At 38.8% G+C, this 144179-nt stretch overlaps 1 protein-coding gene and 1 pseudogene across 3 annotated transcripts; one reads left to right on the top strand and one right to left on the bottom strand.

Moving 5' to 3' along the window:
- Positions 1-6272: 6272 nt before the first annotated feature.
- Positions 6273-6829, top strand: LOC149749088 (ferritin light chain-like; annotated as a pseudogene).
- A 16063-nt stretch (positions 6830-22892) lies between these two features.
- SLC7A11 (solute carrier family 7 member 11) lies at positions 22893-121850 on the bottom strand. 3 transcript variants are annotated; one of them, XM_022554816.3, is made up of 12 exons: positions 115262-121847; positions 111543-111669; positions 107210-107325; positions 100087-100212; positions 95246-95345; positions 88381-88425; positions 48295-48418; positions 46306-46409; positions 45453-45549; positions 43734-43883; positions 42320-42497; positions 22893-30402 (listed from the first exon to the last, which is right to left on the bottom strand). In XM_022554816.3, exons 1-12 carry the CDS (start codon positions 115536-115538, stop codon positions 30335-30337), a joined length of 1512 nt encoding a protein of 503 aa, XP_022410524.2. In that variant the 5' UTR covers positions 115539-121847; the 3' UTR covers positions 22893-30334. The 3 variants fall into 3 exon arrangements, with proteins under 3 accessions (XP_022410524.2, XP_089767628.1, XP_089767627.1); XM_089911502.1 differs by lacking the exon at positions 22893-30402 and adding an exon at positions 30409-39374 and having other exon boundaries at positions 115262-121848; XM_089911501.1 differs by lacking the exon at positions 22893-30402 and having other exon boundaries at positions 30409-42497; positions 115262-121850.
- Between the last annotated feature and the right edge of the window lie 22329 nt (positions 121851-144179).

Genomic DNA, 144179 nt, shown 5'->3' with positions numbered 1-144179 from the left:
GTTTCCGGGCAGTTCTCTGTTTCAGCACCACTTCTAAAATTGATCCTGAAGGGAAGAAGGTGTCAGGAAAATGGTTATCAGGTGAAACTCTTGTCCGTGTCCCCAAGATCTTCACACACTTTAAAATCCATTCATTCCCTCCTCAGAAAACTTAGGGTAAAATGCAGAAAATAATGAGAAACTGAAAAATAGATATGAAGGAAGCATTGAGTTAATGAAAGTCAGTATCAATAGACGTAAAACGTACTAAAGAATAAAAGTAAAATCCTATTTTATTGACAAACATATTTCACATTGTTCAGTGACGCAGAAACCTAATCACTAGTGGAAGTGAGGGAAGGTATGACCTTCACTACTTTGAAAGGCACTCCGTCTTCTTTGTCCTATTGGTTTTCTAGTCCATTTCTAAGTGCCAATGCCCTATCAGATGCTCAAATGCGAAAACTTGAGTTCAAGTAATTGTCAACACTCACCTGGACTCTTTTTCATTCCATCTTCCATTTCTAAATCATGTTTATTTCGTAACTTTAAACTCAAGCCAGATGAAATCCCTTGACAAAAGAATTGAACAAGTCCAGATTGATCTCTTAAGTGGATCAACAGAAACTTAACTGAAATGGACTGGGGATTTTATCAAACTTGATATAGTAGAACACTAATGAGATCACTTCCAACTCACACATACAGAACTAAATTTTCAGCACAAATTGATCTGATTACTAAGGATGAATGGTCACCTTTAATAATGGATTAAGGTGGTAAAGAATTATCTTCTTATACAAAAATCCTTTTTTTTTCTTTTAAACTACTGGAGATTGCTTTAACTTTTCTTCTTATATTGAACTTTACTTGCTTCTTACATGGTCAGGTTTGAGTTTGGGATTGTTTTAATTTTCAGAATTTGACCTGAAGTTTTCAATTCAGAAATATCTTCTGAGGTATTCTCAAAAGGGAATTTTGTAACAGCCAGAAACGCCATGGTGATACAAATGTACTGCTCCAGTAAACCACAACATCCCTAAAAGCTGTTCATAAAATAATGCAAATAATAGTTAATAAAGCCGTCAGTATGACAGAGGATTGTACATTTGAAGTGTTAGCTTTGTCCATTTTGTGACTATTAATATGATAATCCGGATACACATTTCTTAGAAGATCTGTTACACATTAGAATATTTAAATATTATTCATAAAACAAATGCATGAAAATTTGATGATCAATCTTCCAGTTGGTTGGGGTAAAGACTTAATATAGTGGTGAACAGAGGCCAAAAATTGTGCCTCTCTCCAATCCATTTGAAACATTAGAAGATTCATCCATCCAACATCCATCTCTTCATTTCTACATTCAGTGACTAGCTTCTGCAATGGCGTCAAGTGTTGGCTCAGAACGCTCCCAGTAAGCTTCACTTTTCTTCAACGAAGACAAAGAGTGGTGCTATGAAATGGTCAGATCCTAGGAGACTTTATTGGACACTCTGTTAGTGAATGCATGTGAATGTACCTTTTCCAGATCTTTTCTTCCTGGGATCATAGAATAATGCTCCATGACCTAAATCCCTTGAGAAAATCAGTCAGTCAATCTCTGTCTCTCTCTGTCTCTCTCTACTTTTCCTCTATCCCTCCCTTTCTCTTTGGTCTCTCTTCAGGTCTTTAACTCTACTGACTCAAAAATCTCCCCATCTTACATTAGGTAAATAGATCCAAAAGCAGAAAGCTTCTCTATACCTAAGAAAATGTTCAAACACTCAACCAAGGCTTTGTATCTTGTTCCTGCATTCTCCTTTGCTTACTGGTGGGTGTGCTCTAAATTAGAAATTCTTAAACATATTTGTGCTTCAGCAAGGAAAGAACAAGACAGAACATGTGGTCTACTTTTTGCTTCTAGGTTCTTAGAACATAGATGGTTTAGATGGAGAAAATCCATCTAAAACGTTCTCTGTCTTTCTGGTTCAGGATAGCTCACAAGAGTTTTATATTGGAGTGGGGGTCTAAAGCCCTAGAACTTCTGCAGTATCCTTGTCCCTTGGGATGCCTTCTCTGTTTATCTTTGTGCCCAGAAGCACACACACACAAAGGTTGATTTGTCTAGCGTAGATCTGGATATAAATCTGTTCCTAAAACTAATACCACCATAAGGGCCACACACATCTTTCAACACTGGGAACTATAAGAAATATAAAAATGAACAAGATATTACAAATATTCTCAAGTGACATGGAATTCTCCCTGATTTCCCTGAAGTCACTCTCCTCACGCAGGACTCTTCATTTTTATGTTGTTTTTGAAAATAAGTTTATTGTATTTTTTTTCTAAATGTAAAAGTAATGATGTGCTTATTGTAAAGTAAATATTTGGAAAATACAGAAAACAAAAAACTAAAAGAAACAGAAACTCACATATAGTCCCACAACCCAGAGAAAATCATTAGGCTTTAGAGAGAAACTACTCTATGTTTAAGTGGAAAAGCTCTGGAGCTGAAGCGCTAAATTGAAAATTTCTTTCTGTTTCTAGACCAAAGCCCCAGTAATGGCCATATATTTTGGATATTCAATGCAAGTAAAGGTCACCATTTCAGAAAGAAGAATGGTCAAGATATCCAAGAGACATAGAATAGTTACCTCAATTTTTATTGAGTTATTAACTGATCCCATCCCCATTCCACTCACCCATCCTACCTGATTATGTTGGAAGGAATTCAAAAGAGAGAGACGGCAAATATAAATGGTCTAACCATCCATGAGAAAGAGGATGCTCCCAGCTACCGACAGTACCAGACCACTCCAGCCCTGCACAGAGAAGGCCCCTACCCATTTCCAAGTGGATGATAAGGCCTCTTTGGCTTTGAGCAACACATCTCCTAAAAGCACATTAAGTGGACTATTCCTACCTCTTCTGCAATAAGGAGTCAAGAGGTTCTGTGGGGAGATAGGGTTTGAGCTCCTTTGAGAGACCAAAACCATAGTCTAGGATGTGACATGAGTATGGGTAAGTGAAGTGGAGTAGCAGCAACAGTTAATTAATGTGAGATAGTGGACAAAATGAGAGCTGAGGGTCATTGCTTGCTGTTAGATCAAATGTTACTACTTCCCTTCTTTCAGTGACCCTCCTGGAGGGATGCTTCAACATCCCCACTCTGCTGAACCTAGACTTGCTTTGGCCAAATAAATGTGTGTGAAGTGGTGTGAGTTAAAGAGACGTAGAGGTTTTAAGAGCCTATCTGTGGTTTGCCATGCCTCTTTTCTCCTTCCAGCTAGAGATGGTTCCATTACCCTAAGTTCTAAAGGAAGTACAAGGAACAGAGTCAACGTGAACCAGTGAAGGATATTAACATGAGAAAAATAAACATTTGTGGTTATAAGTTAATAGGACTTGTGTGTTGTTTATTACTGTAGTGCACAATAGCCTACTCTGGTGAATACGTGCCACGCGCCAAAGATTTCACAAACTGATGAGAGGTAGATAATAACAGATGCTACCAACAAGAAGGGGTAGAGCAACCACAACTGTAAGAACTGAGCTGCAAAAGAGGTTTGTTTTTTTACGTAAGAGTGAAAGGTAAACTCTGGCAGCTGCATAGACTCAATTTTTTCACTGTGTATTTGAGTCATAGATTAATTTTACTCAACGTAATACTGTGAGCGTTTCTCATGTTTTAAACATTTTTGGAAAGCAACATTTTTAACGCTTATGTTCTATCCCATTTATTTACTTACTGTGCCATTGCCATTTGTCTCCTATTATATACCATTTCAATGATACTCTAAAAAATATCATTATCTTGATACTCAAGTTTTGAATATGTAATTTTATAACCTCAGTTGACTACGAATTTTACTTATTTAAAATCTCTTTTCGTACTGTCCCTTGCATTAGACTGTAGCTCCTTATATGCACATATTATGTGTATTATTTTCTCTTAATTTCCCTTGATATTTATTCCAGTAAATGACACAGAGCTAATACATATAGTAATTATAACTGGCCAACTAACCCAATAGTGCTACGAACATACTTTTCTCTGACTCTTATAGAGATAACTGACAAGATGGTGGAGTGTTTTCTTAACGATAGCTGCTGTATGGGTGATGTAATTGCATAAACATTTATATTTATTTATAGGAAGGCTAACTCTGAGTTTTATTCTACATTTGATACAGATAGCCAGGCTCTCATCAAAGTTCTTTAGAAGACAAATTAAGAAAACTGGCAAAAGCCAGTATTTTAATACATCCAAATCCCTATTTCCCTTCTTATTCAATAACTAAAAGCTACTAAACACAGTAAGATTTTACAAAGTCAAGATCATGACTGATTCAAGTGTGAAATAGAAAACTCTGTGACTGAAAGAACAACTAAAGTCTATACAATTAATCACCCGTAGATGACACGTATTCACGCAGAAAATCTAGATAATTCCAGCAGGGAGTGAAGGGAAAGAGCTAAGCTTCACCCCAATTATCATGTATGCTATACAATTAGATTCTAAATTCACCAAACGTAATGTGTGTAGATAAGATAGAGTGGGGTGATAGTTGAGAATGATAGCCAAACTTCTGACTTGAGCAATGAGGTAAATGGTGATACCATTCTCTAAGAGAGGGAAATCCAGGTTGAGGGGCTGGGTTGAAGGGGAAATGTCTCACATCGTCATGAACATGTGGAAAAAATGTGAGGCCAGGGTGTCTGACGTGTCTACGTGCATTTATCCATTTGTCAGTTTGGTGGTAATTTCCCATGTTTATCAACCTGGTTGGCTCAGGTTGATAAGTATCTACCTGGTATCTAATCCTATTCATTAGCTAGTTACATACTGTTATTTAAACTTACAAGAGAATAGAACAGCAGTGGAGAAACAGGACAACGTTTTACCAAGGCAGAAAAGTCGGGAAAATAAATGCTTACACAATAATATGCTTTAACTCATTTGGAGTAAGTGCTGGCCATTAAATATAGTCAAAACAGTTACCATGCTGAGAATTACAGGGTCTTAAACATGCCTTTAACTGATACTTGACCTGTTAGAGTGTAATGGTGGGTGGAGAGAGGAGTATCACAATAAATAATTGAAGATAAATTCTAGGCCTCTCAGCAATGGTTTCTCACGTGTTATTTTCACTTCAACACTGAAAGAAATGACAAAGGCATGAACAGAATGAAAGCCGACTTAATGAAGTCTTTTTTCATACAGTTCAGTAACGCTGAATCTCAACCAGTTTCCAGACAAGGCAATTTTGGTACTAGAGCCACATCTCAGGACCGGTTTGCTGGGATCGAAACCGAGATGCACTTCTAGAATTGTCTTTATTCGAATGAGTCAAAAAGGTTAATATCGTCGTATCATCTACTTTCTGTGTTTTTTCAACTTGACGGTGTCTGCAAAATCCTTTTCAATTTACAAGATTTATTCTCTAGGTAGAAATGTGCTTCAGATTGGTGTCTACTTAGTTACTTCAGAGATTTGAGTGTAGCAATAAATCTAAATAAAGAAACACTATAGACTTCCAAAAGTTAAGGGGCCTCCAGCCCAACCTAGTCTACTTTTAGCTTCTAAGAGTATACTTCTATCTGAACTGCCAGTGATCCAAATTCACATCGTCATTGCAAAATCAAAGCAAGTCAAAGATTATGCCGTATTGACCTTCCATACCCCAAGGGCTGTCTACGAACAAAAGTTGCTTCAAGAAAGGCAGTTGGCACTGGATATTAATTCATTCATTCAACCATTTTATTGAGGATCTATTTATTGTCAGACATCGTGTTGTACTGATACAATCAAAATACTAAGTGCATCTTCCCTATCTCTCTTTGGGACCTAGATATATGGCTTGAATTGCAAATTTTAAAATACTGGGAAAGTCAAAGCCTTTCTGACAATTGATATGATTCCAGAGCCCTACTTTATCTTGAAGTCATCTTTTTCCATACCCATCCATATCTGAAACTTAGCTCCTTTAACAGAAGATATACACACATACACACATCTGCCTATTCTCTAGTAATGCTATTAAAAATACTGTATACTCCCAAGTATAGAATTATACGGCAGAATGTACAGCCTTCTCCCGTCTCTCTAGCTCCCTGTCTCTCCCCATTAAAACTCTCTCCTCTTCTCCACTCTCCTTCAGCTCTCAAGACCTAAGCGGCAGTGCACTCGACGGTCCTACAGATCTGTCTCTTGCTTCAACAGTGTTTAGATGCACCAGACCCAGGGACGCCCCTTGCTTCAGACTCTGCCCACCCTCCAACCTTTTTTCCAGTCTCAACCTTTTGAATCAGCCACTCATCTACCCTCGGCCACCAGGACCTGCCAACACCATTTTTCGATCTTAACTCCTTATTAGCGATCAACCATGAGCTCCCAGATTCATCAGAATTATTCCACTGAGGTGGAGGCTGTCGTCAACCACCTGGTCAACAGGCATCTGCAAGCCCCCTACACCTACCTCTCTCTGGGCTTCTATTTCGACCACGACCATGTGGCTCTGGCCGGCGTGGACCACTTTTTTTTTTCCGCGAAATGGCCGAGGAGAAGCGAGAGGGCGTCCAGCGTCTCTTGAAATTGCAAAACCAGCGCGGCGGCTGCGCCCTCTTCCAGGATGTGCAGAAGCAGTCCCGAGATGAGTGGGGCGAAACACAGGGTGCTGCGGAAGTCACCGTGCTCATGGCGAAGAACCCGAGCTTGGCCCTTTTGGAGCGGCACGCCGTGGGTTCTGCCTGCAGACCCCGCCTGTGACTTCCGGGAGAGCCGCTTCCTGGAGGAGCAGGTGAAACTTATCAAGAAGATGGCAACCACCTGACCGACCTCCGCAGGCCGGCTGGTCCCTAGGCTGGGCTGGGCGAGCATCACTTGGAAAGACAGCCTCAAGGACAGCTAGGAGCCTCCAAAGCCCAGCAGCCTTTGAGGAGCCCCTCTGGTGTCAGGGTTTCTGCCCGAAGCCCCTCTCTGCAGCCACCAGGCAGCTTTTTAACTACCCTGGAGCCCTCTCCCAAGCCTTGGACCAAATGGAAACAATAAAGCTTTTAGCAGAAAAAAAAAAAAAAAAAAAAGACCTAAGCAAATTCTTTTCCTAGTTGCATGCCTGCATGCCTGACATTTCTGTCTTATTTTATTGAAATGTTCTGACTCAAACCCAAGTCTCTCTCTAGTCTGCGACGTTCTATTTCCCAATAAAATCTCTAATGTATAGAGCAAGGTTGTTCAGTAGAACTTTCTGCAATGAAGGAAATGTTCAATATTCATCTGGTCCATAGAATAGCTACTAGCCATATGTGACTACTGAACATTTTAAGTGTAGCTAATACAAGTAAGGACCTGAACTTTTAATTTTAATTAATTAAAGTTTAAATAGTCCCATATGGCTGGGGGCTACCATCTAGAACCACTCTAGATCAAGTAATCTTTGCTAAGCATTCGAGAACCTGCTTAATTATCAGGGCTATATTGGCCACCAAGTCATTAAGTGTATCTTTACAGACCTCATTTTCTTCACGTTAAATATTCTAATCTCTTAATGAAAAAATGCCAAGGACTGAATTATCAAACCAGACTCACTTGAACCAGAGTTTCAAACTTTAGTAATGATTTTGAGTTTAAAATTAATCCATGGGACAGGCAAAGCAAAGAGAAATCTAGAATCCCTAGTGCAGGTCCCCTGACGCTTTCTTGTCACATCAATACCTTCCAGCCCTGATGAATGTATGAGATCACTAATAATGTATGTGACTACAGTACCTACACAGAGGGGATCTATTTTAATCCTGAAATTCCTTCACTTTATACCAAATAGCTTTCACAACATTTCCTAGAAGGCCATGGCCACACATCCATAGGTTTCATTCCCCACCCCCACCCCCACCCCCCCCCCCCCACCCCCCCCACGCCCGCAATCCACAGACTATCACAGGCAATCATGGACAGACCAGGTGCATCAGCTCAAAGCATTCCATAGATAAAAGACTCTCCCACTACTGAATGCGTTAGCACTTTCCCCAGGAGTTCTGTAATTAGAATGTCTCTAAGAAGATTGACTGGGTCACCTTCGTTCTTTCTTGGAGGCATTTTCCAGGTAAAGGAAGAGAATGCATTGAAGACCTGACGCTTAACCATTTTCTTCCTACTCAAGAAACTGTGTTCACTGATACTCTGTTGAGTCCTAACTTATACGCATCCAACAGTTAGGTGGCTATGGTGAGCATGTATTACTGGTTAAGCATTATCCAAGGTGTAGTTCCATATTTGGTCCAAGTTCAACAATCCCAGGGGAGCACTGAGAAATGAAATCTTACTATATCAGCTGCAGGTTACCTGGACTATGGAAATCTACAGTTTTGATGTCCAGTATAGAAGCCACTAGCCACATATGGAGTCCTTGAATGTGGCTAGTTCAAATTCAAATGTAAATACAAAATGTGCACCAATTTTTGAAGACTTAGTATCAAAAAAGGAATGTGACACAATACATGAATAATTTTTATGTTAACTACATGCTTATATGAAAATATGTTGGATATATTTTGTCAAATAAAACATATTATTAAAATTAATTCTACTACTTATTTTTACTTTTTTAATGTGACTACAAGAACATTGAAAATTACCTGTGTGGCTTGTCTTTCGTGATTCACATTATGTTTCTATTGGGCAGCACTGTTCTAAAATATTCTATTTCAAAAACCCTTTGCTGGGCTTCCCTGGTGGCGCAGTGGTTGAGAGTCCGCCTGCCGATGCAGGGGACGCGGGATCGTGCCCCGGTCCGGGAAGATCCCACATGCCGCGGAGCAGCTGGGCCCGTGAGCCATGGCCGCTGGGCCTGCGCGTCCGGAGCCTGTGCTCCGCAACGGGAGAGGCCACAACAGTGCGAGGCCCATGTACTGCAAAAAAAAAAAAATATCCCTTTGCTAGTTAAAGCTCAAAGCCTCTTTGTGATCTCTTCAAACTCCCACATATTACATTTCCATGGCACTTTTGCCAAATACCTCCTCTATCCACACTGTCTCTGTTTTGCTCTATGTTAGCTCAGCCCCAAATTCATAACCTTTATCAGTTATTAATTTAAAGGATAGGATTTATAAGCGTAGAAACATGATTGACAATTAATGGACCGGAGTTGCATCTGAAGATCTCCCGCCTTCTCTTTGCTGCCTTTCTTTTTATTCTTCATTCATTCTTCCTTTTCCTCTCCTTTCTTCTCAGGAACAAAACAATCTCTCTCTCTTTCTCCCACAGAGCAGTTTGGTAAGCATCATATTTTATTTAAGCATGCTTTTGAGGTCTCTCTCTTTACCTAAATCCAGGCAAAATTTCTCCTTATGATGAAGTCTAGGGAATACATTTTTCTGCATTTTCTTACACTTGCAATACAAAGATGAAAGCCACTGGGGAGATCCTTAGTGTATTCATGATCTGGAGGGGGATACAGAGAAGTTAAAACAAAAATGAAAATGGAATATGGAAAGAGCCATGATCAAGCTATGTACAAGATGCCGTGAGAACATAGGGAACCGACAACACGAGTTGTTAGTTACACAGATGGATAAACGCAATCACAGCTGTATGGTTTTGGCTACATTCACCCTATGCTCTACCAAGCGACCATGTGACGTCCATCATTCACTCTACCCCAACTTCTCTACTCTAGAGATTTTCATATTTTAAATACAATTTTATTAAAAAGCTCCTTATTTAAATAAAACCCTATGGAAAAATGTGAACCTATGACTCAAATAAAAGCACAGTCACTCTGATTTTGGTGAGCAGTGCAGAGTCCTATTTATTCACTCCTCTCTGCTACTGTGAAATGCAGTAAGCCCTAGCGGGACTTTGAGGGGCACAGTCTGCTCTGTTGCCTTGGTTCTTGAAATATTCCCTTTACCAATTTTCTGACAAATCCTCCTTGGTCAACGTTGAGGGCTGCTGTTCCAAACACCTCTAATGGCGGCTCCCTGTGATTCTCCCCACTCTCAATTTCTCCCCATGTGTTTTCGTCCAACACGGCTTCAACTCTGCTCCCTAAAGGCTGGAAACATCCAAATCTAAACTTCCAACACAGTTTTCATCCAGGCTTCAGGTTCACATAGCAACATACCTGCTGGATAGCTAGACGTCTCCTGTGGGCTTGAAGATCCACAGGCACCCCCATCTCTATGTGCCCCTCACCTCACACCTGAATGATAACCCTCACACCTGAACGGTTTCTCCTCCAGCATACTTCATCATAGTTGATGACACCTCTTTTCTTAAAGTCAGCCCGGTAAACAGCCGGGCATATTTTACTTTCTCTTTCACTCATCCCACACCATCTTCCTGAACTACCGAGTCCTCCTAAATATTTTTTCAACATGTCCTGTGTGGTAGACAGAATAACGACCCATCAAAGATGCTTCCATCCTTATCCCTCAAACCGGTGGATATATTACCTTACATGGCAAAAGGAACTTTGTAGATGTGATTCAGTTAAGGGTTTGGGGATGAGGCTAATGACACAGGATAGTATTATCTTGGTGAGCCAACCCCAACGTGATCACAGTCATTATAAGAGGGAGACAGGAGAGTCACAGTCAGAGATGTGACGACAAAAACTAGGAAACCAATACATCCCTTATCTCAGTCTCTATGTCCATAGCCCTGGTTTGGTTCTTGTCACGTCTTGTCTAGAACACTGTCACCACCTTTTTATTATGACCCTTCTTATACACTGGTCCTCTAGAATCTAGTCTCTACTTACTATAGGGTTTTGTGAAAGCTGCCCCTTGCTTACCCCCCAAGGAATCATATAAAGATTGCTCACCAAGGCCTATGTGATCCCAAATGACCTGGCCTTTGCCTCCTTCTCTGGCTTTATGCCTTTATATCAGCCACAAACACCACCTGAGGTCCTGTAACAGAGAAGAACAAACCTGACTCCATATTGGATCTGTTCCTTTAGCCCTATCCCTTACACTTGTGCTCTGTAGCCTATGCTTAGTCACGCTGGCTCTGCACCTTTTGTAAAAGAATGTTGCCTAAAGCCTGAAATATACAGGATAGCCCATTCTCAAGGCTCTGATCTTTAAAGGAATAACACTTTTCCATTCAGATAGAGATACAAAGTTGCAGAACAGAGAAAAACATTTGTCTTGCTGGAGCTTTATAGGAACCTTGTGACAGGCCCCACATGGATGGCTGCAAGAACAAAGGATTCCTGCAGCAAGAGGTGTGCCACAACCTGCAACACTCCCTCCCCTTTTACTATAAAAGAAGCCTGCATGCTAACTCGGGTAAGATGATTCTTTGGGACACTAGTCCACCATCTTCTCGGTCTGCTGGCTTTCCAAATAAAAAGACGGAAAATCCATCTAAGATAGCAAATGTTGTATAGAACAGACCAGGGTCGCAATGGTATATTTCCAGTTTAAAAGTATAAATTACCTTTGCATTGGTATGTTGCAGATAAGACTCATACTTGGTCAATGAAGGAAAAAGATTTTATAGGATAAGCAGTAACTTAAAATCCATATTCATATTAGAACTCAAATGAAAGTCTCTGGAATGATCTCTCATTGCCATATTTATCTTATATAGCTGAAAGGTTAATAAGCCCATCTCAAGGCTTCTTTTCATGCTTCATTTACTATAGAGTTAAATGTAAATTGTGGAGAATATCTTATGATTCATGTGATATTGGTATTTGAAAATTATACTACCTGGAAACTTCAGATTATTAGGTCAAAAATTCTGCCAGGCAAGGTGAGAAGTGAGAAAGTTTGTTCTATGCTTCATTTTTCTCTGAAATCTAGAAAACAGGACTGAACTCCCTGGAATGAAGCAGGGGATTGCAGTAATCCATGGGTGAGATGGACTTCTCTTGCTAACATGGTAAACTAACCATCCTTATTCTTCTTTATTTTTTACTCTCTCTTTTACGGATCTCAGATGCATAAATAACTAAGAAATTTGTGGTAACTTACAACACGCATTGACAATTATTTCATTGGTACATGCATTTCTATCACAGTTCCTCAATATCAATTTAATTTCCTGTAAAATAACCCCCCTTCCATTCTAAAAACCGATTTGAATGGAACACATTCTTATTGCATTATTGCAGTTAATTTATTCAAAACTATTGTCTTTTAAAAATACTAGTAAGCAGTTTCTCAGTTCATGATCCTTCATCTTGATCAACCTGTGCAGTCTCTGTCCTGGTTTTGTTGCTGTTGTGCTGTTATTATTGTTATTATTTTCCCCCTACATCTGCATCTCCATTCTTCTTGCCTTCCAAATTTCCCTCTTAGAATGCTTTACCTGTCACCTAAAACTCCTGGCTTGTTTTTGCTCTTCATTACCATGTAGTTCAAAGTATTCTGTAAAATATTTTTACTTAAGAGTTTCTTACAGTCTCTTTTTAATATTACAGATATACAGACTTTTTAAAGCTATCTTTTTATTATTAGATAATAAAAAAATTATTAGATTTATTAAAATTTTCTAATTTTATTACATTATTATCATAATCTCCAAGATATTGATTCCTTGAGATTTGGTGGGTTTTCACTGAGTCCCAGTAGAAACTCAGTTTTGGTGGATGGTCCATGGATGCGCAAAAATAATATTTGCTTATTGGATATTAAATATATACATATGTAATTTTATATGTAAACATAATTTATATATAATTAAATATAATTATGATTTTCAAACATTCTAAACTTCATGTCTTGTGTCTGTTAAAATTTTCAATTAAAATTGGTAATCCATCCAAATTTCCCTGTCATTCTGTCCACTGCTCACCCCTTCACCCCTACTAAAAACAAGTCCTGAAAGCAAGAAACCAAAAGGAACGTAGAATTGTCAATTAGAAGTAAAATCGTTTTTTACTAGCTACGGCCTTAGGGCAGGATTGTGGAAGTGAGGCCTGTAATTTGAGGTGAATTGCCTTACTATTGGCAGGATGTTCCAGTGGTGAGAGAACCTGGTGAATTACACTTCCATTCTTAACATCTCCCCACAGCTGGATAAGCCATCGTCAAAGTGAACATCATTATCCCACGGGTATCCCAAAGAACCAGTAATACCCATCATCAGTCCTCCTACCAGTGGAGGTTTCTTCTGCTTTTGCCCAGTAAGCAAAGAAAATTCAATACTTAGGAACAAACTGAAAAGAAAACATTTAGTGGTTGGAGAATAGGAATAATTTTTAAATGCTTTTATGTAAAGATATCTGAAATGTTCCAGGCACTTACCATGTGACTTTTGAACTTTTGATGCTTTGGACTTAATTCCAACTTGCCTCTGTTTCTTCCTAATTGTGAGGACCTCCTAAAGTCGCCATGAGGATTAAATGAGTTAGTATGTAGTTAGCGCTTAGAACAGTGCTAAAGGCACATAATATGTATTTGTGAAACATTAGTTATTTTTATCTTATTCCTGCCTACATTTCACTCTTTCTATTCTTTCCAACTTCTTGAATGATTCATGCTTTATAGAATGTGTGTGTGTCTGTGCGCGCGTGTGTGTGTCTAGAAGCCTTTTATCGTTACTAAAATCTCCAGGAATTCCGCTTCCTCAAAACCATTCACCCATTCAGTTATGCAGGAACCTGAAAGCCATGACTGGATTCTGCTTGGGGTTAAAATTTGTTACCTGGAATTGTGACTAAAAGATTTGATTCTTCGTCTGAGTTTTTCTCTTGATTGGAAGAGATGTATAAACTCAGGCATTGTGTAACGAATGCCAGTACAGGGAAGAATAGAAGTATAATAGAGTCACACAGAGACAGAGATAAGAAATGGAGAGAATGTGGCCTAGCTTCCTGTAGCTCTCCAGTTCCAGACATGTGTTCCTTTCTAAGGCCAGATTGCATTCCTGACAAATGGTTCTTCAAGACATGGCTATATCCATATCCTATTCCCTCTTGTGCTTCAATTACTTGAACTGGTTTCTGTTACTTGCATCTAAAAGAGTCCTAAATAATATAATACAACACATCACAACCACCTTGTTAAGGCTGAAAATTGTCTTTGATGGCTTCTGGGATCAGAAGGTAAAACAGTAATCATTGTTCAACATCTTTTCATTTACCACATACCTGAAACCACAAATCCCAGAATGGCTGTCAACCTGACCAAAATATGAGAAATAGAGAATGTCATCATTGGGAGTGTTCTGAAACTACAATACATCATGCCGTCGTCCAAAACAGACATCCCCCTAGACCCAGAGTCTTAGTAGGTTTTCCTGTTTAGTTCCCCTGCCTTTTTCCATTTCCTACCTAGCTCATGCAAGCTTACTCCATGGGGTTACACGCTTCTCCTCTTACACTCTCTCCAGTGGAAATCCATCAGGTTACATCATCTTCAACTGCCAACTTTATATTTATCCATTTAATCAAAAACTATTTGTTGGGTAATAGACATTTTCCAAGTTCCATGCTTGAGTCAGATTGTGGATAAAAAATAGAAAAGACATGTTTTCTGAACCCATGAAGGTGCATTTCTATGCAGAGTACTCTCTTTTTTTTCCTTAATAAATTTGTTTATTTATTTATTTATCTATTTATTTATTTATTTTTGGGTCTTCGTTGCTGTGTGCAGGGTCTCTCTAGTTGCGGTGAGCAGGGGCTACTCTTTGTTGTGGTGTGCAGGCTTCTCATCGCTTCTTTTGTTGCAGAGCACAGGCTCTAGGTGCACGGGCTTCAGTAGTTGTGGCACGCGGGCTCGGTAGTTGTGGCTCGTTGGCTCTAGAGCGCAGGCTCAGTAGTTGTGACACAAGGGCTTAGTCGCTCCGCGGCATGTGGGGTCTTCCCGGACCAGGACTCGAACCTGTGTCCCCTGCATTGGCAGGTGGATTCTTAACCACTGTGTCACAAGGGAAGCCTCAGAGTTCTCTTAAATGTGATGGGGTGGGCAGAAGGAGCGACGGTTCTTTCCCATAGCTGATATTTACTTCCATGTAGAAGGCACCATGTTAGGGAAACACTCTTAAGCCTCATTCTAGAAGAGTAGTGTCTTAATCTTACTGGTGAGTTTGGAAAGAAAAAAAAAAACCAACTGTATGTCTTTTCTCTCTTGGGAGCCATCCTGACCTCAGAGGACATTAATTCTGCTGTGCTGCTCTTTGTGTAAAACGTCTTAAGCTTTACAGGGGCAGAGACCCATGCGAAGAGGCCTGAAATGGTACAAGACTGCCTGCGGTGGGGTGAGTAAATCTCTCTAACCCCAGAGTTCAATGTTAGAAAGCCTACTTGCCCATAGCTATGAATCACATTCTTCTATATGAGCTGTATCAGAAATAAAGGTGATATTTTGTTCTCCTATCTGCCTTACAGTTTCGACTTCTATCTTAATTGATTCATAACTCAAGTAGGGAAGAGAGGTGCTATTTATAAGCCTCCACAAGAACATTAACGATGTGTATCTAAATTCTCTCCTCTCACCTGAGCTCTTGACCTATAATCTGATGATCAGGGGATGTGTACAGATGGAATTTTCACGACCTCAACTTTAGCACTTCACAAATGAAAATGTGCTGTAATCGCCAATCACCTCATAAAAGGAAATCAGATGTTTACCACCAAAAACCTCTGGTCAGTCACATGCCCCTTTATTTATCAGCTCATTCAGGCCTGACACCACAGAGTCACCTATGACTTCTCTTCCTCTTAATCCTCCAGAGTGAGTCAGGCACGATGTCGTGCTGCTTTTTTTCTCCAGAATTTCTCATTCATCTGCCCTTTTATTTCCCGTCCCAATCTAGACTTCTTCACACCTGTCTACTGCACAAGCTTGTCAGCTAGATTTTGCTGAACCCAGATCTTTCCTCATCAACTCTAGCAGAATTGACAACCTTGCTCAGTTGCCACTTTGACCATACGATTCCCTTCAGAAATGTGTTCAGTGGCTTCTATCTTCAGGTCAAACTCATTTTCCTGATATAAAGGCACTGGCATAAGTGGACATGATACAATCAACTTCTCTGTATTTACTCTTCTCAACTCCACTCAGAATTAGCTCTGTTATGAACCAAAAGCATAGTATGCTTTTAATACATACCTTCCACCAAATTGCAAACCACACACACATCATCCAAAATCAACATCTACCCAGCCGACCCCCTCCTCCACATAGTTAAGAACTAATGCGAAGCCCAACACACATTGTCACGGTTAATCACACACTGTATTCAATGATGTGTTCCTGCGGTTTATTATTAGATTATAGATTCTTCTTTATCCAAGCTGAATTACTGTGAGTTCCCTGCGCTGAAGAATCAGGGTACATTTCCCATACCATAAAGTTCATTGTTAATCATATAGCAGATACAAAATAAATATGTAATGACTGATTGACATATAAATATAACAAAGTAATTGTCTTTACCTGAGAGATGGTTTGATCCAAGAGTCAGGAATTTAAGAAAGATTTGATAATCAGAATTTCTACTCTGACCTTTTTGACTTTCTCTGTTGCTTGAGGCAAGGCATTTTAGCTATTTTGAACTCATTTTCTTAATCCAAAAATGGAAGTAAGGCTTGTCATCTCTCTTATTCATAGAGAGTGGTGACGAGTATCCCAGGCAATGCAAAGCACGTGGCTGATACAAGGTTTAATAAAAATGATAAATAACATCTATTACAAAATTGAACCGTTGTTCAATTTCTTCTGCCCTTTCAGTCCTTTGATTCAATATTCTCTCACTGAAATCTGAGAGCTTTAATTTGAGAAGGCGTTTTACTAAGAATCATAGACTCTCAACATTAACCTTTTGTTATCATTAGGCACGCCTGGATGGTATCAAATTATTCTCTTAAGGAAATCAATATATCACTATAAGTGCATAGAGAAACACCTGGTAATGGAACTTCAGATTAGGGAGACCTGGGTATGAAAATCTGCTTCAGAGCAAAATGGCAAAATGGATGGTTCCTGATCTCATTCCCCCTCACAGAAAGAGCAAACAGCACTGCCCAAAGACAAGACGCCCTTGTGAAGATCCCAGGACATAGGGGTGAGGCTGAAGCACCCTCCTGGACCGCAGAAATCAAGAAAAGACGCATTAGAAGGGTGACCGAGTCTTCCCTCCCTCAGGTCAGTACGCCATCACACCTAGCAGTTCTCCCCTGGCCTACAGTTTCTCCAGGGGGAAAAGGAGAGCCCATGGCAGACACCCAGCTTCCCCAGCATCCAGGAAGCTTCCCAGGAAACCCACTTAGGTATCTCCTGATGGGAATAACTGGGGGAACAGCTAGAGCTGGAGGAGAGAAGCAGGCTCACAGAAACGAGCGTATAGATCTCAGCAGACAAATTTCTGCTGGCAGTGATTTTAGCCTGATCTTAGATCTCAGCCAGCAGCTCTGCCCATCTGCAGACCCAAGCCGGTGGCCTGTCTAGCCAGAGAGCTTAGTAGAAGTTCTGCCCAGTTTGGGTGCACAGCCAGCTGGCTGTCCCAGTGGCGGAGCCCCTCCTCTAAACCCACCAAGAGAGTGAAAGCTTGTGAGCAGCTCCGTTCAACTGCTAGACATAGCCTCCAGCCCTGCCTGACCAGCAAGCCCAGCCAGAGAGCTTGGGCAGCTGTGAAGTTCATCCTGGAGCCCCGCTGAGGCAGAGAACCAGGCTGGCAGCCCCAACTGCAGAGCATAGCTTCCAGCCCTGTCTGCAAGGGAGCCCAAACCAAGACCCCAAGCAGCTTCCAGCCGAGCCCGCAGTACTTGCTGGCTGAGCACGGCAAGCTTCCTCCTGCAGGCAGGGGGCCCAGCCAGCAACCCTGCCCAGTCATGGAACACAGTCTGTGGCCTCACCTGCCCAGAAGCCTTGGACTGCAGCCCCACCCACTGCCAGGTAAAGCTGGAGGCCCTGCTCCACCAGGGATCCCAGACAGAGACGTCGCCTAAGAATGGAGCTCAACCAGTGGACTGCCCGACCACAGGCGGCAGCCCAGCCTCGACAGAGTCCGGCCAGTGGCATCATCCAGCTGGGGAGCACAGCCTGACGAACACAGATTTGAAAATTCTCCACAAAATGCTAGCAAACCAAATTCAACGTTTAACGGATTTACACAATGACCAAGTGGGATTTATTTTGGGGATGTAAAGATGGCACAGTATCTGCAAATCAATAAGTGCGATTTATCATATTAATAGAATCAAAGATTAAGATCGTATGATCTTCTCAATAGACGCAGGAAAAGCATCTGACAAAACAGAATACCTTTTCATGATAAAAACTCTCAGCAGATTGGGTATAGAAGGAATATATCTCAACATAATAAAGGTCATACATAGCAAACCCACAGCTGACATCATACGGTGAAAGGTTGGACGCTCTTCCTTCAAGACGAGGAAAAAGACAAGGATGCCCACTCTTACCACTCCTATTCAACATAATACCGGAAGTCCTAGCCAGAGCAGTCAGGCAAGAAAGAGAAATAAAAGGAGTCCAAATCAGAAAGGAAGAAGCAAAATTGTCTTCGTTTACTGATGACATGATCACATATTTAGCAAACTCTAAATTTGCCACCAAAAAACTATTAGACAAATACTCTTTGATCTCACATAAGTATTATCTAAAAAGTTGAACTCATAGGAAGGAGATTGGTGGCTACCAGGGGCTAAAGGGTGGGGGCAATGGGGAGATGGTCAAAGGGTACACATTTTCTGTTAGAAAATGAATACATTCTGCACATGTAATGTACAAACACGGTGACTATAGTTAACAATACTGTACTGTATACTTGAAATTTGCTAAGAGAATAGATCCTAATGTTGTCACTACAGAAAAAAGTAGTCACTGTGTGAGGTGATGGATGTGTTAACTAACCTTAATGTGGTAATCAGTTCACAATACGTACATGTATCAAATCATCCCGTTGTACTAAACTTAAACAATATTACTTGTCAGTTACATCTTAATAAAGCTGGGGGGAAAACTGTATCAGAGAATTCCCCGTTTTCCATGGAAGTGTTCTTTAAATAATCTCAAATAATTTTTCTGACTTTATTTCCTTATTTCCTTAAATGAAATTCTTGTTCTCTTGCTAGAAAAGTCACTTTTCATCCATCGTGAATTATGAAGAGTGGAAAAAAAAAACACTAAAAGTTCTTCTCTGTGTTTCTACAGAACCAAAAAAATTTCAAATATTTATAGTATTGACATTTTTTCACATTGACCCACTAGAGTCAGATGAATGATACCTTTATTCATAAGACAATAACTCTGTTAACAATAGGTCATGCAAGGTAGATTTTTGTTTAATGTTTTCATTTGGGCAAAAAATAAATTTAGAAGTTAAGAATAGATTTAAAAATTATAGCACCAGAGGAATATCTCTCTCAAAAAAAAATTACAAACCATCCTAGAGATAGCTGATGAATGTTCAACACTGTAGATCAGATGTTAATCTAACTTGGAAGAGAGAGGGGAAAACATGCTAAGGAGAGACAACAATAAAATTCCCAGAAAAAAGATTTCCCTCGTACGTTGATTACATATTCCTGTAATTACTTCCTCTTTCAATATTAGACCGTGAGCCTATTGCAGTTTACAAATACCTTTGGCAGTGTGAACTAATTAGATAAAACATAGGAATAATACGAAAGTGGTAAAACAAATTATCTTCTACTACTGAAAAATTCTATTTCGAACTTTAGGAGAGGGTAAGATTTGAAATTTTGATAAAGTTCGATGTTCATGTTGTGTGTGAATTTCTTTTTGTCTGTGACATCTCCATTATACTGGGTAAAGACCAAAACTTTGAACATTGCCTAATAAGTCCTCTACAATTGCTCCTCTTTTAAAGTGCATTATAAACTTTGTCCTGTGCTCTAGTTGCACCGGTCTTGCATTTATTTCCTTTAACAAGCCTTGCTTTCTGTGGTTCAGGGTCTTTATCACACAGTCCGCTTTGCCTGTAACACTCCTCATCCCACCTTCCCTTTACCTGGTTAATGAGCACCCATCCTTCAATATCAGTTCATATCACATCCTTAGGAAAGCCTTCCCCAACCTCCTAGACCAGATCACATTGGGGTATACTGCCTTCTAGCACTTGAGATTTACCCTAATTCTTAACAATACAATTGAGTGATCAAGAAAAAGTATCTCTGTCTTCAACTTCGTGAAGCACAGGCAATACCAACTGTTCAGTATTGTATTTCTAGCACCCACCTCTTTGCTTGGCATGGGGAGGTTCTTGTGGAATTTTTCTTGAATCAATAAACAAATAAACTTTGACTTTAATGCCTTGAGTAACAAATTCTTAAAGGAACATGGCAATGTGGGAGTGAGAAGTAAACATAAAGTTTAAGGTGGAATTCAGAACATGAAAAAAATTTTATGGCATATTTAGATTTTAGGAGGTGGAAGACATAAAAATAATGACATATTGTTATATAATTACAATGTTAATTACCATGACAGAAGTAAGATTAGTTTCTCTTATTTTTAAAAGAAGTTAGAATAAGAGGAAAATAACTGGTTTGCTCATACCTTTCTTGGGGTTATACTCACTTATACTTATTTAGTTTATTACAGCTAGAGGGGATTTCAATTTTTATAGTAATTTAACCTGAATTAACACCTTTGAAATCCTGTTTCATATCTCTTTTCAGAGATTAATAAATCTTCAAAGCTAAAAACTTAAAGGGTATTGAATCCTAATTATATTTTTATTTCTAAATTCTTTCAAACATCAAACATTTTAAGATCATAGTTTTTAGTCAACGTCCGCTGGTGACCAGGTGTTCTTAGGCTTAATACTATAAAAACAATAAAATGGCTAGGAAGACCTGACCTTCTAAGTCAGATTCCTAGAAAGTCTGCACATATAATTTTTAGGGCATGTGGAGGCAAAAGCAACAGTACAGTTATCCATGACCTGCCCACCCATCCCAGGATACATCATCATCTCAAATTTTTATAAATTAGACACAGCCTAAAAATTCCAGTAGAAAATTATTAGATGTAGTTCAGCTGCAAAAGTCATTGTGAAGCTAAACCAGCATGTTTAAGAGCCTAATGAAAGTTTTAAAAAATTATTAGCCATTATGTATTATCTAATTTTTCCTACACATTTTCGCTACACTTCCAGTCATATTCATTAATTTTAAAATAAGTATATCTACATATCACATGGTTTGTATTTCTTTTCAAAAGTGTTTAAATTTAACAGGTGCAAAAGTTACGTTTCCCTTTTTATTGTTCTCCCAAAGTATGTCATCAGGAAAAAGTGCTACTTAATCTCCTGTGACTATTTCGAAGAGAAGTCTGTTCATCAGAAATATAGATTTTCTTCTGCTCTCCATTTCAGACCATTATTTGTTTTCAAGTTAGTATTATGAAAAAAGATACCTTATCAATAACATAGGAGCCCAAATGCATTTTCATGGGAAGAGATCATAGTAGGTCATTTGCTCATTGCCTCTATTGAAGACCCACCTACCAACATGAACTGGGGAGGTAGGAGTGGGGAGAAAGAGAGAACGAACAGGAGAGGAGAGAGTCTGAAACTCTCCAGTTTCCTTATATTCTGAAGGTAAGACATTTCACAGAATTTCACAGAAGCTAACAGATTGCTTAAATTTAAAGGTACTGTAAACTACTTCGGAAGAAAGTTTATCATGAAACCTAATGAATAAAAGTCATTTGTTCATTTATTGAATGTATGAATCTAAAGCACTGAGCACCTACTATGCTTTAGTCAGTAAAAGACAACTAAAAATTGGCAAATCCAGGCAGAGAAAGGAATCGAGCATATCGATTACAATGGTGTACAGTGAGTTCTACAAAAGAAGTGCACCCCAGAAGATGGAGATGGTCAGGGCTCAGGTCCTGAACCAGCTTGGGGAAAGTTTTTGGAAGAAGTGACTTTTGAATCTCAAACTTGAATGTTGGGTAGAAGTATGCTACGCTGGGTATAGGAGACAGGAATGGTAGAAGAAAATATAATTCCTGTAGGAATCTGCACTATGTCAAATGAAATGATGGCATATTTTCTTTGTTAGACTACTAAAAAGACATTTAATATTGTGGCAGAGAATATGGAAGTGGTCACTTGTACCTGGAGAAAGAAACATGGCAGATTATGGAAAGCCCAGTATGCTATACAGCAGTATGGATTTTACCCACCCAGAAAAAAAAATTAATAATTACTAGATGTGAAATCATAGAGGTTTTTTTTTAAACATGTACAAATCTCTTTTCTTAAAATAAATTTACTTTATTTATGTATTTTACTTACTTATTTTTGGCCGCATGGGGTCTTTGTTGCTGCGCGCGCTTTCTCTAGTTGCGGCGAGCAGGGGCTGCTCTTCATTGCAGTGCAGGGGCTTCTCATTGCGGTGGCTTCTCTTGTTGTGGCGCACGGGCTCTAGGCTGCGCGGGCTCAGTAGTTGTGGTGCACGGGCTTAGTTGCTCCACGGCATGTGGGATCTTCCCGGACCAGGGCTCGAACCCGTGTCCCCTGCATGGGCAGGCGGATTCTTAACCGCTGCGCCACCAGGGAAGTCCCCATAGAGGGTTTTTACCATATTTGTGCTTCAGAAAGAACATTCTGGGGAAACATGTGAAGGCTGAATTATAGAGAGACAAGAAACGAGACTTTTGTTAAGAGGTGGGAAATAAGAAGACCGAATTAGGACAGGTGAGAAAAGAAAAGAGAAGTTGCTAGATATTTCAGAGCAGAGGACAGATGGATGGAGGCCATGAGGAAGAAGAATGTCTACAGTGTTCGCTAAATCCACCACCACTTTCAGTTTTTAGGACAGGAAATCATTGTGAAGTGGGATACTCCAACAAATTCACATAATGAGTGACAGATAAATCCAATCATTAAAACCAAAGCCTTCAATTTAATGGAATGGACACTGCTAAAAAAAAAAACACGAAACAAACGAAAAACAACCAAAAACACAACATGGTTTTTATTAGGTAAACTATCAAATGTTTATTTAACTTCCATTTCAAATGTTTTCTACTAAAAATATGTACAAAAATATATATACAAAGGTTGAAGCAACTAGAAGCATGACAGGTATACATATACATAAATACAATTGAAATTAAATTCAGTGCAACATTGAGTGACATCATATTGCACCAAAATCTATTCCATACAAAAACACATGCATCAAGAGTCTCCATCAGATGAAATCACACTTATTTCATAGCATCTTACCACTTACACAAATAGCCCGTAAACACCATCTGGCAGTGTGATTGCTGTACCAGAACTCTCCCTGGAGGGAAGTCATTAAGCTGTAGAAAAATCCATTTTATGTCACATATCACATGCTGGTATAGGCATAAGTGCCACAGAACCCTAAGAAACAGCACAATCCACAGATGAAAGTCCCTTTGCACCATTTATATTTTCATAGCTAATTATCTTAGTACTTCTAATATGGTTGGAATGTAGATACAGAAATGTTGCTCTTTAAGAATTTATCGATAGAAGATATTGTGCAAAATTTGTATAAAATAGCACAATCCCATTTACTGAGCTTCATTATCATGATGCTAAGATGAAGAAACCCCACCACAGATGAGGACCATGTAGGATGTCAGGGCTCCCTCTCCCTCAGCTGAACTTCTTGTTCCTGTATTTTAGAGCACCCGCCCAAACGCACCCGCCCCTACTCACAATGAATGGTCCAAGGTCATGATGAACCCATTCCGGATCCAAGTTAATGGATATAGCTGGTCTATAAATGACAATCTAAGCACAGATCAAAGAGACAGCTACCAGCACAGCCCTTCAGGATAACCGGACTACTTCCCCACTGGACTAAATTGATTGCGTTGGCACATACTATTGAAGCTTACCATAGACTGTGAAAAGCACTGAAATACATTCATATATAGTACCTAGTAATATGTTAATGAACATTACAATACATATGGATTTTTCTGCCCCTTGATAGTTGAAAAAGAAATTATTGCTACCAGGTCAAATTTTAGCACAGAGCTCACTAAACCCATGTTAATAAAGTCAATACAGATATACAGACGATAAAACAACGTGAAAGAGTCATCCTGAGATGAATTCTGAGTCAATAACTGAAAACCATGTCTACCAGTACATCACTACCATCTAATCTGCTCTCTGATAAGTAAAAACCAACCTCTCTGAAACCCAGAGTCAAATCTTTGTCAGAAAATTAGGACAAACTAAGTTCTCGAAGCATTCAGTACAAGACGTCATTTGTCTTGCCTCTCTGTGACTTGCACTTATTATAAAACTGCAGGTAGTCAACATTTAGCATCAGTGAAACAATTCTATCAATACACGTTTGTTCACCAGTTTGGCGTAAAGAGAAGACACTGCATTACATGGTAATAAGCAATTTTTGTTTGTTTGTTTGTTTTTTTAAACACATCTGACGCTTATGTTCGCAAAGTTCCCCAAATGCTGAAAGGTACCACTGAAAATTCATTGCTATTGTGCTGCGATCCATCTACAAAAAGACAGAAATTTGGGGCAAGTGTCTGTGTCCACAGTAAGCAAGAGTAAGGTGATATGCCACTCTCTGAACAGATGGATACTGTCAAAAGATGAACCCTGTTTTCAAGATAGTAGGTATCAATAGTTAAGTTCTAGATTTAAAGCAGTAGTAACAACATTCACAAGGAAAAACCATAAAGTAAAAAATTTCTCCAAAAAGAGGATCAAAATAATCCCAGACTTAAAAAAAAAAAAGAATCCCAGACCACTTAAAATCTTTGCAGGGGTCTTGTGTGCTAACCATAGTTACATATACCGTTTTTGCTTCCAGAGCAATTTAAAAGTGCCCTGTGGTAGTGTCTGAAGTAATTAGCATACACAGTAGTTTAACGTAGATCATTTCTATTCTGTTATAAGCATACGCTCATTTGAAACAATCTGTGTTTTACTTCTCCAAAGTATTTCTACTTTATATTCCATTAGTCAGTAAGTGGAAGTTCGGAATGAAGGAGAAATGCTAGGGAAAAAAATAATGCAGACATGCTTTAAAATAAGACAGCTCAAACCTCAAACCAGGGAACCACACTGCATCGCCTCCTGGTGCGCTATGAATGTGCTTCAGAGCGCGCGCAGAAGAATATCCATCAGTAGGAATAAGTGGGCTCTAACTTCACAATCCTCGGTGCAGTCAGGCCAATCACACCCCAACCGGTTATACAGCTGTAACGTCCAAAGGCCTAATCTGTCTTCCCACAAGACGCTGTACAAAATACCCTGCTGCACAAAGGACCCAAAATACATGGCCTTTAGAGGCTTCAACAAGAGGTAATAAGGATTCGGGAGGCAAGTCTTCTAACCAAGAAAGTAATTCACTTGAAAGTCATACTTTTAAAAATAAAATCAGTAGTGTATATGTTGAAGGAAAAAAGTATGCTCACTTTCAAAACAGTGCATCCATCTGTATGGCTGCTAGACACCTAAATGCTCCACAGTTTCTTGAGAGGTTATCTATAAAACTGTTAAGGCACTTATTGATACTCTAAATGTACCCTTGATCCAAGTAGCCAAAATGCACACGTGTAACAGACAACTGTCTGGAGACTGTAACCATCCTCCACTGACATTTTAAAGCCAACGGTAAGAGAGAGAAGGGGGCAGGGACGCACACAAGGGCGTAACCGAAATGGTAGTTTCAGGCTAAGAATATCAAGTAATTGTATAAAATTAAGACTCACTCCTATCTTGAAAATATGTCAAGAAAATAAAACATACAGGGAACCATGTGATTAACTCAAAGGAAACAGAGAACCGGTTCAGAAAGATCAAGTTATTATCCTGACGAGATTGTAGGGAAGGGCAATTATCTCACAACATATGGAAAACTGGTGAACTTTCTGTGAGACCATGATGTATGCCTCCGCGAATTTGTTATCAGACCTAAAAATAGACCAAGCATTTATCTTTAGACTCCAACTAATTTGAAAAATGCGACAAAAAGAAGGATGAACTCCCAAAATTGGCTATTAAAATATCTTTTTAAGTACAGTACTAATAATACCTAGAGGTTACACTTTTAGGTATTATATATATTGAGATAAATTAAAAATACTGTTTATGGGAAAATTAACCTAAAATACATTTATAGGTAATAATTCTTTTACCTATATATATAAATAATGTAAACAGAAACTGCCAAGATGACTCTACTCTAATTTATATCCACCATGAGCTTCTTGTCAGTCACACAATGCCATGCTTTAATTCCTGACTTTGAATGGTTACGAAAGTAAATGTAGCTCTGTAAACATTATCAGCACCAACATACAGCATATCACGTAGGGTGAAATGAAACAAGGTTTTATTTAACTAAAATCAAATTTCTTGACTCCTCTGCATTCAAATTTCAAATCTCTCTCTATTTCTTTCCACACTAAGAAAAAGAGATACAATTAAAATCCCATTCATTGTTCTTCTATCATTCAGAATTGACACATAAAATATGTCCAGAGTGAAACTCTCTCCTTATATACCACATATAATATGTACTATGAGAAAGCCACTTAGTTATATAGAGATATTTCAATTAACTCACAACTTTATTACTTAAAAATATATCCTACAAATACCCCATGCTTATTTCTAATAGATAAAGTAATGGGAGTACTTTGACCTTTCTCACAGGGACAGATGCAGATTTTTTTAGGGTCAGAAGTATATCTAATTTTGCTAACCTTCAAGAAACGTAATACAAAATTCCTAATGCAAAATTAGGTACAGGACCTAGGAAAGGGCATGTCTAAGCAAGGGGCACTGAAGCTTACATTTCATTAGCTTTTAGGGGATTCACAAGGGCATAACCAAAGTCCCTGTGTACAGCAGACAGTTAATTTTTAATATTTCTCTGATTATGTGGCATAATAAGTTAGACCAAAATATCGTTCCCTCCAATCACATACTACCTTTCATTTCCTGCTACTCTGACCTTTAGTTTTCCATCTTTTCATAACCCATTCCTCAATTATAAGAAATCAGCTATAGGTCAAAGATGCTCCCTTTCTCAGTTAGCATTACATTCATCTCAAATAGAGATAATAAGTTTCCTGAAGACTGATTCAGTTCAACATAGAATTCTACTGAGTTATGTAATTATACTCACGTTAACCATCTGATGATATATCAAACAGCAACTGGGGAAACAACTGTACCAGACACATAAAACGATGCAGAAACTTGTTTCAACTTGCATATCTTAGTGTTAGAGAAACTGCCGTGAATTGGAAATGTAATTTAGTAATCTGTTCCTATTTTTGTGCCAGCAGAGGCAGGGGAGATACGGTATAAGCACGTATGCAAATGTGTGCATACACACATCTAACGTTTATGTGTGGCACTGGAGTCAGCCATCTTTTCTAGGGCAAATCTTTAATCTCCTAAAGAAAGATAAGAAGAGGGTCTCCTCCTAGCTGACCAAGACGCCAGTTATAATAGTCAGTTTTCTTCATTCAATCTTAGAAAAATCTCAGAAAACTAGTCTAATATTTTTTAAAAGGGGTCAAAAACGTTTACTGAAATACTCATAATTGTGTAAGGAGAATCATTCCGTTTCTCCTAGCAAATTGTTTTAGCTTTGGAGGTCTTTACTAGATCTACTAAATTCATATCTAAATACTTGAGAATCTATGTACCAAAAGAGCAGAACATTTGAAAACAGTATATTAGCCGTCGTAAACTATATTGGCTACTTTTACTTTTTTGTGTTACAATAAACTGATAAAATGTATTTAAACATTTGAATATGCACACTGATACAAATGTATCACATCTAACAGTTCGATATATGGAAAAATATATATGAGAAAAAATTTTCCTAAATATATGAGAAAAAATTACTTAGCATAAAAATATATATACATATAAAAGTGTGTAAGGGAGTTTTCAAACTAGAATCTGCTTGACATTAATACCATTCCAAATAAATGTTACGACTATTGAATGGATGATTACAGAAGCCCTGTATCTTGTCATGATGTATCCTAAGGATAAGTAGAAATACAACTTAATCCTCATCGCTTTAAAAAAAAATTACTGGGCTTCCCTGGTGGCGCAGTGGTTGAGAGTCCGCCTGCCGACGCAGGGGACACGGGTTCGCGCCCCGGTCCGGGAAGATCCCACATGCCGTGGAGCGGCTGGGCCCGTGAGCCATGGCCGCTGAGCCTGCGCGTCCGGAGCCTGTGCTCTGCAACGGGAGAGGCCACAACAGTGAGAGGCCCGCGTACCGCAAAAAAAAAAAAAAAAAATTACTGACTGACTTTCCATCTGGTTAAAATGATATTACAATGGCATTAGAAATTTAACAATGCAAAAATCATTTTTTAAAATGATGAAAATAATAATGAATATGTAATCTAGTTAGCTTGTATAATGACATATTTAAAGAGAAATTAGAACTAAAACTAAAATAACTAAAATGAGGAGACCTAGCTCCCACTTTTGATATAAGCACATTAACCTCAGGAATTAATCAGTAACTATACAAACTTCTCCATGAGACTTTACCATTTTTCTTTTTCATTAGGGGAAAACAACAATTCCAGGAGAGTTTGCTGGTTTAGATTACATGGGCCTAGACTATAAACAAGAATATGAAGGAAATCTGTTTTCACCTATAGCAACAATTTAGTGGGGACAGATGTAGACAAATGGATATAAGCTGTACAGACTACAGATCAAATTCTGAAAATCCATGGTAAGAGAAAAAGGAAGGAATTTTTATAAATTCACTTAAAGACCCAAACACTACGTTTGGCTGACAAAATTTCAATCTCAGATAGATATTAAATTGAAATTTGATTAAATGAAATTTAATTAACTGAATTAAATTTTGAAATTGAAATTAATGAACTGAAAATTAATTAATTGAAATTGCCTCAAATTATCATCATTTCTACTTTGATCAACTGTCTATGAACTCTATATATCTCTTCTTAATGATTTGAATCAGTGTAATTCTTCCAAAAATTCTTCTTTTCAAATGGACAAAAATTACAGAATGAAAAAATTCTGGCCATGACTATTTACTCTGAGACTTAAGTAAATAATGGTTAACAAATTTCATCATTATATTATTCTTATTTGAAAGTTCCACAGTATTTTCTAAACCCAGCATAGTAATACCTGTCTGAATATATACATTTCATGTACAGTTTCTTTCAGTGAATTTGTCAGTTATCTCTTTTACTTTGTCAGGAAATTACTGATAAAGCCTAGAGAGAGAAATGGGAACATTCTTAGAAACATCAGTTGTAAATCTTATTTAGCAGTGACATTTCTTCCTTAATTTTTATGTAAATATATGTCTTTTCCTAATTGATCTGGACAGTTTTGTCCAAAGAGATATTTTAACAATACAAAATGTATAAAGAAAACGTAAAACTGTCAAAATTCATCACCATGTAAAAACAGCTATGAGATTTTTTTTAAATGTTCAGAAACACTAACAATGTATGTAGAACTACAGAGTTGGGCATAATATTTTGGGCATTTTCTTTCTTGGTGATTTCCGTCTCCTGTTGATGTTGTAACTTGAAGATTTAAAAATGCACATATTTAGATGTATTTATCAAAGAGTAAATTATTAGTGAAACACATGATCATGCTTAAGAGGATTTAATACCAAACTGACTTTTGTTTTGCTCTAAGACAGGCGTTACATCCTTTCCTGATCAATTAGGCTGCCATGAAAACAAATGGCACGTAACTACGGAGCTTCCTGATAACGAGTGAAAAAAATCCTAACGTAATAAATTCTCAAGCATTTTTTTTACTTAAACATAATTCCTGGATTTGCCTCATAAACAATAGCCCCTAGAAACTCTTCTTTAATGTATTCATCACAATTAGGCATACCCCTAAGTTTTTTTTCTTTTTCAAAATGCTCTGGGTATAATCCATTAAAACATGTATGATATCTAAGTTGATATCTGTGGGAAGCAATGCAATGCCAATGTAAAATAAATTTCTTTCTTTCCTCTGTCCATAATGATGACATACACTTTTTTTTCCCCCAGAAGAGTAGAAAACAATTTTCACAGTACAGTTATCTATAGTATACAAAAATTGTTTTTACAAAACCCATATTAAAGAAAACATCTCAGTTTTCAGTCTGAAGGTTCTTAGCCATAAGATATGTTATAGAGAAAGACCACTAAAGTAATTTCCATTCTGTAGTCGTTTTTCCTAACCTCAACAGGTAGGTATCAGGGACTCAATGATCACGTGAACTTATGGTATAATTGCATATCAGCGTTCTATAACCACATGGAGTAATAACTAAATTTCTTAGAAGATCCATTTTTTGTTTCAGCCCTTTGGGCAGAAACAAAGCCAAGGATAGATTGCCAAGACTTCAAATGCATTAATTTATAATTTATGACAATCTTCTTCTGGTACAACTTCCAGTATTATTTGTAATGTTCTGGTTGTAATGTCTACAAAGAAATAAAGAAGAGAAATTTAAAATGCACAGAAATCAGAAATGCATAAAAACAGCAAAATGCAAATTATTTGGGATTGAAAACTCACAACCGCCTATCTCACAGAGCACTTTCAAGAATTACTTATTTCATTAGAATCCTATCATGCTCAATTAATTTGTTAGTCACCTCTGTAACCTCCCATGATGGCTTCTCAGCAAGAATACATTAATACTGGGGTTTCCCTGGTGGTGCAGTGGTTAAGAATCCACCTGCCAATGCAGGGGACACGGGTTCGAGCCCTGGTCCGGGAAGATCCCACATGCTGCGAAGCAACTAAGCCTGTGCGCCACAACTACTGAGCCTGCCCTCTAGAGCCCACGAGCCACAGCTACTGAGCCCACGTACTGCAAATACTAAAGCCTGCGTGCCTAGAGCCCACGCTCTGCAACAAGAGAAGCCACAGCAATGAGAAGCCCGCGCACTGCAACGAGGAGTAGCCCCCGCTCACCACAACTAGAGAAAGCCTGCGCGCAACAACGAAGACCCAACGCGGCCAAAAATAAAAATAAAAAAAAAAATTTATTTAAAAAAATACATTAATATTTTGCGTTCAAATAAGGACTTTTAATCCTGAACCAGGAGGCTGAAAATATTTTGAGACAATAGGACCAAGATATAAATAAATGTTCAAAAATATACTTCATATTGAGTCTAAAATTGGTTTGTTGTTTTTGCACCTATGAGAGTACATCCAACTCCAAAATCAGAAGAATCAGAAGATAATTTCCAGCCTCAAACTTGTAGTGTATTATTGAGTAAAACATTTTGTCTCCTAGGGCCTCATTTACCTCCTCTATAGAATGGAGGGGACTTGGAAGTGATGTCAGCAAGACGGAGGGCCGGGAGGTCCCCCACCCCCAAAAACAAACAAACAAAAAAGAAAACCAAGAGCAAGAAACAGTTACCAATGGAAGAAAACAGCTCAGGGAAAGCTCTAGACAACAAAGAAGCAGCAGCAAAAAACCTGGCAGAGCTCAGAAATCAAGGATGGCCACAGACAAAAGCAAAGGAAGCATTTTGTCCCCATCACCCCATCCCCCAGTCGGGAGCTGCTGGGCACCAGGAGGAGTCCTCTCAGGAAGGTCACCACATGGGGAGAAGGAGAGCAGAAGGACCACAGCAAGCCTCGCCATTGTGGATGTCTGCAGCTTTTGGTACAAGAGTCTCTCAGTCTTCAATGATGCTGACCCTACCTGACGGAGCAGCCTGTAGTACCCCCCTCTTCCGGATCTACTCCCAGAGGCTGGAGATGTTGCTGAGGTGAGACCTGCCCTCGGGGGTCCCAGTTGTTGCTGTGCCCCCCTCTCACACATTGGGTACCACAGCACATCTCCACATAGGACACCAGAGCTGCCATGGCTCTTTGCCCACCCCAGCCCCAGGTTGGGGCCTTGCTCCACCATTACCAAGGCAATCTCCCTGACCTGAGCCGTGCCTCCTGGGTCCCAAGTCATGCTTTGGCTGCCCGAATTGGCTGTTGCCCTGTGCCTCACCGCCCTGCCCCATCCCAGGTCAAGACTCTGAACTGTCATTGCTGAGATGAGTCCTTACTGCCTCCCAGGTCCCAGGTTCTGGCTCTGACTCATCACTGCTACGGGCAATGCCACTATCCTGACTCTCACCCCCATGGCAGGTCTGGTCAAGCCTGAGACCCTCCACTGCTGGGACTGGGCTGCCTCTACCCTGAGCTCCGCCTCCATCCCAGATTGAGGCTCTTGAGCCATCTTTGCCAGCGGTGCTACCACTGCCCTGAGCCCCGCCCCTCAGATTTCAGGTCAGGACTCTGACCCACGGAGGCTGGGACCAGGCTACCACGGCCCTGAACTTCACCCCCCATCCCAGGTTGCGGCTCTGAACTGTCATTGCCAGGGGCTTGCTGCCACTACCCTGTACCCAGTTCCCTGAGTCCCAACACACAGCTTTAACAAACAACTACCGGAGTTGTACTACTGCTATCCTGGGAGCGCTCCCAGTGGGCGGTGGGAGGGGTGGGGGCAGAGGTCAGACTTGGACCTGCCATTCCCAGGCTGTGCTACTATTTCTGCCCAAGCCACCACTGCACCTTGTCATCCCAGGGCCCTCGTCACTGCCACATTCCCTCTCACCAGCACAAGTCACAGCAGTGGGCCCTTGAGACCCAAGTACCAGCTCCGTAGGATATCTGCACATGTCCATGCCCGAGACACCTGTGTCACAGCCACAGCAAGTGTGCCTATGCTCCAGGACCCTGGCACTGTGGTAGTTCCATGTGTGCCTGATCCCCGGACCTCAGTTCCAATACTGCTCTGAGAACTCTGGGTGTCAGCACATCAGACCAGGCACCAGGAGGGGTGTCCTCAAACAGAGGCTCCTTCCAAGAGCAAAAAAGTAGAGGAGCGCAGGAAGATGTCAGCAGCCTTAGCCTCTGAAGATACCAACAGCCCTACCTGCCACCTATAGGTCCTCTGCAGCCTTAGCCATATAAGAACCCCACGATCTGGCCAATTTCAGCCTCAGCCAGTGGAGTGGCGTAGAGACTACATCGCTGTGCCTTCTCGGGAACCAAAGACACTACGTCCCAGTCAGCAGGTGCTCTGACAGCCACCTCCAGGTGAAAGTCTTTCCCTACTGAAGCCAGTCTGTAAAGACTGGAAGAGGTGACATCATTCTCAAATGCACAGATATCAACACAAACCCATCAGAAACATGAAAAAGCAAGGAAACATGACATCACCAAAGGAATGCAATACGACTCCATTAACTGCCCCTAAGGAAATAAAGATCTGTGACTGATCTGAGAAAGAACTCAAAATAATGATTTGAAGGAAGCTGAGTGATATGTGAGAGAACACGGACAGATCAATGAACTCTGGAATAGCATATGAACAAAATGAGAAATTCAACAAAGAAATAGGACCCATTTAAAAAAAAAAATCAGAAATTTTGGAGAAGAATACAATGAATGAAATGAAAAATGTAATAGCTTTGACGAGTAGGCTCAATCAGGCACAAGAAAGAATCTTGGAGCTTCAAGACAGACCTCTTGATATTTTCCACTCAGAGGAGAATGAAGAAATTAGAATAAAAAAGAAGAAAGCCTGCATGAACTGTGGAACATGATCAAAAGAAAAATTATCCATATTATGGGAGTCCCAGAAGGAGAAGAGAAGGAGAAAGATACATAAAACTTATTTAAAAATATAATGGCTGAAAATTTTCAAATCTGGGCAGAGATACAGCCATCAAGGCACAAGAAGCTCAAAGATCCCCAAACAGATTCAACCCAAAGAGGTCTTCACTGAGACCCATTATAGTCAAGCTCTCAAAAATCAAAGACAAAAAGGGAATCTTGAAAGCAGCAAGACATAAAAGAATCATCACATATGAGGGAATCTTGATAAGGCTATCAGCAAACGTCTCAGCAGAAATCTTACAGACCAGGAGAGAATGGGATGATATATTCAAAACGCTCAGAGGAAGAAAACTACCACCAAGAATACTTCACCCAGAAAAGCTGTCATATAGAAATGAAGGAGAGAGAAAGACTTTCCCAGGTCGACAATAGCTAAAGGAATTTGTAGTCATTAGACCTGCCCTGCAAGAAATGCTAAAAGGAGTTCTTTAAGCTGAAACAAAAATATGCTAATCAGTACCATGAAAATATATGAAAGTATCAAGAAGAGGGAACACTTCCAAACTCATTTTATGAGGCCAGCATTACCCTGATACTAAGTCCAGACAAAGACACTATAAGAAAAGAATATTACTGACCGATATCCCTGATGAATACAGATGCAAAAATTCTCAACAAAATTTTAGCCACCCAAATTCAACAACACATTAAACGGATCATTCACCATGATCAAGTGGGTTTTATCTCTGGCATGCAAGGATGCATTCAACATAGTACTAAGCCAGAGCAATTAGGCAGAAAAATAAATAAAATGTATCCGTATCAAAAAGGAAGGGCTTCCCTGGTGGCGCAGTGGTAGAGAGTCCGCCTGCCGATGCAGGGGACACGGGTTCGTGCCCGGGTCCGGGAGGATCCCACATGCCGCGGAGCAGCTGGGCCCATGAGCCATGGTCACTGAGCCTGCGCGTCCAGAGCCTGTGCTCCGCCAACAGGAGAGGCCACGACAGTGAAAGGCCCGCATACCGCAAAAAAAGAAAAAAAAAAGGAAGAAGTAAAATGATCTCTGTTCACAGATGACATGATCTTATATAGAAAATCCCGAAGACCCCTAAAAAACTGTTATAAATAATAAATAAATTCAGTAAAATTGCAGGATACAAAATTGACACACAGAAATCAGTTGTATTACTATACGTTAACACTGAATTATCTGAAAAAGAAATTAGAAAGCAATCTCATTGACAATAGCATCAAACAAATTAAAACACCTAGGAATAAATTTAACCAAGGAGGTGAAAGACCTGTATACTAAAAGCTATAAGGCTTTAAGGAAAGAAACTGAAGAAGACACAAACCAAAGGAAAGATACCCCATGTTCCTAGATTGAAAGAAGTAATATTGTGAAAATGTTCGTATGACCCAAAGTGGTCTACAGATTCAGTGCAATCCTGATCACAATTCCACTGACATTTTTCACAGAAATAGAAACAAACTATCCTAAAATTTATTTAGAGCCACAAAGTAATCCTAAGAGAGAAGGACAGAGCTGGAGGCACTGTAATACCTGATTTCAAGCTATATTATAAAGTTATAGCGATCAAAACATTATGGGGACTTCCCTGGTGGTCCAGTGGTAAAGAATCCACCTTACGATGCAGGGGACGTGGGTTCGAGCCCTGGTCAGGGAACTAAGATCCCACATGCAGTGGGGCAACTAAGCCCACACGCCCCCAACTACTGAGCTCGCGCGCCTCAAGGAGAGAGCCCGAGTGCTGCAAACTACAGAGCCCACGCGCTCTGGAGTCTGCCCGCCACAACTAGAGAAGAGAAAACCTGTACGCCACAACTAGAGAGAAGTCTATGCACAACAGTGAAGAGACTGTGTGCCGCAACTAAGACCCAATGCAGCCAAAAATAAATAAATAAATCTTAAAAAAAAAAAAAACACAGTATGGTATTATCATAAAAACAGGCATACAGATCAGTGGAACAGAATGGAGAGCACAGAGGTAAACTCCCACACATATGGTCAACTAATTTTTGACAAGGGTGCCAAGAACACACCATAGAGAAAGGACAGTTTCCTCCATAAATGGTATTTGGGACAACTAGATATCCATATGCAAAAGAATGAAACTGAACCCCCATCTCAGGCCAATCACAAAAATTAACTTGAAACGGATCAATGATTTAAATGCAAGATCTGAAACTATAAAACTCCTAGAAGAAAACATAGGGGAAAAGATCCTTGATATTGGTCTAGGCAATGATTTCTTGGATAAGCCACCAGAAGCACAGGCAACAGAAACTAAAATAAATAAGTGTAATTGCATTAAACTGAAGAGCTTCTGCATAGCAAAGGTAACAACCAATAAACTGAAAAGACAACCTACAGAATGGGAGAAAACATTTGCAAACTATACATCTGACAAGGGACTATTCTCCAAAATATAAAAAGAACTCACAACTCAATAGCAAAAAAGAAAATAATCCAATTTAAAAATTGGCAAAGGACCTGAATAGATATTTTTCCAAAGAAGGTATACAAATGGCCAAGAGGTATTATGCAAAGGTGTTCAACATCACTAATCATCATGGAAATGAAAATCAAAATCACGACATCACCTTCACCTTAGCAAAAGGATGGCTTTTATCAAAAAGACAAGAGATAACAAATGGTGAGGATGTAGAGGAAAGGGAACCCTTATACACTGTTAACGGGAATGTAAATCAGTACAGCCAGTGTGCAAAACAGTATGGCGGTTCCTCAAAAAATTGAAAATTGAACTACGGTATGATCCAGCAATTCCGCTCCTGGGTATGTACCCAAAGGAATTCAAATCAGTATCTCAAAGGGACGTCTGTACACCCATGTTCACTGCAGCATTATTCACAGTAGCCAAGGTAAGGAAATAACTTAAGTGTCCACAACATGGGTGGACTTGTAAGACATATGCTAAGTAACATAAGTTAGACAGATAAAGACAATACTGTATGATACCACTTATATGTGGAATCTCAAAAAACTGAACTTGTGAAAGTAGAGAGTGCTTACCATGGGCTGGAGGGTGGGGAAATTAAAGAGATGTTGTTTAAGGGTACAAACGTACAAGTAGTAAATATATAAGTCCCGGAGTTTATAGTCAACAATACTGTATTATAAAAGTTGCCAAGAGACTATATCTTAACTGCTCTCAGCAACAACAAATAATAAAAGATGTTTACCGTGATGAAGCCATCGCAAAGGCGCTAGCTAATGCTACTGCGCTTCAGCTAATGCAATACATAAATATGCCAAAATCAACACTTCCTACACTTAAGCTTACGCAATGTTATGGGTCCATTGCTTCTTAGTTGAAAAATTAATTAATAAATAAAGAAGAATGAGGGTCTTGGACTAGACCAGTGGTTCTCAAAGTATAATCCCCAGGCCAGCAACATTAGAATCACCTGAGATATTAGAAATACAACTTCTGAAGCCTCATCCTAGACCTACTGAATCAGAAACTGAAGGTAGGGCCCATAAATCTGTGATTCTGATAGACACGAAAGTGCAGAGGTCACTGGGCTAGGTGATTTCTACGGTCATTTTATCTCGACAGTCTTAGAACCCTGTGACTCCACTTTCCTGAGATATTAGCTCTTGTCCACCTCTTCTCTCTGTAATTGGTCTCCACAAAACCTCTTCAAACTGCTACTGGTCCTGAAGCCCCTGGTGCCTATTGTCTTGATGGTTTTCAGAGCCACATCATCTCTCATCCAGACAGGCCATCTTTCTCCTCTTTTATGACTTGTCACCTGTAAGAGTCCCTTCCCAGCAATATTTAATGCCACTAAAAAAGGTACGTTTTTCATCCTTTATTTTCTAACAGTGTTCCCAAGTTGTTTTCCTCAGCACACTGATTTTTATAATATACATTCATTACAAAGGGTCCAGCATCATTCTGGCAAAAGGTAAACTCTATGTAAATGTTTCTCGAATGAATTCTATTCTGTCACAGCCCACTCTTGACATTGAGATGTACATGGAGCACAAGGGAGTGCTCAAGAGCAACTGAAGTTCATGTTTACAGAAAAGGGAAATGATAGAATTATCCTAGAAAAATAGACTGTGGAAAAGTAGATAGCAGTCAATAGTAAGGGCGATGTGGCTTTTGCGGGCAGAGATGGAGCTAGGACTAACTGATAGCTTTAAATAACAAGAGTTCTGCCATGGTCAAATGCAAAGCGGTGGGGTTAAGGTGACGTGCTCTGCAGCCCTTCCTCTCTGGAGGAGTCCTGCAGTCGCTACTCGAACTAGTCTCCATAACGACGGCCGTTTTGAGTGTGTGTGCGCGTGCACGCACGTGTGTGACTATTTATGCAGTTGTCTACGGAGATTTTTTTTTTTTTTAATGCAGCATCTACTCCTCCATGCCCCAAATGAAAGCCTTTTCCAAAAGTGTGCCTCTGTATTCTGCAGCCCTCAGCCCTCGACTTTCTTAGACATCTTACTGACCCATGTCACCACACTGCATGGGTTCCAGACAAAGGGAGAACAACTTAAGAGATCCTGTTGCTTCGCTCGTGTGGCATTCTCCTTCCTGAAAGCTCCATTTGGATCTTCTACTCAGTAGCACTTTTGGGGCCAAAGAACCTCTCTCCTCGTTCTACACACCCAGTAGAACCTCCACGCTCAGTCAGCCCTGTTGACAGTCCCTCGTGTGCTTTTCTTATGCCCTCTCTTGGGATCTCGAGATTTAAATAATTTTCATCATGATGGAGGTTTGAGCAGAGTGACTGATTTGGGCTCTGAGTGGCTTTTGGAGTCCTACCAACTTTTCCCACCAGGTCATCTACAGCCATGGGGGTCACAGAGCAGTGCTCAGCGGACCCAAGTAAGCCTCTGAGGAAGCTTCCTGCATGCCCAAAAAAGTTGCAGAGCATGTGGTCTCCCACTACATCCCTACCCATATAGGGCCTTTGGCTTTGGGGATAATCAGCCCCCTGACAATATTTCTTTAAATAAAGTCGAGCCATTGAGTCCGCATTTGGTGTTTTTAGTTATGTAAGCTATAAGACCAAATAGCAATTGAAATATTTTTAGCTTTGTCTTCCATGTTCAGTAGTCGTTTTTGAAATCCGTTGAAACAACTACTGCCCTTGCAAAATCTGATTTACCCAATCATACCTGGTACAAGCGTGGGAACTACAGCCAAAACGGAATAAGCCTATGAAACATGAGCACAGAATCAAACTTCCCCAGAAATCATAACAACAGTGTCTACGTTTTTCTTTTTTTTTTTTTTTTTTGGAAAAGCCTTCAAAACCTTTTCACATGCATGGCCCCATTTGACCCTTACCGTGAAGATGGTTTGGTAAGAAATGCAGGCAAGCTTAACTCATGTAAAACATCGCACCTCAGTCTTCGTGAAGAGTCCGTCAAATGCATGCGGCAGCTTTCAGCGGAGCATCATAAACAAACTGATCACAACACACCGTATGCAGAACATGCTTTTAGAATTCTGGTTTTGCAAAATCTGTCCACGATGGACAACGGTCATTCTGTGGTGCTGCCCTGTACGATTCTTTATAACTAAAGATTTTGTTGAAATACAGCTGTCCTCCACAACTCGCCCGGAGCCAGAGGGACCAACTTCCAGTCACCCCACGCACTCCCAGCTGTGATGGGGTTGGACGGATAAACAGAGGCGGCCGAGGAAAACGGCTGTGGGGAGCCCTGGCTGGGGTTTGCCGGCTCCAGCATCCCCATGAATTTGAGTATGTCAGTGGGGTATCTGTCCCCTCTTCCTTGGGTGAGAAGCTTGTGTTTCTATAAAGAAATCGATCCAGATGAATTAAGCACTCCATCACGGATGGGGGAAAAAAAGCTCTCTGCACATCCGAGTATTCCCTTAAGAGCACGTTTTCTTTTCATCCCAGGAATGCTATCAAATGAAGCGTGGTTCAATACTGGCATCCTGTGGCCAGAGAAATTCATCAAGTCTCTGAAACTCTCAGCTTCTCGGGTTCTGAACGTTCTCTGGCTATCTAAACTCAGCAGCCTGTCTCTGTTTTCTGAACGCTGTTCGGTGACCCTGTGTTTTTTTAATGGATGCCCCCCTGGTAAGATGTATTTTGATAAACTATCATTTCACAGGGATGATCTGTTCAGGTATACTCGGGTGAAAATAAGTGATCAGACCAAGGCTAAAGAATGTTCCCCAGCAGAACAATTTGGTGTTAACTCTACACACTGCTCCAAGCAGAGGCTCTCTGGCTCCAAGTTTACACTGAGTTTCTCCCTAACAACAAGGAGGCAATTGGGAGAAGAGGCGAGGTGATGGCTCAGGACTCTGCTGTGTTGTGTGTCCGTGTGTGAGTGTTCTGTTTTGGCCAAAGGCTAGGAAAATACTTGCTACGGCCGCAATAAATATTATGAATTTTCTTTATTTTACTTTAAGAATGCTGCCTAAGTGGAAATCAAACAAAATTACAGAGGATTGTTGCTTTTCGCAAACTCACTCAAAAGGCAACTATAAAGATAAAGGGTTACAATGATCGCAGTTGCAAGGCAGAATTGCCACGCTCCCTGGTAAGACTCAATGGCGTTGTTGAGAACCAAATAACCATTATGGGACTGCTACTTGCTGCTACTTTCACGAATGGCTAACGCTACATTTAGAGTCCTTGGAGATGTTCAAAACGCCACTGGAGACAGAAAAATAACAGAAAACTTCACAACAACATGATCACGGAAAAACATCAAAGAAGGAGCAGGCATGAAAACCAGTAGTTGATACGTACCGGCAAAGAAATGGAAGAAAATATGCACATGTTAGCAGAAAGAAAGCATTTTTACAGTTGGCTGACTGCAAACAGGAAGGACAAAATGCCTACTAAGTGCGCAAGAAGAGGAATTTGTTCTTTCATCATGGTCTCTCACACTGTAGTCCAACTCTAGGGCTACCCACTCTTTCTTCCTAAATTCTCATAGTTTTCCGTGCATTCAGGGGTTTTAATTGTCTCTAGCCAGGATCTGAGATGGACACAGACCCCCACCCCCCCAGTGGTGAGTACTAATCTACCCTGAACATTGGTAACGAGCAATCCTAATGGTAAATACTGTTTAACAAGACTTGGATTTGTTTTTCAGCAAAGGCTCTCTATGTATTGCCTACAACAGATAAAACGTAACTAAAAATACTCTACCGAAAACCAGTGTGATCTAACAAGACACAGAGATTAAATACCCTGCTAGGCAATCTGTGTGCCTGTGTAAACCTTGAAGAACCTAACTTTTATAGTAACACTTCCTCTGGGAATAATGTTGCCAGCTAGGAAACAAAATGCAGGTATAAATAATAGTATAAGGTCTAAAGATATCAAACACCAATTAAAAGCTAATAGAGAGTAGTAGCAGAAGTCTATTTTACACTTGATCTTAGCCAAAAGGCCGAGAAGCGATGCAGAAGTCTATTTTAAATGACTAGCTTCTAAATGAGTTTGTGTAGCACACTAGAGATGCAATATGTACACACAGAGTTGTTTGTTTTTTATTTTTAGTAACACTGACATTATTTATTAATAATTTTACCAGAAATCTCCCTGAACTTTTTACTGGGCTTTAAAAAATTAATGATGGTAAAGTAAGTAAATTAAAATGAATGAAAAGAAAAAAAGTGGATTTTTAAACTCACCAACCTCACCAGCAAGAACCTATCTGCTCCTCTGGATACAGTTCTCCCTCTCCCTCTTCCCACAGGTACCCAATCTAAAAAGAGCATGAATTTGAAGTCCAGCATATGTGGGTTCAAATCCCAGCTCAATGGTTTAAAATCTATACACTTAAATTCTCCATCTCCCTGCACCCTGGTTTTCCCATCTGGGTATAGAAATCAGCCAGTTCACACGTGGATCTTGTGGAGGATTGAATGAGACGATGATGTGAGGAAAACAGCTTCACTGGCAGAGCCCCTGACAGAGGCTGTTCCTAAGCACCCTTCCTACCTACTGATTTTTTTTTTTTTTTTTTTTTTTTTGCGGTACGTGGGCCTCTCACCGTTGCGGCCTCTCCCGCTGCAGAGCACAGGCTCTGGACGCGCAGGCTCAGCGGCCATGGCTCACGGGCCCAGCCGCTCCGCGGCATGTGGGATCTTCCCAGACCGGGGCACGAACCCGTGTCCCCTGCATCGGCAGGCGGACTCTCAACCACTGCGCCACCAGGGAAGCCCGGAATGAGGAGTCTTAACCACTGGACCACCGGGGAAGGCCCCTCATGATCATTCTTGCTGTTCTTATGACCCTCCATGATTCACCAATAGGGTGGTGTTATAATAATGATATTTAAGCCCTTTGCAGGCTCTACCTAACTCCCCACCAAATCTCATATCACTCATTAAGTAGTATGTTATCATACAGAATCAATAAACTACGTTCAACCCAGGATAGAAACAATTAAGTTAGTAAGGGATTTGGAAGAACAATTAGGTCGTTTACAGAACTGCTGATAAAATTCTATCTAAAAATTTCTTCTCCTAAGAAGTGATTAAAGCAACTGGAACTCAATATCCTGAAAGGATTCAGTGGCTCTACCCTCAACATCCTTCCTGCCTTTTCTTCTACCAGTTCTCATTAGAATACGGTAATGTATTCAAACTAGCAATTTCCCCACTTATATTTTCACACTTTAATGCATGCATGTTATATAGGTACACATAGATGGGTTTTCTACAACATGGTCTCTCAAAAGGTCCCGAAACTGCTTAAAAGTCTTACCTGACATTCTTCTAAACCACCTGGGTTTCTTGTCCCATATAATAAAGAGATAGTAGGCAGGGACCCCGGTCAGAGTGATGATGAAGCCAATCCCTGTACTAAATGGGTCTGAATAAAGGGAAAGGGCGACCATGAAGAGACACGTGAAGGAAAACAAAGCCGGGATGAATAGCGGCACCTGGAACACAGCACAGAAGAAAATCACTTCAAGGGTGGTTCAAGAGACAGAAGGTGGATTCAAGATGAGCACATCAGTCATGTGATCGGGTGATACACCTTGATCATGTGACCAAGTGACAGGCACCAATCTACCATACCTTTATAGCAAAATCTCTTGCATAGGGCACAGAGACTATATTAAATACACTCCTTTAAATTTAAAAAAAAAAAAACAACTTTGGGTAGAACAAAATCTAAGGATAAATAAGTGTGTTTCATTAGAGATGTTTTGTTTGAACTATTTTACTAGTTAAGCACTATGTTTTACGAGTTATGTTTTTGATTGTAAAAGATTGGCTCTCTGATAATTATGATTAGAATCCACTTTAATGTAGAGCCAAGAGCACGGGCTGCTTGTTACATGTTAAAGCCTTTCAGTGCATATTGATTTTCTGTTGGAGATTCACAATAAGAACTGACAGGGATAAAACAGGCCAACTCCTATTCAACCACTAATAAAGATGTTGCCGGCATTAGGCAATGAATATAATTAGAAACAAATTCTGACAACATGACGGACAACATTATCGGTGTTATTTCTTAAAAGCAAATACATAGTAAAGACAAATCAGTCCATGAACTTTCAAGGCTAGAGGCATATGCGCCAGCCCTCCCAAAAGGAAACACTTAGCTATGGTAAATGGACATTCTATTAAGTGGTATATTCACACATCTTCACTTTCCCTATGTATTTCAGAGTTGTACTCCTTCTGGAGTGTACAATGCAGAAAAGGGGCAATATAACAAGTCATAACATTTAAGAACACTTAAAATGCCTTTTTGTAAAGCAGCATCCTTTTTAAAGTTTGAATTAGTGATGATTTCATACATATCGGCCTCACAGTATGGTTGTCCACAACTTATTCAGCATAAAAAAAAAGAAGCAGTCTATATTTTCAACATATCAGGTCATTAGACGCATTCATGAAAAATCAATATAACAAACATTGTATATTAATATCCCCACTTTTCAGCAATGTGACCTACAAAGTTCAGTACATCACAAACAAGCCGATGAACTATTTTTCCAAAGTAAAATAAATCCCATATGAAGGCATGACCTGCAAGGGTTAAACATTTTATTCCAGAGGATTCTGCCCCTCTGCCCAAGCTCTTCATCATCAACTTATGACAAAGGGAGGACCAGGCATTAGGAGGAAGATTTATGTAAACCCATCAAGATTGCTGAGGTTACCTTGAAAGGACGATGCATATCTGGGCATTTGTATCGAAGATAAATCAGCCCAGCAACCGCCAGCCCAATAAAAAGCCACCTGGCAAAACTGAGGAAATTCAAAAGACTGTAGAGGTCCCCAGAGAAGAGCATTATCATTGTCAAAGGGTGCTGGGGGGGGGGGGAGGGAGAGAAAAATCATGCACAGTGAGTTAAAAGAGAACACACGTGATAACAAGCAATACCATCACTGCACATTATTATTATCTTTTCCAAACGATTCTTTCTACTGATAAATGACCACTGCGCCTAACACCTATACTCAACTAACCTCCTAGCTACATATCCAGCTTTTCTACTCTCCCTTTACACACACACATGCATGCATTGCTTTTAGTTGTTTTTCATTTGAGTTAAGAGAACGTGCTTTCAAAGAGCAAAACACAGGACACTCAATGACTCAAAATTTAAAGACCCAGAGACTGAGATGGTCGGTAAATAACTAACAATAAAAGTCAAAAGCGCATCCAATACACACATTTGCAGAAAACTCTGCGAATGGTGTCTGATGAGACCCTGCCTATGCATACACAGGAACGACAGCCACCTCTAGAGACTGTGTCCTCTCCTGAGTGCAAAACGTTGACCTTTCCTTCCTCCACACTTCCTCTCCCTGGGTGCTTGCCACATGTGACCCTCAAGACCGCAGAAAAGAATGGAGCGCAGAGTTCAGCAGAGCAAGTCTCTACAGCTGCACAGACCAAGGACAGCATGACTGATAACGCAGGCTTAAAATGAAAGCCCTCTTCACCAATAATATATTCTGTTCCCACAAAATAATACATTCTGTTCCCACAAGTGAAGTAAATTTCCAGAATCCACACAGAGTACCCCACCCGCCCACTGGCCTTTACAAAGAAATTTCAAGGAAATATTTTGAAACAAATGAAACCCATGGGGGGTGGAGATGGGGGTAAAAAAGTGTTCAGTGCATTCTGTGGTGTGCCTGACAGCAGGAGATTGGGAAAAAATGTTACTGGGAAACATTTCTGGGAAATGTTTTTGGGTTTTGGAAACGTTATTGGGAAAAAATAGTAGGTAAAAAGAATATAACATTGCCAATGGGGATCTGAGGACTTCTACACCTTACACAGTCTTTCATATCCCGTGTTTCACAAATACTTTTCTCTGCATAAAGAATCGTACAGCTCAAATTTAAGTTTTGGTGCTTTTATTTCTCCCATTTAGGGTTGCTTTCAAAATTCTCACTTTCAAGCACAGAATCCCTGCACTGTCTAGGATCCTGTCAACTGTTTCTATAATTTTGTATGCATTTCATGATAAGGGGCCTCTGATGAGACATCTGGGCGTTTTGGGACTGTAGCTTTTAGCTCCACTTTCAATAAGTAGAATTGGGACTTATTACTTGACCTCCTTTTCTGCGAGGCTCTCTGTCGGTGACAGGAGCCCAGGCAATCATTTCCCTTTGATCTCACAGATTTCTACACAGATGAAAAAGAAGTGACGTGTTATTGCTCCAAAGCATCAAATATGCATCAGATATACTGGATGAAGGGAAGCGATGGAAAATATCCTGCCTGTGCAAATCCACCAGGATACACAGAGAGCCACTTTAGCAATGAAAGAGAACAGAAAGCACGAGCTGAAGTCAAGTTTGAAATCCTCTTTGCTAAGCTGTTCTTTGAGGGTACATCTAGATACACGTTACTATGCATTTACCAAAACAATAACAGCTGGTAGAGGAGTGTGCTTGCGGATGTGAATCATGGAGAGGATTTCCGGAAGGTGACCCTCCCGAGATGCAACATAGAATAACCTGACAGGAGAAAAATGTATAATTAATCATTTCCAAGGGAAAAAATCCAGAAATCGAAGAGAAAACTTGCATCTTCTTCGTACCGAATGGTTTGACATTTCTTAGGTGATTACTTCGAATTTTATAAAGTCTGCCAAAATGTTACGTTCCTTTGAGGAGAAACGGTAGCAACATCTGACTCAGCATAATTCACCCCACATATAAATAGCTGGTGGTGAATTTAGTTCTAGATTTCTAATACTGCTCGAGTGTTATCAGTCCAGTCCAACTCAACACACACACACACACACACACACACACACACACACACACACACACCATTCACATTTATCTGATTGGGTTTGCATCAAATTAAAACAAAAGGGACTTCTGCATCAAACAAAAGGGATACAGATGGTGGTATGGCGATGTCTGGTGTCTCTTACTTTACTTTTTTGCTTGTCACCTTTAGAGAAACAAAAGATTTTATTGCCAGAAATAAAATGTTCTTGCTAAACTCTGTAGACGTAACGTTAAAACAACAACAAAAAAACCCCTTCATCCCTGGCTTCAGAGTAGGCTATGAGTAGACAAGCAGTGCCCTCTAATGGACAGAATAGAACATGCTGTTGATACTTGGAGAAAGATTTCAATCTTGCGTTTCCCTTTAAAAACAGCAGGTTTAGAGGCACTCTTTCTTTTCTTTTTAAACTTATCCTTATCACATCCCATCTCAGACACAGAAATGCGTTTCTAGAAATGCTTGAACTCACTCACCTGGAGACAGCAAACACACCACCATTCATGGAACCAAAGCAGGAGAGGGCAACAAAGATTGGAACTGCTACTGAGAAATTTCCCAGGAGCCGCTCAGAAAAAGTCTAGTGAAAGACAGAAGGAAGCAAGTAAATGCTCTGCCAAAAAGTGGAATAAAATGAAACACTTTAGGCCAAACTCGCTCTATGACTTTCTGTTCACCTGGTGATATGTGTGTGTTTTATAATCCTTTTTTTGGGTTAGGGTCAGACTAACCTCTTAGAATAATAATCAAAGGCAGGTACCATGTCCTTGCTTGTTGCAGAATTATGGGCAATAGTCTAAACAAGCACCTTCCCTCTACTTCCAAAGAGCAATGATCCATTGATCAAATCTTTATCAACTATGATATCTATTGTCTCTGACTCCGGTAAATAAAAAAAACTCAGTACAGAAGTTCTCCTTTTAGAGACAGAAATCCTTCTGTATAATACCTTCTCTTTCGTCTGGAAAGCCACATTTTTATAGCAAAGTACAAAGGTACACTGAGAAGTGTTGCAGATACCTGTTTCATATACCAATCCCACTGTTATGACTTAAAAGCGTGGCAAAAAATAATTGAGGACTTAATCATGTATATTAGGGATATGAACAGTTCTGAAAATCTTTTGCCCAGAATAATCACATCAGCTGAATCTCTGTTTATGAAGTCCATCCCGCCCTCTCAGTTATCTGCCAATTCCTTCTGTAGTTTCCTATTAAAGGGCTAGAACACCAACACAAGTCCAAGGAAATCAAGCTACAGAAAATATAAAAGTTAAACAAAACTTCTGACATTTCCTTTTGTTGCATGGCATGTGCAACACTGCAAATTTTCATGAAGGATGTATTTTCCAAAAAAAAAAAAAAAAAATGTGGGATTCTTTACTTGTCCTTGATGCAGCCGGTGCTATGTAATTAATGGACCACATTACGCTCAAAGACTTAAGTGCTGCCCTTTGTCTAGTAAGATGAGATGACGACCTGACATCAGGAAGCTCTGTGCATTTGGTTGTCTGGTAGAAGCTACAGCAGTGGACAGAGTCTTTTTTAATACAGTGAACTCGTACATAGGTTCACATGAAATGAGATAATTTGTTCCCTGTGGATGTTTCTGATATGAAGTAATAGTGACTATTTTAAAAGGAACTGACATCTAGTGATGGGAAGTTCTTTTTTTTTTTTCACCCTTCATTGTTATAAGGTCATGAATGAGTGCCCTCTTACTAGCTAAGTTTTTATACCAAAAAGTCTGTGTCACAGAATAGCAGTCCCATAACATGACCTTTGAAAGCAAAAGATGCTCCTGAAGTCAAATAAATTTTGGAAAATGCTGTAAAATTATGAGTATCCGCATCTCAGGGAGTTAAAATGCACATTAGCTTCTCTAATATTCTGAGAAGTACTATAGCAATGACATCTGCTTAACTTTGAATAACTCAGTATTTCCTTAAATTAATAATATCCTAGAACTTGTATTCAAAATGATATATATACTAGAAAAAAATGTTATGTGGTCCATTTGGAAATTCTAAAGTGGTACTTTGGGAAAAAGATTTTAAGTTAGCATTTGAAAAGCGTCTAAACAGGGAGGAGTACAGAATCAATTGCAATTTGCATACCTCAAAATGCATTCATTTAAACTCAGTAACTGCCCACCTGTCTTTAAAGACATGTTGTAAGAATAATGACTTCTATTCAACATGTATGTGTGGAAATATGTTTTCAAGCAGGCATATGTGGAAATGTTTTACATGAAATTAACAGTACAGAGAAATCATTTAGGAGTGTAGCTGTATCAGTTAAATGGAATATGCTAAGGTATGTTCTAAATTTTTTAAATTTTCATTATCATTCAGTTAAAAAAGAATTACTGGATTTCAAAACACTTTCTGCTGGAGGGAACTACTATAAAATTGCATCATTTCATGAACCTAAATTCAAACTGGCATTTTCCCAACTTAGACTTACCACCGCCACTGCCTCTGAAAGCAACAGCTCCTCGGCACTAATGGTCGTAAAGTAGGCCACATTTGTTAGCACATAGCCAATGGTGACGACGGCCATGGATATACATATCGCAAGGGGGATGGTTCTGAAATGCACAAAGGAATCACTTATCAGTCATCTTTTGTTAGTCATTTCTCTGCAAGCAAAGAAGATAACAGGCTCATTCAAACAAAGAACAAAATGGTATATGGCTAACTACAGGCTCTGTTGGGTACGTATAAACATTTCATCAGGGTGAAGTACCACATATTCCTTTGTAATTTAATAAAGTCCATAAGGGGAGGTACTACATTTGTCTTGTCTACTGCTCTACCCCAGAACATGTGGGTCTGTCCGATTCTTGTGCTCCATAAATCCTACGGCAGGGGTTCACACACTTGAGCACACATCACCCGGAAGGCTTGTTGAAACAGAGATTGCTGATCCCACCTCAGGAGTTTCTGATTCAGGAGGATTTGCATCTTTCACAAGTTCCTGGGTAATTCTGATGCTGCTGGCCAGGGGACCACGCTTTGAGATCCACTGTCCCATATATATGCCTTTCAAATCCTGATTCACTTGCCTTGACACCTTTCTAATACTAGTTTCCCAAAAGATCTTTCTCATTCAGTGTTTTCCCCTTCAGTAATTCCCCTTGCCATCAAATACGTGTACACTTTCGGAAGCATGCCCCAGCAACATATATCTACCTTTCTAAATGACAGTAATAATAATTTTGTACATAACACAAAAAGCCCAGAAGTGTTCCCAGTAATGCCTTTGCACTGCCCTGCTGTGAGTTCAAAGGGAGCTCAAGATCATGAGTATCTATTAAAGCAACAGCACAGATAATCCCATGAAGTTAGAGGTGACATGCTGTGAAGTACATATGACCGGACGGTGCTGACACTACGTGGCATCAAGAAGTAGCCGGCGCAAACACAACGTTATGTCTTCATTTAATGCACTGGGAAAGCCAGGAAGTTACTGACCCTCATAATTTGACTCCATGTTACCGATACACATTACTCGCTTAACATAATCACCTCTTCAGACTGTTTCCAGTTCAAGCAACTTAAACCTTCGGCTCCCTACACAAAGGCTGATGGGTTTTGTGGGTTTTTTTTTTTTTTTTTTTTAGCCATAGAGCTTATCAGCCTTCATGGAGCCTTAACCCTGCTGGGTGCCACTAATGAAGACCTCCATATAATTTCTCCCAAGATGAAAATACAGGTCCGAACCAGGAAAAAAAAAAAAGGCACAGCCTGCCTCACTCCCCAAGCTGGGTGTAAGAACACCAAGTCCCAGCTCATTACGCTGAATTCTCTATCCCCTGTTGAGAACAGGCAAACCCAGCCAGCCAGCAACTGTCATTCATTATGCTGCTTGGAGCCCGACACTTCCCCTGGTCCCCAAAGCCTTAAGCCTTGATGGGGAAACACACTGACCTCTAAAATCCTGGCATCCTGCTAGAAAAGGAGCAGATGTTCCCCTTCCCCAGTGTGAAGAGGGTCCTGTGGAATTTTCTGTTCATGCCGTACCACGCATTGCTGCTTGTGACTGATAAATGCTAAATGTAAGCAAAGGAGATCACTGGGCCAATTAAATACGTAAGTGGCCTAAGGCATATTAAAGATAAAGGCAGCTTTTCAACCACTCACTGTGTTATCAATATTTTAAACTCGAATCCTTCAGCTCTTATAACACGCCAAATGGGGTTTTGAGTTCTTTCTATGGAGGAGAGAAGCAGAGAGAAAGAGAGGGAGAAAGACACTCTCTAGAGATCTCCTTGCAAGAGTAGGATTAAGAAATGCAAAGGCTCCGCTAATAAAAAGTGAGGTGACTTACTGTTCAGTGCGGTGAAGTCACCTAACCTGTCCAGGACGGGTAGTACTGTCACGTCACATGATGCGGTCATAGAGCACAGAGGAGTCACTCTGAAATTCTGACTGTGGCCCTGCCGGTATAGAATCTAGCCTCCCAGCCCAGCTCTTTCAAGGCAGCCTGTGTTTCCTGCCCGGAGAGTATGGTCTTTCTGAGGGAGGATTTCTAAACTGACTTTAGCAGAAGGGACCTTTAAAACATTTGAAACTTCCAGGCTAGTTTTCCTTTTGTTCTTCCTCAGCTCGTCAATAACAAAAAACGGCAGATGCGGCTACGGCTACGTACCCACCCTTTTATTAGCTACTTTACATATTTGCCTCATTTTGTCCTTGGAAAATCCTGTGAGTTAGGAGCACAATTACCATTTTATATATGAGGAAATGAAGTCTTAGAGAGTTTAAAGAACTGTTCAAGGATACACAGCTGGTAAGTGGAAACCCAGAATTCAGCTGCAGATCCAGCTACCCTGAAGTCAAAGCATTTAAACCACTGAAGTGTATTCTCTCTCGTGCATGTGGGTCCTCAAACTCTTAACTATTACTTTCCAGAGAAATTATAATTATTGAATATAATGTTTATTGGAAAGCTCTTATCAAGGCTGTATTCCTCATGTATTCACTGAAAATAGAGTTTTGTGTAGTATGAAGGAGGGGGAAAGACTTATTCCATGATTTTCATAATTTTTCTGTGTGATACGAACTATAATGTCAAGTGAATGTTTTCAAAAGTTTCAATATTTTGGAAATACTAGTTTATTTTGAATTTAAAAAACCACAGAGGCACACTGAATAAACTTCCCTAGACAACTGTTATAGAAAAGGAGGAAAAGGAAGCATACTTATCAGACAAAATGAAACAGATTAACAGTTTTACTATCAGCCAAGTATAGAGAGCCTATAGATATAGCCTATAGATAGCCTATAGATAGATCAGCCTAGTATATAGATACTAGAGGAAAAAAAAATCAAAGGAGCTTAAAATATAGGATAAAAGAGAAAAGGGGTCTAACCTTGCAGCGATTCCCAGCAAACCCAGTAATTCCTCCCTAGGTAAAATTAAGCCATGGGAACTGAAGAGGATGTGGCCAGATAGCCAGTAGCTTCTGTCCTTAAGGTTCCATTTCACTTTAACAAAGGAATAAATAAAAGGAATCACAGGAACTGGTAGGCCACTGACATTTCAAAGCCCCTGTGTAATTGCGAGGTATCCACCAATTCTAAGTGCAACAAAGGCATCGTCTTTAAGCTGAATAAAAATGACTCACACCTATGAGTTGTAATCTTTCTCAAATGTTGTGTATATATATTTTTATGATGAACAAGATACGAATGTATTGGGAAAAGTTACTTAATCCTTAAGAGCTTTTTGTCATTATAGTCTTTTCAATTATGTATTCATGAGAAATAAGCACTAAGTAAGTGAGAATCTGATATTTTTATTAATTGCAAATGGTCTTCAATCAAAAGGTCTTGGACGGTCTTCTTTCCTTGTAGGTTTATTTTAAATTGGCATCTGTAACCAGTCTATGTAACACATAGATAAATACTTGTTTTATTGGCAATTATTAAATGGAAGTCTCTGGAACATCTGCTTAGAAGCACTCTCATTCTAAGGATAGAGCTCCCCAGGAATTTAAATGGCCCCAATAGTTATGGCAGGTAGCTTATATTTGTATAATCTACAAAGCACCGGCAAACGCATTTTATCTCCAAATATACACATTTCATTTCAAATCCTTTGTGGAATAACACAGAATATGAACAAATGACAAAATCCACAACAACCCACTGAAATAGGAGGTAATACCACCATCTTCAAACAATGGAAACAAGGCTCAGAGAGGTTAAGTGACTGGCCAAGGTCACAAAAGTAGTAAGGGAGAAAGCTGGGTCTTGAATTCAGATCTTCCATCGCTAAGTCCCACATTCCTGAAATATCTTGTCCGTGATATCATGGCCGTTTTGTGCCTACTTTAACTCTAGGTACAAAGTTCCCAGGATCCTCACATGCTGACAAACATGTCCTCTATTTTATATACATGATACAAATATCAGAAGGCTGATTGTTACAATGTGACACATTTTAAGCCACGTACATTTTACTATGCACTTAATAGTCATCACAAATAATCTTGCAAATGATGGAGCGCGGGATGCATTTTTAATATACTTTGCAACTATACGGTAGAGCATCAGCAATGATCATTGTTTCCAGTGCTTTATGTTGGCTAAAAAGACTCCTGCCATGAAAACAGAATGAGTAAACCTAGCTTCAGAGAGTTGAGGACACATGAAGGTCACAAGGATTTCTGATATTCAGGCCATCCGAGTAATTCTGTAGTCACTTGTATTTAGGACATTCCTAAAATTGTTTTATAACTGGCGCAAAATCTTCTGAGGTTTATGTGAATCAAAATAAGTTTCATACATTCCCCAGTGTGGATACATCCACTGGAGCCCACAGAAACCATTGATCCTGGGGCATCTAAAATTGTCTTTGAGCCATGGGACTGGGCATGATGCCAGTTCTGCTAAAACCTTCTCTTGTGTGTTCTGGAATCTTCTAAGAGAAGTGCCTGATACTTCACATTTTCTATTTAAAAATCAATAATGTTTTAACACATGTATTTTGCATTCAGGAAAAAAGAGGGAGGGGAGAAAAGAGGAATTAAGAAGGGCAAGAAAATGACGAACTTCTTAATATGTGAGATGCAAATAAAAAAGAAAACAGGGTTTTTCAAAGAACTTTAAAATTTTTTAGTAAACTGTTTATATATAATTGAAACAAAGCCATGATTCATCTCAATATAAAGTATTTAAAATTATAAATGAGTATTTCTTGATTCTGAGTATTTATTTTAGGATCATACCTATTTCACATTGGCTTTTTTTTTTTTTTTTTTGTGCTTTGTGACCGCCTGGAGGGGTGGGATAGGGAGGGTGGGAGGGAGGGAGACGCAAGAGGGAAGAGATATGGGAACATATGTATATGTATAACTGATTCACTTTGTTATAAAGCAGAAACTAACACACCATTGTAAAGCAATTATACTCCAATAAAGATGTTAAAAAAAAACACAACATTTTCTTTATAATGACCCTGTAGAGACCTTGAAAGCTTTTCTCTAGATCTGACCCAGAAGTGACTCAAGTATCTCCTACTTCTCTCTTTTTGATCTACCAATTTATTTTTGCAGGATTATTCAGTTTACTTTATTACCACTACTGTTAATCTTATTGTACTCCTCAAACTTCAGTCATGTGTTACAATCCAAAAGATAAATACTAGTATATCTCAAAGAAAATCTATCTATATTTTTCACTCACGTGATTTTTTTCTTCCATACATTTTTACATAATTTCCCTGATTCTTGCTCATCTCAAACTTTCCAGAGACACCCCCCTGCCCCCCGGCAAGCATGAAACTGTACTATCTGGCTATGTGATTTCTGATATTTCTAGCAGGGACTGAATTACAAATAAGGGTTCTTGATTGTTTTCCAGACTTGGAACAATTAGATTACAGATGACTGGAACCCTATGAACTGCCTTGTATGTTATCGGTGATTTTGCCCCCTTGTCATTTAGTGCTATCACTGTATCTCTAGTTGTACATTGTGAGTGGGAACTGGACTGTGAATAACAGTATAAGAGAAACGCACTTGAGGAGACACCGCAAGTTGGGGGGGGGGAAGGTGTGGGTTGTCACTGAAAGAAGAAAATGTAGCAAGAGGAAGAGTACACTCAATAAACCTATTTAGAAACATTCTTAAAGGTCCATGGTTCATGTTCTAACTTAATGACAATTTCTGGGCCAAGGCTGAACACAGTGATGTGACGAGCAGATTGTCACATAAAGGTACACAGTGATCCCACTGATTTCAAGCACTAAACACCTGCCCTCGGCTTCTTATTGTACCACGGCAAGACTACAGGTGTTTTCACTGAGACGCTTTAAATTTCAATACCACTGATGTCTGATCTAAATCTCACCATTCTCCATTGTCCACAGATGAAGAACTCCATAAACAAAAAGAGAAGACAGAGGGACCTGTAGGGAGATGTAAGAAATGAACAGACACAGATTAAAAGACTGCAGCCTGAAGGAGGCTCATGGAAAAAACATACACAGGTGCATGAGGGAGACAGAAAAGTGCAGCAAAACCACGCAGAAAAACGAACTGAAATGGAAACTTATAATTCAGAAACATAGGGTCATAAGCAATCAGAAGCATGAGTCTAAGCGTTTTTAGCCCTAATAATACTTTATGTTTTTATCCAACTAGCAGAATAAATTCCTGCCTAAATAAAATTATTCAGCAAAATGTAGCTTGGGGGTAAATTTTCATTTGCTTGAATTTCATACCAATAAAAAAATCTGCATTGTCTGCATCTCATTTGTTCTCATTTTCTCAAGATTTAGAGTGTGGCGTCCAGATATATTACAGTTATCCATATTTATCATGCATGAACGTCAAGAAATTAGTAGGCAAGTTTGAGTGCACAAACATAGAAACAAAATTGGTTTTTGATAAAATGTTAGCAAGTAAATAACTAAGAAAACAAAATATTTTAATAACAATAAATTATATTTCATACTAATGTTCAGCTCTTATTTTTTTTTATTTTATTGTTTTAGTACGCGGGCCTCTCACTGTTGTGGCCTCTCCCGTTGCGGAGCACAGGCTCTGGACGCGCAGGCTCAGCGGCCATGGCTCACGGGCCCAGCCGCTCCGCGGCATGTGGGATCTTCCCGGACCGGGACACGAACCCGTGTCCCCCTGCATTGGCAGGCAGACTCTGAACCACTGCACCATCAGGGAAACCCCAGCTCTTATTTTTGTTATATTGTTTTTATTATACTTTCTAAAATGTTATTTCCCTCAGGACTTTGTCTAAAGTACTCTAAGGTGATGCAACATCTCAGTGAACCTTTTATTTTTATTTTTTATAACTGAGTTCCTGAGATTCAGATATGCATGGCTGAGAGAATGAAGTACTCACCACAGTTTTGTGCTCCTCTTTCCAAAGTATCAGTCATTCCTGAGAAGAAGCTACCCAGATAGACCACATTTTCCAGACTCTCTGGTATCTAGGTGGGAGTGTGACTCATCCTTATGTGTCAACCGATGTGGCAGTTTTAGGCCAAGGTGGTTAAGAAGTGGGTCTGCCCCCAACCCTTTCTCTAGTTGTATAGAGGATCTATAGAGAGGCAAAGCCACAATGTGGAAGGAATCTGGGCCACAGAATCAACATGAGGAAGAAAGTCTACCGCTCAGCCAGGGACACCAACAGTGGACTGTAATATGATCTAAAAACTAAACTTTCGATTGTTTAAAGCCATTGAAAATTTGTGGTTTGCTTGTTGGAGCAGCTGGCACTACCCTAGCTAATAAAAGAATGAAGGGCCTCATTATATCAAGACTTTTTGTAGATTTCAGTGAATTAGTTTTTATGAGACAAAATGGGTCCTCATTAATTTTTATCTCATATTTTTTTGTTTCGTAAGAGACCAGTATATGATATAAAGTCTTTAAAATAATGTCCCAAATGAGATCAAATTGAAACACTTACATTTGCTCAAGTTAGAACAGTGAAAATTCTATTATTCAAACTTCCCAGAAACAGAGCAAACATAGGCCCCATTGTTCACTCTTTTGAAATATAAAATCTCCTGCACATTTGACAACTGCCTCCGATCCAACAAAGATCAAAGTATAATCGCCTCTTGTTTTGGCCAAAGATACATAATAAAACAATGCAATGTTAAATAAATATACTCTTATGCTAAGTACAAGGCAAGGTAAAATAAACATACCCACTTTGGTATAATAAGTGGGAATTAGAGTCAAAATTCCCTCTGGTCATAAACACGTGTCTTAGAAGGAACTGATAACACTTCTCCTACTATAAACCCATAAATCAAATCCAGTCACATTTCTGACCAGCTGCACGATAAGAAAGGGAACAGGTACATATGGAGACATTCAACCCTGACAAATGAACTACTGCTCTACCACCGAAAACTGCCTTCAATATTTGTGACCAACAATGACAAGTCTAATTATTAGAAATCATTTTACTTTGACATCTGGTAGTCAAGGAGACACCAGGGTAATATGGGAATCAGAATAGAAGATGGACAATTGATAAGATTAGAGGCTAACCTGTCCTCACTCACTTCAACCACATCAGTCCTCTCTTCCTTGTTTTATGTATTGATATACAACTGAAGGGATCCAGTGCTTTCAAACAGTTTTAACGTCACTCCACTAGAGGCTACAAGTCAAATTATGTCTTTAAATACTTTTTTGGGACTCAAGGCTGGCTTCCTAAAGTACGGTTTTCAAACTCTATGAATTGGTTTCATAAAATGCCTATCTATGAATGATTATACAGGTATGTATGTATGTATATATATATTTGATCCTACAAAGTTGGAAATAATCTTTCACTGCAACAAATCCTATTTATAGGTAATTGAGGGAAACATTTCTAGTAGGAAAGGTATAAGGTTGATAGGGGAGCCGCTCAACAGCTATGGCCCGGCTTTAATCAAAGTGGTAAATCCACATGGCCGGGCCCCAGAGAACATGACACAGCAGCTTAATGGAGCTGCAGAGAAAGGTGAAGATGAGAAGAAATTGAATTGATGGGTTAAATACCTTTCCAGTTAAGAGAGATGATATGTCATTGTCAAGAAAGTGATGATGCTGACTCCTGCTTGGAACAGTTGACAGCTCCCTGCAAAGGTCACAGAGGCCCCCAGAATGGCAGAACCTCCTGTAAGTTCCCCTCTCCTCTCCTTGGGCTGTCCATTTACAAAGATTCATATTCCCAGCAGAAACGGAAATTTCATTATCTTTTATCTTTCAGCTCAAAAGTTAAACTTTTCAAAAAATAAGCTTTGTGCTTTATTTTATATTTGCTAATGCCTTTTCTTAGACTACAAGGATTCGTAGGCAAATTTCTCCCCAAGGATACTTTTGCAAAGTCAAACACAACATGCAATGGTTGAGGGACTACCTGCCCCAGAAAGGGAAGTGGCCCCCGCATTCACCCACCCTGTAATTTCCCTTCTCTTTCATATTTTCCCTCAGCCCCATCCCCAAATTCCTATAACCAAGAAAAAAATGTATATGTACCATCCCAAGTGTAAGTCTTCTTTATGCAACATCTTGTCTCCGATGTTTGCCTTCAGTGTTTGTTTTGATTTCATAGAATTATGAACATTCTCTGGACTCCAATCTGAAAGCTGGGTCCAGTCATCTTCCAGTCACTGGCAGGAACCCAGGAGATCACTGGACCTCACTAGGCATAAACTTCCTCCTTAGTTAAAGGGGGTGCTGAATTAATGAAATCTAACGTCCATTTCTCTTGGAAGTTCATTATTCAATCACTTTAACAAATAAAGCTGATCTTTAAAGACTGTTGAACAGAATACTTTGAAAACTTAGTTCAGTCCTTGCTCATGTAACAGAGCATCCTAAGGAAGTTCCTGCGTCTGTCCTGTTCTGTCGCTCAGAGGAAAAAAACAGGACACAGATTTTACCAACTCTTCTCCTGGGTCTTGAGGTTATGATCCTATCCTCAATCAGGAATACCAGTACATCACAGTACCTTCATAGTATCAGCCTGGCTGATAACAGTGATCATTACAGAAGAGCATATAAAGGAAAAGTGGTGAGGGACCTTCAAAATGGCAGAGGAGTAAGACATGCAGATCAGCTTCCTCCCCACAAACACATCGGAAATACATCTACGTGCGGAACAACTCCTGCAGAACACCTACTGAACGCCGGCAGAAGACTACAGACTTCCCGAAAGCTTCCCAAGAAACTCCCCATGTGCCTGGCTGTGTGGCTGACAGGGTCTTGGTGCTCCGGCCAGGTGTCAGGCCTGTGCCTCGGAGGTGGGAGAGCCGAGTTGAGGACATTGGTCCACCAGAGAACTCCTGGCTCCACATAATATCGAACGGTGAAAGCTCTCCCAGAGATCTCCATCTCAACACTAAGACCCAGCTCCACTCAACGACCAGCAAGCTACAGTGCTGGACACCCTATGCCAAACAACTACCAAGACAGGAACATAGCCCCAACCATTAGCAGAGAGGCTGCCTAAAATCATAATAAGGTCACAGGCACCCAAAAACACACCACGGGACGCAGTCCTGCCCACCAGAAAGATGAGGTCCAGCCTCACCCACCAGAACACAGGCACTATTCCCCTCCACCAGGAAGCCTACACAACCCACTGAACCAACCTTAGCCACTGGGGGCAGATATCAAAAACAACAGGAACTACGAACCTCCAGCCTGTGAAAAGGAGACCCCAAACACAGTAAGTTAAGCAAAAGGAGAAGACAGAAAAACATACAGCAGATGAAAGAGCAAGGTAAAAACTCACCAGACCAAACAAATGAAGAGGAAATAGGCAGTATACCTGAGAAAGAATTCAGAATAATCATAGTAAAGATGATCCAAAATCTTGGAAATAGAATGGAGAGAATACAAGAAACATTTAACAAGGACCTAGAAGAATTAAAGAGCAAACAAACAATGATGAACAACACAATAAATGAAATAAAAAATTCTCTAGAAAGAATCAATAGCAGAATAACTGAGATAGAAGAATGGATAAGTGACCTGGAAGATAAAATGGTGGAAATAACTGTCGGGGACCAGAATAAAGAATGAAAAGAATTGAGGACAGTCTCAGAGACCTCTGGGACAACATCAAATGCACCAACATCCGAATTATAGGGGTTCCAGAAGAAGAAGAGAAAAAGAAAGAGACTGAGAAAATATTTGAAGAGATTATAGTTGAAAACTTCCCTAATATGGGAAAGGAAACAGTCAAACAAGTCCAGGAAGAGCAGAGAGTCCCATACAGGATACATCCAAGGAGAAACATGCCAAGATGCATATTAATCAAACTATCAAAAATTAAACACAAAGAAAACATATTAAAAGCAGCAAGGGAAAAACAACACATAAGGGAATCCCCATAAGGTTAACAGCTGTTCTTTTAGCAGAAACTCTACAAGTCAGAAGGGAGTGGCAGGACATATTTAAAGTAATGAAAGGGACAAACCTACAACAAAGATTACTCTACCCAGAAAGGATCTCATTCATATTCGATGGAGAAATTAAAACCTTTACAGATAAGCAAAAGCTAAGAGAATTCAACACCACCAAACCAGCTTTACAACAAACGCTAAAGGAACTTCTCTAGGCAGGAAACACAAGAGAAGGAAAAGACTTACAATAACAAAACCCGAACAATTATGAAAATGGTAATAGGAACATACATATTGATAACTACCTTAAATGTAAATGGATTAAATGTTCCAACCAAAAGACACAGACTGGCTGAATGGATACAAAAACAAGACCTGTATATATGCTGTCTACAAGAGACCCACTTCAGACCTAGGGACACATACAGACTGAAAAGGAGGGGACGGAAAAAGATATTCCATGCAAATGGAAATCAAAAGAAAGCTGAAGGAGCAATTCTCATATCAGACAAAATAGACTTTAAAATAAAGACTATTACAAGAGACAAAGAAGGACACTACATAATGATCAAGGGATCCATCCAAGAAGATATAATAATTGCAACTATTTATGCACCCAACATAGGAGCACCTCAATACATAAGACAAATGCTAACAGCCATAAAAGGGGAAATCGACAGTAACACAATCATAGTAGGAGACATTAACACCCCACTTTCACCAATGGACAGATCACCCGAAACGAAAAGTAAATAAGGAAAGACAAGCTTTAAATGATACATTAAACAAGATGGACTTAATTGATATTTATAGGACATTCCATCCAAACACAACAGAATACATTTCTTCTCAAGCACTCATGGAACATTCTCCAGGATAGATCATATCTTGGGTCACATTTCAAGCCTTGCTAAATTTAAGAAAAAATTGACATCATATAAAGTATCTTTTCTGAACACAATGCTATGAGACTAGATATCAATTACAGGAAAAAATCTGTAAAAAATAGAAACACACGGAGGCTAAACAATACACTACTTAATAACCAAGAGATCACTGAAGAAATCAAAGAGGAAATCAAAAAATACCTAGAAACAAATGACAAGGAAAACACAGCGACCCAAAACCTATGGGATGTAGCAAAAGCAGTTCTAAGAGGGAAGTTTATAGCAATACAATCCTACCTCAAGAAACAAGAAACATCTCAAATAAACAACCTAACCTTACACCTAAAGCAATGAGAGAAAGAAGAACAAAAGAATCCCAAAGTTAGGAGAAGGAAAGAAATCATAAAGATCAGATCAGAAATCAATGAAAAAGAAATGAAGGAAACAATAACAAAGATCAATAAAACTAAAAGGTGGTTCTCTGAGAAGACAAACTAAATTGATAAACCATTAGCCAGACTCATCAAGAAAGAACGGGAGAGGACTCAAATCAATAGAATTAGAAATGAAAAAGGAGAAGTAACAACTGACACTGCAGAAATAAAAAGGATCCTGAGAGATTACTACAAGCAACTATATGCCCAAAAAATGGACAAACTGGAAGAAATGGAAAAGTTCTTAAAAAGCATAACCTTCCAAGATTGAACCAGGAAGAAATAGAAAATATAAACAGACCAATCACAAGCACTGAAATTGAGACTGTGATTAAAAATCTTCCAACAAACAAAAAGCCCAGGACCAGATGGCTTCACAGGCAAATTCTGTCAAACATTTAGAGAACAGCTAACACCTATCCTTCTCAAACTCTTCCAAAATATAGCAGAGGGAGGAACACTCCCAAACTCATTCTACGAGGCCACCATCACACTGATACCAAAACCAGACAAGGATGTCACGAAGAAAGACAACTACAGGCCAATATCACTGATGAACATAAATGCAAATATCCCCAGCAAAATACTAGCAAACAGAATCCAACAGCACATTAAAAGGATCATATACCATGACCAAGTGGGATTTATCCAGGGATGCAAGCATTCTTCAATATACTCAAATCAATCAGTGTGATAAACCATATTAACAAATTGAAGGAGAAAAACCGTATGATCATCTCAATATATGCAGAGAAAGCTTTTGACAAAATTCAACACCATTTACTATAAAAACCCTCCAGAAAGTAGGCACAGAGGGAACTTACCTCAACATAATAAAGGCCATATATGACAAACCCACAGCCAACATCACTCTCAATGGTGAAAAACTGAAACCATTTCCTCTAGGATCAGGAACAAGACAAGGTTGTCTACGCTCACCACTATTATTCAACATAGTTTTGGAAGTTTTAGCCACAGCAATCAGAGAAGAAAAAGAAATAAAAGGAATCCAAACTAAAAAAGAAGAAGTAAAACTGTCACTGTTTGCAGATGACATGATACTATACATAGAGAATCCTAAAGATGCCACCAGAAAACTACTAGAGCTAATCAATGAATTTAGTAAAGTAGCAGGATACAAAATTAATACACAGAAATCTCTTGCATTCCTATACACTAACGATGAAAAATATGAAAGAGTAATTAAGGAAATACCCCCATTTACCATTGCAACAAGAAGAATAAAATACCTAGGAATAAACCTACCTAAGGAGACAAAATACCTGTATGCAGAAAATTATAAGACAGTGATGAAAGAAATTAAACATGATACTAACAGATGGAGAGATATACCATATTCTTGGATTGGAAGAATCAACACTGTGAAAATGACTCTACTACCCAAAGCAGTCTACAGATTCAATGCCACCCTTATCAAACTACCAATGGCATTTTTCCCAGAACTAGAACAAAAAATTTCACAATTCGTATGGAAACACAAAAGACCCCAAATAGCCAGTTTTGAGAAAGAAAAACGGAGCTGGAGGAATCAGGCTCCTGGACTTCAGACTATACTACAGTAGTTAAGACAGTATGGTACTGGCACAAGAACAGAAATATAGATCAATGGAACAGGATAAAAAGCCCAGAAATAAACCCATGCACATATGGTCACCTTATTTTTGATAAAGGAGACAAGGATATACAATGGAGAAAAGGCAGCCTCTTCAATAAGTGGTGCTGGGAAAACTGGACAGCTACATGTAAAAGAATGGAATTAGAACACTCCCTAACAGCATACACAAAAATAAACTCAAAATGGATTAAAGACCTAAATGTAAGGCCGGACACTATAAAACTCTTAGAGGAAAACATAGGCAGAACACCCTATGACATAAATCACAGCAAGATCCTTTTTGACCCACCTCCTAGAGTAATGGAAATAAAAACAAAAATAAACAAATGGGACCTAATGAAACTTAAATGCTTTTGCACAGCAAAGGAAACCATAAACAAGATGAAAAGACACCCCTCAGGACGGGAGAAAATATTTGCAAATGGAGTAACTGACAAAGGATTAATCTCCAAAATTTACAAGCAGCTCATGCATCTCAATATCACAAAAACAAACAACCCAATCCAAAAATGGGCAGAAGACCTAAATAGATATTTCTCCAAAGAAGACATACAGATGGTCAACAAACACATGAAAAGATGCTCAACATCACTAATCATTAGAGAAATGCAAATCAAAACCACAATGAGGTATCAGCTCACACTGGTCCAAATGGCCATCATCAAAAAATCTAGAAACAATAAATGCTGGAGAGGGTGTGGAGAAAAGGGAACCCTCCTGCCCTGTTGGTGGGAATGTAAATTGATACAGCCACTATGGAGAACAGCATGGAGGTTCCTTAAAAAACTAAAAACAGAACTACCATACAACCCTGCAATCCCACTACTGGGCATATACCCTGAGAAAACCATAATTCAAAAAGAGTCATGTACCAAAATGTTCACTGCAGCTCTATTTACAATAGCCAGGACATGGAAGCAAGCTAACTCTCCATCGACAGATGAATGGATAAAGATGTGGCACATATATATACAATGGAATATTACTCAGCCATAAAAAGAAACGAAATTGAGTTATTTGTAGTGAGGTGGATGGACCTAGAGTCTGTCATACAGAGTGAAGTAAGTCAGAAAGAGAAAAACAAATACCGTATGTTAACACATATATATGAAATCTAAGGAAAAATATGGTTATGAAGAACCTAGGGGCAGGACAGGAATGAAGATGCAGACATAGAGAATGGACCTGAGAACACGGGGAGGGGGAAGGGTAAGCTGGGACGAAGTGAGTGGCATGGACATATATACATTACCAAATGTAAAATAGATAGATAGTGGGAAAGAGCCGCATAGCACAGGGAGATCAGCTCCGTGCTCTGTGACCACCTAGAGGGGTGAGATAGGGACGGTGGGAGGGAGACGCAATGGGAGGAGACATGGGGATATATGTATACATAAAGCTGATTCACTTTGTTATAAAGCAGAAACTAACACACCATTGCAAAGCAATTACACTCCAATAAAGATGTTTAAAAAAAAATTAAAATATAAAGGACAGTGGTCTGTCCATCCTTCCAGATTCTAAAACAGTGTCTGTAGATCAGGTCAGACCTCTGGGTGCCACATTATATGGACCATATTATCACAGAAACTCATATTTTCTGCCTTTAGTTTTTATCAAAACTGTATTGCAAATATATTTTTAAAAATCATATGAACTTTAGGAGGACATCTGTAGTAATATTATTAAGGATATTGTCCTTTATCAGAGTCCTTCATAAAAATTTCATTTCACCTCCGTTTATCAAATATCTTCTTTATGCTAGACATTATTGTAAGTAAAGTGATAAAGACATCAACTACAAACGAAAACTCACTTGCTTGTGGAATCTAAAATTCAAACAGGATAAGACATGGGCTCCCTGCTCTGGTTCTTCACGTGATCAACTCATTCCTTTCACTTAGGCTTAAATCAGAAGTCTCCTCCTCAGAGAAATCTCCCCTCCTTTGCTAAGTATGCCCCGCGACCCCTGTGCTCCTCATTCTCTACTATTTTTAATGTGAGGAAAACAAAACCAAACATTTTCTAACTTCAACAGCCTTCTCAAATATCTTTACATATTCATACTCACCAAATTCTATGGAGAAATTAAGGATATTCAACTGAGCACGTAATGTGGCCTGAAAATATATCCTCTAAACCTCTAGGGCAATTTTTTTTTTTTTTTTTTTTTTTTGCGGTACGCGGTCCTCTCACTGTTGTGGCCTCTCCCGTTGCGGAGCACAGGCTCCGGACGCGCGGGCTCAGCGGCCAGGGCTCACGGGCCCAGCCGCTCCGCGGCATGTGGGATCTTCCCGGACCGGGGCACGAACCCGTGTCCCCTGCATCGGCAGGCGGACTCTCAACCACTGCGCCACCAGGGAAGCCCTAGGGCAAATATTTTTGAGAGGAGTTGTCAGAACTGTTTGCCACCCTTAAGGATAATTTCTGCTTTTTATTAGCTTGTAATCACACATGGAAAGAGCTCCTGACCTCTTGGCCTCTGTTATTTATTTATTTATTTTTTGCTTTTTTATCAACCTTTTATTTGTAAGACATGTTTTATTTTATTTGTAGGACATGTTCTAAAAGAAACAGTTCATTAAAACGGGGAGAGAAGGTAACTACTTTGGAAAATATAACTTGGGATTAAAATAATTAAAGCAGAAGTGTGTTTATAACAGTGGTGAAAAGACTCACAAAACTTACCAAATTTAAATCACTTCAACCAAACTAAGCTATCGTTTTGACTCTTCCTTTTACATTATCTTCATAGCTTTGAGATAAATCTGTACAAACCTCCCAAAAGAAGACTTTAAAAAAATAAATAAATGGAAGCAGCGAAGAGGAAAAAGGAAATAAAAGGTTAAGAGGCAGCTTTAACAGAGAAAAGGAATGTTTATTCCACCAAAACCTCATGTGAATTCTAAATTATTAAATCTCTGAGAACACCAGACTTATGAACAGGATAACATGGCCCCTAGCCAAAATCATTTTTAATAAAAATCAGGAAACCTCCTGAAGTTCATCTCAGATTTAATACCAAACGCAGCAGCCGCACATGAACATCTCCCCATAAAACACGAACAAACACAGCACGGCACAGTCAGCTGGCAGCCATCGGCAGGGAATCAACAGTACAAACAAACAGGGTGTCCGAACCATGGAAGGGATCAGGCCTCACAACCTGGGGGGAGAAGCCAATGGAAATGGAACACAGACTAAAATGACGTGATTGAGGAAGGAAAAGGGCACAAGGGAGACTCATTTCTAAATACACAATAGCAGCTGACTCACTCTTGGTCAAAGCACTGAGGTTCTTGATTGACTATTCGATCGAGAGAGCAACACAACTGTGTCTTGAGTTGATTTCTGTGCATACATTTGGAATATACCAGATGAATTGGAACCAGCATGAGAAAACAAATGCTAGAAATGACATAATCCAATATTGCCATTCTCATTTTGTAAGAAAAGTAGCAAATGTCTAAGAGACGCATAAAACATGATTCAAATATTTTCCAACAGATGTTTGGTTCAATCATAAGAAGGATATCAAGGAAAAAACTTATTCTGTCTAATGTATGTTGCTTAGGAATTGTGTTTATTACCATGTTAATAATCTATGTAGCAAAGGATTATTTCTCAGGAATATAAACTCAACTATTTGGATACATACATAATAATTAAATTCATTCATATTTAATCCCTTACAGGGCAGTTGCACCAATTACAAGGACCATAAAGAAATAATTTTTTGCATGTTTCCACTGATATTTCCACTAATATTTTGGCATTTGGTATTTTGTTTAAAAATATTCTGGAAAATAGAAAATCATTATAAAAGTGCTTCATTAGTAGAGCTCAGAGGTTAAAAAAGAGAGGCTGAAAGGGGAAAAAAGTAAGACTAATATTATCAGAAGATACCTTGTAGGTTACTTTAATTAGTTAGTATTTTTAAAATCTGATAGAAGTAAAAGAAGAAACCAATTAACCATGATATAACCAATATACAGGAGTCAACAATTAACCATAGTACACAGCAAAAGAAATTTCTGGAGTACAAAGGATTTAGTCATATATGAAGAATATATCTTTATACGATACAGATTATGAGATAATACTACCAAGATAATCTGAAAAACTATGAGCTTTAAATTTCAAAGCACTGTATAGATTCTCTTCCTATGCATGAAAAGCTGAGAGTAAAAACTGCCTTCATACAAATAAGTTATACTCAACGTTGATTTATTTAGAGAAAAAGAACAATACTTAAGGCTACCTTTCCCTCCAGATTAAAGAGTATTAAAACTTTTAATAATAAAAATTGTATAGTAATTGGCTGATATATCAATAGAAAGATAAGTGGAGCAGAATAGATTACCTTGAAATAAAATCTAGTATATGACATAAAAACTTAATACATAATATGATGTGTAGTAAGTATTATAAATTAAGTAAATACCATAAGCTAAGTGGTATTATGACTGTTCAATAAATGATGGGATATTGGGAAATTTGGGGGGAAATCAAGAGCTTACACTGGATGGATCACACTCAAAGAAATCCATTCCAGATAAGATTAAAAGTTTAATGGGAGGGCTTCCCTGGTGGCGCAGTGGTTGAGAGTCCACCTGCCGATGCAGGGGACACGGGTTTGTGCCCCAGTCCTGAAAGATCCCACATGCCGCGGAGCGGCTAGGCCCGTGAAGTTTAATGAGAAAAGAAATCAGGGAAAAACAAACAAATAAAATATGAGTGAGACTTAAATGATCTAGGGATGTAGAAAGATTTATGGTATAAAAGCAATATGTGGAAAATTTTTTAAATGGTTACATTTAAATGTAGTAGTTAAATTTAAATATCTAACTTATTAATTACTGTATTTAAATTTAAAGTTCTATAAGCTGAATCATAAAGATAAATTTAATTACATGAAAAACTGATGAAATGTTTACAAAAAATATAGGATATAAAGAATAAGGGCTTCCCTGGTGGCGCAGTGGTTGAGAGTCCGCCTGCCGATGCAGGGGACGCGGGTTCGTGCCCCGGGTCCAGGAGGATCCCACATGCCACGGAGTGGCTGGGCCCGTGAGCCATGGCCGCGCGTCCGGAGCCTGTGCTCCGCAATGGGAGAGGCCACAACAGTGAGAGGCCCGCGTACCACAAAAGAAAAAGAAAAAGAAAAGAATAAGTGCCCATGATATACAAAGAATTCTGCTGAACTGTGAATATTCATGCCCCCAAATGGCATCCACACACAGCTACTAGACATGGGAGAAGTATTAAGCCTCATGCGTGATCAAAAACTGCAAATGAGGTATAATTTTTGCTTTCAGTTAACAAAGATTTTTGTTAATAATGACACACACTGATTAAATATTCTTTTTTTTTTTTTTCTTTTTGCGGTACGCGGGCCTCTCACTGTTGTGGCCTCTCCCGTTGCGGAGCACAGGCTCCGGACGCGCAGGCTCAGCGGCCATGGCTCACGGGCCCAGCCGCTCCTCGGCATGTGGGATCTTCCCGGACCGGGGCACGAACCCGTGTCCCCTGCATCGGCAGGCGGACTCTCAACCACTGCGCCACCAGGGGAGCCCTCTTCTACATATTTTTGAATATTCTAAATTTTGATCATCTAGTATTATTAAGAGAAAGGGGGAAAGGCTACATATTGATATTGAAAATACTGAAAATCATAAAGTTTTACTTTGACTTTTCCTGGTAGGGTACAGAAGCCATAGAAAGTAATTTTCCTTTCTATCTCTCGACTAAATCATTTGACTACAACTAGAGATGGAGAATTGTGTCCTAGCCATTTAAAAAATGGAATAAGCAATGTGTGTCTGCTAGGAGAAATATGAGAATGAAATAACCAGGATATCTTGTGCTCCTAGGTGCCCCTGGATCAGCCATGTGGAGTTGTGAGGCCAGGCTGAGAGGTGAGGGACTTTTGGGAGGAGTTGCTATAGAAATGGCAACAGCAGGAACAGGATTAACACTATCTTTTAGAGAACAGGAAATTGCCGCACCGTTTAGTTACTGACGTGCATCATAAACTTGACGGTTTGAAAACACCTACATATCCAAGCAGAAGCTCTCTCGTTCGCTGCCGTTCAGAGTTCAGGCTGTGGCTTGGCAGCAAGACAAATAGCTTCGTGGCCCAGACAGAGACATCACTGAGTTCAATTTGCAGCTGCTTTCCCCCCACCTTTGCTACTTGCTCCACCCCTCCATCCTCGGCAAGAGTACACGGCACTATGAGGATCAAATAGCTAAACACTTACATACATTTAAAACACATTTAACCTTTCCTCCATCAGACCCTGAGCAGCTACAAAACAGTCTTTTAGAATCATGACCTCCTCTTGCTATCTATCTCATTCATTTCCTTTGTCATTTTCTGGCTAAAAAAAAAAAAAATTAATTGCATCTTCTGTCTCAATTTCTCTTTTGCCTGCCTCAGGCCAGAATACAGGAAGGGAGATTTTGATTGTTTGACAATATCAAGACAGGGAAATTAAATATTGTCCCCTCCCCCAGAGACAGCAGAACCATTTTAAGAAGCAGTCTCTCTGTAAAGATGTTAGAGAAAATAAAAAGCAACTATTTCCTGAGAAGAGCCTAACATTTTAGCATTTCCTAATCATCAAATTTCTGTTTTAATCTTGTAACTAAAAGACCTTCAATAAACGACCTGGAATAGAATACTTAATTCAAGTTAGCCTGGGACCTCTTTCATTATGTGTGTGAACAACAGTTGTAGAAAGTCGAATGCAGGCAAATGTCAATGCTTTTACACATTTTTAAAAGCAGTTTTGTGGTCTTCTCAAATGACGTACAGGTCACTCCTAATGATTACATTCTCCTCCCAGCTAATTTCAAGGCTACGAGCTCGCCCTAGCCATCTGTCTTAGATGTGTGTTCAAACGACATTAAGCATTTATTAGAAAGAGGACTGGAAAGGGTTCAGGATTTTAACTCGTGAATATAGACAAATTAATCTATCTCTATGACTTTGATTCTTTTATCTTTACAAAGAAAGGGTTGTAAAATTTGATGGCCACTTCCCTTCCAATTCTAACACCCCAGGCCTTTGTGATTTCTTTTCCCAAGGTCAAGTTCGTTGTGTTGTTAACTGTGACAGCGAGCTAGTCTAATAAACTAGGCCACCCCAATGCCAATGCGTGAATGGAAGAAGGTAAATGGGCGGAGAAGTATTTGTACACAGAGGTAACATGAAAATTGAAACAATTTAGACCTTTAGAGACATTATTACATCCTTTGCGATCTATCCGTGAGAGAATGACCATGATGGTAGAATGTTGGGGAGGAAGAAAAAATGGCATCATGAAAGGCCAACAGGTGAGACACTTTGGATGAGGTGGGACATGAGAGGCCTATAAAAAGCACTGTGTGATGGGTAACCTACCAGGTTCTAGAAATGACTGTTTATAAAGCCATGAATTATAATCTTTAGTCTCTTTCTCATTTTATGATATATGACTATATATTATAAGCCTTACTTTTTCACATATTATGAAATATTTGAGTGCTATGCTATAGATTTGATTTCATAAACTATCTTCCATATAATATTGTATATCTCACCATGTAAAACAGTGGCCTTTGTATTTCATCACTGCATTCTCAACTAATTTGCATTGGTATTGATTACTGTTAAGCTTTGGGCAGTTCCATTTGCTCCATATCTAAAATTTTAAGAAAGAGAGAGAATACAAGAAAAGAGGAAGCTTAGAATATGGCACACTAGTGAACAGTCAGTTGGGAAAATCATTTGATTTTTAAAAGCTATGAGCTGGTCTCCTTAGAAAATGAATGAAATACTCTATGTTTTTGGAAAACAACCTCCAAATTCAAAGATTAGAAATGCCTAACTCTGAGACTGAGATAATTTCTGCCTCCCATGGCAAAGTGTTTCAGAAAGTGTGTCTTTTACCTTGTCATAATGGATCGCAAACCCAACACTTAAGCAGGACAGAAGAGAAATACTTTGCCCAAGTTTACAAATCCTGATCTGATAATCCCTATTGGATTACAAATGAGCTAATGACATGATGTTTGATGACAACAATAAAAAGTTGACTACCATTAAATAAGCATCTATTATGAGCAAAATAATGTCAGACACGTCAGTATATTATTTCTAATTCTCACCAAAACTCTGCAAGATAAGCATTAGAATACCCACTTAACAGTTGGGCAAAGGAATGCACATACACTCTTGAAAGTTATTACCAAAATCTCTCTCTCTTTCTAACTCTCTCTCTCCCTCTCCTTCTCTCTCTCTCTCTCTCTCTCTCTCATTCTTTAGGTAGGCGGTATAAAATTATAAATAAATCAATAATTCTAATTGGATTATTGGAAATGTCTTATGCTTAAAGTAATAGACCTAACAGAGAAGATACCTCCCTGCATAAGTAATTCCCTCATAATATATGCTTAGACTCTTGAGAAAAATAAACACAGTAAAAGGTTACTAGGAACATCCTGTACCACTTTATAGACCATTTTATACCTTCTGTAGGCATATATGATAAAAACAGTAAACAGGATCTAGGATTCATCATCAGAGATTACCGACCACCCTAACAAGTGCATTAGCATCTATATTCCTCCTGGAACACGCCACATATCATAAGATCCTGTACTTAGGGTCACCCCACTGCATCAGATTCCACAACTTGGACTAACCCTAGATCTTCAGATCTAATCATTAAGTTTCCACATAGAGAGGTGCCAATCTGGCTTTATCCCCACCCCCTCGTTTGTCCATCCAAATTTCTTACCATTTTCCGAAATAACTCGAAAAACTTTAGTCCTGTCTGATCTCCAAATCATCATGAAATCTAGAAACTGGTCACAGAATCCCTTTCTCTGTGTCTGTGTACTTGACACTTTTTCTTCCTGAGATAGATCTTATAAGTTTCATCCCTTCGCCATGCTCCCAAGATATCTTCTACTTGTCAAACCAGGTACTTGGTGTGTCATCTACAAGAATGACAGAACATACTAGAGTTGACAGAAAACTCAGAATTTGCTACTCTGCCGTTCCTTTTCTGCAGATGAAAAATCAGCAGCTCAGAGGGGATAAAGGATGTAGCTAACGTCACAAAATTAAATATTTTCAGAAGCGGAACTAGAACCTTACTCACTTACTCCAAGTTCAGAGCTCTTTCTACAACACCAGTGTGAATCTCACTGTGGCTGGCAGTGCCAATTACCTCCCAGCACAACTCTTGTCCTGTACTGGCATAGCTATTTTCCTCACCTCCTTATGCCCCCTTCCCCTGGAATATCAAATGTTTGAATGTCAGCTTTTATAACACATCTTATTTAAAATATTTCAAAACTCTTTGACCTTAAAACTCTAACTAAGGATTTTTGGATTTCCTTTATCTTCCTAGTATGTGACACCCTCCCCAATAATATAGACCTGTGATGTAGTATATGCTTCCCCACATTGATTCCTATATATTTACTAACCTAAAAAGGGAAACTTTATATTACAGAACTAGAAGCAAACTTAGGCAATGGTCTCTCCCTTTTCAACCTGAATATCTAAAGAACTGTGGCTAAATTATAACCCCTTCTATCTCTATTTTGAGAATTCCAATGCTTAACCAAATTCTCTTATGTCAACACATTTGCATATAAATTTTATTCTAAAATGAGCTCTCTTCTCATTTAATCTCACTTGCTCTTCTACTGGCATGGAGAATAAATGATACCACCTTCTTCATTCATTCATTCAAAAGAAGACAACTCCGTATATTTTCGGAGAGTTATGTGAAGGCTATGTTGACTTACTCCTTTTCTCTGAGCAGTTTGTTTAGTCCATATCTTTAAGCTAGGACAGTGTAGAGATTATGGTGCTATTTCCTAGAATTTTCTGCCACGTAATTTGTCACCGTGTCTGACTCCAGCAATGGTTCAAGTACAGGAAACAATTACGTTTTCTGAGATACTTGCTTTAATTAAAAATAAACTTATAAAAGACTGAAATGTGACTTCTTGGACGGTAACTCTCTTTAAACTGCATATATGTCACAAAAAGAAAATCCACTGATTGTGCCATTGGGGTCATCTTCCCCAAGCACTGCTTCACATACACCAAAAACATACAACATACCTGTACCCGTCCCATCCCACGGGCTCCTGGATCAGTTCCTAAACTCCTGTAATGGAAGCTAAGGCTCACCCCATGCCAGCACCCACATCTTAATTATCCCCTTGTCTTCTATTCCTCTTCATAATCTTTTGCTTTAGCTACAGCAGTCTACAGTTTTCCCTGAAACCACTGAACAGCTCCACGGCTTTGTGCATGCCCATCCCCTATCTGAGATGCCTTTACTTCTCTAGTCTACCTTTCTAGGTTCTGCCCTTCTCCCAACTTCCTCTTCCACAGCCAAGTTACTTCCTTAGTCAGCCATTACACCACCTTGCATACCCATGGATCATTTCTGCTCTGCCTCCCAAAGAGAACAACTGGCATTTGGAAAGAGCTCTGATGGATGGATCTAGAGGTGATCGCATCAAGCAAAGTAAGTCTGAAAGAGAAAAGTACCATATGATATCACTTATACTTGGAATCTAAAATATGACACAAACGAACTTCTCTACGAAACGGAAACAGATTCACAGATTTAGAGAACAGACGTTTGGTTGCCAGGGTGGTGCGGGTGGGTGGCGATTGGAGGGATGGAGTGGGAGTTTGGGATTAGCAGATGCAGACTGTGATATACAGAATGGATAAACATCAGGGTCCTACTATAGAGCACAGGGAACTACATTCAATATCCTATAATAAACCATAATGGGAAAGAATATGAAAAAGAATATATATATACACACACACATACATATATACATATACATACGTATAAGTGAATCACTTTGCTGTATACCAGAAACTAACACAACATTGTAAATTGATTATACTTTAATAAAAAAAAGAAAAAGGAAAGAAAATCTCTGGAGCCAGACAAATAGTCCATGCGTTATGTCTAACATGGATTATAATCCTAATTTCCTCACGTACTAATTACATGGCCGTGAGGAGTGAATTCACTTCTATGCACTTTCTCAACTGAAGAATGCAAATAACACACATCATATTTTCAAAAATAATGAAGCGCTACCCTGTCATCCATCTCTTACTCAGATAACAAGTATCATTTATATTTTTAATGATGCATTTTTAAATTAGACAGAAATTCATTAAAAAAATCATTGGGGCCTACACTAACACTTGTATTCTCCTGCTGTGTACCAATTCTATAGCTTCTTTCCTGGAAATAAAAATAACAATTTCAATACATGATACCAGCCACTCAGATCAAGACCTTGTTCGTCAGTCTTCATAAAGGAGTTTCTTGGTAAGACAGCGAGCCTAAAAATAGGTGACTGAAGCGGAAGTACAAATGGTCCATCCATTATAGCAGCACCACTGGCCAACAGTGTGACGTGGGCAGTGTGGGTGTGGCTATGCAAATACTGGTTCAGAAGGAAAAAAAAAACCTGCCAAGAAATTCATTCTGATTATGCTGCGTGAGCATATTACCACCTGAGGGAGGTTAGAGACTATTAAATAAAAAGCAGTTCTCATCATGTTCTAAACCTTTTAACTACCGATAATCGGGTACTTTGCTGACAGTGCAGAACAACTTTTCAAACTGATTAATAAGCCATGTGTGTTGAAAAGGCAGGCCCGTTCATAAAACAATTATGCTAATCCTCTCATTTTTTCCAAAGATTATGAAATATTCTAATCTTTGAAGAACATAGGTTTGGGTTGCAGATGGGTTTGTATATTACTTGTCAGGCTCATTAACATTTTTGATTTTCACATATTTTATCCTCACAACCCCATGAGAACTGCAATATAGGGATTATTACCCTCTATTTAAAAGGGGTAAACAAAGATTCAGAAGCAATTTAGAGGTCTGCCCAAGGTCAAACATCTAGTTAAGAGGAGACAGCATTAGAATGTTTATTTTCTGAACAAGTGCTATTTTCAAAGACTCAGTAAGTATTTTTATAGTTCACAAAAGTGAAGGAAAATGTTGCTTTACTGGAAAGTCTCAACTTCACTGCGTTCATTTTAGATGTTCACATTATTGGTGATACAGCTTTAGCTTGCACCTATACGAATTCCAAAGTGGCTCATTTTCCTGAGTTGGTCGGTAAGCTGAGTCAGTGTTTGAATATGACTAGAACTAAATTATCAAAATTACTTCAGTGCATGGCGAGCACACAGATAACGGCCTAGACGCATCTTGTCTCTGCCCATAAGGAGCAATGTGGGATATTATTCTATTTTTGTGAGAATCTTAAACAACACTGTTTCATGAATGAATGAATACCACGCAGCAGTCCACGAGCTAGATATTAGGGGGTCTAAGAAGTTTTTCACCAATTATAACCCAGAATGTAAAATTTAGTTATGAGCTGCCTGTTGGGTACAATCATTAACTTTCCAATTCAGGAATAGAGAAGGGTAGCTTATTTGCATAAAGCAGAATATGGATGAGGGGACCTACTAAAGTGTGAACTCAAAAGCGGGAGACAATCTCATGACTGACTTTTTACTTCTAATTGCAGGAGGTACTTCCTTTCAGATAAGAGGATTCTAACTCTGCAACCTCTGGTGTATGAGAAATTAAATGACATTTGGGTTGTACCTATTTAGTCAAGACATTTGGCTCACCCTATGTATGCCAGCCAGCCAACAATTTATCAAAGTTTGAAATGGTTACAGAAATTAGCAGGTTGGGGGGGCGGAGTCAAGATGGTGTGCTAGGAGGACACGGAATTCGCATCTCTGCGAATCACCTCGCAGCACAACTAGGGCACCCACCAGGCACCGGTGGAGAACCACAGACACCTAAGGGGACGGGAGGAACCCCCAGCGACTGGGTAGGACGTGGGGCGTAGGGGGAGTGAAGGGGGAGGAGAAGTGGAGGTGGGACGGGACTGGCGCCCCTGAGGGGTGGCTGGGAGGGGTAGGGATCCCACGCCTGAAGGGGTAAATTGGGGAACCACTGGGAGGTCAGAGGGTCCAAAGGCAGTGTGGCCAGGTTTCCCCTGCCCACTTGGGCCCCCAGGAATCTGCTGAGGTCCCAGGCCTGATCCTCTGCCCACCAAGGCCCCTCCAGCCGTGCAGGTCCTGAGGGAGTGGGAGGGAGGGAAGGGGGAGCAAAAGTAAAGGCCGGACCTCTGGGACCGGCACCCCTGAGGGGCGGCTGGGGGAGGGGAGGAGTTCCTACACTCAGCGGGACCCACCCACGATTAGGGTTCCAGCAGGGACCGGGGAGACCCTGGGGGAGAACTGGGGGTGAGGGGGCATGGAGGAACGTAGGGGAACACAGCCGGCGCTTTCCTGTCCACTTAGGCACGGGGGAGACTGTTGGGGTCCACGGCATAATCCTCTGCCCTCGGAGCCTCCCTCCTGCCGAGAGCCCAAGCCCCGCCCCTACACCCCCACCCAGGGCCCTCTACACTCGGAGACACGCCCCCCCACCCAGAACCCCTCCAACGCACTGGGCCTAAACCCCACCCACAGAGCCTCACCCAGGGCCTTACCTCCAAACTCTGCAACTCCACACTCGAGGCCCCCCTTTGGACGTGCTGCCTCTCCGCTTCCGGGCAGGTCTTAAGCAGGGGGCCCTGCCCCACGCTTGAACATCGCCCTTCCTAGGCCCCACCCCCCAGGGCCTTTTCCGGCTATGTGGGTCCTGGGACTACAACCCCACCCCCACCCCCCCACCCCCCCACCCCCGCCTAGATCCTGTCCCACCCGAAACCCCACCCCTGCTTAACTTCCACCCCTGCCTAAACTCCACCCCCCACAGCCAAAGATTTTTTTTTTTCTTTTTTCCTCTTTTAGATTGGGATTCTGTTTTACCTTGCTATTGATTCATTGTTGTTGATTCATTTATATTTTTATTTTTTCTAATAAATCTTTTATTTTTCTAATTTTATTTCATGCTTTATACTTTGTTATTGTTCTGCTCCTTTTGGCTTGTTCCCCTTTTTCTTTTTTTCTTTTTTCTGTGTGGTTTTGTTTTACCTTGTTGCAGTTGTTTCAATTATATTTTTATTTTTCCTAATATATTTTTTATCTTTCTAATTTTATTTTCTTTTTTATTCTTTGTTATTGTACTGCTCTTTTTTTTCTTTTCCTTTTTTCCATGTCATTTGGCTTGCGGGATCTTGGTTCCCGGGCTGGAGGTCAGGCCCAAGCTCCTGTGGTAGAAGCTCCGAGTCCAAACCACTGGACTAACAGAGAACCTCAGGTCCCTGGGAATATTAATCAGACTGAGGCCTCCCGGAGGTCCTCATCTTGGCACCAAGAACTGGCTCTATCCAACTACCTGTAAACTCCAGTGCTGGACACCTCAGGCCAAACAACCAGTAACACAGGAATACAACCCTAACCATCAAAAAAAAAAAAAAAAAAAAGAAACGACAAAAAAAATATGTTACAGACTAAAGATCAAGGTAAAAACCTACGAGACCAGATAAACGAAGACGAAATAGGCAACCTACCTGAAAAAGAATTCAGAGTAATGATAGGAAAGATGATCCAAAATCTTGGAAACGGAATGGAGAAAATATAAGAAACATTTAACAAGAATCTAGAAGAACTAAAGAGCAAACAAACAATGATGAACAACACAGTAACTGAAATTAAAAATACTCTAGAAGGAATCAGTAGCAGAATAACTGAGGCAGAAGAACGGATAAGTGACCTGGAAGATAAAATGGTGGAAATAACTGCTGGGGAGCAGAATAAAGAAAAAAGAATGAAAAGAATTGAGGACAGTCTCAGAGACCTCTGGGACAACAGTAAACACACCAACATTCGAATTACAGGGGTCCCAGAAGAAGAGAAAAAGAAAGCGTCTGAGAAAATATTTGAAGAGATTATAGTGGAAAACTTCCCTAACATGGGAAAGGAACTAGTCAATCAAGTCCAGGAAGCACAGAGAGTCCCATACATGATAAACCCAAAGAGGAACATGCTGAGACACATATTAATCAAACTATCAAAAATTAAATACAAAGAAAAAATATTAAAAGCAGCAAGGGAAAAGCAATAAGTAACATACAAGGGAATCCCCATAAGGTTAACAGCTGATCTTTCAGGAGAAACTCTACAAGTCAGAAGGGAGGGGCAGGACGTATTTAAAGTGATGAAAGGGAAAAACCTACAACCAAGATTACTCTACTCGACAAGGATCTCATTCAGATTCAATGGAGAAATCAAAAGCTTTACAGACAAGCAGAAGCTATGAGAATTCAGCACCACCAAACCAGCTTTACAACAAATGCTAAAGGAACTTCTCTAAGCCGGAAACACAAGGGAAGAAAAAGACTCACAAAAACAAACCCAAATCAATGAAGAAAATGGTAACAGAAACATACATATCAATACTCACCTTGAATGTAAATGTATTAAATGCTCCAACCAAAAGACACAGACTGGCTGAATGGATAAAAAACAAGACCCTTATATACGCTGTCTATAAGAGACCCACTTCAGACCTAGGGACACCTACAGACTGAAAGTGAGGTGATGGAAAAAGATATTCCATGCAAATGGAAGTCACAAGAAAGTTGGAGTGCAATACTCATATCAGATAAAATAGACTTTAAAATAAAGAGATAAGGAAGGACATTACATAATGATCAAGGAACAAATACAAGAAGAAACCATAACAATTATATATATTTATGCACCCAACAGTAGGAGCAACCTCAATACATAAGGCAAATGCTAACAGCCAGAAAAGGAGAAAGTGACTGTAACATGATAATAGTGGGGGATTTTAATACCCCACTAACACCAAGAAACAGATCATCCAGACAGAAAATAAATAAAGAAACACAAGATTTAAATGACACAATAGACCGGATAGACTTAATTGGTATTTTCAGGACATTTCACACTAAAGTGAAGAATACACTTTCTTCTCAAGTGCACACAGAACGTTCTCCAGGATAGATCACATCTGGATCACAAATCAAGCCTTGGAAAAGTTAAGAAAACTGAAATCTTATCAAGCATCTTTTCCAACCTCAACACTATGAGATTAGAAATCAACTACAGGAAGAAAAAGAGTAAAAAACACAAATACATGGAGGCTAAACAGTGCACTGCTAAATAACCAAGAGATCACTGAGGAAATCAAAAAATACCTAAAAACAAATGACAACGAAAACACAATGATCCAAAACGTATGGGATGCAGCAAAAGCAGTTTCAAGAGGGAAGTTCATAGCAATTCAAGCTCACCTCAAGAAACAAGAAACATCTCAAATAAACAACCTAACCTTACACCTAAAGCAACTAAAAAAAAAAGAACAAAAAAAAAAGAACAAAAAAAAAAAAAAGAACAAAGAAAACCCTAAGTTAGTAGATGGAAAGAAATCATAAAGATCAGAGCAGAAATAAAAACAAAGAAGACAATAGCAAAGATCAATAAAACTAAAAGCTGATTCTTTGAGAAGATAAACAAAATTGATAAACCATTAGCCACACTCATCAAGAAAAAAAGGGACAGGACTCAAATCAATAAAATTAGAAATGAAAAAGGAGAGATTACAACTGACACTGCAGAAATACAAAAGATGATAAGAGACTACTTCAAGCAACTATATGCCAATAAAATGTACAACCTGGAAGAAAAGGACAAATTCTTGGAAAAGTACAAGCTTCCAAGATCGAACCAGGAGGAATTAGAAAATATAAACAGACCAATCACAGGTAATGAAATTGAAACTGTAATTAAAAATCTTCCAACAAACAGAAGTCTAGGACCACATGACTTCACAGGAGAATTCTATCAAACATTCAGAGAAGAGCTAACACCTATCCTTCTCAAACACTTCCAAAAAACTGCGGAGGGAGGAACACTACCAAACTCATTCTATGAGACCACCATCACCCTGATACCAAAACCAGACAAAGATAACACAAAAAAACGAAAATTACAGACTAATATCACTGAGGAACATAGATGCAAAAGTCCTCAACAAAATACTAGCAAACAGAATCCAACAACACATTAAAAGGATCATACACCATGATCAAGTGGGATTTATCCCAGGAATGCAAGGATTCTTCAATATACGCAAAACAATCAATGTGATACACCATATTAACAAATTAAAGAATAAAAACCATATGATCATCTCAATAGGTGCAGAAAAAGCTTTTGATGAAATTCAATACCCATTTATGATAAAAACTCTCCAGAAAGTGGGCACAGAGGGAATCTACCTCAACATAATAAAAGCCATATATGACAAACCCACAGCAAACATCATTCACAATGGTGAAAAACTGAAAGCACTTCCTCTAAGATCAGGAACAACACAAGGATGTCCACTCTCGCCATTCTTATTCAACATAGTTTTGGAAGCCCTAGCCACGGCAATCAAAGAAAGAGAAATTAAAGGAACACAAATTGGAAAAAAAGAAGTAAAACTGTCATGGTTTGCTGATGACATGATACTATACATAGAGAATCCTAAAGATGCCAGCAGAAAACTACCAGAACTAATTAATTTGGTAAGGTTGCAGTATACAAAATTAATGCACAGAAATCTCTTGCATTCCTATACACTAACAATGAAAGATCAGAAAGAAAAATTAAGGAAACAATCCCACTTACCATCACAACAAAAAGAATAAAATACCTAGGAATAAACCTACCTAAGGAGGCAAAAGACCGGTACTCAGAGAACTATAAAACACTGATGAAAGAAATCATAGATAACATAAACAGATGGAGAGATATACCATGCTCCTGGATTGGAAGAATCAATATTGTGAAAACGACTATACTAGCCAAAGCAATCTACAGGTTCAATGCAATCCCTATCAAATTACCAATGGCATTTTTCACAGAACTAGAACAAGAAATTTTACAATTTGTATGGAAACACAAAAGATACCGAATAGCCAAAACAACCTTGAGAAAGAGAAACGGAGCTGGAGGAATCAGGTTCCCGGACTTCGGACTATACTGCAAAGCTACAGTAATCAAAACACTATGATACTGGCACAAAAACAAAAATATAGATCAACAGAACAGGATAGAAAGCCCAGAGATAAACCCACACACGTATGGTCACCTTATCTTTGACAAAGGAGGCGAGAATATACAATGGAGAAAAGACAGCCTCTTCAATAAGTGGTGCTGGGAAAACTGGACACCTACATGTAAAAGAATGAAATTAGGACACTTCCTAACACCATACACAAAAATAAACTCAAAATGGATTAAAGACCTAAATGTAAGGCCGGACACTATAAAACTCTTAGAGGAAAACATAGGCAGAACACCCTATGACATAAATCACAGCAAGATCCTTTTTGACCCACCTCCTAGAGAAACGGAAATAAAAACAAAAATAAACAAATGGGACCTAATGAAACTTAAATGCTTTTGCACAGCAAAGGAAACCATAAACAAGATGAAAAGACACCCCTCAGGACGGGAGAAAATATTTGCAAATGGAGTAACTGACAAAGGATTAATCTCCAAAGTTTACAAGCAGCTCATGCATCTCAATATCACAAAAACAAACAACCCAATCCAAAAATGGGCAGAAGACCTAAATAGACATTTCTCCAAAGAAGATATACAGATTGCCCACACACACATGAAAGGATGTTCAACATCACTAATCATTAGAGAAACGCAAATCAAAACTACAATGAGGTTTCACCTCACCAGTCAGAATGGCCATCATCAAAAAATCTACAAACAATAAATGCTGGAGAGGGTGTGGAGAAAAGGGAACCCTCTTGCACTGTTGGTAGGAATGTAAATTGATACAGCCACTATGGAGAACAGTATGGAGGTTCCTTAAAAAACTAAAAATAGAATTATCATATGATCCAGCAATCCCACTACTGGGCATATACCCAGAGAAAACCATAATTCAAAAAGACACATGCACCCCAATGTTCACTGCAGCTCTATTTACAATAGCCAGGACATGGAAGAAACCTAAATGTCCATCGACAGATGAATGGATAAAGAAGATGTGGCACACGTATACAATGGAATATTACTCAGCCATAGAAAGGAATGAAATTGTGTTATTTGTAGTGAGGTGGATGGTCCTAGTATGTGCCATACAGAGTGAAGTACATTAGGAAGAGAAAAACAAACACTGTATGCTGATACATATATATGGAATTTTAAAAAGTGGCACTGATGAACCTAGTGGCAGGGTAGGAACAAAGATGTGGATGTAGAGAACGGACTTGAGAGCATGGAGGGGAAGGGGAAGCTGGGATGAAGTGAGAGCGTAGCATCGACATATATACACCGCCAAATATAAAATGGATGGCTAGTGGGAAGCAGCCACATAGCACAGGGAGATCAGCTCGAAGCTTTGCGATGACCTAGAGGGATGGAATAGGGAGGGTGGGAGGAAGGCTCAAGAGGGAGGGGATATGGGGATATATGCATACGTATAACTGATTCACTTTGTTATACAGCAGAAACTAACAGAACATTGTAAAGCATTTATACTCCAATAAAGATGTAGCAAAAAAAGAAATTAGCAGGTTGATAATCAACATATGCAGGTAAAAAATACTGGTAGCCCAGTCAAAGAGGTTTTAGTAAGTTTCTCATTGTACTTTACATGAATTACATCTGTTTAAAGATATTATGGAGGAGATTCGCGCATTTGGTGAAAAGCTAGATTATACAGCGTCCGAGGTCCTCCTCTGGTTCTGAAGTTCTTCGATTCTATTCACTTGTGGTCTCATATTTTATGGATAATTAATGAGATCAGAAACACAGGGTAGAATTAAATCAGCCACTATTATTGCTCCTAAAACACGAGTTTATGATTCTAGACTCAAAACATAAACTTCAATAAAGCTAAAATTCAAATTTAGAAACAACTAATGTGAAAGGACGTAAAGCAGTCAAAAGCACTGACCTTCAAATTTTTGCCTCATAATGGGGTTAGAATCCTTAAAATTTTTTTAAAAATATCTAAATGTCTTCCACAAAGCGCTTGAAGGATTAATATCTGTCTTCTTTGATTACTGCCTGATAAAATACTATAACATAATCCTGTAATTTCTGCACCACTTATTTGACATTTCAGCCTTACAGGAACAAACTGTGTTTGAGCCAGACGTATTTTTTATGCATATGTGAAGCTGAGAAATGCAAGAATTTTGATCCCAGGGTACATCAACCTCATGTTCCATCAGTGAGAAATTTTCAAACTGCACAAAGGCAGAGTAACTTGGTGACCTTGTCGTCTGAACATAGAATCATTTCTTCTCTGTGTCATCTGGACAAATTCTGATCTTTTGTCTGCCTCAGTGCCTCAACCACTATATTTAAAAATGGATTTACCAAATTTTTCGTATATATATATTTCCAGAAGAAATGCATAAAATAGAGTGATTTTAATTTAGGTTTCAATTATTTCAACAACTGAAGAGAAATACTGTCACATATTAAGATAATCCTAACAACGTCTTGTTGTCATTAATAAAGAGATGCCTCATTTTGCCAAAGAAATCTTTGTAAATTTTGGTATAAATTCAATTTTACAAATTAACCTGGTTAGGAGACGTCATTTCTAAGAAGTTCATTTGGCAAATTCTTTTTGCAAATTAATTCTGCTTAATAATCCCTATTTTTTTCTATCTACATTTATCTATAGTGAGGTAACTGTGAAAATGAGTTTGCATACCTTAAGAACACATATCCCTTGAGTATTTGTAAAAGACAGTTTGAAAATATTCTAAGAATGTAGTAGATAACATTACTTTTTAACAAAAAGATCACAAAACATAATATTACTGTAAGCTGCACGTGTATACATTATATGCTATTTTCTAGCAACTGTTGCATTAGGAAGCTAGAAAGCATAGAAAGCGGAAAATTTGCCTCTCATAGAAAACTGCATCCTTAAAATGCCAATATGCAAGATAAAAGACTTCAAGTCAACTTTTCATATTCTGTCATGCAACTGTGCTACGGCACATTTGGGCAAGATTTTTAAATTGCTTTGTTTTGCTGTGTTTTCAGTCATGTTAACAGTTGTATATGTCCTATAAGCAACAGGCCTTATAAAACAGTAAAATATTATTAATAAATGCCTTTACTCTGGCTTAATATAAGTCAGTGAGGATTAAAACATATATGCTATGAATTTAAGACTGCACCATCTGAACGGAATGCAAGTAATGTGATAGTGGACCGTTTATGAGCCCCTGTGGTCGATCACAGACCTTAAAGGTTTTGGGGCATTTTTCCCAAACCAGATTTCTCCTCTTCTAAGTTATCATTGGTGCAAGGTGTGATGACTTTCAGGCTTCAATTAATATAAATTGAAAGCAGGCAAAGTATTAATTAAACATGACACCCTGATTATTTAAACCTTCTATTAAAGTTGATTATTCACAGAGAGTTGATAGCCTGCTCTTCAGCAATGACGGATGATATCAAGGTTTACTGACTTCCTTCAAGTCTAGTGTTTCCAACGATTCAGAACAGAAGGAATAAATGAAGTGAGAAGAACGCTGGAACGAGTCTGATAGACAGACTGACTAATCTCAGACCCGCAAGGTCAAAGTAAAGCAATTCATTTCTTGGCTTTCATGAACATGAGACATGATCTATCCATCTGAGAGCAGAATTACAAACATTATACATCTCAGTGATAGGTTCTTCGCACCGTGTAACTTTTTGAACAGTGATCGATTGCACAGTTGCCACAAAATTAATGTCTTAAAGCAAAACTCATTATATTTGCAAATAAAAACCCTTTGGTTTTTAAGAACAAATGTACACATTAGCAATTATTAGCACTACATACTTCATTTGGGGGGAAAATAACATTTTAAAGTTCATATATTCCTTGGGATTCTATCACCTTCATGGTCCAAACTTTGGATATATGTGCTCCTCAAAATACTATTCTTACTCTAATATTTATTGTTTGTGGAGCCAGTTAGCATGCTATAAATAATTATTCAATGAAATACTTTTACATTTCTATAAAACTTCAATGATAATCACTGTGTTTTCAAATAAAAATGTTAAATACCTCGTAAAGGGTAACTACTCCCATAGATCCAAAGCTACTCTTAGAGAAGAAAACACAAATTAAAAGACAGACCATGGGAACATTTTTTAGCATTACAAATGTAATCACAGAACAGGAATTTTGCCCAAATTTTTAGGATTAGTGCTTTACAAGCTTTAAAGAATAGATGAAACTTAAGAATAGAAAAAGCCACGAGCTAGTTATTTGGATTGCATTAATCTCCCAGTTTATCTCCCACTTGTTACGATATTAAGGAACTGTTCTGTAAGTCATAATAGCAGTTCAGAAATTATTCCATAAAGTAATGTTAGCTAATTTGAAAGATTTCCACTGAAATTAAATTATATGTAAAGGGTAGCCAATTGTGATCATGAAACCTTATTCCACATCCTATATATTTTAACTCACATTGCTGTTTTCACTGATCTAAATTAATGATCCCTTTTTCTATCAGGTCACAATTTTAGGGAAATTTTATTGCCTAGGTGGAGGAGGACAGTAAAAAGGGTTGTATCTCCAGCTGATGACTCATTTCACCAGCTGCTGAATGCTGCCCATTACAAACACACCTGGACACATGCACCCGTGACTGATGGGCAAACACATTTATCTCGGCACGTCACAAAGGAGCTGGAATTATAATTAATCTCCCTTGTATCTAAAGGTATTTTGGAGCCGGTCTCCCTACAAAATAATACAAATTACACATCTGGACAAGGTCCACATAATTTTACCATCTATTCTCAATATTCGATCATCAATATTTCCCAAACCATTCTCTGTGTTTAAAAAATAAGATTTAGTTTTAAAAGACCTGGAAAAATTGTCAACATTTCAGGGAAATGCTATTTTTAAAATTAAGACGTTGAATAAATTGCTCAAAACCCTGGATTTCTTTGGTTGATAAATACATAGTACAAATTTTACCTTTCCTTTCCATTAAGGGGATTTTGGAGATTTCTCATATTCTGATTTTGAGAAAATAAATGTGTTGTCTGAGTTTTACACAGACTCCTCCATGCAAACATTGCATATCTGAGTACCTAGCGTAAAAGAACCAAAAGGTATCAGAGGTTTCTTTCTTCAAGTTGTCTTGGCGGTTACTCATTATCTTGACCTAAAAATCTAGAGATTTGTACTCTCTCCTGAAAAGTTCCTAAGTTTAAGAGCTTAAAATATAAGTTTAAAATTAAAAGTATTCTAGGACTATTTCATGAAATTTGCAGAATCATGATTTCCAGAAAATGACAATATTTCATCCAGTGTAACCAGTGATAACAATCTTAGTCTTATACAACAGGCTTCAATATGGTGTGAAAATTTTTTTGCCTTTCTTTCTAAAACACTGAAGAAAGAGAATTGCTTAGGATCCTGAAACCTAGGAAACACTCTGATGGGAGTAACATTTTACCTTGCTCCTAAAATAAGGATATGGTAATAGTAGCAACAACCAATTATGCAGAGATTAAAAAGTAACAGTCACTAATCTACGTACTCACTGCCACAGCCCAATGAAGTAGGTGCTATTGTTCTTCTCACTTTTTGAGATGAGGAAATTTCTTTGCAACAGCGGACAACAAACCCCGAATCAACACATCCCTGTTCTTTAGTATTTGTATATCTTGATCATGAACATTATCAATGTGTGAAACTAAGCCTCTTAAATTAAGAAGAAAGAGGGAGAGAGAGAATCCTAAACTGGCATACCTCTCTGGCAGAATGCATCAGAAATTCAGATCAAGCTAATAATGGCATAGTTTGAATATGCACAATAGTATAATTGTACATATTGAAAACAGAATCTATGCTTAAATTTTTTTTTTTTTTTTTTTTTTTTTGCGGTACGTGGGCCTCTCTCACTGTTGTGGCCTCTCCCATTGCGGAGCACAGGCTCCGGACGCGCAGGCTCAGCCGCCATGGCTCACGGGCCCAGCCGCTCCGAGGCACGTGGAATCTTCCCGGACCGGGGCACGAACCCGTGTCCCCTGCATCGGCAGGCGGACTCTCAACCACTGTGCCACCAGGGAAGCCCCGCTTAAATTATTAAATAACATTAAATGAGAATATGAACTATCTCCATGCCACTGATGTACCATGTTACTGTTCCGTTATAGGTCACATCCACAGACCTACTGTTTGCCACTCTTTTCATAAGAAATATTCTCTGATATTGGATTTTAGTAATTGGTCTCTTTAAAATGTTTGTAGACTTAAAAAAGACAGTCATAGGGCTTCCGTGTTGGCGCAGTGGCTGAGAGTCCGCCTGCCGATGCAGGGGACGCGGGTTCGTGCCCCGGTCCGGGAAGATCCCACGTGCCGCGGAGCGGCTGGGCCCGTGAGCCATGGCCGCTGGGCCTGCGCGTCCGGAGCCTGTGCTCCGCAACGGGAGAGGACACAACAGTGAGAGGCCCGAAGAAAACGATAGCCATAAACCATAGTAATCTCTTTCGCACAATGGAGACTCAATAAATACTTTACATAAAATCTAGTAAGAGGAGTCTTTCCTCCTCATTGCCACTTACACACTAATTATTTGCAAAAAATTAAAAGGCAGGGCAACCCATTTATCTCTGTGATCAGCGGATTTAGAGTCATAATGTAGTTTATCACTTCAGAGCAATGCTAGAAAGAACTAGTTCCCGGTAAATGTATGTTCTCTACCACAATTTCAGCTGTAAATATGAAAACATTGCTAGAAACTTATCATATTTCTCAATAAAATAACCATTTCACGTGTTTAAATTACATAGTGATTTGCATAATAGTTAAATCAGATAGTATGAAACACTATTTGAAGCTCAATTACTGGTTTGCGTATTCAAAATTCTGACAACTCTGGTACTTGGCCAGATCTAATCGGCTACCAATATACTTGCTGCCCGAATTTTAGTCTACCTTAATTTGAATTGTCAACCCTTAAGCATGTTCTCTGAAGTCCAGGCTACTTCATACTGACTCACCTTTGTACTTGTTTCCCTTTCTTGGAAGTTTGTCCCTTCCTCTCCCTTCTCTCCCTTCTCTCCCTTCTCTCCCTTCTCTCCCTTCTCTCCCTTCTCTCCCTTCTCTCCCTTCTCTCCCTTCTCTCCCTTCTCTCTCTCTCTCTCTCTCTCTCTCTCTCTCTCTCTCTCTCTCCTATAATTACCTAAGGAACACCTACTTATCATTTGAGTCTCTATATAAGCAACATCTCCCTAGATAAATATTTTCTCCTTTCGTCTCTGTCAAATGGGGAAAATAATCTACTATGGTACCAATCACGCCATGTTAGTTATTTGTTTACACATTTGACTCAATGACTAGACAATGGAATCTTGAATACGTCTTATTCATCATGTCAGATGGTGCACAATACTTGGAACATGGTATAGATATTTCATAAAAGTCAGATGAATTAAATAACTCTAAAATTCTGTCTTTATCTTACACTGTACTACTTAAAATTTCCCTTTTCTGGCTGTGGATTATGTGATTTTCCTGTAAAAAGTCAAGTTTTTAGACAAATCATCAAAATAATTCAGTTTCCAAAGTTCTAGGTTAAAAATAGTTCATTCTGAAACATTATATAAATCATCACCAAATCACCTAATCATCCAAAGGATGATTTTTCCCAATAACAAAAAGGAAAAGCAGTCATCCAGCTCCCGAAATTTACAAGTTCCTAGAATATTCTGCACTTATTTATAGGTTTTCATAACTACTTGTTCCTTAATTACATGATTCCCTTTAATTGGATAGCTCTGAAAAAAGCTCACGTGAATTACTAGAAATAATCAACTTTCGGAGCTCACATCTCATAGCACGTTTGTGAACATCCAAGAGTCCGTTTTAAGTTGTATGTATGTTTTTATGAAATGAGTTACCTAAAGTATAACTCTATTCTTTTATGCTTTCAGGTTACCAGACAATTTCATATTGGATGTAGAATATACAACAAAGTTATTTACATCTAATTTATGATAAAATCAAGTAAGTTTTACTGTCCAAGAGAATGATGATAGCGAGAAAGCTAATTAGCCCTCACTGAATTCCTTCTTTAGGTCCACTTTTTTAACCATACAACCTTACATTTCATTCCTTATAAATATTTCAGAGTAGTCATGGCTACTTACTTTTCAGGATTTTCCACTTCTTCAGTAACAAAGTTGAGATAAAACCTAAAAAGACATCCATGAATTATAAACCATTAATATATTTTATGATCATCACCCAAAGTTTGAAATTTTAAATATTTAAAATCAAACTCAGAATCATAAAAACTTTAGAAACAAACAACCTAAGATGAAAATCTCCAGCACCCAAAGCTCCCACAATTCATTTTTCTATTAAGCAGTATTTATGGAGCTCTTTTTTATTTCTTAACTTTTTCATAGAGGTATATAGAGCACGCAAACAGTAAAGTGAACAAATCTTAGTAGACAATGATAAATTTTTACATATGTATACACCTAGGTGACTGACAAAAGGATCGAAACATACAACATTTCTAGCACCCTGGAAGGTCCCCTCAAGGCCCTTTGCAATCATTATCATCTCCTCCGCCCTCCCGCAAAGGCAACCACTCTTCTGATTTCTACCACTCTAGATTAGCTTTGTTCGTTTCATTACAATAGACTAATAATATTTGCTTGTATAACTATTATACAATATTTATTCTACTGTGTCTGGCTTTTTTGCTGGACTTTGTGTCTGCGGGTCTCATCCATGTTGTCTGTAGTAATTCATCACGCTTTATTGTTGCTTTTCATTGTATGAATGTCACACTGTACACTCTACCGCTGATGGATATTTGAATCATTTCCAATTTACAGCTATTATGAACATAGATACCATAAATATGCTTGTATATGTTCTTTTGGGGACCACGCAATCATTTCTCTTGGGCATATACTCAGAATACGATCACTGGGTCACAGAGTAGATACATGTTTATAGTCAAACTATTTTCCTCCATTTTTGCATTCCTACCAGCAGTGTATGAGATTATCACATGTCAGTCACTGGGGAAATAAAAGTAGAAAATCTACAATCTTTCTTGTCAAGGAGCTCATAGTTCATAGAATGGTCCATAGAGTGGTGTTAGAGCATGCCCGGTTACCATGGAAGCCAGGGGTGAGGTCTAAACCAGACTGGCAGGTCTTGGAAGGTTTCTGAGAGAAGGCATCACTCAAGCTGAGTCTTCAAAAATGCTCGATGTTTAGCCCCAGTCAAGTGGCGTGAGGACATTCTAGACAGAGTACAGCGCATGAGCACGGGGGTGTGGGAGAGCGCTATGTGCACGGGGGTGTGAGCAACAGCGTAGTACTCTGAAGCACAAAGCGTGCCTTGGGAGTGAGAACAGGATGTAGGTACAAGATGGCCTTTGGCTTCTGGGAATCCAGCTTTTACTAGGCGTGATAAAAACTTGCAGGACAATAGAAGCATGATAATAGCATTTCTTAGTTTTAGGGGATTGGCTTCTGGATGTGAACACAGAAGGCACATAGGAAATAAAAATGGGATAAAGGATAATAAATTCTCAGTTTGCACTTTTTTTTTTTTTTTTTTTTTTGGCGGTACGCGGGCCTCTCACTGTTGTGGCCTCTCCCGCTGCGGACCACAGGCTCCGGACGCACAGGCCCAGCGGCCATGGCTCACGGGCCCAGCCGCTCCGCGGCATGTGGGATCTTCCCGGACCGGGGCACGAACCCGCGTCCCCTGCATCGGCAGGCGGACTCTCAACCACTGCGCCACCAGGGAAGCCCTCAATTTGCGCTTTTTCCTTTCGATGCACTGTTTTCCAATATGCATCCCACCCAAATAACCTCGTCATAAGGCAACTATGCCTTATGCATAATGGCAACGGTGAAGTTGCTTTGTGTGTGTGTGTATTTAGGCAGCTAATTTTAGGCCCACTGTTAGTCATCACACTGTAAGTTGATAAGTAAAGGGCAGAACACTTTGAATATTTCCCCCAGATCCTGGACACTTCTGTCATCTCTTACATGACAAGAAGCATTGGAGGCACACAATATTTCACTTTCCAGTCCCATAGGATTACACATATTACCGTAAATTTATGGCCCTAGAGAAATTCAGATTCCTTTCCCTCACTTTATGACATTACTTATCCCATCCAGGCATGTCAATTGCCTTGCATCCTTGACTTCTTTTTCTAATCTAAAGTGACTTCTCGAGACCATTTAAAGCCCTTAAAGTTCTCTTTCAAGGTTCCAAGATGTAAGATTGAGGCAGACTCCTCAAATAGAGATAACCGGATCATGAAGATGGGAGAACTAAGGGATCGTAACGAAGAGAACTAGACATACAAAGACCTTTCTACTTCTCCATTTCAGAGGCTTAGAAACTTTGCGCAAAGTAAAAAAGTCATATTTCCATTGTATTCCTCTATGCTCTAATTATTCCTTAGAATATAAAATAGCTATTATATAGGTCCACAGAAGCATGGTTCTACAGGGACAAATTCTCTATCATCTAAAACCAAGAGGCTGGAATATTAGCCCATCAGCCTTTAATATAATTAAGGTATCTCACACCTTAAAGCAAAGATGAGAAAACCTGTCTTATTCCACCTTTATTCACAAACAGGCAGTTGATGTTTATGGTTGTAAAACAAAACAAAACAAAACACAAGACAACAGGCCCAAAATGGAGTCGCTTATGCTAAGCCTCGTGTCACCAAACCGAACTGTAATTCACTTAAAGTTTCAGATCTCCCAGAAATGGAACCTGAAACCAGTCGATTAGGAATTGCATTGTCTAAGCATTCTGCCTGACAGACCCCTGCCATCCCCTAAATGAAAATAACTTTGTGATAGCTAAGCTGTTTTATGGCTTAGTATAACTTCCTTGTTCTCACCGCCTTCTGCCTATAAAAGCCTTCTCTTCTGTACAGCTCCCTGGAGCTCCTTTCTGTCTGCAAGACGGGATGCTGTCAATTCATATCGATTTTTTGCTCAAACTCTTAACATTTTAACATGCCTCAGTTTATCTTTTAATAAAGTTCAGGTGTCTAATACTGTAAGGACCATGTTCTAAGTAGAAATATTTGAATACCTGAGAGAAAACAGTAGCAGCAAAGGTGATCTAAAAAGTCAGCAGAGGAGCCAAGTATGTGTTTTAACGACTAGAAAGTAAGTTTCTAAAAATAGAGGTTGTAGTTACACCAGGAACGCAAGCAACAATCAATACTTATATCTGGAATATGCACTCTGAGGGATCTGATGTGTTTGCTATAAGCCCAAGGCAGTGGGAAGTACAGGAAGAAAATGAACAAAACAAAAAACCTAAAAAAAAAAAAAAAAACCCACGCAAAAACCACACACACACTTAGAAATATTTCCAGGCTTCTCACTTCAAAAATACCCAGTTCCTTCTAAACAGTTGTTTTAGAACTGGTCTTTTTCCAACAATGTTAAGGCGAGAAAGGAAATATGAAAAAAGAACGCAATTGCAAATATTTTGCCATAGAGAAAAGGAAAGGGCTTGGGACAGGGTGGGAGGTGGGAAGGAGAAAGCTTCTTATTTTGGTCCAAACATTCACTCCTGTGGGAAATACACCTTTATGCTCTCTAAGTCTCCAGCCATGCGTCCATAGCCCATCTCCTCAAGTTCTCTAGAGAATGTTCATAAGATCCATTGTTCCAGCTTTTCCGTGATTGTGTATAAAAGGCACTGCAAGGCTGGCAATGCATTCTGATACCCAACCATGTGAATTATTTTGAAACGAAGCTTATTCTTTAGATTCGATTTGACACAATGCTACAAAATAATCCCAGCAGGTGCTTTAGAAAGACTAAATCCACTGAGGATAGGATTTAAAAGGGAGAAAAAAGACAGACCAAAAAAACTATTTTCTATCACACAATTCAAAAAAAAAAAAAAATCCCACCAAGCAATATTTAGCTTGGGATCAGGATATGGGACTGAAATTGACTGAGTTCCCCTGGGCCACAAGGGAGACTGGCGGACATACTTCTCTGAATGCAGACGTTGGCAATAATACAAAAGTTGTTCTGACCCAACTCTGTGGCCTGGCTGGGTTAATGATTTCTTTCCCCCTAATCATGTTTCCGTGAAGGAGTTTTCATCATTCTAAAAAGGTCCAGCACTCCTCATAAACCAACAGCCTGCTCTATTCAGGTCCAAGGTTTGGCTGCGTCTTGTTCCTATTCAACGCATAGGGGGTGACTTACTAACGGAACAGGGCCTCCCAGACAACAGGGGTCTTGCTGCGTTTACTTACACCCTGGGTGGTTAACTTCTGAGGACGACAGCTGCTTCTGTCTCCTTGTTTGCAATGCGCCCTACACTCTTTTTTTTTTTTTCTTTCCTTTTTTTGCATCAAAGATTGTCAGGGCAGCAGCACAGGGAGCGGAGGCTCATTTCTGGCACCCAATGTATAATTCCACAACCCAGTCTTGTAATTCCATCACGAAAGACAAAAAAAAAAAAAAAGGTCAGAGAGGCAGGATCACATTTGGAAAGTGCCTAAACACCCCCTGCTTTGGGAACTCTTTTAGTCTCCATCTTGTTGCGTTTACATCCAGAGAGTAACTTTTTCCTCCGGCACTCCAAACCAACAGGCTAGTTCTTGTACCCACAGCTCCCTTTTTCTAAGACTGGTGGCCACGGAGTAACAAGTAGATGATTTCTACCTATCCACAAAGCAGCATGCAGGTGGCAGAACAGCCTGGTGGAGACATACAGTTACTTATCTGCTCCCCTACATTAACCATTGGTAACGCATAACAGTCCATTGAAAATCCCGGCCTTAATGTCCTACACTATGATTGAACCCTCTAGAATACAAGAAAACCAACAGTTTCCCGTTCTTTAACCTAGGATGCGGACATGAGGATTCGACGGGTAAAAGTATGACCAAAGGTTCACGTAAACCCCGTTTACACTGTAAACAGAGTATTGAAATATATTTCTAGGCCCAAGACGGAGCCACTCAACCTCCAAACGCCAAGCCGCCTCTGGGGTCTATAATTATTTCCTTGTTTCATACTCATTTTCTACTTTTCTTTGCTCCTTACTCTTCATCCTATAAAAGCTTCCTGTCCTCCACCCCATTTTGCAGTTCTTTGGACTCGTTTACTATCACCTAAATTGTCATTTCTAATCATTTTAACAAAAGTAACATTTGGGGTTCAGCATCAACAAAACTAAAGATTAAGATAATAAGATCATTCAAAATGAAAAGAGTCTTTATACTTGGAGAAATCTACCAGCCCTCAAAAACTTACAGAAGTGGAGAAGATTTGCTCTACATAAAGCAGGTTAACCTGAAGATTCAGCACTTACAGTAGGGGAGTGAGTTGGATAGAAGAATACTGTTAAGATTCCGTGGGAACAGACGCATGGTACTCACAGGCTAAAGAAACTTCATTCAATAGAATGAATCAAATCTCCCTCGTGATGATCTCCACATTCCGCATTCCTGATTGAATACCGCCAAGCCCCCAACACTTGGCTCTAGCTGAAAGCTTTTGTCACCTCCCCCACTTGCTCTGGTGTCTCTTGGTGACCCTCCCAGGGCTTGGCTGGTGCCCCAGGGTGCCAGAGCTGTGATCAGGCTGAATAGCCATAGAATAGATGATTCTGCTGCTAACCCTGGGAGCACAATTCCGTTCTATTTTTTGTTCAGCACCACGTTGTGCTTTGGACAAAAATAAAAAGACTTTAAAAATACTAAGAGTAATGCTTACACACAATGGCTATCAAAATATTTCGAGAATACACAAACATTTTACACTAGACATTTTAGAGCTACAGTCTTCTAAGAACTTCAAACATTTTGTTTCAAATACCATATTAAAACTTTTAGTTCCTGTACTCTCCTAATTCTCCTCTATAATTCAGTGAGATTAACAGGGTAAAACTATCTTTATATTCCATGCATTAGCTGGAAGGTAAGATCCTAAACACAAAAGAAACAAAAGGAAATTGTATTTGTATCTGAAATGAATTTACATAATTTTTGAGCTAGTTAGTTCATTATTTTTAGACTCATAGAACATTCTCACAACTGTACAACTATTAGCTCTATAAATAATAAAAAAGAAATAGTGCTAGTAATTATTCCAAAACAATGAAATTTAATGGCATTACAATTATTTTGATGTTTAAGTAGTATTTTTCTACCTAATGGGATTTCTTGCAGTAGTCGCTTCAACTAAATCTTATTAGATCAGTAAAATTTAATTAGGAAAAAAATCCCTCTCCTGGCCATGATTATTGTTATTCAAGTTCCTGAACAAAGCAAGACATAAATACAAAGCTTTAATGCTTCAACCAGAATGGCATCACAGTTGGACAGGGATTTAAGGAAATGCACTTGTGGCACAGTGATTTTATTCATCCTTCCTGCATTTTTTTTGTTTTCAAGTGTTGAGGAAGTTTTAAGGAATCTGTAAGGTCCTTTAAAATGTAACAGATTATCTAGTACACCTGATTTCACTATCCCGTTTTCTCCTCCCTGCCTTTAGAGTACCATTTTACCTCCTGGGAACATCTTACTCATTTCTGTAACTGAATTATTTCCTTCTCATGGGAAGGTGGAGTAAATCAATTAATCACTATTGGGTACACTTCTGTAGCTTCTGCTGGGAGGCTTTCTGACAAAGTATCAATACTAATCTTTAATTTCTTGTGGTGCTCTTATGCCCTTACTGATCCATACTTATAAGTGATTTGTACTGGTTCTCAAGACCCAGCGTTTGTTTCTTTTTTACATTATCAGGTTAAATCTGGTAGTTGCCTTGACTGGAAACCTCAGTGATGTTTGTGTTAAGTTGTGTGCACGGTAATTGGCCTGGTGAAGGGAGCCACATCATCTTTCTCACTTCAAGTAAAGCATGTCACACTGGATTATCCCTGTTCACATTTGCCTAGCGCCTTGCTTGGCACTTAAAGTACTTGAAGGAATTAATGAACCACCCAAATCACCTGTTGATAGCGATATCAACTTACCAGCCAGCGTATGCATACATTCCATAATAAAAAGCCAGTGGCAATCCCATAATACTTGCATCTCTTCCTGAAAAGGCATCTTTAAAGTGTTGTGTTTGCCCTACAATAAGAATAGAAAGATTTAGGACTTTTCAAAGAATTGGTTATTATTCATTCTTTAACCATAAACATGAATGCGGGGATGGGGAGGGGGATTGGGAATGAACTATACAGTTTCAGGCCTAGATTTCTTACTCTCTGCTCATTCCCAACTTTATTAATGCTGTATCCATTCTACAGAAGGAGTCCCAAAAGTATACTGATTGCCACTAACACTACCTCACATTTATTTTAATAAAATCATGGCAAAGAGGAAAATGACATTTCAAAAACAATCTGTTTTTTAAGCACGCCTCTACTCGTAACAGAGTTTGACCAGGAAAGGAGACTAAAGGATAGTCTGTAAACTATAGTTTTTAGGAGTGTGACATAATTCTTAAAAATGATGATAATATAATGTTTGGGAAGAAATATTCAAGGGTCTATCTTCAATGAGGAGGCATGAAACCCAAGAACCACCTTCTCAGATCATTTAACTTACTTTCTGCTTTCTCCCTATAGTTCATTAGATACCAACAGGGGTTGGAAAACCCCCGTGGAAGCAATCTGTTCCGCACCCCCAAGCTTCTTTTGTGAAGAAAGATTTATCAGAGCACAGTTAGGTCCACTTATTTACCTATGACTGATACCGTCAGTCTATGGCTAATTTCACTCTCCAGCAGAGCTGATAGTTCTGGCAGAGACCAACTGGTGCACAAAGTTGAAAACATTTACTATCCACCCATTTACAGAGAAAGTCTGCAGACCCTTTCCTAGAGAATGGCATGCTTTCCTTCTAGAAACAGAAAAGAAACTATACTGAACTCTAAAATAAACAGGTTTAAACAAATTTTTGCATCAACATGTGAACTGAGCACTTTTATTTTTTATAAATTTATTTATTTATTTTTGGCTGCGTTGGGTCTTCACTGCTGCGCGCGGGCCTTCTCTAGCCGTGGCCAGCGGGGGCTCATCTTCCTTGCGGTGCATGGGCTTCTCATTGTGGTGGCTTCTCTTGTTGCAGAGCATGGACTCTAGGTGCACGGTCTTCACTAGCTGTGGCACGCAGGCTCAGGAGTTGTGGCGCACGGGCTTAGGTGCTCCACAGCATATGGGATCTTCCCAGAGCAGGGCTCGAACCCATGTCCCCTGCACTGGCAGGTGGATTCTTAACCACTGCGCCACCAGGGAAGCCCTGGACTGAGCACTTTTATGCATAACAGTTTTCTCTACTTTATAAATCATAATGGGACTTTTCCGGTATATCTTTTGGATAATTAAAAAATAGAAATTCAGATTTACTTTAGTCAATCAGTATTCAAAGTTAGGCATGAAAAGTCTCTATTTCCCAAAGAAAACAGCAAACGAGATGATCTAAATGGGAAATGTGACTTGTTTCAAAACTGGCCTTCCCGTAAGAAAATAAAAGGTAGATGGGAGGTAGATGATATACATAAGACCCTTTTTCTCTTCACTCATATCTCAGTTTTTGCCTGCATTGTACAGACAACAACACATGTATCAATATAACGTGCAAGTTTTGAGACCCAAAATGGAGAATATTGAGTTATCCACTAAATGACTTTCCCCTCAAAGCATCCAATTCCTAAATATAGTTCATTCTTTAAAATGATACTGTCAATTCAGAAATACCTATTTTACAAAAACATCTCTTGTCCTCATAGAAGGAAAATACTGGAAACCCTGTAAAAACATCTGTTGCATATTGCTTTACCATGATCTGTAGTCTACTTGGCCTTAAGGGACAATATTCCTAAGAGTGCAGCACTGAATAATCAATAAAAGATATCAAATTTTTTTTTTTTTTTTTTGCCGTACGAGGGCCTCTCACTGTTGTGGCCTCTCCCGTTGTGGAGCACAGGCTCCAGATGCGCAGGCTCAGCGGCCATGGCTCACGGGCCCAGCCGCTCCGCGGCATGTGGGATCCCCCCGGACCGGGGCACAAACCCGTGTCCCCTGCATCGGCAGGCGGACTCTCAACCACTGCGCCACCAGGGAAACCCAAAAGATATCAAACTTTGCAAAGACTGAATCCCAAGCACAGATCCTGAAAAGGGCCATTTTGAGAGTATTACGAAAGAGAGGTGTTTCTAAGTTTCAGGAATATTTCGGCTGCATAACAGAGGTCTCACGAAGATGAAAGTTATTATATTCAAAGGAAAGTTAACAAACCCTCATAAGAGAATACAGAACATACAGCTAGTTTCTGGATCTCATTAGATTAGAATAAATGCACAATCTGTATAAGTAAAATTTCTCTCTTCTTGAAGTTTCATGTTAATGTGAGAAATATGTGATAAGTTAGAGACAACGAGAATCACTGTTTTATAGTAATAGAGTAAATAAACCTGCTAAGAATACTCTCCAAAATATTTCATTTACTTTAAATGTAGTAAAATTCTCAGGTCACTTCTCTGTTAAGTGAGATATAAGGAAACATGGTCACATTAAGCACTGATATTGAAACTGAGCAGGACCCTGTGGGGCCTTCCTGGGGACAGATCACTCCCCATGTCCCCTGCCTCTTGTTTGTAGAAAACCTTTAACCTTCTAGGCCTTCCCTGAGTTCCAAAGAGCAATTTTAATCAGAGAAGTGAGAAAATGCAGAAACAAAGGAAAGCAGTCAAACAAGACAAAACAAAATAGTAATAGTTTAGCTGTAAAACGAACTCAAGGTCTTTTAGTTACTCCTCAAGGGCTATAGATAACATCCTGAGTCATAGCCTTGAGTTGTTTTCCAGATACTAAAATCCCCACCAGGTGGAAGAAGCTAATTGCATGATCACCACAGTCTTGTGGCCCCCAAACTGGCTGCAACCTGAGGATCGATAATGCTGACCTCTGTGACCTTACCTGTTACCTCCTCATCAACCAATCAGAGAATGGTGCATGAGCTGATCGTGCACCCTGTGTGACCCTCTCCCCCACACTGTCTTTAAAAAGCCTTTCCTGAAAGCCATCCGGAGGTTCAGGTCTTTTGAGTATGAGCTGCCCATTCTCCTTGCTTGGCCCTGCAATAAACACTGTACTTTCCTTCACCACAACTTGGTGTCAGTAGATTGGCTTTGCTGTACATCGGGCAAGCAGACCTAAGTTTGGTTCAGTAACAATATCATAAATATTAAAGGATCATTCTATTGTAATGTCAAAAAACAAATCTAAACAATCTATCATAACTGTTGCTCTCAAGGAATTTGCAATACACTACCACTTGGGTAACCTCACCTCACCTCACACACATACATAAATAAGTGGTAAAAACTGACTACAGTCTTACATTACATCAAAAAGAAAAAAGAAAAGAAAAAAATCTTTGTTTTAAAGGATAGTATATCATCTTTTGGAACCTAAACTAGAACAAAAGAAGGGTCCGTGACCCAGAGTTTCTGCACTTTCCAAAAATGGAAGAAATTCCTTACAGAAGTCTAAAGAGTTAGCCCAGAAAAGGAAAGCAGCAGCAAAACAGATTATTTTCCCTATATTTCTGATGGGTCAGATAAAATACGGGCAGGCCAGCTCTGTGGAGGCCAAGGTGAATTAGAAGAGTGAGCCCACGTCTTCCCTTCAGTGTAAGCTATAGTGTTAAACATCTTCATTGTGTTTACGTTGGCTGAGGTTGCTGGATTTGATGCAAACATTTAGCCAGGAGAGCTCTAAGCTCTCCCACAAGGCTTATTAAATGGACAGCAGCAGCTCCCTTTCCCCAGCTACAGAATGACGAATGCGTTCCACTTTTATTACTGTTTAATGCCTCTACCATCAGCAATGATTTTTTTGCTTAATTTTGGCATTTCCTTTTGTCTTGTGTAATTCTTCTCTTGCCACTTCATTAAATTTCTCTATAAATTCCCTTTCTTGGAACAGGCAATATCAATGTAAACATTAAATACTTAACATGCCCAAGTTATATGTCAGTCCTTTACAATTTCATCTCACTTTCTTATTTCCTACCATTGTGCCCATTGTTAGTTAAATAACTCACCTGGACCTCCTTCTCATCCAACAACTTCCCCTGAATCCAAGCAATTGCCTGTGCCTTCTTACCTAGAACAACTGAAACTCTAAATGACATCACCCTCAACCATCTCATCTTTGCTTGTTTAATAGTCAAGTCTATAAGGCAAATACTCCCAGAAAATGGTGTTACATCTCCACAGAAATGCAGATTTTACATTAAAAATAATGTAACAATAAAACTTATATTTTTACAGCTATCTTTACTGTCAGATAATAGTTGTCTTTTTGCGAACGCTATTCCCATATCTGACTCTCCTTCTGTCAAGAATCTATTCTCAAGGCAAAAGGAATGATAACCGTAAAAGAATTATTCATCATTTTTCATTATTTTCCAGATATCTTTTTCTCTCTAATCTTTAATACTGTGGTTGAACTACTTTAAAGTAAAAATAAGAAGACATATTTATCTGTAGTTAAAACTAATGGCTTATTTTTCTTTCCCCCTTTGTGTTTTCGCTACGAATAGTTTAGACCAAGAGAAAATTCACTGATGCCTTATTTTGTTGCTTGGCCCAGTCTTAATCCTCTTGTTGCCATTCAGCTGTAAATACCAACTCAACCCCCAATGTTGCAGGCTTTCAAATCAATTAGGTGACAGTACAGAGTCTAAGTTCCATGAGCAGAGAGTCTAATTAAGGGATTCTGCTGGTACAAGCGAAAGTTAGTGTTAGAAGAGACCAAAAGGAGAAACGTATTTTAAAAAGCATTTACTTTTCAGTCCCTACCTTTAATTAGCTGCATCATTCCAGGGACTATAATTATCAGAATTGCTGTGAGCTTGCAAAAGGTTAGGAAAATCTGGATCCGGGCGCTCCAGCTGACACTCATGCCATTTAGGACCATCACCACAGCTGCAAACAAATAGATGAAGTTAGAAAAGGTGAATCATCATTGGTATGAAGGCGTCTTAGGTTGTGGCTCTTCAAAGTGCCATCCATGAACCAGCAGTGTTGCCATTACCTGGAAGCAGTTGAGAAATGCTTAATCTCAGGCACCACACCAGACCTAAGGACTACAAATCTGTATCTCAGCAAGATCTCTAGGTGATTTTTATGCACACTGAAGTTTCAGAGGCTTGGATGAAACCTGTGAACAGTAAGAAGTTCTCTCTTGTTCTTTGTATATGTCAATAAGAGTGGACAGATATTGTAGCGTCCTAATAATCATATAAAAATACCTTCTAAGCAAATCCCGAAGTCATCACATGCAATGAGATTGTTGAATGTGACTCTTGAGCTTGATACAGCTGGCAACTCTTTCCTCGTTCAATGATTGACCTTGTGCATAGTCACCTGCCAACTGGGCATCACACTCAAGAAGGGGCAATGTGTGAGTTGGGACGTGATTCTTCACCATCAGGACTAGCTGTAGACAGCACTTTTTGCATTTCCTTTCCACGTTCCAATCAGCACAGTCAGGAGTGACTTTCATCCTACCCTAAATGTATATAGGCTTCCCAGATACGTTTTGGAACTTGAAAAAATGTTACAAGGGATGAATCCAAAAGAGTTCCCAGATGCACAGTGGGTCTGAAGCCAGCAGAATTTCCCTTTCTTGGTGATACTGTCCACAGTGTCCCGAGTAGTATTCAACTATTCACTCTCCCCGCACTGTGGACCATGAGAACCTTGAGGGCAGAACAAGCATTATTCATCTCTGTCTTGCTAGTACCCAGCTTCATCCCTGGCCCAGGAAGATCGTCAACATGGTTTTGTTGAATCAATGAATGAGCTGGATCCTCAGTTTTAAAAAACCAACTTCAGCCAAAGAGGAATGAAACGAATGGCGATATTCTCAAACCGTGCCTCCTATACTCTGCTGGAGTGACTTATTCTAGACAGTGGATTTCAACTTTACGCTCTTTCTAAAACCTTATGCTTAGTGTTACTTGCTCCCTCCCCCACTGCCCAAAAAGCTACTTCATACCTGATATTTGTAGTTATTATCTATAAGCTTTATTTTTAAAAAGGTGTATTCTCCCTAAGCAAATAACAAAAATGTATGAAAATACTTTTTCATACATTGTATGAAATGTATGAAAATGTATGAAAATAACAAAAATGTATGAAAATCCAAACACAGAATTCTTACAGTTCAGGTTGCAATAGGAAGCTTTCCATATGTACAATAATGAGTCATCTTCATAGTTCCAATTGCCTGATACAATCATTAGCTCATTTCAGAATTTAAGAATTGGAGCAAATGTATCAACACAATGTATAATAGCAAAAATTTTAAAATAACCTAGCCCCCTAAAGGAAGGCTAATTAAGGTATGCCTTTTTAAGGGTTTACTATGCAGCCATGTAAAATCATGATGCAGTTAAATATTTATTCCACGAAAGACTGTTCATGACGTTTTACTGACCAATACAGCAAATTACAGAGAGATGGGTAGATGATAAATTGATAGGTAGATAGAAAGACAGATAAAGACACAGAGAGAAAGGAACGGAAAAATTCTGAATGAGTGTTTACTAAAACATTAACAGAAGGTATCTACAGATGATAGAATATTGAATAATTTTCAAGTTTAAAAATTTATTTTTCTACATGATTTAAAATAATTTTTATAATGAACATGAAGTATTAAGTAAAAAATCAATAAAAGCAATTTTCATTTTTGAAAACAACTCAAAGATGGGAAGAATAAGGGACCATGAAAAGTTAGATAGGAGGTTACTAATGAAGAAATGTTTCAAAGGAATAATGATGAGAATGATTAGAAAGGCTGGAGCCCTGAATAAGCTACAGGGGAAGCTAAGAGAAATATTTTATCTATGTTTGAAGCTGGAAACATGAAGAAATAGACAGGTCTACTGTTAATCACCAAGTGCATTATTTTATCAGTGAAAAGATAAAAAATAATTATTTTTCTCTCCCCTATACAAAGCACTTATATACTGAAAATAATTTAATGCAACTCTGTGTTCATCTTCATCATCCAGTGATTCTTTTCCTTTTTCTATGTAAATTACTCTGTGATAAATGAGTCATGATAAGAAAGGGATTTTTTTTTTAGTTAAGGAGATTCAGCACTGATCTGAAAATAATTGGGTGCATGTTCCCACCAACAACAAAAGAGCACTGTTTTCTTTTAACTAGAGCTCCTAAAACCCCAAAGTATTTTTGAGAGTATTTTTGAGAGTACTCCACAATAGAAAAGAGCTGTTGTAAGGAGAGGAGGGGAGAAAAACGAGGAAGGAGAAAAAGGAATAGAGGGCGGGAGGGCAGGAAGGAAGAAAAAGAAGAAAGGGAGGGAGGGAGGAAGGAGGAGGGAAAAGAGAGAGGCATTCTCATATTTAGAACCTCTATATATTTGCGAAGAGGAAAGAAGGTTTGTTACGTTCATAAAGAGCGTAGGCATTACATTCAATGCCTATTGAAATAGAAAAAAAATGAGTTTTGGGAATTTTATATTTTGTAACGTTTTCTTAGAAAAACGGAAGACAAAATCAAACAAATATTATGAATGGATAATCTCACCTTGCTTTCCTCTCAGACAGCTGAAATAAAAATTCTGGTTAAGCCTGATTTCTCTCAAAGGTTTCTCAAAACCCTGCTTTATCTGAGCATCCAGACATTGCCCTCATTATTCCATAAGCCAAATTCCAGCTGAGATGTACCTCTATGACCCTGAAGGGATACGGCTTAACAAGTAACAAGGTAGCCAGTACAGAGGCACTGTGAAGGTCCTCAAGCCGCTAGAACTGCTGTTTCATCATGTGTCTTTACAGAGAAATTTAAGTCTATGTATATTGCTTATCCAACAATACTGAAAAGGGATTTGGGATTCACTAACTGCAAGTTTTCAGAGTTTCTGAAACAACATCTACAATACTTTGGTTTTTATACACTATCTATCCACATTGTAATCATCAAAGAAATGTGAGCAAGCTTTCAGTCTAGCTTTACTTCCTTTGAATAATGATGGCTAACTTCATGCATTAAGAATTACTTGTATCAATTTGGGCTTATTATTATTATTATTATTGCTTACCTTAAATGTTACCAAAATGAAAACAGAGGGACATACAGTTTTTATTTACTTATTAATGATGCCGTTTCCTAAGAACTGAAATGCAGCAACAAGGAGTGTTGAAAACTGGTACCATGATTTAAGGACTGGTATTTCTTTCTGCACTTCCGTCATTCAAGTCTGTCTTTTGTTTTGCAGAGTGAGATGACCGAGCCTGGATATATTGGGTTATCTCCCAGGTTCAGGTTCTCCCTGGCTTCTGGCTTCTGACTGCTCTGTGCTAAACTGGTAAAATATATGGACAGTATATGGATGCGACATGGTGAGCTAAAGTGAATTGTTCCACTGTTCTTTGTAGCAGCTGCCTGGGTCGCCTCTGTCTCTTTGCATTCGTTTCCTGGATACATTAATTTCAGATAGGCTTTTAGCAATAAACAACCTTTATAAAGCAGAGAGACTATATCTAGGATCTCACTATTGGGAATAAAAATGGTAAGCCTTAAATAAATACATACTCTTGTTATATGACAGACATTGTGCAAGGACCTTACGTGGATAACGTTATTTAATCTTATCTCTATGACGTGGTTACCATCACTGGTGTTATTTTTCTGATGAGCAGCTGAGAATCCAGATATTACTTAACTTGCCCGTGTTCACGAAGGTAAGGTGTAAAGATAGGACTGAAGCCAAGTAAGCTGACCCCAGAGTCCACACTTTTACCAGTCGTTCACAGGTAACAATGAGGAAGTAGCTCAGAAGACACATACGATCTCACTACTATACCTAGTTCTTCCAAACTCCCGGTGACTCTTCCTCTCTGCTAAGGTTCATGTTTATCTTGGCTGGGATTTCAGGACACTTTGATTTCACATTTTATTTCTCATCCTCCTGAAGGGTACCGTTGCTGTTCTGTGCTCCTTGTATATTTCAACACGACATGTATTTACCTAAGAATTGCTTGTCATGGTATCTAGTTATGGTAGAAAAGGAGTAGGGATAGTCCAATTTCAGATTTATAAAGAGCCACTCCATGTACAATGTCTGAGAAGCTAGCACAGAACTGGGCCTAGAGTTTCTTTCATGTAATTTAATGATGCCAGGGAAGGACAGTTTTAGAAAAGAAAGTACAGTACTGCATTTGTAGAAATGGCTATTTCTTTTTCCCACATCGCCATCATTAGTGTTACTTTGTTTCCTTCCCCCAATTATTCCCACAGGTTATGGGAAGAAGGTACGGCTCTTTACTCACCTACGTAAACTAAACTAGTAAGAAAATTGAGACGGAGAGAGAGGCTGTTAGGGATGCATCTGAGACTAGATCCCACATTTTATTTTATTTTATTTTATTATTTTGCGGTACGCGGGCCTCTCACCGTTGTGGCCTCTCCCGTTGCGGAGCACAGGCTCTGGACGCGCAGGCTCAGCGGCCATGGCTCACGGGCCCAGCCGCTCCGCGGCACGTGGGATCCTCCCGGACCGGGGCACGAACCCGTGTCCCCTGCATCGGCAGGCGGACTCTCAACCACTGCGCCACCAGGGAAGCCCTAGGTCCCACATTTTAAGGAAAGTATTTTTATTATAATATTCTGCCATTCGAGTGTATACTTAAACAGGGTCTAGTTTCAGGAGTGCAGAACCAAAAAACTACATATCATTTCAACTACTGAACATACTTCAATGTTTATTGAAGCTACAAGGAGAGTGAAAATTCATGGAGTTCCATAAAAGTTAAAGGGAGTAATGTCAGTATTGGGCTAGAGGAGAGAAGACAAATGTGAATATATAAGATTTCCCCGTTCAACTTCCGTGTGCCTGATACGTTTACCAGAATGGACAAGATGTGGGGTAAGCCAAAACTTCTCATTTTTGTTAATTTGACAGAAACGAGGTAGAGTACTTTTAAAAGGGGAGGGGGTGAATTAGTGTTCAGTAATGCCCCCCTACCACCCCACTCTCACTTCTCAAGTGGTTGGTTAAGGCACTCTGCTAAGTGTTAAAAATCTGACGAACTTCGTCCTTCCACAGCCATTCAAGATAAATGATCTTTTCACAGGTATTTTACCAATAAATAAAAACAATGCTTAAAGAGGTTTAATATTTAGCCCTAAATCACAAAACTAAGAAATTATGACACTAACTTTCAATTCCAGGTAGTTTGCCTCCAGAGCCTGAGTTATCACCACTATGCTAAGATGGTTCAAAAATTCAAAAATTCATGGTGTTAGATCGGAGCAAACTATTTACCTCCATCTTCCTGCTGCCTGAGAGACCTGAAGATGTGTAATCCTCCAAGTTTAACACACAGGCATTCCATTGGCTTCTCTACTAGAGAAAAATTCTTACACCTCTTCTCATAAAAATCAGTTGTCAATAAATATTTACTGAGCGCAAACGACATGCTAGGTGCTATGGGAAGGGCTGGAAACACAGCAGTGAGTAAGCCCCTGGTCTCATGGAATTTGATGAGATGTTTTCCCACAAGAGTATAAAGAGCTACCATTTGTAACTTCATTCTTAAAAAATTTCTGGCATTCTCCAAAACACTTTATATACATTGTCTCTTTTACTATCGTTTCATCTTCACAAGACACCTGATGAGACTGGGCACGATTTAAAGGTAAGAACACGGAAGTGCAGAAAGTTGAAGTGATGTGTCCCCAAGTCTCACATCGGTAGTATGTTATCAAGGGCAAGGTGAATCAAGAACACCATTACCTTTCCAGAACTCAGAAATGTCTAATTCGAGTATTTTTCTTTGCCTCCCTTGAAAGATTTCACCGAACAATTATTTGTGTAGGTTCCATGAATGAGGGGGGAGAATCCAGGATGAACCTACTTAAGTCCAGAAATACATGTACCCAGCACTAGGGATATTTTAAGTGCAATTCCTAACTCTTTCCTGCTAACTGACCACTCACCCCTCTACTGTCAAATGTTCATGTCTCTCTTCGTTGTTCTATTGAAATACTTCAGTCACGTACAACTACAAATTCTTTCATGGGTATGCAGTTCAATTATTCCTGGGGAGCTCTCTAGCTCCAAGTAGGTCAAACTTCATCAAGTGGGATCATATGGATTCTGAAAACAGTGATTCAGTTAGTATCTACAAGTAAGTGATCATCTCCCATTATATTTAAGAGTTTGGAATGTCGACTCTTATAACAGGAAGTTAGAGTCATATTGGGCTTCATATCACTTATATCATGTTGGCCATGTTCCTCTTTTTTAATTTCCTTTTTTAAAGAGAGTTCTAATATCTGTGCCCATTGGTGAAAATGAACAACTTCCTAATTTAGAGACAATAAAGAAGACTCCTAGTTGAGGAACATTACTAATAATCAAATACTGGAGGAAGACTCTTGTGACCATCGATGGACAGCTAAAATCCTAACACTGAGGGTGACAGCTGCTAACACTAGGAAATGCACGAACACTACACACACCCAACACACAAACGCCATTCCATGAGGCTAAGTGCGTTCTAATTCAACACGTTATCAGTGAGGAAGGATATTTTCCAATACAGAATCCATTTAAAAATTGGGTTTTCATTTGTAAACGTCTCTTTTTATGTACAATCCAGTTACTATTTTACTAACAAAGTGGTTTTGTTTGCCTATTTTAAAAGCTTAGCCGTCAGAGCTACTGACCCGGTGCAAAACGGGCATGTAATGTCATATCAGGTATCACTCCACCTCCTTATTCTTTTCTTTGTTTTCCAAACACAAACTTGGCAGTGCACTGTAAGCAAAAAGAACATCATGTGGGAAGCAGTCCCGCCACACAAAAAGTCTTAAGAAACTTTGTCTCCAATCCCTGTTGTAGGGATTTTTTTTTCTTTTTCATATTTACACCTATGATACTCACTTATGCCCACAGCTGTAATGAGCTTGACTGCAAGTTCAGGAATTTCACACTGAATGAAAAATGGTTCCAGAATGTACCGTCCAAAGGCCAGAGATATCACAGCAGTGGCTGCAGGGCTAGAAAAAACAAATACATATTTAGGTTAACTACAGAAAAAGAAAAGAGCATCTTCACTCAACTTGTTCTACACTGAGGTGCTATTATTCAGCATGTGGAACATATTAAATACGGAAGTCTGTGATTTTCAGAAGTCCATATTTGATTAGGTTGTCATAGACATTCCAAATGAAATACTGTCTACAACTTTGCTGGCTCCTTTTTAAACTTCACATCTCCTTGGATACAAGGCTGGGTACTGTCAGTTTTGCCCCTGCCTTCCCATATTTGAATTTTTCTTAAAAATTGAGTTTATTACTTGAGATCCTGACGGGGTGGGCTTCACGAGAAGCAATCTTCTTTCTCCGTAAGTCAACAGTTAAACTCCAGTACAGTATGAATGCATTAACAGTGCAGGTCTAATGGGTTGGGTCATGGTCAGAAAAGGAACACAAAACTCACCTTAAAAAAATTAGTACTAATAAGTGTTCATTGCAAATATATGCTTATGTGCTTGATACTGTATTAGTCCTTGTTTTCCATACAGACCAAAACTTGAAGAGCCAAGTGATTATTCTTAATTCCACAGAAATATTTAGATGCAAAGTATACATTGAAAACTAAAAGTATTCTTGTAATTTTACAAATGGAGAAAACATGCATGAAATAAGAAAATGCAATAACTTCAGGTATATAGTGAAATAGGTAACAAACCATTCTATCTTAATTTTTCAACTATTTCTATGAAAAGATTACAGATGTCTTTCAGTTTAAATATATCTATATATGAATGCATATTTGTTAGATACACAGGCAAGTCCATGATATTATCTACTTTGTCCTGCCTGTCTTCCCTTTCAGCTTATCTTCCTTCTCATGGTTATACAACACCCATGTCCAACTCCTGACTGTCAGAAAACCAACCACCATTATGTGTTCCAACCTTGACCTGCCAGTACTAGCATGACAGATTTCTTGATTTTTTTTTTTCTTTTCCAAGAGAACCTCTTCCTCACCCCAACAAGCTTATTTTTCTCGGTCACCATCATTTATAAATTTTTGACGTATAAATTAAAATCTGATCATGACATCGTAGTGCTTTCAAAACATGCTCAGGATATGCAAAAACTCTTCAATTCAAGGCTCTATCCGCTCTAAGCTTTTCCTTCCTCTTCAGTGTGCTTCTTCCCACACAAGGATATGAATACCCTTTGCCTGAGGCCCCTGCAACTCACTGACGGTTTCTTATACCTCAGGTCTTAGTTCAGTCTTTTGCCCAAGGAAGCTTCTCCAGTCCTCTGATTGGGTTAGATCTCCCAGAGTGTACTCTCTTCCGGAACCTCATGGCTTCTCTTTCACGGTGTGTATCACAGTAGTAACTTTATATTCTCTTATGTGATGTCTTGATTCATAACTATTTCCCTCATTTGACCCTGAGATCCATGAGTACAAGGCTGTGTCCAACTTAATCATTATTTCATCTTCAGTGTATAGTATAGTGTCTGTCATACAGTAGGAACCCAATGAATATTGAATATATAGTCAATGTGTGAATTCAATCAAATGACCCCTGATGTGTGATTTTTTTTCCCTTAAGATTTGTTTTTACAGACTAATTCTGACAAGAGTGTCTTAACCTGATGTACAATTTTAATAGTAAGTATTTAGGTACCATGGGTGTTTTCAATGGAAGAGAAATGTTAAAGTACCTAGGTATCTTGTCACCCCTGAAGCCATTCATTACTCTGCCTATCTGAGAAACCAGTTGAGTAATGTAAGTCCATTATTACAAAGAAATATATGAACCCATTAAAAAAGCTTCTAGAATATATCTAGGTAATTTCTTCTGTAAACACACACACACACACACACACACACACACACCACGAAGTAGCTCTCCCGTGATTAAAGTAACATTTGATTATGAGCTGCTTGAGAATAGGAACCATGGCTCACTCCACTTCAGGTCTCTTTAACGTGCCATTCACCATTCAGTAGCAGTTTGTGGAATGAATAAGTGAATGCATAAGCACCGTTTCGGTGCCACTACCGCAAATGGAATGATCATGCTCATCACACTGCCAATACAATCAGCCAATACAGGACTAAAGCAGGACTCAAGTCCAGCTACATCAGGTTCCAAAAGCCTACTGTCCTGACAGGCCAGCACTCGAAATAAGTAGTGTAGCCATCTGAATGCTGAGTATGTTGTATTCAAAATATTATAACCTTAACCTTTCAGTTACTTGTTCAAAAAGAATTTAATATCTGATCATCAAGGCACTGAATTAAGTAGTATAAGGGTTACAAAAAGTGTGAGACTTGGTCTTATATGCTTGAAATGCTTGCAGTTTTAACAGGGAAACAGAGCACGGATTCCTAAAATATTAAGTAAGGTTATATGACATCATGTTCAATGTCAAACGAGAAGAAGAGACTGCATTTTTTTCAGAAGAATTAAGAGAGGAAAGACATACTATAAACTAGGGTGAACAGGAACTTAACTGTGGAAATGATAGAATTTAAGTTGACCTTTGAAGAGTAATATTCAGATTATCAGAAAAGAGTGGAAGGCGCATCCCGGGCCAATCCCAGAGTTTAGAAAAGGAACAAAATACCTCTTTATCACTATTGCATTATAACAAATTTTAAATAATGCAGAATTGTCTAAAAGGAGAACAGATTTAACAAAGAAGTAAATACTACTCTAAGCTCTTTGATAAAAAAGAGACTCCTAGAACTATAAAAACCAAGATTAGTGTTAAGTCAATACTTATTAGCTCTGCATTTGCCACTTAGGCCCACATGACAGGATAAAAGCTCACAGGAGCTCTCAGCTGTGTAAGTTTGATAAGTTTACAGTAAGAGCAAGTGTCCCTACTTACTCATGTTAAACTCTGCAATCAGAATGTGCTAGTCACATTTCACGGATGCCGTTTGCCTTCAAGATACTTTTAAACTTCTCAGGTGACATCGTAAGTTTCCCACAAAGTTGGAGGAAATTTGCTGCTCAGAGTGACCTAGCATTATTTGGTTTGATTTTAAACCAGGGCAATCAGGAAGAGGAACGTATTCTTACAAAAATAAACTCAAAAAAGCTTTCCGCAACAGTAGTTCACTGATTTGTTTAAGATGAGGATATGAGTCATCTGTGACAAGTGAAGTTTTGTTCTTTTATAGAGTATAAAACTTGGTAACAGGCTTCCCTGGTGGTGCAGTGGTTAAGAATCCGCCTGCCAATGCAGGGGACATGGGCAACTAAGCCCATGCACCGTAACTACTGAGCCTGCGCTCTAGAGCCCGCATGCCACAACTACTGAGCCCACGTGCCACAACTACTGAAGCCCGCATGCCTGGAGCTTGTGCTCCACAATGAGAAGCCACCGCAATGAGGAGCCCACGCACCGCAATGATGAGTAGCCCCTGCCTGCCACAACTAGAGAAAGCCCACATGCAGCAATGAAGACCCAACACAGCCAAAAAAAAACAAAAACAAAAACAAAAGCAACAACAACTTGGTGACATACTAAATTGTTAGGAACAGAAGCTTCCTAGTCACGAAAACTGAGTAAACTAAGATGGCTTAATGGTGTAATCTACAAGAAGAAAAACTCCAGTTCCTATAACATAACATTTAATTTTGTCTAATTATGATTTACAATCAAACAAAAGGTCTGATTTATCAAGGTAGATTTTGATGCTTCATATCCTTTTCAAGTCAGCATCTGTCCTGAAAATGTCATGGAAAATAATTGAATATTAACAAAAATCAGGTGCTTTAAAAGTTTGGCAGGGTTGGCAAACTACCGCCAGTGGCAAAATTGTATTAAACACATTAATTAAGAAAGGTATTCCATCACAGATTTTATGTCCTGAAGTAGACATGTTTACCATATAATCACATGACATGTATATTTCTAACTACTTAAAAATAATCAAGGTGATTAAAAAATGGTATAATGAAGGGCTTCCCTGGTGGCGCAGTGGTTGAGAGTCCGCCTGCCGATGCAGGGGAAACGGGTTCATGCCCCGGTCCGGGAGGATCCCACATGCCGCGGAGCGGCTGGGCCCGTGAGCCATGGCTGCTGAGCCTGCGCATCCGGAGCCTGTGCTCCGCAACGGGAGAGGCCGCAGCAGTGAGAGGCCGCAGCAGTGAGGCCCGCGTGCCGCAAAAAAAAAAAAAAGGTATAATGAATAGATTTATTTTTCCTTAATTTTTTTGTATGTAGGCTCTTACCGTATAATGAGCAGTTCTACCCAGACTCGCACAAAAGCTGGTAATGGGCCAAAGACTTCCAGAATGTATGTGTAATGACCACCAGATTTCCTTATAGTTGTTCCCAGTTCAGCATAGGACAAGGCTCCTGTGAAATATTTATCATAAAAAGGTGAAAAGTTAAAATATTACCAAGTCATCCAGCAGTAGAATGGATACAACAATGTTTCTGTTGTGTGAGATGTTACTACATCCTTTGATCTGAATGACATCCTTTTTCAAAATTAATAACAGTCATCGAATTCCTAAGAGCCTCCAGATTCCTCTTGTAACCTCCTCACATTTGAGATCTAGTTCATTCTATTCAAACAATGTAATTTGACTTGAAGTAGTAAGGACAAACTTCTCAAACAATATATTATTAAGAATTTTGAATCTCAAACCTGACAAGAGAAAAGGAGTAGATGGATGCCAATATTACTAACCTATTTTTCAAAGAACTTCACATCAAAACAAGGAATTACCACAAATTGACCTCATTATATTGAGAATCCTTTTAATAAATGATATTTCTGTGGCATGTCAAAATAAATAAGATTCATCTGTTCTCCAGAGAAGTATGGACTCAAGGCTTTGGAAGGCTTCATTTAATTTGTAGGATACGTTTTGTTGGTCAACAAAATGAATTTTGACGCAGATATTCTGTTTTTAGGAAAGTTTTTCTTGCATGTCTTCGAAGTACACACTCTGTATGGCTGAAATAACACATACTTTTAAAAAAGAGGTGCTATGACATATTTACATACGTTAGGTAAAATTAACTATGGACCAAATTTTAACATTTAGCAATAAACTTCACACAGAGCTGAGCAAGTTATATAATCCCCCCAAACCTCAGTTTCATCCTCTGTAAAATAAAGATCTTAATTCTCACATCACAAGGAGTTTGTGTGTTTAAATATAAAACGGATGCCAAGGACAGCGCTGAGCCTGACACGCAGAAAGCACCTCATGAAATACAGCTATATCTACTAATGTGAGCAATTAATTTCCAAGAAAATGAAAAATATATTTTGACATTATGTGAAAAGTTCCATCCATACTGCTAAGTACTCAAACGTAAGACATAATTTCTGCCTGGCCGCTCTGGAGACTCAAAGTGTGGGAAATTATTACTAACCAGTAAAGCTTCAGGTAGAACTGTCCAACATGAATGTAATTTGGATATTCAGCAAAATCTTAGTGTCAGTTACTGTATTCCTGTATCACTTATTGTATTCCTGAAACTAGTACTGTATCAGAGTCACCTGGGGAGAATTTTTTATTTAAAAACAAACAAAAAACAAATGCTAAGGCTATACCCCAGACCTCCTCTCTAACCAAGAGAGGCCAGACTGTCCAATAGAGGCATCCAAGAAAATCTATTATTTGAAAATTCACACCGGTTAATTTTAAAGTAACTAGTCTACAGATTGATATTTGGGGATCACTGATATAGCCTGTCTATTTATAACTAATTGGAACTAGTTGCAATTCACTCTCTGTTGGAAACCAGTCACCATGTTGGTAGGCTGTACAAAGAAGCAGCCAATATAAAATGTTATTGCAAAGTGTCTTAAGTACCTCAGAATTTATCCCCCAAGAATCAATACCTAGACCTTTGTATGCTTTGCTGAAACTCCAGGATAGTTGCCCCAGGTTTAAATTGAGTTCTGGAGAAATGAAATTTTCATTTAAAGGTCTCAAGCTCCATAACCATTTTACCCAGATGAAAAAAGTTCAGAATAGGTTGTAAGAATCCATGTATTGACCCTGGCTTAAAAAAAAACCTGTAAATCCAATATACAAATTCTTTAGTTTTAGTCCCAGAGTTCTAGAGTTCTAAGACAAAGGATTTTTTTCCTTATATTTTGCTTTGCTTCCTGTTAAGAAGGTACTCCTATCAAAGTTCCTAGTAACTTCAGTGATAAATGCACTGCAAATATAGATAAGTAGGTTAGTACAGGAGCACACTCACTGCAGTTAGTAATCAAAGAATACCAACTCAAGTACAAACTTAGCTAGTCCCTTTAGCTTTTTTTTTTTTTTTTCCTGAACTTCTTGAGATGATATACTTGTGCAGAAGCATATTTTCTTAGTACAGGTCAACACCACTATCATCACTTTAACTAGTTAACCATCCATTTTATTATATCTGAATAACCTTTTATTGTGTACGAAAATGGAATCGCATAGTGGGAGCTGCATGCACACAGTATGCAAAATCCAGGAAGCTGGTTATGGTTTCTCCTATCAGACACTGATTTGTTCTGAATATACCACGTGTTGGAGAAGATTAAAGGCTGAGGAGGCATAGTCATTTAGAAAGATCAACAGTTAAGTTTCTCTTTGTTCATCTATAAACGTACATGCCACACCATATGAATGCCACGAACTCTTTGTAAGCTAAAATAACCCAAAAATTATTCCTCTGTAGATCTTTCTATACAGCTTTTGTTTTAACAAGTTTTATTTAAAATACCTTCTTCCTAATAACGGAAGTTGGAGTTCTCTAGATGAATGCTCAAACCAACGCTGAAAACACTGCAAGGCCTTAAGAATAAATGGATTGGTCCGTGTAGGACCAAGAGTTAGTACTTGGTCCTAGAGTTTGGACAGAGTTAGTACCTTTAAAGAACAGTATCTTTTGAAATCAGAATATACTGTTTGCCAGAGAAGAGCAAATACGTCTTAGACATGTTTCCCATAACATAAATAAAATTTAATTTTCTTGACCGTTCACCAGTTTTTGTCACCTTCACAACTAACCCAGGTAGCTCTCTAGTAATGTGCCCACCTCATGAGGGGACATTTATTACCTCTTTACTATTAATTATCAAGTCAATAAAAGAGATCTAGATTTTGAAGAAAAATTAATAATCATACTTCTTCTACCAGTTCTGTTTAGACTAACTCAGCAGACAGGTGGGCCAATGACCTGTGTCTCTGAAGACCAAGTGAACTAGAAATGAAGAAAACAGAGCTGGGCAGACACAGCAAACTAACACCCAATTCCAATTTTACAATTTATATTGCAAAGGTTTATGGGTACTGGGGAGAGATGAAAAGTTGAAAAAACTGTGAAATATGCTCAGACCCTTGCAATATTCTCATTTACAAAAGGAATTGAATTGTATGCCATCACACTTCTTTCCACAATAAGGACTTTTGGAAGAATACTGGGAATTGACAAGCGCATGAAGTTAAAAAATTAAAAAGGAAAAGACTGCCACCCATTTGTTTAGCCAATAAAAAGTCAGTAAAACTTCTGCTGAACACTCAGTTCTGTGTCTAAACAGGCCACACCGGGTTTCACTTCACAGGTGTTTCATTCAGTGCGCCAGCTGCCAAGATGCCCCAAACACAGGTAACTGAGCACAGATGCCTGGTACAGAAAGCTTGCCTGTATTTTACTGGGTCATCAAAGCTAGCCTTGACGTTCATTGCCACAGGGAAAAATCAGAAAATAATCTACCTTAGTCAGGAAAAGCGAGCACAGCCTACAGGTCGCAATTTCAGGGAATTCAGGATTCTGCCAACAGTGGAGAGTGTGCGTGGACAGTTCGCATACCTCCCCCCAGATCAGAAAATCTGGGGGAACCCTGGCCATTCATTCCCTCCTTAGAAATCACCCTCTGTTCTCCCAGAGAGCACGGCACCCAGCCCCACAGACACACCCCCAGAGAAGCGGCAACACTCACCAAACAGTGACAGGACCCCGCAGACCGTCCAGACAACCAGGGACAAGCCCACGCTGCCCGTGTTCTGGAGCACGCCCTTAGGAGAGATGAAGATTCCTGCTCCGATGATGGTCCCGATGATGATGGAGATCCCTCTCAACAGACTGATCTTCCTCTTCAGCACAACTTTCTCCTGCCCAGGTGGCTCCTTGCCACCCAGGGAAGACAGCCTCGTGTTAACACTGCCCTGCAGGTAACCCCCATTGGAGATGGTGGATGCCACAGCCTTTCTGACCATGGTAGTGACCCGCAGGGAAAAAAGGAAACAGAGCAAAAGAAAGAAAGAAAAAAAAAAAGAAAATTAAAAGAATAAAACCTCCAAACTTTCAACTTTGGTGTCTCTTGGGGTGACTGACCGATTTGATCTCTTCCTCTTTGCCTTCAGATTCCTTCTCAGCGCTAGTGTGCTCCCAGGTAAAAACTCTAAGGTGTATTTTCACCTTCCGCAATCTAATTACTCACAGGAACACCTGTGTGCTCGTTCATGGTGTTCTGGTTTCTCCACCTCCCGGACTACCTCTGCGGCTGAGGCTGCGGCTGCCTCCCTATCATTACAGCCCAGCTCAACTTCCTCATGGGCTGGTATTTAAGCTGCTGCCTGTCTCACCAACTTACTCCAGCTAGATGATGATGCAAATTCTCCAGGTTTGCATCAGCCACATGAGAACGCTCCAGCATTACTCAGCTCTTTTTTTTTTTTTTTTTTTTTTTACCACAAGCCGCAAGTTGCTCAACTGACCAAAGCTTTCAGAGAACAAAGCACACTCTTAACAGGGATCTTAACCAATCCAGAAGTAGTAAATTCGGAACAGACCTTCCGAGAGATTTCAAGCAACTCCTAGTGAGGGACAAAAGCTCTTCACTCGAAAAGAAAATGAAAAATGAAACAGGAAATGATCACTGTGTTGAAAGGAGTTTCTTTTCTTTAACGTACAAATAAAATCGTTTATACCAACCTTTTGATCACAGAACAGAACTCAAAGCTGCATTGTTTGTAACAACAAAATTTAGATTTCATGATGCTTCCTGCTTATTTAAATTTCTTTTTATTTTTGGGTTTCCTAGCAACACGGTCAAATCTAATATTTACAAACCTAGAATGATTCTGTATAGCTGCTGTCACGCACATAACAACTGTGAGTTTTACTTAACATTAAAAGATAAAAATTATTTCTTACTTCCCATAATAACACCAGTACTTAAAATTGCCATCTGAGTCTGACTACTTCAAAAATCACAGTGACTCCAGAAAAGAGTCATTTTCTGATTCTCATAAGTGCTAGGTGATCTCCTAAACTAAGTAAAAGATATACTCTTCATTTGCATGTTGTTCCAACAAATTACACACACACAAATCTAATTTCAATATTAAGCAAAATTTACAATGATATAAAAACATGCATATAACAAAGGCTTGAGAAGGGATACACAGAATAAAATTGAGGAAAGTGTTAAGATTATGTAGGAATTTTTTCTAAAGTATAGCAACTATTGTTATATTATGATTATAAACTTAGAATGAATTAGAAATATAAGCTAAGATTAAAATGTTTAGTTTGCTAATAAGGACCTACTGTATGGCACAGGGAACTCTACTCAATACTCTGTAATGGTCTATATGGGAAAAGAATCTAAAAAAAGTGGATATATGTATATGTATAACTGAATCACTTTGCTTTACACCTGAAACTAACACAACATTGTAAATGACCTATACTCCAATAAAAAATTTTTTTTAAATGTTTAGTTTGAAACAGTAAGAAAGGCAAACATTTAAAAACCCTATTAACTTTCTTAACCAAGTGTCCATAAAACAAATGCTGAAAGAAAAGAAATCCTAGGTATCACTTTTGGCTGTGGTCATAGGTGGTTTTGGATTCAGTGAGAAGAATTAGATGTTATCATTACCCTGAAGCTACATTTGCAAACGTGATTAAATATGCTTCTGAACAGCTAAGCAAAGACAACAGACAGAAAACTTGTGTGTGCAAGGTGGAGGTGGGGATGGAGAGGGGGTCAGGATGACACAAGAAAGAAACAGCCACTAGAAAGTAGCATGGAGAAGGTCAGACTGTTTTCTGTTATGTTGGCACCTGAGGAAATGATACCACATCAGTGCTCTATCATCCAGATAACTGAGGCTACATCATTTCTTATTTGTATTATGTAGCTAAACCCTACGTATTTTGCTTTGAGTATACCAAGTTAGGGTTTTTATCAAGCCAAAATAAATACTTTTCCCAGCTGCATGTCTTTCAAAAAATAAAGATGGGTAGTTTTCCTCATTCAACCTTGTTGAAATGCCAAAAAAAAAGAAGAAAAAGCTATAGGAAAAAAAAAGAAGCTAAAGGAAGATTCTATTTCTCTTTCTCCTCCTAGGAGTCCTTCAATCACACAATTCTCCTGACTAATGCACATAATGAAGAGAGGAGAGGCCTTTGTTTCCCAAAAAGGGGAACAGATTAGCCCTGAAGAAATATGAGTTAAAAGTAGAATGCAAACTAACGCAGAGCCACAGTTCAATTTTAAATTTTGTGCTAAATGTCTAAACTCATAAATTGAGAGTAAGAATGCATTCAGACAGAAGTTAGATACATTCTAAAGGACGAAAAATATTCTTTTAATATCAAATGACATTCTCCTCCTTTGGAGTATTTTTTTTTTTTGCGGTACGCAGGCCTCTCACTGTTGTGGCCTCTCCCGTTGCGGAGCACAGGCTCTGGACGCGCAGGGTCAGCGGCCACGGCTCACGGGCGCAGCCGCTCTGCGGCATGTGGAATCTTCCCGGACTGGGGCACGAACCTGCGTCCCCTGCATCGGCAGGCGGACTCTCAACCACTGCACCACCAGGGAAGCCCCCTTTGGAGTATTTTTTAAAATTATTTACGAAGAAAAGTTACTGAAGTTAGAACAATGGCCAAAAGGATTGTACTATCTATGTAAAACACAGTCACATTCAAAACCTCTGCATAGCTGCAAAACAGTTACCGAAGACACCCGTATATCTCATCCAGTCGCCCAGAAATTTACAGAAAGTGTAGTTTGTAAAGAAAATATTGAGTTACCTTCTGGGTTACTTTATAAATCAACAGTCCTAAACTTATAAATTAAAAAATTGTATGGTCTTCAAATATGCGTGTATCATGAAAATTAGTTCCAAGCAAATGCATTTATATCCTCCGTCCTGCTTTAGGCCTTATTTTAAGCATTCCTGTCAAATTGGGAAACTATTCGAGTGCTATTTACAAATATTAATTTAGTGCACGAGAAATAGCCCCCGTTCCCCAAAAGCATTTCATGGAAGAAACAGATGTGATATATCGTGGTAGCTTCCCTTTTCTGGTAATAATGTCTGTTCCATGATTATAACTATGGGCATATAATGAATGACCGGGCCAAATATAATCATCTCCCCAGCTGCAGGGTATAGGAATGTGGCCTGAGCTGGTATATTTCTAAACAGAATTAGATTTATTTTTTTTTCATCTGTCAGAAGTTGTAAAGGTGTGACCCTAGAACAACTGGAGGCCATGTCCCCTGCCATATTGAGAAAATCCTTGCAAAATAAAGAGAATAAGCAGAGAAGAGAGATACTTAGTCCCAACATCATCAAGCCCTGTTTTCATTCCTCAGGAACTCAGATTGGCTCTGTATCCTGAAGGTCTTCCTTCAATTCTATAAGCTACTTAGTTTCCTGGTTAAGTATGCTACCTTATGCTACACATGAGAAAACAATTGCATTTGGGTGGTAGAGTTAAATGTAAATGGCATATCATTAAAACCTCTAAACTAGGTTATTATGGCATATTGATAGCCACATATGATAGCCCTTAGACACATATGGGTATCAGCACTTGAAATGTGCCTAGTCCAAATGGGGATGTGCTGTAAGTGTGAAATATCCACTAGAATTTGAAAGCTTTTTTTTTAAAGAACAAAAAATATCTCCTTAATAATTTTGTTATCTCTATTAATTTTTCCAGCTTCATTATATTTTTAATGTGGCTACTTAAAAATTTAAATCATATGTGTGGTCCAAATTTGTGGTTCACATTGTTTCTAATGAACAGTGCTGATCTACAAGAAAACAGAGACTGTATTTCCCAACTTGGTATAAGTGGGGATTTCTTAAAAAGGACACACGAAGTACTAACCATAAAAGAAAGGTACGTTGGAAAATATTAATATTAAGAATTTCAGTTCATCAAAATACACGATCAAGAGATTCACGATACAGGGCTTCCCTGGTGGCACAGTGGTTGAGAGTCCGCCTGCCGATGCAGGGGACACGGGTTCGTTCCCCGGTCCGGGAAGATCCCACATGCCGCAGAGCGGCTGGGCCCTGAGCCCATGGCCGCTGAGTCTGCGCTTCCGGAGCCTGTGCTCCACAAAGGGAGAGGCCACAACAGTGAGAGGCCCGCGTACCGCAAAAAGAGAAAAAAAAAAAAAAAGATTCATGATACAAAATACATGATCAAAATACATAATCAAAAGTGAACCATAAGGTGGAAGAAGGTATTAACACCTGGCAAAGATCCCACATCCAGAACAAATAATACATTTCTACAAATCAATAGGAAAAAGACAGATAACCCGGTAGAAAATGGGCAAGAACTCTGAACATACACTTGATAAATACATTTGATGTGAAAATCTACAGTAAATGGACATCTTTTTGGAAAACAAATAGATACTGAAATGGCCCTGAAAAATAAAACAAATAGAAAAAATTGAATAACCAGTTAAGGTGGTAATCAAGGATATCCTTGGCTCAAAAAAACAAAACTAAGCTTCATTTGATTTACAGATAAGGCCTACCAAATTTTTATGAACTAAATAATCTTTCTTAGAAAAGTTATTTAAGAGAATGGAAAAAGAAGAAACATTATCCAACTCACTTTTGTGAGTCTAGTGTAGGAGCTGGCAAACTTTTCTGTAAAAGGCCAGGTAGTAAATATTTAGGCTTTAAGGCCACACATAGTCTCTGTCCAGTGTTATTTGTGTGTGTGTGTGTGTGTGTGTGTGTGTGTGTGTGTGCATGTGTATGCATTTGTGGTTTACAACACTTTAAAAATGTAAAAATTATTCCTAGCTCTTGCGTAGTTTGCCAACCCTTGGTCTAGTAATACCTTGACTGCAAATAGGATAAGGTCATGCAGTCACTGCACTAGCTATGACAGATGACTTTGTAAATAATTTTTTATTAAAGCATAGACATGCCCACTTATTTGTATATTGTGTTTGGCTACTTTCACACTACAACGGCCGACATGAGTAATTGCAACAGAGACTGAATGGAGCACAAATTGGAAACTGCTTACCATCAGCTCTTTACAGAAAGTGTGCTGACCCTGGCCTAAGAGAACACACAGGAACTGCCAACCCATTTTTAAATTTTATTTTGTCTCTTGCTAGTAACTGTTCTTGAGTATTCAGAGCTTGCTAGTCCTACAAGATAGACATGCTGCAGCCTTAGGGCATTTGCAATTGCTATTCCCTCTGCCTGAAATTTGATTCCCTTAATATCTACATGTTTCATTCTCACCTGCTGTACTAACTTCTATCACAAATAATCATTCTTTCTCAGTTAGTTTTATTAATTTTCTCTGTACCTCGTTAGATTGTGAGCGCTCTCATCTTGGACTGAATTTTTGTTTCTGCATTTGAAATGCCTACCCTGTAATGTGTTACAGACTAGTAAGTACTGGATATGTATTTGATAATTATTAACTCCCAGAAACATAAACAATATTATTCTATAGCTCTACTGGGGGGAAAAGGGGGTGGGATTAAGGGGAGAGAGGAATAGCCAAAGAGACAAGTCATCATCTTTCATAGCAGAAAGTTGATACATAACATACAAAACAATAACTGTAACCTAACAGGACACACAGATTATTTAGCGATATGGACACAAAGAATAGGAGAAAAATCAGGTTCCGGGGGAACGTGTTGTGTCTGGGGAGCACCAAGAAGGGTAGGGGAAGGATGGAAAGGGATATAAAAACAGGAACACCGATCGCGTTATAAGCCTTATAGAATAACTTGAATTTTCAGACTGTCTTCTTATCTTTGATAAAAATAAGACCAAAAAATAAAATTTAACAAAATATAGCTAGATTTGGATAAAATAACATAAAATGGGAAGTGGTTAAAGTAAGATTACTAAGGCCTTTTTATTTGAGCATAGGAAGGTAGAGGTATTAATCAATTAGATTATATAAAGTTGTGTATTCATGTAAATAATTTAAGAGTAATTATAAAAAGGGAAGAAAGGAAGGAAGGAATAAATGAGGGAAGGAAAAAAAAGAGAAAAGGAAAAAAAGAAGTGATTCATGACTCCCAAATCCAAAGAAAGGAAAAAGGAAACAGAAAAACCTCAGTTATTCCAGACTGCAATCAGGAAAGAGAGAAAAAAGGGCCAAATAAGGGAAAGCTAAACAAAACACACAAAATTAGATGATAAAATATATCCAAATATATGAATAATATCTATAAATTTAAATGGAGTTAAAGCACCAGTTAAAAGACAAAAATTTAGATTGAATTATAAAAAAATCCACATTCAGTTAGGTTCTACTTACAAAGAACACATGAAGTTAAAACAAAATAACTTTAAGATAAAAAATTATTATGGATGAAGCCACTGTGCAAATAAAACATATTTATGCACCTGAAATATAGACACAAAATAAGTGAAGCAAATTTGATAGAATTACAAGGAAAATTTGATACACAATTGTTGGCAACATCAACACTTATTTTATTTTAATTTTATTTCTTTATTTATCTATGGCTGTACTGGGTCTTCATTGCTGCACACAGGCCCTCTCCAGTTGCAGCAAGTGGGGGCCACTCCCCGCTGCAGCGTGCGGGCCTCCCACTGCAGAGGCCTCTCCCGCTGCAGAGCACAGACTCTAGGCACGCGGGCTTCAGCAGCTCACGGGCTCAGTAGCTGTGGCACGCAGGCTCAGTAGCTGTGGCTCGCGGGCTGTAGAGCACAGCCTCAGTAGTTGTAGTGCATGGGCTTAGCTGCTCCACGGCATGTGGGATCTTCCCAGACCAGGGCTTGAACCCATGTCCCCTGCATTGGGAGGTGGATTCTCAACCACTACACCACCAGGGAAGCCCAACACTCTTATTTTAACATTTGCTGAATGAATAAGAAAAGGTTTTATCCATTGTAGCCAATTATTGATGTTCTATCCAAATTTCCTCATGTCACTATTTTTGTTTCTGTGTACCTACTTCCTGGCTTGTGATTTTGCTTTATAAAGCCATGGCTGTGACTCTTCTCAGAGGACTGTCCACGGACTAATGGGGTCATTTCCCAGGTTCATAGAACAGGAAGTACCTGGGAGTTTACATCCCTTACAAGATGCCAGCCAATGACACACTGATCTGATTATATGAAAGTCCAATATCCTTGCCTTGAGTTGAGAAAAACTCTAAGGTATAGTTTACCCTCAAGAAGTTCTTCCTGCAGAATCAGGCTGGAATGTTACCTGAAAAGTTGTATAACGAAAGTTGTATAACGAAAAGTTGTATATTTGCTTGTCTTCTTCCTCCTCCTTGCCCTGATTTCTCTATTCCCTTACAAGTTTTCATGAAAGCATTTCTTTAGAAAATCACTTGCATATGATTCCTCATCTCATGATCTTTTTCTAGAGAATCTGAACTAAGATGGTTGATACTGAATATAGTCTAGAATGTAAATTCTAAGAATGTGATAGTGTAGTTTACTCACTCATCTGTCAAATGGCAGTAAGGACCCCATAACTGACAGCAAGTAGAGCAGTCATAGCCCCTTTCAGGCTGTTGTATTGCAATTACTAAGGCTTTCACCTGAGGTGAACTGGAAAAAAACACAGCTGGAAAGGGATGCACTGCCTTGTGCAAGTTCTTTGGTATCTGAGAACACAAGAAGCATTCCTCTTAATGTCAGGAATAACTCAAAGAAAATTTTTGTTACCATTATTTAATATTATCTATGAGGTACTAGCCACTGCAATTAGAAAAGAAAAAGAACTTAAGTATTTAAAAATAAAAAAGAAGAGGCAAAAATGTTCACTATTTTATGATTAATTACCTGTAAAAAACAGAACATTCAACAATAACAATAAAAAATTCCTACCAGAATCAAAGAATTTATAAGGTAATTAATAAAAACAAATAAATACAGAAAATCAGTAGATAATAAATATATATATATATCTACAAACAAGTTAAATGAAATAATGAAATCAGTTATGTCATTTATAATAACAATGATAAATTTAAAATCAAAGAATGAACTTAATAAGAGATTTGTAAAACATATTTTAAAAAGATCAGCTTCACCACATGGAAAGGTATGTCATGTTCTTGGATAGGAAGACTAATATCATAAAGCTGTCAATTTCTTAAATTAATTTATAAATAGAACATGATCCAGAGGAAAATGCCAAGAGTTTGTTGGTTCTTAAGTGATTCTGCACTTATACAAGAATACTGTATTTAATTCTGAAAAATAAGAGCATTAAGGGAATACTAAGTTATCAAAATATACTACAGTTATTCATTAGTTAAAATCTGTGGCATCAGTACATTAAAAACCGAGTAATAGAAGAAAACACAAAGCCCAGTATTGATCTAAATACATTCAGGACTTTATGATAAAAGTGTCATCTCAAACTACAGAGGAAAATATAGACTATTCAATAATGATGTGGGGGAAGCTGGATAACCATTTAGAAAAACATAAACTTTTATGTTTTACACACCAGTTCTACACACCATATAAGAGGAATAAAATCCTAATAGGTCAAAGGTATAAATGTAAAAATAAAATCATAGAAGTCCTATAACAAAACATGTTATAGAATTCCTTTAGAATGTAGGAGTGCAGAAGGTTTATCTAACTGACACAAACTCCAGAAGGCATTAAAAAAATGATAATGTTAAGAGGACACAAATTTTAAAATCCATATAGCAATAAAAAAACCCCAAAACTCAAAAAATAAAATGGGAATGATATATTTAATATTACAACCAAAGATCTAGCCTCTTTAAATTTAATAGTTTTATACAAGTAAATAAGAAAAAAAAACAATCCAACAGAAAATGAGCAAAGCATATGAATAAATTCTTCACAGAAAAGGAAACACAAATGACTTTCATAAATATGACCAGATTTTCAACCTTACTCATGTTGAGAGAAATGCAATTCCATAAATCAAGAGTGTGCTCAATAATGAATAGAGCTGGTTGAAAGAGACTCTTTCTTGAAGCAGCTCTTATAGTCCAAATTTGGTAATTTGAGCATCAGGAAAGATAATGATTGCAATGGATTATAGCATACTTTTGTAATGGTGTGTATAGTTTACTTAGGAAAGGTGGGGAGAAGGAAAAGAAGAAGAAAAGGAAAGTTCTCTAAAGAATCACCACTAATACATGTAAAATGATTCATGGATAAACAGAAATTTTGAATGCTTCAATAGTTAGAAATTAATCAGCAGTTTAAAAATCATGTATAACAAATGGACAAAAAGCATACTGGTAGTTTTATAGGAAAGTTCCGTAAATAATCAAAGAACACATAATTCGTGTCTTAAGCAAACAGTCACCCAAAGTAGTAAAAGAGAAAAAACTCCCAACTCTTTAATCATACTCCCAGTGTATTTAATAATTCATAATTATCATCAGGCTATCTCAGTAATATAAAGTAGTTACCCTGTTTTATTTTTCATCATAACAATTTATTTTTCGTCACTGCTGAGATAGGGAATTTCCCAAGACCTAGTACCTAGCACATAGAATTCCCTTGATAACATATTTAGAATTATAAAAATACCAAAAGAATTTAAGTATTTATAAATTTATCACATTAAGTTGACATTTTTCTGTACATTAAGTTGACATTTTTCTGTACATTAAAAATCACCGTAAACATAGAAATAGGCCATATCTGAAAGTTAATATTTATATTTCCAATAAGAGAAGTACTTAAAGTCTAGAATATATTAATTTGCAAATCTATGAGAAAAGATAATCCAAGACAGAAAGGATTTAATCAAACTATTCCAGAGAAGAAAACCCATTTGGCAGAAAACATAAAAATGTGTACCTCACTAGGTACACAATCACTTTATTGACAAATGGTAGTAATAAATTTGACTGGAAGACCGGCACCACTTAGGAAAATCAAATGAGGTTTATGTACCTAAAGCACAGAGAAGGAAGCAAATGCACTCAAGGTATACCTCAAAGTTCTCAGCTACATTCTTCAGCACAGACAGAAGTTCAAGTTCACCAGGTGTAGACCATAAGATATGAATGAAATGAGTGAGGTCCCCCTGGCTTTCTGTTAGCAGGACATCTACTCTCCAGATCTAGCCTGACATAATCCTGGAGCAATTCTGCATGTAAACCAGTCTGAGTAAGTGCCAAGATCACCTTATCTGGGCCAGGTTTACCTCATCAATCTCAGAAGTGTACAATCTACAATTTGATTACAACTCACCCTATGTTTTACTCCTAGACATGAACAAACTTTCTCATCCAGCCTCATAAGCCTTCCTGGGGTCAACATAGTCTCATCCAAGACAGAATCAGAAGAAAAAAACACATTCTTCTCAAATACACATGGAACAGTTATCACAGTTGACCATACACTAGGCCATAATACAAATCTCACAACTTTTCTGAGAAAAGATATCATACAGATTATGTTTTCTGACCACAACACAATCAAGTTAGAAGGTGGAAATAAGAAAATTAAAATCCACATGAAAAAAAAAATCATTGGTCAAAAAATAAATAGTAAGCAATTTAAAAATCCTTAGAAATTAATAAAAATGAAAGTACTATACCTAGATTTGTGGAGAATACTTAAGGCCTTTCGAAGAGAGGAATGTATAGCCTTAACTACTCACATTAGAAGAGAAGAAAGATTAAAAATTAAAGAGTAAATGTCCAACATAAGAAATTAGGAACAAACAATAAGCCCAAAGAAAGTAAAGAAGGAAATAATTAAAAGTATGAAATGGAAGTAAAGAAAGGAAATAATTAAAAGTATGAAATGGAAGATGAAGATGAAATAAAGAAGTCAATAAACTCTAAGTTGGATCTTTGACAAGTGACAAAATAAAAGCTAGCCTCTGGTAACACAGATGGATGAAAAGAGAGAGAATGCACACATAATTTTATGAGTGATAAAGGAGACATAATGCTAATGATGCAAGTGAACTTTAAAAAGATAGTAAGTAAACATTATCAGCAACTTTATTCAAGTTTAATTGAAAACCTAGGTGAAATGGAAAAAATTTTAATAGAAAGGTAACCTAACAAAACTAACCTGTGAAGACAGAGAACACCTGAACAGCAATATAATTTTTATTAAAGAAATCGAAGAGTTGTAATATGTTAACAGAGCAACACAGATGGTTTTACAGGTGAATCTTACCAAAACTTCCAAGATGAGTACAGTTGGAAATTTGCTCACCCTACAACCCACCGATTCTCCCCATAGCAATTTAACTAAGAGAAAGGCTGACACATACACTGTGAGAGGTCCTCAAGGACAACTAGAAAGCAAAAATTACAAACAACCCAAATTCCCTTCAACTGCAGGATTGTTAAATTATGTTTTATCCACACAATGGAGTGTGAAAAAAAAACCTATAGCTGCATATAACAACATGGCTGAATCTTACATAACGTTAAGTAAAATGAAGTCCCCAAACCCTTCAATAGGATACTCTTTTCATGACGTTTAAAAACAAGCAAAAGCAAACACACACACACGCAATTCCTAAATGGCAAGGAAATGATAAACACTTTAAAATTCAGGGTTATGGGATGCAAAGGGAGAGGATTTGAGAGTTCCTATGTGTCCATGGCATTATTTATAAACAAACAGGTAAATAACAATACGGCCATGCATGGTCTAACATGGTTTTGCATCTTGAACCTAGGAATATAATGAATGTAATGCTTGAGATCCTAAAGGAAATAAAAGAAGTAATTGTACCTTCTGGTCTCCTAGTAACAAACCTTAACCAGCTAATTTACACAGGGCAATGAAAGAAAAACTAACATTTTACCCCTCTCAGGTTGACAAATATTTACGATGGATAACATCCACGTTTGGTGAGGTTATGGAGAAAAAGAAACCTAAATATTGATCTGAGAGTGTAAATTTATACAACTTTAGAGAGCAATTTAGAAATATCCAGAAAATGTAAAGTTGCACTTGCCCTATGAGTTATGAATTTCACTTCCAGAAATCTACGATACAAGTGTTCAAAGGAGACAAGCACAGGATCTCTCATTGCAGCAACGTTTATAACATCAAAAGTGTGGAAACGACCTAACTATTTGTCATAGAGCAATGGATTAACAGGTTTATTCCTAAAAAATGCGATAAAACTGGTAAAATGTATGAACCAAATGTGCATGTATCAACATCTCAGTGAAAAAAAGCAAGTTGCAGCAGGATACACACAGTATGATTCCACTTATGTAAAGTTTAAAAGCACACAATACGATTTTGCATAGCGTTTATGAATCCATTCCATATGTAGTAAAAGAACAAAAAACACAAAGGGATATAAGCAACTCCAGAAGAGTGGTTACCCTTAAAGAGGAAAGAGAGGGAAGGGTTACAGGAATGAAGCTTTGTTGGGTTCTTTAATGTTGTATTTCTTTCAAATAAACTGTGATCTCCAGGAAACACCACATCTGTTAAATAACGTCTGTTAAGTCCAAATTGTGCACCCTGTGTTTGTTACATTATTTTCTAATTTTTCTGTATGTTTGAATGATTTCATCAATAAAATTTGATTGAATTATATGACAAAATAATCTATTTCAAACTTTACCTGAAGTCCCAGTGAGCACCGTCATGTCCAGGAAGGATTCAGAGTACACAACAGTAAGGGAATCGTTGGAATCTGTGGAATGGTAAGATGTGTCTGGTCTTGCTTGTAATTATTTTACTTAACTAAGCCTAAATTGTGACTTGAAAGAGATTTGGGGAAGAGTACTTAGCCTCCCGTAACATACATTTTTATCAGTCATCAGGGAGTGCCTGAAAGTACTCTTTTGTAACAGATGGTTGAGGTTATATTAAACCTAAACAAACTAAAATCATTCATAAATGAGAAATTTCAAAACATCTCGAGTAATTAAGAGCTTTAATTTTTTGTACTGTGATTTTTTTGGAAAAGGTGTGAACTCCAGAGGAAATATTCAGAAGCAATGAAGGAAAAATTATAAATATAAGTTATAAATATAAATACGTGCAACTGAAATATCATGATTCTTATGGTATTTCCATCTCAAAAACTCAAGCTATAAATGAATCTTGTGCTTTAATTTCAATCATAACATTGAGTCATCACAATATAAGTGCAGGCAAGTCTCAACTTGGATTTCTACTCTTCGTTCTTTTAAGAAGCAGGAAATCTTATAATCTCTGAAGAGGATACACCCATCACCACTACTGACAGCACATCTACAATACAATTTATGTCAACATTCAGTGGTATAATTTGTTAGAGGTCCCGTACTTCATACTTTGTACCAGGAATGAGCTTATTAAAGGAATTTTCCAAAAGATAGTTATAAACAAAATCATTGCTGAATGGAAGGGAGGGTGGAATCTTTGTCTCTAACATAGAACAATTCACTCATTTTATCTATTAAACAAAGTAAGTTAAAAACTGTGAATTGAACCCTAGTTAATTCAGTCATGAGTTATATGAAAATCTCACTGTGAAATTCAGGCCAGAATTCACCAAAATAATTTCTATAAAATGGCTAACTCACTCTCACAGGTGTCACAAAGAATGATAAATAAATTGTAAAATCAAAAACTAATAATATAAAATTATTTTGCTGAAATTGGATTTTTTTCAAATCTGTTTATTAAGTATTTCAATTAATTTTGCCAAGCAAATTCTCTTTCCACTTGAACATGCTGTGAAAGTACACAAATGAGATATGAAGTCATATACCTGACTGTATGTAGCCCTTATACGAGAACATCCACTATGGAAGAACCAAGCCAATTCATTGACCTCTTTAATCTATGCTTTTCCCCTGTGCATCTCAAACATTTAATGAATATTTACCAGGGGCCAGGCATTATATTATACAAGGTGGGAATATTTAGTGGTTAATAATAATAATAGTAATAATAATGTGTGTTATGTACTTGGAGCTGAATAGCCACTTTACAATCCCTTCCTTCACGAAGTTTACGGTCTAGTAGGGAAGAAGCAGCTAATGAATCTAGTTCAATTATAATAAACAATTAGAAGGAATCCTATGGGAATCTAAATGACAGGGAGATGGTCTGAAAGTCAGGGATGATGTTCGTGAGAAACCACAGGAACAGAAAGTACACCACACCTCCTTGTCTTGTCCCACTTGTCCGATACTGCTTTTCTCTGAACGCCAATGCCGTACCCCATGGACTTCTCTCAGCCTCTTCCTACCACTTCCCCTTTCTCTCCCGTGTCCTGACTTGCCCTTGACAATAAGCTCGTACTTGGCCTCCATCTCCATATTTAGGCAAATATCCTTCATCCCACTGAATATGCAAAGACTCACATGAGCACACATGTGCCGTTATTTCCCCACATCAAATAAGCAAACCCAAACAGAATGCAGGAATTGCTGATTCAAAGCTACCTTCTCCCCAAATTCTTACATCGCTCCTAATTCGGAATCCATTCTCTTTCCTTGCAAGGAAGAAAATGAGAACAAGCGGGCAGGAAGGAGGAAGGAATAAAAGAAGAGAAAAAAAGAACAGAAAGGAAAACTGGAAGAGAAGGAAAGGAGGAGGAGAGAAGGGCACCAGCAGAAAGTTCGTGATCAATTTTGAAAGCACAAGAGAACTCTGACATGCCTTTTCCTCCCTCCCTTTTTCCTTCTTCCTCTTCTTTCTTTCACCTTTCTCCTTATGTTCCTTTTCATCTCCTTTGGCCATCAATACACACAAATGCACAAATTACATAACCTACATCATGCGATTAATATAGCCGGAGTTCCTTCCTACATGCTGATGACATTGCAATGCAAAAGTCAGTCCCTGGATATGAGGGCTGCACAGCATTGAGGTCACCTTTCTGACACTGGAGAGTTTTGCCTGGTCATCTTCCTTCCAGAGAGAATGCCAACCGTTGGAAAGTTACCCAGTGGCTAGTTATCCCTTAGCTACTTTCATCTTCTCTCTCATTCTCAGGCTGCCTAGAGCACCTCAAACTTCTTATTTGGCCACCAGAGCAATTGGTTCGCCTTTGCCTCACGCCTAGCCCAGCCTGTTCTTACACCAAGAGGCATCATTCCACAAACCAAATGGCCCATCATAACACCTGTCTCAAGAAGGTGTTTGCTTCACCAAAGAGGAATTCTTTCCTATTTTTTAAACTAACAGGTTCTTTTCTCTTCCTGTCTATAATTTTGAAAGTGTAATTGTGAATTAAAATAAAAAATAAAGCAAAAGCAAACAGAACAAATCAGTCTCAAAGGAATAATATTGAAAGGTAAAATATACTGTCATAAGTATGTTTAAAAATTCTGGCTAGTACCTTATAGAAACAGTACTTCACGGAAGCAATTACAATGGAATTCTCTCCAACAAATATAAGTGTTGTTCAGTTATACATGTGTGTGTGTTCGTATCCAAAAGTCTCTAAGATAGTAAGAAACAGTCTAATATGTGGCATACCACGCTGTGAGGACAAAGAAAAAAAGAATTAAGACTTCAGTGAACAGTCAAGCAGTAGCAGAAACCTCAGAAATATAGGCACAGTTATTGGTACCGAGTCCAAGCTTGCTCTATTTGCTGCAAGAGAGGCCAATCAATTGAGAGACGAGTTTTGGGGGCAAGAAATAGTGAATTCATTCAGAAAGCCAGCAGACTGAGAAGACGGTGGACTAACGTTGCAAAGAACCATCTTGCCAGGATTGGATGCTAGTTTCTTTTATAGAACAAAGAAGAGGGGGTGAGGAAGTAAAGTAAAAAGGTGATAAGTTATTGTAAATATTTCCTGGTTCCAGCCAGAGTGCAGAGGGAATCTGTTAATATCTTCTTTCCTACAGCCATTCACAAGTCGGCCTGGTCAGGATGTTTCCTGTGAGCTAAACTAAAGGTATTTTAGCTTAGCACTCAGGCATGGGGGGCAGGGTTCCCAGAGATGGGCCATTATGTACATACACTTTAAACTATAAGCAGCATCCCTTTAGTGATTAACTTGTAGCCAAAGCAATAGAATACAAAGGTTAAAGTGAAAGAAACAGATTCAACATGGTGTCGTATTTGTTCTTCCCTGTTACATTATGACTCCGAAAGTCAAATAGGTTGTGCAAATCAGTGTGCGTATGTACGGTGTTGGTTGGAAAGGTGGGATGGGAAACGTGAGAACTGCTAAAGCAGCCACTCAAATGACAACCATACACCGCATATCCAGATGGTCTATTTGTTCTGCCTTCCCACGAAACTCTGAGTTGATCAATCTGCCAAGTTAATGAGCAAACTGCAGCATAGCGGTCTGTCCCATCCAAGCCTGCGATGATCAGACACCACACTTGCGAAAGAACCAAAGAGGAAACCCAGGCTAGAGCTAACCAAAAACATATATCACATCCTGGGAGAGTGTCAATGAATCTGGAATGAACACTTTAAAGAAAAAACTAAAGGAAGAAAGCATCAAGACTTGACAGGTGTTCATGACAAAGCTGAAAACGATGTGGGTAGATACGTGAAGCTGATTCAGAGAGAGTGCGTTGAATATTTTGAAGTAATGCAGGTAGTTATGCTTTGCTTGGGGATTACAGACTCCAATACAGCATGATTGACAATGACTTACATTTGCAAAGCTCTAAGTTGGAAGTGAGTTTTAATTTGACAAAGTAGCCTTTTCCTTCCATGAACGTCAAGTCAGAATGCAGCCATTTCAGTTAAAGAGTCCGTGGCAACATTCAGTGCCCTTGTCACAACTAGGTATTTGGCCACATCACTGTGGCTTCGATTTCTTGATAGGAATGGTAGGAAATTGGACCATTATAGCTTTGAAGTTCGGGTATTCAATATGCCAATGAAGTAAGGGTTCGAACTGTACCTATTAGTGTCAGGTATCATTTCCTAGCAAACTGAGTCAACACTGGTTTGCATTTTAAGAAAAGGAAGGAAGGGAAGGAAGGAGGGAGGGACGAGGGAGAGAGGAGGTCATCTTTTAAGTATATGTACGTGGCTAGGTGTTTTATGGTCATCTTAATTGAGAATGCCATATGAGAAAAGCGTCCAATTACAATAACTCATGTTTCTCTGACACATTTTAAATATGAGAAAGAAATTGAAGCCAGCCTTTTTTATGGGTTGGAGAGAATCAAAATATTTTTGCTGTTTTAAAAGATGAAGGTCAGGCAATCTGTGGCGTGCAAAGTGTTTCAAGGAGAACATGTTCGGTGGCACACTTAGGAAAATGGTAAATCAGGATCAATTTATTGCTGCCCTCCTTCAATCATCCTTTTCCCTCCTTTCAGCTGAATATATTGTTGTGTGTTTGGTCTATTGAAATCCTCCAACTAAATCCACTTTTCACTAAAGTGCCCCATAACACAAAATAATCCTTTCTTCAATGAAAATGCCTTTTCTTATACATATAACCAAAAAAAAAGCAATTCTATTGGAGAAATCCATACTAAGCGTGAACGGCTGATCTAAGCCCAATCCTCAAAGGGGAATTTTCTAATTAAAATCAATCGATGGTACAGATGGGAAGGTTTGTTTGTTTGTTTTGGTGTTTTTGTTTAATTGTTTGGCATGGAAGCATTCAAAGCACTCACTCTGACAGAGTAGACTTTTATCCCATGTGTTTTCAAAATAATTACACGATAATTCAATAGATTTTTCTATTGGTTGCTGGCCCTTGCAAAAAAAAACTGGCAACCTATCCTTCTGTTTGTAGGATAGTGGCATCTTCCTGATTTCATGGTACTCCTCCCCTATTACTCAACCCAGGTGCTACTGAGGACAGGTATTGATACCGAGCAGGGCCCTGTGGGGCTCCTGGGTGCAAAGCCTTTCTGTGTTCCCCATTTCTTTGATTACAGAAAATAGCTTTCATTCAGTCTCCATCCATGACCTACCCTGAGTTCCGATGGGCAGATTCAATCAGTTGTTAATTAGGGAGGGAGGGGATGCCAGACCAGGGAGAAACAAACAGTCAAGAGAAACAATAGTGCAGCCTCGGGCAAGGTCCTGGTTCCCCATCGACAGATGCGCACAACAATATCTGAGCCGTTCTGCAGGTACCGAAACCCCCTCCAGGTGGGAGAAGTTAATAACGATGGTATGCTGCCCACAAGCACGTAGACCCCAGACCAGTTGGAACCTGAAGGTTGGTGATGCTGACCGCCAGCCCATCCGAACAATGTCCATGAGCTGATCACGCCCTCTTTGAACCGTTACTATGAAACTTCTTACTATCTCCTCCAGGTTGGGACGCATAGTTTTTCGAGGCAGGAGCCCGCTGTGTCCCCCTTTGCCTGGCAAAGTAATAAAGCTCTCGTTTTCCACTTCACCCAGACTCTGTCCCCAAGATTCGATTTGGCACGGGTGTACAGAGAGGCTGAGCTTTCGGCATCAGTAGTGAAATTTCAGCCTCAGTCACTGGGAGTTATGATGAGCAGGTCTTGCCACCGTTTCCCCCACAGTCAAGAATGAGATCACCCCGGTCATCCACCTGCCCAGACTGCTCCTGCTGTCCCAGACCCACAACATGCGAGCCCAGATCACGTGAATGATTTTCTGCCTCAGTTTCTCCACATATGCTCTTCAGCTGTAACTAGACCCCGACCCTGACTGCATCTCTCTGTGAGCCCTTGACTTTCCATCTCTCTCAGGAGCCAGAGCTCCGTAAACATCCCACCTACCACCTCCAGCAAACCAAACACACTCAGCCCAAACTGTTACCTGTCACATGGAGCTAACATGTCCTCATAAGGCCATGAGGGACAAGTGACCTTCTGAACACAAAGGACTCAGCACAGTGCCTCACAGATTATGTAAAATGCCTTTGACTTCCTTTCTAAAGACAAAAAGTCATAGGAAAACACTAAGTCTAGATTTGTACCGGGCCCATGGTTTATTAAGTGTCAATTAAAAAATTTGATTTTAAATCCCTGAATAAGGTCGTTTTGTCTTTCGGGGGCTCCTCCAAAATCTCTTGAAGAAAAACAAAAACAAAAGAAAAAGCTCCATTCCGAGAGTTGTGAATATTTACATATGATACTAAAAGATTCTGGGAAGGTATGACAGTGAAGGGGTCTCCCTGAATCCCCCATATAAGCAGCACTCAAAGACCTAAAAGCCACAGATAATATCTACAACAAAATTAAGTGACAGAATCTCCTTACAAACCCCCAAATATAAGTCAGTGGCCACGAGCCATCCAAAGCAGAAAGAACCAGAGTGTCAGCAACTGCTAAGGAGAAAGTAACGGAAAGGTAAAGGGCCCTGACAGCTGGAGAAGCCAAATATTGCCACGAGATACTCACTGAAAAGCCGAGTAGGGCCGGCTGTGAGCAGCATCGAAACTGCAGGTGGGGACTTCCCTGGTGGTCCAGGGGTTTACACACCCCACTTCCACTGCAGAGGGCACGGGTTCAATCCCTGGTCGGGGAAGTTCTGCATGCCATGTGGCGTGGCCAAAAAAAAAAAAAGAACTGCAGGAGGTGGGCTTTGCTGCTCCAGTTCATAGGTGAGCGCAAAGGGACCACAGAAAGATGTGGCTGTGCTGGAGGATTCGGACCCACAGGACTCCTGAAATTAACCAAATGAAGCTGCCTTCCGGGATGAAGAGCCCACTAAGGAGAGCCTCTTGAGAGCAGAACGTAAAATGAAGACGACAGGGACTAGAATAGAGGGGGCAGGTTGGGAGGAAGAGCACCGTGGTTTCACATCAGGAGTTCAGGGACAGACCCACCCGTAACATGGCACTGGAGCGGAAATCTGAGGGGAATAAGGAGCGTGTTAGTTTCCTATTGGGACCCCAGTAAATCACCACAGACTTAGCGGCTCAAAGCAGCATAAATTTATTATCTGGCACTTCCAGAGGTGAGAAGTTCAAGATGAGCCTCACTGGGCTAAAGTCGAGGTGGCAGCAGGGCTGGTTCCTCCCGGAGGCGCTAGGGGGCAACCCCTTTCCTTACCTTATTCAGCTTCTAGAGGCTCCCTGCTTTCCTTGACTCATGGCTCCGCCTCAGTCCAAGTTCTTTTCCCCTATTCTTCTCTCTGATCTCCTGCCCCTATCAGAAGACCCTTGTGATTACACTGGGCTCACCTAGATAATCCAGTATAATCTTCCCATTTTAAGATCCCTAAACACATCTTCAAAATTTTTTTTTGCAATATAAGATGACGTTATCACAAGTTTCAGAGATTAGGATATGGATGTCTTTTTTTTTTTTTTTTTTTTTGCGGTACGCGGGCCTCTCACTGCTGTGGCCTCTGCCGTTGCGGAACACAGGCTCCAGACGCGCAGGCTCAGTGGCCATGGCTCACGGGCCCAGCCGCTCCGCGGCATGTGGGATCCTCCCGGACTGGGGCACGAACCCGTGTCCCCTGCATCGGCAGGCGGACTCTCAACCACTGCGCCACCAGGGAAGCCCGATATGGATGTCTTTGAGGGGACATTATTATGGATGTCTTTGAGGGGATATTATTCGGGAAGCAAGTTTAGCAAGACTAGCCTTTCTTATGAAATGCAAGGTAAGAAATACCTTCACTTAGGTAAAGCTGTGATGGGTCATTATGTTCACAATTCTACGAGTTCCTCCTCGGGCCTCTCAATTGTTTTGAAAACAACCACTGCCTTCTGGGTTTTAACTGTGTCCCTGGAACCTGAACAGAAAACGTTTCAAAGATGAGAAAGAAGGTTTAGATTTAAGGCAAATATCTATTCATTTCAATCTATTTCAAAATCTGCTATTTCGCTAGAGAGACTTAGGAGGACGCCAAATTGTACATCAAAATGAAAAAAAAAAAAGGAAGATATATACTGTACGTCAACTTTTCACTGTGAAGTATGATGTTAGCTGTGTGTTTGTCATATACAGCCTTTATTATGTTGAGGTAGGTTCCCTCTGTGCCCACTTTCTGGAGACTTTTTATCATAAATGGATGTTGAATTTTATCAAAAGCTTTTTCTGCATCTACTGAGATGAACATATGGTTTTTATTCTTCAATTTGTTAATGTGGTGTATCGCACTGATTGATTTGAGGATACTGAAAAGTCCCTGCATCCCTGGGATAAATCCCACTTGATCGCGGTGTATGATCCCTTTAATGGTGTTGTTGGATTCAGTTTGCTAGTATTTTGTTGAGGATTTTTGCATCTATGTTCATCATTGATACTGGCCTGTAATTTTCTTTTTCTGTGGTATCTTTGTCTGGTTTTGGTATCAGGGTGATGGTGGCCTCATAGAATGAGTCAAGATGTAAAGAGAACCCATTTATGAATCCATGCTTTAAATGGCCTGCCATTGCTGAGCATTGATATGTTAATTTAAGTAATTTCTGCTACGATTTACAGAAAACTGTTTGCTGCCCTTTGGCCCTGCTACAAAGTACAGTAGGTGGAAACGTGAAGAAATTTTCATTCACTCATGGTCATTAATACAAAAGGCAATGCATTTTATTAAAAACTAATAATTAGTCTTCATAGTATAAAAAAAGAAAGAAAAACATTTTAAACACATACACACATATAAAATGTTTAAATCTCACCTAATATCCTAGGAAGGAAGACATATTAGAATCTGGACTCTGGAATCAGCTCTTCTCAATGAGACTCACTAGCCCTATGAGCTTAGACAAGTTGCTTAAACACTGTAAATGCATTTTCCTGCCTATAAAATGGGGATAAGTGATGGACTACCTCTTAGATTAGCTGTGACGATTAGCTGAGGTTACGTAACGTTAACTCTACCCAGGGTTTATCCATTGGGTAAAGCTTTCAGTACATACATGCTACTCCTCTTTTCATTTACTTTTCCATTTCACATTTTAAGAGTTTAAAGAAAATCATGTTCTCTACCTCACAGATCACTGAGAACTTGAAACACAGAGTGATCGTTGCTCTAAAATGTTGAGTCCCATCCGGTCGCTCCCTTGGTTTTTAACTGATGGCCTGTGAAAGCAGTCGTCCTTATGATGGCCTGGAAGTCCCCTCAGTCCTCTCTGACAGCATTTATTGCTCCTCCCCTCAGTTCATTCCTGTATCGCCTTTCCTGCCAGTCTTGGGGAATGCCAGTTCCTCCCTGCCTCCGGGCATTTACCCTTGCTCTCTACTCTGTCTGGAACCTTTGAGCCCCATGAGTCTGCCAGCTCCCTCCTTCTTTCCCGTCTTGAGCAGGGAGGCCATTCCTGACCACGCTGGATGCAACAGCTCTTTTTCCCACTCAGAGCTCCCAGTCACCTTCTGCTTGATATTTCTCCAAAGCACTTACTCCCTTTCTGTTATATGTCATAAGTTACCTATCTATCTTACCTATCATTTGTCTTTCCTACCCACGTATAGACTCTAAGACATCAGGAAATTTTGTGTCATTTGTTCATTGCTCCATTCCCTTTGCCTAGAACAATGCCACAGAGGTATAAGATATTCTGGTGCCCTCACTTAAATTGATGGCTTCACTTTTTTTTTCCATCAAGGGAGAGCCAGACCAGGGCCCTGTCATTCACTGCACACTTGTAACATCATCGGAACAGCATGTTCCCCTCTATTATCCTCAATTGTCAGGCAAAGTTTATGGGGCTTCTCTTACAATAATTTTCACGCATACCTACCTTATATACTTTACCTCTTAATTCTCACAGAGCAAAACCAAATAGGACTGAAGTATCTTCTATAATGGGAAAAGCTCCAAACTTCCTATTATAATTTAATGAAATGTTTCTCTCCCTTGTAACAGTCATCTCCTGCTACTGATGCTTTACTCTGCTAATCATATATTATCCCACTTCATGCTCACAATAACTCTATGGGGTATATACTACAATCCCTATTTCAGAGATGAGGGAACAGAGCCTCAGAGAGCTTAAGAAACCTGACACAAGGTTAGTAGGTCTCACGAGGAGTGATTTCAACTTAGAGACGTCTTTCTCCAAAGTCTCTGTTCTTGGCACTTTGCTATACTGCCTCTTCAACTGTGGAAGATCTGACATCATTTTCAAAGAGTCTTGAAGTCCAAAACCACATTCTTTTCTTGTATCCTTAGAGACAAATTAGTATTTGAAGTGTATGCGCAAGTATTTCTACTCTGTACAATTTCCAATAAAGATAAATGCTTTCTTTTTATGTTTCTGATAATATTTGAAATGCCAAATATAGCTTTTCAGCAAAACCTCCTCTGTATCCTTGTGGAAGGCAGTTATCACTTCTGCTGATAAAGGGATGGCATAAGAATAATCAGGATATCCATTTAAGATTTAAGTTGGATCCAAGTAGAAACTCATTTATAAAGTTGACTAACCAATAGAGCAAACCACTGGAAGCGACCCACTTTCAAAAGAATCTAGACAAAACTAAAAACAAAAAAAGGAAGGGAAAAAAAAAACCACTTGGGTCAACACAGATTCTCTGTACTATGAAAGAAATTAAAATAAAGGTGGAGAACACATCCCACACGTGTAAAAAATTCTTCTGCATATGTAATATCAGATAGCACATAATGCTCACAGAGTTAGTTAACGTTGAATTGCCGTCAATGGATTCTAGAGGGGCTCATTTTCCCGACAAATCAATGTGCATATTGTATCTTCCTAAAGGAAAAATGCTCAATCTGGAAAAGGATTACTTGGAGCCCTACCAAGGAGATTACCAGTTTATTGGAGCACAGCCTATATTTTATTACTGCATTTTATTGAGACTGTTATTTTAGCCTCACAGATATTTTTCAAAATCTATTCCCACCTCTTTCTCTTTTGGCTTTCTGAAAAGTATCAGAGCTCAGCTTCTTCACTTTTAGGATACACTCTTCAGTTTAGCATATTACCTTTAACAATTATGTCTAAAATGCTGCAACCTAATCATAACAGAAAAATACTATCATTTTGAGTTGAATGTCTTGCATAAATTACTTGCAACAATCTCCGAGGATAATTTTTAGCCGGAGAGTTGAATCATTCTCCTATTTAAACAAATTACGTCTAAAATATATCCCTAATATTTGTCCAATTATCATTTGCTTGATGAAAGTAATCTTGTGCCTAACTGGCAAATCACTTTATTGTGTATTTGATTACTGCACTTGTTGATTAATAACTGTTTTAATTGACTAAATTGTAATGTACAAATATAATATTTGAAAACTAGGAAAAGCTAGATATTTTAAGGTCACTTTATTCAAAACCACAAAATCTACTATGAAAGACAATTCTACTTCCTCATTATCTAGGGTTAATTTTCAAAGGCATTGACTTTTTGCTCTTTTCTTCATTTCTGATTGATACAGACACCAGTTTATGCTTGTTATAGAGAATCAGAATTCCAATCTTACTTAACTCACATTGCTCCATGTCACAGATCAGGGAGATGTGAAAGCAAGTGTTAGCTTTAGCAAAAGTCATTAACTTCCAGACCCTTAGAAACAGTGCTTGTTCCAACTTGTTAGGGAACCTTGCTTCCAACTATTTCTGCAAAGTTCTGGTGTAAAAGATAAGATTTTTGGTGGTCCTTGGCGCAGTGAGAAAAGACATTCAAAACTACAGTGGACGAGGGATGAAAATTCTTAAAGGATCAAGTAAATTCAAACAGAATCTGAAATTTTACTACACCCAATGGATGTTCTTATATTTTGAGCAGAATCGGGTGGCCAAACACAAAAAAATGTCTTCATTAGGACCCCATTCTCAAGGCATATCTGTGTGCAGTAAAAATAGGGACCTCCCGAAAGACAAGGAACAAATAAAAATAGTTGACCTACAAATGTAGAGCACCACATTAGCAGGATGATTTATTCTGATCTTCAGATACTGTAATGTGTCTCAGATTCACAAATAATTCCAGCTGCGACTGTTCATTTACTCTCTTGACACTGGTGATGTCACTACCAACAATGACTTAACTAGATCTTGATTAAACTTACCTTCATTTTCATAGGCAAAACATCCTCTGTCATAAATTGTACCAATGTTTTCTTAGGCCAGTCTCCCAAAGGCAACAGAAATAAAAGCAAAAATAAACAAATGGGACCTAATCAAACTTACAAGCTTTTGCACAGCAGAGGAAACCATAAACAAAACAAAAAGACAACCTACAGAATGGGAGAAAATATTTGCAAATGATACAACCAACAATGGCTTAATTTCCAAAATATACAAACAGCTCATACAACTCAACAACAAACAAACGCAATAGAAAAATGGGCAGAAGACCTAAATAGACATTTCTCCAAAAAAGACATACTGATGGCCAACAGGCACATGAAAAAATGCTCAAAATCACTAATTATCAGAGAAATGCAAATCAAAACTACAGTGAGCTGCCACTTCACACTGGTCAGAATGGCCATCATAAAAAGTCTGCAAATAACAAATGCTGGAGAGGGTGTGGAGAAAAGGGAACCCTCTTACACTGTTGGTGGGAATGTAAGTTGGTGCAGATACTATGGAAAACAACATGGAGGTTCCTCAGAAAACTAAAATTAGACCTGCCATATGATCCAGCAATCTCACTCCTGGGCATATACCCAGACAAAACTATAACTCAAAAAGATACACGTACCCCTAGGTTCATAGCAGCACTATTCACAATAGCTAAGACATGGAAACAACCTAAATGTCCATCGACAGATGAATGGATAAAGAAGATGTAGTACATATATGCTATGGAATACTACTCAGCCACAAAAAAGAAAGAAGTAATGACATTGGCAGCAACATGGGTGGAATCAGAGATTATCATATTAAGAGAAATAACTCAGAAAGGGAAAGACAAATACCATATGATATCACTTATATGTGGAATCTAAAATATGACACAAATGAACTTATCTATGAAACAGAAACAGACTCACAGACATAGAGAACAGACATGTGGCTGTCAAGGGGGAGGGGGTGGGGGAGGGATGAAATGGGAGTTTGGGACTAGCAGTTGCGGACTATTATATACAGAATGGATAAACAACAAGCTCTTACCGTATAGCACAGGGAAATATATTCAATATCCTGTGATAAACCATAATGGAAAAGAATATTTAAAAAGAATGTGTGTGTATATATATATATACATATATATATGTATATATATACACACACGTATGTATATATATATGTATAACTGAATCACTTTGCTGTACAGCAGAAATGAACACAACATTGTAAATCAACTATACTTTAATTAAAATAAATAAATAAACTTACTTCTAATTTAAGGACCATCTCATTAAGGTGATCCTAATTGCTAACTTTTTAGAGATTTTGCTATGTTCATTTAAGTGCTGGGCATTTATTTGTCCATTTAATCCTCATAACAGGAGCATAAGAACTTGTTTCAAGGGGTTATCCTAAGGTCTAATGAGTTGATATATGCAAAGTGTTCAGTTCCTGGTTCATAAAAGAATTCCAAAAGTGCTAACCATTTAGTAAACAAAATTATTATCTACATTTTACAATTAGAGAGAACCCTTAAGTTTGTAACCATGCCCTTGTCCACAATTCTGTGTTCAGTATGAACTGCATGAAATTAGAAATCATATGCAGAAGAAAGGACACACCTGTCTTTGGAGTCAGATTCTCTTCCCATACGATTCTACTCCCTTGATCTCATTTCTCACTAACCTCCATTTCATGCCCTCTCTGACAGCATGTTGCTACAGAATGAACTTTGAGCCCCTAAACAGGCAATTTCTTATTTCTGAAACAAATTCCAGGAAAGAATATTGCATCTTCTGTCTAATTGTTCGTTTCAAGGTCTCTATTTTCTGAAGCATTCTAGGGTTTACTCCATCTCTTTTCAATCTCTAACCCACCTCACAATCCCTGACCTCTCAATATTCTCCATTTTTTTCTTTATATTGAGCGGTATGTTTAGAAACACATCTTTCATTCTCCCTATTGGATTCTTAGGAAGTAGCAACGTTGTCTGAAGCCTTGGTTGTTTTCTACAAAAGCCCAATTTATTAAAATTGTAAGCTTCTAAGGGTGCCTGTATCAAGAAGCTGCACCTTTGTCCGACACGCTCCAAATAAATGATACTTATCAAAATTATTTAAAAATGTTGGTTAAAATATTCAAATTCCTAAGTGTACCAAATATTGCCCAATTGTGAAGCACAGTCCAAGATTCAATCTACTTCTTTTTCCTCCATTTAACAGGTCTGAAATGCAAAATCAAAAGCACAACCTCTATCATTAATAAATTGTATGCTTTGTCTAATAAATGAAGTAGAGTGTGCAATTACACAAGGAGTGCACAGTGTTCAAATAATAAATCACCTTGGTATTTAGAAAATATTGTGCCATGAATCAAAACCTTTATTAGAATCATAAGGTATTTTATTTATGTTACATCAGAGTGACTGTGAAATATTACACAAATTTTCAATATGAAGTTATGTAAAATTTTCCTGATACTAGATTCACAACTGATACACATTACTATGACAGTCTCACAACCTAGAAGGATCCCTACACTGCAGAGTGAGTGTGATAGATCAGCAATAGCCCTTGTAGCCCATTCTACACAGAGTAGTAATGGGATGTCAGGCAAATGACTCGCCTTATCTCCCACTGCAATTTTTTCATTTACAAAATGGGTGGGTTAACACAGTCCTGCCTTGTTTCTAAATTCTATCAAAAAATCTCTAAATATGCCATATAATTTTAAAAAAATTGATAACATTATTCATAAGAATGATTTAATTTAGTCACCATGTCTATATTTAATATCTATGGTGTTCCTACTTCATAATTGAACATTAATGCTACAGTGCCACACTTCTGACAAAATTAAATCATATTCTAGGCTACTTTAAGCAGTTTTGTAATTTATCCTACTTAGAATGTCTCTATAATAAATGTTTTCTTGATCTTTATAGAAAAATAATATCTATATTAAGAAAGCTTTAGGGAGAACATTGATAATATACAAGTGTTGCACATAACTTTTCATTGGGTGTTTTTGAAAAATTCACTGTCTCTTTAAAGTAATTACAAAAATTAAATATATTTCAGAGGCGCAGGAATGTTTCTTTCTATTATTAGGAAACAAATTTTCCTCCTAAATTCTCTCTCTCCCCTTTGCCTCTGGGCCTCTATTTTCTACTCTCAAGTTAAAAATGCTGTGTGAACTAGCAAACACATCAGAAAGCAAACACAAATGTATCAATGTAAATCACACCCATTTTCCAAGCATGGACATTGGTGCAGTTTTTATGAAGGGTATGTTTCTTTATAATGATCTCTACCCCCATCAGCTCTGCTTGTCCATGGCCTTAGAAAATATATTCAGACAGGAGACACATTCAACACCGAACACCAGGATGCCGGGGGGCAGAGGCAGGGGATAATGACTTATTACAAATAACTCATTTTGGATAATACGAGAGATTTATTCAACTAGATATTCCTGGGTTCTGATAGCTGTGCAAGAATGCAAACATGGTATATGCCTCTGCAGTGGCTGTCAGAAACAAGAGCTTTGAAATATATTGTTTTTTTCAAGTGGACTTTTGTAATGGAAGGGAAAACATCAGGGAGAGTGGAAATCAAATTACTTTTTGCTCTTCCCTTCTAACCACTTTAAAACGGATTCAGAGGTTGTTTTACTAAGGAATTTGCTAGCATCACACAACTCCACTTTCAAAATAAAATGAACAGGGATGG

Source organism: Delphinapterus leucas, chromosome 5 (genome assembly GCF_059928025.1).
Source record: "Delphinapterus leucas isolate spDelLeu-1000000601 "Yukka" chromosome 5, BTC_Dleu_Yukka2, whole genome shotgun sequence".
NCBI lineage: Eukaryota > Metazoa > Chordata > Mammalia > Artiodactyla > Monodontidae > Delphinapterus > Delphinapterus leucas.
This window is presented reverse-complemented; position numbering and strand designations above follow the sequence as displayed.

What these genes read in the sequence shown, in the direction of transcription:
- SLC7A11 (XM_089911501.1), bottom strand. Translation starts at nt 115,538, where the DNA reads ATGGTCAGAAAGGCTGTGGCATCCACCATCTCCAATGGGGGTTACCTG. An exon ending in GTAGAACTGCTCATTATACG is followed by an intron (nt 107,326 to 111,542) that starts GTAAGAGCCTAC and finishes TGTTTTTTCTAG; the next exon opens with CCCTGCAGCCACTGCTGTGA. An exon ending in GGTGTGTTTGCTGTCTCCAG is followed by an intron (nt 45,550 to 46,305) that starts GTGAGTGAGTTC and finishes TTCTCCTGTCAG; the next exon opens with GTTATTCTATGTTGCATCTC.